The 144,179-nt window shown below is 36.1% G+C and overlaps 6 protein-coding genes and 1 non-coding gene across 9 annotated transcripts; 4 read left to right on the top strand and 3 right to left on the bottom strand.

The window, feature by feature from the left end:
• The first annotated feature begins 14,578 nt into the window (after window positions 1–14,578).
• On the top strand, window positions 14,579–35,411 carry LOC132553688 (arylsulfatase B-like). Its single transcript, XM_060217947.1, has 14 exons — window positions 14,579–14,705; window positions 18,108–18,219; window positions 18,954–18,963; window positions 25,124–25,251; window positions 25,858–25,964; window positions 29,123–29,187; window positions 30,069–30,170; window positions 30,398–30,461; window positions 31,096–31,193; window positions 31,634–31,770; window positions 32,567–32,625; window positions 32,952–33,075; window positions 34,194–34,369; window positions 35,239–35,411. Exons 1-14 carry the CDS (start codon window positions 14,579–14,581, stop codon window positions 35,409–35,411), a joined length of 1,482 nt encoding a protein of 493 aa, XP_060073930.1.
• A 10,261-nt stretch (window positions 35,412–45,672) lies between these two features.
• LOC132553687 (carbohydrate sulfotransferase 1-like) lies at window positions 45,673–48,149 on the bottom strand. The gene is made up of 3 exons (XM_060217946.1): window positions 48,080–48,149; window positions 47,440–47,611; window positions 45,673–46,453 (listed from the first exon to the last, which is right to left on the bottom strand). Exons 1-3 carry the CDS (start codon window positions 48,147–48,149, stop codon window positions 45,673–45,675), a joined length of 1,023 nt encoding a protein of 340 aa, XP_060073929.1.
• Window positions 48,150–63,944: 15,795 nt separating this feature from the next.
• On the top strand, window positions 63,945–66,015 carry LOC132553685 (von Willebrand factor C domain-containing protein 2-like). The gene is made up of 3 exons (XM_060217945.1): window positions 63,945–64,212; window positions 65,207–65,506; window positions 65,843–66,015. Exons 1-3 carry the CDS (start codon window positions 63,945–63,947, stop codon window positions 66,013–66,015), a joined length of 741 nt encoding a protein of 246 aa, XP_060073928.1.
• Window positions 66,016–79,207: 13,192 nt separating this feature from the next.
• On the bottom strand, window positions 79,208–90,584 carry LOC132553684 (uncharacterized). Its single transcript, XM_060217944.1, has 6 exons — window positions 90,552–90,584; window positions 85,907–86,192; window positions 85,750–85,791; window positions 84,371–84,441; window positions 84,017–84,096; window positions 79,208–83,120 (listed from the first exon to the last, which is right to left on the bottom strand). The coding sequence occupies exons 1-6, from the start codon at window positions 90,582–90,584 to the stop codon at window positions 79,208–79,210; spliced, it is 4,425 nt and encodes a 1,474-aa protein (XP_060073927.1).
• A 3,022-nt stretch (window positions 90,585–93,606) lies between these two features.
• Window positions 93,607–94,888, top strand: LOC132553683 (uncharacterized). Its single transcript, XM_060217943.1, has 2 exons — window positions 93,607–93,985; window positions 94,596–94,888. The coding sequence occupies exons 1-2, from the start codon at window positions 93,607–93,609 to the stop codon at window positions 94,886–94,888; spliced, it is 672 nt and encodes a 223-aa protein (XP_060073926.1).
• Window positions 94,889–103,663: 8,775 nt separating this feature from the next.
• Trnat-agu (transfer RNA threonine (anticodon AGU)) lies at window positions 103,664–103,737 on the bottom strand. The gene has a single exon. It is a non-coding gene; the product is annotated as a tRNA-Thr (tRNA).
• A 297-nt stretch (window positions 103,738–104,034) lies between these two features.
• On the top strand, window positions 104,035–139,692 carry LOC132553703 (angiomotin-like). 3 transcript variants are annotated; one of them, XM_060217972.1, is made up of 14 exons: window positions 104,035–104,142; window positions 128,053–128,181; window positions 129,817–130,474; window positions 130,746–130,872; window positions 131,136–131,280; window positions 132,821–132,858; window positions 133,194–133,245; window positions 133,464–133,609; window positions 133,878–134,024; window positions 134,214–134,342; window positions 134,504–134,664; window positions 134,916–135,133; window positions 135,373–135,464; window positions 135,633–139,692. In XM_060217972.1, exons 2-14 carry the CDS (start codon window positions 128,118–128,120, stop codon window positions 135,681–135,683), a joined length of 2,028 nt encoding a protein of 675 aa, XP_060073955.1. In that variant the 5' UTR covers window positions 104,035–104,142; window positions 128,053–128,117; the 3' UTR covers window positions 135,684–139,692. The 3 variants fall into 3 exon arrangements, with proteins under 3 accessions (XP_060073955.1, XP_060073952.1, XP_060073954.1); XM_060217969.1 differs by lacking the exon at window positions 104,035–104,142 and adding an exon at window positions 122,217–122,638; XM_060217971.1 differs by lacking the exon at window positions 104,035–104,142 and adding an exon at window positions 126,336–126,421.
• The last annotated feature ends 4,487 nt before the right edge of the window (window positions 139,693–144,179 follow it).

Here is a 144,179-nt window from a genome sequence, read left to right as displayed (position 1 = left end):
GCATAAACTTATCTATAAATACCTTTAAAGACGTTAAAGGTATGGCTTGCCTTTATAGACATTATTTCACAACATATGGAAACATGATCATGGGTCGTAAGTATATAGGTTTTTTTCAGATACTTCACAAGCTTGGTATTATTAGCGTTATAAGTACAAGCTGAACGGTGATAACTATTTATATATTCCTAGATCTAAAATGCCATTACGTCCCAATACCGGGGTCCTGTCACACATAATGAGTATTCGAGATGAAACAAAAAATGTTAACCCTGTGTGCTAGGAAATAAATTTGCTGAATAATTTGGCATTCACCAGGTTTATAGAAAACATAGATGAAAATAGTTATGAAGAAAATAAAAATGAAAAGTTATATTAAACATGTCCCGGCTTCGAACACTTCATCCATAATCGAGTGGGTTTTGCGGTTCCTTGTTTTAAACTATCCATCTACAGCAGCTTGAGGAGCACATGTCTTTCGACTGGAATTCGATATATTTCGACAAGTAAAATTTGTGCAATGTCCTCGTGTGGCCAGATCATCTGATTTACAGTCACTACAGCCATTAATATATACTGTATGTATTCAATATATGTATATGTTTAACTATGCTTTCTGACAAAGTTCCCATATTATTACTTTCTTCATAAATGTAACCACTATCAAGTACCTAATACATTTGTAATCTAAATATAGAAATCATTATACAGATCATTTGATATTTTAAAGGCGATTTTCTCACTGGTATTTGATAGATGATTCCTGTAAGGAGACAAATGCTACGTACCGTTATGACAACTGTGGACAGGCCGTAGGTATGTCATTTTCATCTTATCGTTACAGGATTTACCGATCTTTAAATACCATATTTTTGATGGAAATGTTATTCGAGTGTTTACATTTTTTCTCTGAAAATATTACATATATTTTATTGCTTATCTGGTAATGCGCAGTGATGTCAATGTATCTAAAGGCTATAACAGCATTCTGTGGAAATGGAATAATTTGAATTAATTGTTTTCTAGTAGTAGTTTATACCAGTTTGACATCAGAAACACAGCACAGAAATCGGACTTAGAACTTCAATCGACGTAGACATGTTATAATTTAAAAAAGTATTGATAATAAAAAATAACCTTTTATGAATCACGTTAATGTTTTGATTCGTAATCCTTTAATGGCCGTGATATAATTAATGTTGGTAAATTGATTGGTTATACTCGCCAGATCGTTTTACGGACGCGGTGAATACTTAGTTAACGTAGAAATTGTATTGAAATTGTGGAGAAATTTATTGTGAGTTTGATATTAATATTGCATTAAATTTTCATCGTATTTAATTACTATGGTATATGATTTGGACAAATCTAGTTGACACAGAAATTAACAGATAATTGTACTGATATAGTGTGACTTTGCCAAAGTTATTTTACATCGAGATCGTATTGAATTAACAGAGTGTTAAAAGCAATGGTAACTTCTAATCGACGTTGTGTTTAAGTTACAAATTCTTCTATTGGTGAAATGTGATTATGGTAAATTTATTCCAGATAGTTTATGAATTGAATTGATCAAGAGATTTATTTTGAACGCGATCTAGAGAATTTAGCGTGTGTGCTTTTGTATCAAATTCACAGAGGAAGAACTGTGTGATTGTGACTGTGCATATTTTGAGAAGATGAGGACATGGGAGACAAAGGCCGCCTTTGATAACCGAACAGAGGAGGCGAAAGCCGAGAAATTAGAACAGGAAAGTGTGGAAACAAAGCAGAAGCTAAGCGTAAACAAGACATCACTGTCCTCCGGAAAAAGGAAGAAGATCAGCGCCCCTGACGATCGCGCTTCTGCCACCAATATTGGTATACTAGGGATAGTACTGTTAGGGTTAATCGCCGGCTCACTCCTCGTCTGTGATCTATTGTCGATTAAGCGGCACATTCAAAGCATCAAGCAAAACCGTTAAGAAAGAAAGACAGACAGACAGAAAGAAAATGAAAGGAAAGAATGAAATAAAAAGAAAGAAAGAAAGATAGATAGAAAGAAAGAGAGAAAGAAAAAAGCTAAAGAAAGAAAGAAAAAAAGAGAGAGAAAGAAAGAAAGAAGAAAGAAGGTGATGCAGCAAAGTTAACATTTTGAGGATTTGAAAAATGAGTTGAAGAAAGACACAATTAAGACGATGTTCAAACACGGATATTGGACACAGAAGTAAACTTACAAAGGCTTACAAGAAGTTTTCACAGTAGAGGTAGTGTTTTTATTATTCAAACTTTCGTGATTATAGGAAAAGATTTCAGAAAAAATTACTGAAGACACGAAGAGGACTTTCAACTTCAATTATATTTTCGATATCGATTTTTTATTAATATAACAATTTGAAGACAAAAAAATCTTTAGGTTTGCTGATTTCATACATAGTTGAGTGCACGCAATGGTTTAATATCGATGTTTATTGTTCAATCCTTTCATTGAATAACTACAACAGACTTATCATAAATAAAGGTGACTGTTATTTCGTTTAGATAGGTAGAAATGTGGATATCTGTAATATTATTTCTTTCATGCCCCTCAATTTCATCGGAGATAATCCGTCTTGTCCAAGCCCGTCCCGCCTCGACCTATCCCGTAACGCTTCCTTTTTGCCTCGTCCGTTTGAAACCTGTTCCAAATCAATGTCATATCCTGAGTAGCCTTCGACAGACTTACTACCTATTTACCCTATAGTATCATGATATCAGTTTTACATATGTATAGTAGATCAGAATCAGGGTTACTACAATTGACTTAGTGCCTTATTGTTATCTGTAGAATCCCTGTCTGTTTCTTCCCTTCATCATCCATTTTTATATAAACAAATTCTTGAAAGAAAAATGCACGAGTTATGTGGGCTACTGATCCCTTAAAACCCCTTTTTTCGACGCTCTGATTCGGTCGGATCGACATGAACTTTGAACCAGTGAAATCAATAATTTTTTTAATGAGTGTTAAGATACTCCCCAGAAAAATCTCCTTGTCTTACTTTCGAGGTCAGTATGGCAAAATTTCGCAGAATTATTTGAAGGAAAAATATCAAGCGATATGCTCCTAATGTAAACTGTTGGTCTCTTTTCTCTAGTGATACACCTCAGGGACGAGATGGTACTAATAAATAGAAATGTTATTAATAGATATGTTCTGGAACACGTGATATTGACAAAAAACAGTCTATAAATATAACACTATAAACTTCCCTCATACAAACGACCATAGAATTACTGCCAAGGTCACAAGGACGAATATTTCATAAGAAATGGTAGGGTAAATAAATTTTACTGTATGATATACAAATATATCTTGTAGGGTAAGGTTAAAGGTCCTTTTGGGGTATATATCTACCTTAATCTAACATGAAAGCTGTCTTGATTCCTCCTTTTCACCAGATATAGAATTATTAGACATCATAGTATCATAATATGTCCAGAGTTTTCTCCCCTTTCTTGGACTAAGTTCATTAATGATGTCGGGTATTAATAGAAAATGACTACATTTAGAACATTCGTCATGTGGTAGTCGGTTCGTGTTAATACAAGTAGCGGCTTACATTTGCCTTAAACAGACTCGATTGATATTGTAAAAATACAAATAATTGAAACGTAAACCGCAAACTCTTTTTTATCAAAAGACGTTTTTGAGAAATCCTTTGCGATTTCTTGTTTTTTTTCTAAGTTATCGCTTCACGGCCTCTTAACAACCATGATTCTATAACGACATGGCAGGTTTGAATGGTGGAGCCCAGAGAACAACCACTGACCTGCGGCTGACAGCCCAAAGTATGTCTCGAACCCACAACCAAGAGGTGAAAGGCTAGTGATAAAGATGGCCGGACGCTTTATACGTCCGTTCACATCGATTACCAATTTCATTATCATCAACTTGTCATTTTCTATTACTAATAACGTTCGATAATTTGAAGATACTAGTACATTTTGAAGTCTATTATTACAAATGTGTTGTAACTGCTTTTACTAGTCCGGCAGTGTATTGTAACAATCTATTTTAATATGTATTAAATTTTAACATGTAATAGTGCTTTTAGAGTCTCATAAATAGATTAAACTTAACTGGATATTGATATAAAGTTTAAAGTTTTATTCATTTTATTATGTACATAGATAAATATGTAACACTTAAATAAAATAAATATTGTGTTATTATACATTTTGAATCTTGTAGACGTTGTTTAGAAATTATGTGCATTTTTATTATTTCTTAATATACTCGCAGTTAAGAACACAAACGATTCCGACATCTCATATGCAGACTTTACTGTGACAAATTCTTATCTAAACATTTCCTGTATTTTTTGCATCCGGTATAAACGGGATTCTATCCATTTGGCTCTGTTCATTGTTTACCTGTGTTGTTAATTGTCGTGTGTTAGACCCAAATATCACGTGTCAGTTTTTCTTTAATAACAGAGTTTTTGATATTGATAAATACTTCTGGTTCAGGCCTAACACTATCAAGTTTGATAAATTTATGAATATTAATTACTTATTATTATTGTTGTTGTTATTTTTATTAATATTACTGATGTTAAAACATTAAAGAAACTGTGCCCATTTATAAGAATGATTAATACCACTACTTGTCCTCCCTAATGTACTAGCCTACTTTACTGGACAATAGACATCACGTGTCATATTAACAGTATTATTAACAAAACATATCGACTTGGAACACTACTCTGTTTGTAAATATTATTGTAAATATGCTTCTCTGTACATTTTGTTTTGTGAAAGAGAATAAAATCGAATTGTTATCATGTATATACTGATGTGGTGCACCAAGTGAAGAAACCAATAAATTCACGCATCATTGCATACATGTATATATAACTTTGTAAGAATTAAATTCCTTGTATTATCTAATCAATTATCCAATATTGTTTACCTCGTGAATAAAACAAACAAATCATACTTTATTTAGATGTACACACTTTATGACTACTGTTTAAACATCCCTTGCCAATATAAAATTAGAAAGTCTAAATATAGCGCATTGGCAAATCCGGATCATATTATTGAATAAAATACGCAAGCCAGTACGTGGTTCACTTCCAATTTCTGCTGCTTCGGAATTAAATCATTGATTTGATTTGTTTCTTGTCGATTTTTCAATAAATACAAATATTTCTCACTGTTCGATTAAGAAAAAGAGCACCTGTTTTAGCTTTATCATGGTCGAGCTAATGTTCAGAGTTTCCAATGGTTAAAATAGCGTATATTTGTTCATGTGGTGAATTGTGGCGAGGTAGATCTTTCTGTGATTTTTTTCAAAAAAAAGACCATCGTGTGAAATCCTAACTTGTGCTAAATATTCCTGTAATATCAATTTACGTGAAATTAGCGCCATGTTGAATTAGCCATCATCTCTTTATCAACGTCATACAGAAAGCCCAAATACCACAATAAGATTTAAGCGCAATATATTTAGCGAGAAAGGCGCTAAATAAAGATACCAATAGAATGTGAAAGTTTACAGCACGTCATGTCGCGCTACACATGTAAAACAAGCTTTTTTCACATTGTATTTGCAATTTTGTTAGGGTATGTCTTTTTTATTTATCCTTTTCTGTAGTTAGTATAATTCGATCATCTAAAGGAAAGTCAAGACAATGTTTTCATATAAGATTTGTTTCGTTATTTAAAAAGAACCTTTCCAGCTTGAATGAAATGAGTTTAATCCATGTTTTGACTGAAAATGCGATCTTTTAAGAGCATATTAAGCAATGCAACTTCGGGGAAACATAAAAAAAAACTGCTAATAACAATAATTACTGGCAACGTGTTCGATTTTTGTTTTAATGATGACAATATTTGATTCTATTCTTTTGGTCATCATATCATATTTTTGTACTGAACAATGTATTTGATATCAACAGCTGTTTGGCATGTTAAAAGAAATCACAAATATTTGTATAGACGTAGATGGATTTAAAATATGTATATTAAAGCAAAGCATGTGCATATGTGATTTATTTCTTTTTTTTTTATTTGAAATAAAATTTATACCACGTTTCAGACATGTACGGTTATCTATATTGTGTATGTATTGTATAACAGCTCTACTTGAGTAAGTTACTATTTCGATTGATACGTACAGTCAAACCTTTCTAGAAAGGCCACCTTTATACAAAGGCCACCTGTTTATAAAGGTCATATGTGTGTTAAGATCACCTATTTATGCAGATCATCTGTCTATAAAGGTCATCTGTCTATACAGGTCGTGTTTTTGGGTCTTATGTAATGCAATCCATAGTAAATGAACATCTATGTAACGGCCAGCTGTATATAAACTTTTCTCTACCCCCTTCAATGGCCTTTATAGGCAGGTTTGATTATTTCAGCATTAATTGAATAAGAAAAATGTTTTGTTTTTCGGGACGTAATGTTAACAATACTACGTAAAAATCATTGTAAAAACTGATTTCCTGCTTAGCATTTTCTATGTTCCTTGGGATTGACCTCTTGGTGACTATTATTTCTCTTGCGAGGAGATACGAGACAATGACTGACTCCCTGTTGACAAAGTGATGTGTCAGTGTAGCCAATGACTGACTCCCTGTTTAACAGGTGATGTGTCAGTGTAGTCATTGACTGACTCCCTGTTTATCAGGTGATGTGTCAGTGTAGTCACTGACTGACTCCCTGTTTATCAGGTGATGTGTCAGTGTAGTCACTGACTGACTCCCTGTTTATCAAGTGATGTGTCAGTGTAGTCACTGACTGACTCCCTGTTTATCAGGTGATGTGTCAGTGTAGACAATGACTGACTCCCTGTTTATCAGGTGATGTGTCAGTGTAGTCACTGACTGACTCCCTGTTTATCAGGTGATGTGTCAGTGTAGTCACTGACTGACTCCCTGTTTATCAGGTGATGTGTCAGTGTAGACAATGACTGACTCCCTGTTTATCAGGTGATGTGTAAGTGTAGTCACTGACTGACTCCCTGTTTATCAGGTGATGTGTCAGTGTAGTCACTGACTGACTCCCTGTTTATCAGGTGATGTGTCAGTGTAGTCACTGACTGACTCCCTGTTTATCAAGTGATGTGTCAGTGTAGTCACTGACTGACTCCCTGTTTATCAGGTGATGTGTCAGTGTAGACAATGACTGACTCCCTGTTTATCAGGTGATGTGTCAGTGTAGTCACTGACTGACTCCCTGTTTATCAAGTGATGTGTCAGTGTAGACAATGACTGACTCCCTGTTTATCAGGTGATGTGTCAGTGTAGTCAGTGACTGACTCCATGTTTATCAAGTGATGTGTCAGTGTAGACAATGACTGACTCCCTGTTTATCAGGTGATGTGTAAGTGTAGTCAGTGACTGACTCCATGTTTATCAGGTGATGTGTAAGTGTAGTCAGTGACTGACTCCATGTTTATCAGGTGATGTGTCAGTGTAGTCAGTGACTGACTCCATGTTTATCAGGTGATGTGTCAGTGTAGACAATGACTGACTCCCTGTTTATCAGGTGATGTGTAAGTGTAGTCAGTGACTGACTCCATGTTTATCAGGTGATGTGTCAGTGTAGTCAGTGACTGACTCCATGTTTATCAGGTGATGTGTAAGTGTAGTCAGTGACTGACTCCATGTTTATCAGGTGATGTGTCAGTGTAGTCAGTGACTGACTCCCTGTTTATCAGGTGATGTGTAAGTGTAGTCACTGACTGACTCCATGTTTATCAGGTGATGTGTCAGTGTAGACAATGACTGACTCCCTGTTTATCAGGTGATGTGTAAGTGTAGTCAGTGACTGACTCCATGTTTATCAGGTGATGTGTCAGTGTAGTCACTGACTGACTCCATGTTTATCAGGTGATGTGTCAGTGTAGTCACTGACTGACTCCATGTTTATCAGGTGATGTGTCAGTGTAGTCAGTGACTGACTCCCTGTTTATCAGGTGATGTGTCAGTGTAGTCAGTGACTGACTCCATGTTTATCAGGTGATGTGTAAGTGTAGTCACTGACTGACTCCATGTTTATCAGGTGATGTGTCAGTGTAGTCAGTGACTGACTCCCTGTTTATCAGGTGATGTGTAAGTGTAGTCAGTGACTGACTCCATGTTTATCAGGTGATGTGTCAGTGTAGTCACTGACTGACTCCATGTTTATCAGGTGATGTGTCAGTGTAGTCACTGACTGACTCCCTGTTTATCAAGTGATGTGTCAGTGTAGTCACTGACTGACTCCATGTTTATCAGGTGATGTGTCAGTGTAGTCACTGACTGACTCCATGTTTATCAGGTGATGTGTCAGTGTAGTCACTGACTGACTCCATGTTTATCAGGTGATGTGTCAGTGTAGTCAGTGACTGACTCCATGTTTATCAGGTGATGTGTCAGTGTAGTCAGTGACTGACTCCATGTTTATCAGGTGATGTGTCAGTGTAGTCAGTGACTGACTCCATGTTTATCAAGTGATGTGTCAGTGTAGACAATGACTGACTCCCTGTTTATCAGGTGATGTGTCAGTGTAGACAATGACTGACTCCCTGTTTATCAGGTGATGTGTCAGTGTAGTCAGTGACTGACTCCATGTTTATCAGGTGATGTGTAAGTGTAGTCAGTGACTGACTCCCTGTTTATCAGGTGATGTGTCAGTGTAGTCAGTGACTGACTCCATGTTTATCAGGTGATGTGTCAGTGTAGTCAGTGACTGACTCCATGTTTATCAGGTGATGTGTCAGTGTAGTCACTGACTGACTCCATGTTTATCAGGTGATGTGTCAGTGTAGTCAGTGACTGACTCCATGTTTATCAGGTGATGTGTCAGTGTAGTCACTGACTGACTCCATGTTTATCAGGTGATGTGTAAGTGTAGTCACTGACTGACTCCATGTTTATCAAGTGATGTGTCAGTGTAGTCAGTGACTGACTCCCTGTTTATCAGGTGATGTGTCAGTGTAGTCACTGACTGACTCCATGTTTATCAAGTGATGTGTAAGTGTAGTCAGTGACTGACTCCCTGTTTATCAGGTGATGTGTCAGTGTAGTCAGGATGTGTCATGTGTCAGTGACTGACTCCCATGTTTATCAGGTGATGTGTCAGTGTAGTCAGTGACTGACTCCCTGTTTATCAGGTGATGTGTCAGTGTAGTCAGTGACTGACTCCATGTTTATCAGGTGATGTGTCAGTGTAGTCACTGACTGACTCCATGTTTATCAGGTGATGTGTCAGTGTAGTCAGTGACTGACTCCATGTTTATCAGGTGATGTGTCAGTGTAGTCACTGACTGACTCCATGTTTATCAAGTGATGTGTCAGTGTAGTCAGTGACTGACTCCATGTTTATCAGGTGATGTGTCAGTGTAGTCAGTGACTGACTCCATGTTTATCAGGTGATGTGTAAGTGTAGTCAGTGACTGACTCCATGTTTATCAGGTGATGTGTCAGTGTAGTCACTGACTGACTCCATGTTTATCAGGTGATGTGTAAGTGTATGTTTATCAGGTGATGTGTAAGTGTAGTCAGTGACTGACTCCCTGTTTATCAGGTGATGTGTAAGTGTAGTCAGTGACTGACTCCATGTTTATCAGGTGATGTGTAAGTGTAGTCAGTGACTGACTCCCTGTTTATCAGGTGATGTGTCAGTGTAGTCAGTGACTGACTCCCTGTTTATCAGGTGACTGACTCCCTGTTTATCAGGTGATGTGTCAGTGTAGTCAGTGACTGATCAGGTGATGTGTCTCCCTGTTTATCAGGTGATGTGTCAGTGTAGTCAGTGACTGACTCCCTGTTTATCAGGTGATGTGTCAGTGTAGTCATCAGGTGACTGACTCCTGACTGTTTATCAGGTGATGTGTCAGTGTAGTCAGTGACTGACTCAAGGTTTATCATGTGATGTGTAAGTGTATTAAGTGAATGACTCGATGTTTATCAGGTGATGTGTCAGTGTAGTCAGTGACTGACTCCATGTTTATCAGGTGATGTGTCAGTGTAGTCAGTGACTGACTCCATGTTTATCAGGTGATGTGTCAGTGTAGTCAGTGACTGACTCCCTGTTTATCAGGTGATGTGTCAGTGTAGTCACTGACTGACTCCCTGTTTATCAGGTGATGTGTCAGTGTAGTCAGTGACTGACTCCCTGTTTATCAGGTGATGTGTCAGTGTAGTCAGTGACTGACTCCCTGTTTATCAGGTGATGTGTCAGTGTAGTCAGTGACTGACTCCATGTTTATCAGGTGATGTGTCAGTGTAGTCAGTGACTGACTCCATGTTTATCAGGTGATGTGTCAGTGTAGTCAGTGACTGACTCCATGTTTATCAGGTGATGTGTCAGTGTAGTCAGTGACTGACTCCCTGTTTATCAGGTGATGTGTCAGTGTAGTCAATGACTGACTCCATGTTTATCAGGTGATGTGTAAGTGTAGTCAGTGACTGACTCCATGTTTATCAGGTGATGTGTCAGTGTAGTCAGTGACTGACTCCATGTTTATCAGGTGATGTGTCAGTGTAGTCAGTGACTGACTCCATGTTTATCAGGTGATGTGTCAGTGTAGTCAGTGACTGACTCCCTGTTTATCAGGTGATGTGTCAGTGTAGTCAGTGACTGACTCCATGTTTATCAGGTGATGTGTCAGTGTAGTCAGTGACTGACTCCCTGTTTATCAGGTGATGTGTCAGTGTAGTCAGTGACTGACTCCCTGTTTATCAGGTGATGTGTCAGTGTAGTCAGTGACTGACTCCCTGTTTATCAGGTGATGTGTAAGTGTAGTCAGTGACTGACTCCATGTTTATCAGGTGATGTGTCAGTGTAGTCAGTGACTGACTCCCTGTTTATCAGGTGATGTGTCAGTGTAGTCAGTGACTGACTCCCTGTTTATCAGGTGATGTGTCAGTGTAGTCAGTGACTGACTCCCTGTTTATCAGGTGATGTGTTGTACTGACTGACTGTTTATCAGATGTGTCAGTGTAGTCAGTGACTGACTCCATGTTTATCAGGTGATGTGTCAGTGTAGACAATGACTGACTCCCTGTTTATCAGGTGATGTGTCAGTGTAGTCAGTGACTGACTCCCTGTTTATCAGGTGATGTGTCAGTGTAGTCAGTGACTCCCTGTTTATCAGGTGATGTGTCCAGTGTTTATCAGGTGATGTGTCAGTGTAGTCAGTGACTGACTCCATGTTTATCAGGTGATGTGTCAGTGTAGTCAGTGACTGACTCCCTGTTTATCAGGTGACTGTCAGTGTAGTCAGTGTTTTTATCAGGTGATGTGTCAGTGTAGTCAGTGACTGACTCCATGTTTATCAGGTGACTGTGTGATGTGTCAGTGTTTATCAGTTTATCAGGTGATGTGTCAGTGTAGTCAGTGACTGACTCCATGTTTATCAGGTGATGTGTCAGTGTAGTCAGTGACTGACTCCATGTTTATCAGGTGATGTGTCAGTGTAGTCAGGTGATGTGTAAGTGTAGTCTGACTGACTCCCTGTTTACTCCATGTTTATCAGGTGATGTGTCAGTGTAGTCAGTGACTGACTCCATGTTTATCATGATGTGTCAGTGTAGTCAGTGACTGACTCCATGTTTATCAGGTGATGTGTCAGTGTAGTCAGTGACTGACTCCATGTCTATCAGGTGATGTGTCAGTGTAGTCAGTGACTGACTCCATGTTTATCAGGTGATGTGTCAGTGTAGTCAGTGACTGACTCCATGTTTATCAGGTGATGTGTAAGTGTAGTCAGTGACTGACTCCATGTTTATCAGGTGACGTGTCAGTGTAGTCAGTGACTGACTCCATGTTTATCAGGTGATGTGTCAGTGTAGTCAGTGACTGACTCCATGTTTATCAGGTGATGTGTCAGTGTAGTCAGTGACTGACTCCATGTTTATCAGGTGATGTGTCAGTGTAGTCAGTGACTGACTCCATGTTTATCAGGTGATGTGTCAGTGTAGTCAGTGACTGACTCCATGTTTATCAGGTGATGTGTCAGTGTAGTCAGTGACTGACTCCATGTTTATCAGGTGATGTGTCAGTGTAGTCAGTGACTGACTCCATGTTTATCAGGTGATGTGTCAGTGTAGTCAGTGACTGACTCCATGTTTATCAGGTGATGTGTCAGTGTAGTCAGTGACTGACTCCATGTTTATCAGGTGATGTGTCTGTAGTCAGTGACTGACTCCATGTTTATCAGGTGATGTGTCAGTGTAGTCAGTGACTGACTCCCTGTTTATCAGGTGATGTGTCAGTGTAGTCAGTGACTGACTCCCTGTTTATCAGGTGATGTGTCAGTGTAGTCAGTGACTGACTCAATATATCGATTTATCGATTACAGTTGATGATTGACATTCTGCCTCACGCATCGTCCATGGACTAATTCCTTTTAAACAAATAATTTGAAGAGTGTTAGTGTTTCCGTTAACAGATGTATCGGGTATCGTTTCGGTGAAAACTCCAGCACATAACACAAAACCAAAGTTATCATTACGTTTTATAAAATCGTTTTCGATATTTATCATTATTTCTATACTTTCAACAATGAGGAAGTGTTACAGAAATAGAGAGAAAAATATTATAATTCTAGAAATATTGAAAGAAGGGAACACGCATTCACACGTACCCACACACTTACATAAAAAGCACACATACAGTATGCACAAGAGTAAGCACACACTAACACACGTTGACACACGTACGTTATAGTCTGTTACACAATTACAGATAAATCACATTTCAAAGACACGTTACTTGTATGTTCGTTTTATGACAAGATGTATGAATCATGTAATAAATTCTGACACGTAACTATATAATATAGATATTACTTCACTCATGCAATGATATAGTGTAAGCTTAAATAATCACATACAAATCTATTATAGACATTGCTTGTTTGTGAGTGACTGAGCTCTAACTAGCAAAAATCAAATCTAAAAAGACCGCTGTATTAAAGGATTGAAGTAATAACGACAATCCAGGTTATCTCAGGATGTCTTTGTCCATATAACCACAATGGTGACATAACACATATATTTATTGTCACACATTTACACACACAGTGGGGTAATTTTCTGAATGTGTAGATTATATTATAGAAAAATGATTTCCATACGGCAAATAATTGTTTTGTTGTAATGTAAAGCATGATGCGAGATATGTCCGTACAACTGCTGCTTATGCTGGCACATAGATTAACCTGTTCAAAAATTCTTACATGTTTGACTAAAGACTTCCATTACCATTTGACGGAGAAAATGACAGAGAAAATTCGAAGAGACGTATCTCACGTGTTAAAAACAGCCAACTTCTCCACCATACATGTATCACGTTTTCTTTATACTGATATATAAATCAGAACCACACGATTAGAGATGTATACATGTTTGTTCTTATGCTGAAATCTTACTTTTAATAAAATAAAATTCTGGGTTTTTTTCCTAACAGAAGTGTGACAGTGTGTTATACATAAGAAATGTACCATCTACATTATATTGAAATCAAAATCCATCATATTTGCATAGATTTTAACAAAGGAACGCAACGGAATTAATTTTTTTCCCCAAATATTGAAATTCAACTTTCTTTTTCCTCGTGTTTGGGAAAACGCTCGACATTTTATAGAATCCATTGTAATATATTGAATGTGAAATAGTACTATACACATTTCTTCTCGGTGTTCTCTGTAAGGTTTGAATAATATATATAAATAACAGAAATATGCTAATTTCGGACTTTCTTTTATATCATACTGGTATAAAGATTCTGTTTTAATTCCGTGACTTGTTTCAACAGGATATCAAAACACCATTTATCGTGTAATCACAACACTTTGAGACACAGACAAATAATATCTATATATGTAACGATTTGGAAATGTTTACAAAATGTTACAAAAACTAAAAGAAGTCAACAAACTACATACTACTTCTGTAACTCGACTTTTAAGCATTTACTAAATTATTATTGTATATTTTCCAATAACATACATTTACGCTTTCAGATAGAGAAAACATATGGAACTTGAAAAGAAAATGATTTGATCCGTAAATCGGAAAGAAAATCTTAAATGTTCAACATACATTTGTATATACCCGAGTTCATCGATGTGTAGTTATACTGCAATAAACATACAATGTAGTTATACTGCAATAAACATACAGTGTAGTTATACTGCAATAAACATACAATGTAGTTATACTGCAATAAACATACAATGTAGTTATACTGCAATAAACATACAGTGTAGTTATACTGCAATAAACATACAATGTAGACGAAAATAAAAAAAAAATGAAAACAATGACTTTTGTTTGTTCGGTTTAAAAATGTATTTAGTGAAAATTACACAATACATATACCAGTAATCTACCTGTCACGTCTGCGCTGCCGTAGATTCAAAAGCTTTAAAATACATTTCTACACACCTCGACTCCACATGACATAAGTAATTCTAACCGTGTGAACGGCCAGTAGTGTATTTGTGTGCTACTACTCCACACATGTGTGACAAAGGACGACATATGTGGGTACACGTACACGTCAATGAAGTGGTTACACATGAAACACTGAAAAAGGAAGATAAATATACACGATAAAGATGGCTGCCCTGGTGCTGTCTTTACACGACACGACGAAGGTCTGTTGTATCTCTATATTGACTTTCTTCTCAGTTTGTATTGAAGCCAAGAGACCGCACATCGTGTTTATGGTCGCCGATGATTATGGTGAGTACTGTTGTATGTCTGTTAAATGTTAGACACCGATATCACTATACACCACTTTATTCTATATACTAGGTGATTATACTGAATGGAAGTATCAGCTTTCTTATGATATTAAATACCTGTGTTCTACAGTAAAAACTCTAGTTTTACACTGAAAGTCTTGTGTTGCACTTAAATTTTAGGCCTTTTTTGTCTTCTGTCTTTTGAAAAATGAAACGGTTCAGAATATAAAATATCTTTGACATCTTTCGAAATCATCCGATACCTAAATTTTCTATAAGCTATATAATTATGATATTAATGCACCTGCCCACCTAAATTTTGTCATTTGTTCAGCCAATTTTCTAATTTTTTCCGTCACTTCTTCGATTTCAACACTTTCGTCCATGACCATAATTAACAAACCCTTAAAGGACGAAACAACTGTATAATGTAGTATAACTGACGAATCTTAGAAGGACGAAACAGCTGAATGTTGTAGTATAACTGACGAATCATAGAAGGACGAAACAGCTGTATGTTGTAGTATAACTGACGAATCATAGAAGGACGAAACAGCTGAATGTTGTAGTATAACTGACGAATCATAGAAGGACGAAACAGCTGTATGTTGTAGTATAACTGACGAATCCTAAAAGGATGAAACAGCTGTATGATGTAGTATAACTGACGAGTCCTCAAAGGACGAAACAGGTGTATGATGTAGACTAACTGACGAATCCTAGAATGACGAAACAACTGTACGATGTAGTATCACTAACGAGTCCTCAAAGGACGAAACAACTAGACGTTATAGATGTAGATCCTAGACAGACGAAACAACTGTTCGGTGTAGTTTTATTAATCATCCTGTTCTACCGTGTCTTATCAAAGATTTGTATTGAAACCCTGTACATTTGACGACCAAGTAATTAAATACTATTTACCGGTAAGACTGTATCAATATGTTAAAGTGAAAATGTGGCGAGCCAGGGCATGTCAAAACTAAATTACATCTGAAAAAAGGCCTAAAGGGCCTGTATCACTCATCAGGTTTAATTGCAATTAATGTATTTAAACTGAAGGAAAATATTTAAAACACTTGTACATTGCATCGATTTTCACAAGTAGTCGTCGCCCCTCTGCACCAAGGGGGACGGATCGGGTCACTGTTTAAACAAAAATAAATTCTCTTCTAAGTTGCTTCAGAGCGAATTTGGTCCAATTTGAGTCATTTCAGCGAAAGAACAGATTTTAAAGAATCTGCTTTATTTTCCCGATTGGGTCACGACCCTGGGGGATACATCCCTTACATCACCGACGATCACAGAGTGACGAAAAGATGTATTATGTTGTTTTCAATATCATTTACCAAAACGTGTATTTGACAATCGGTTTTGATCGTACGTCCGGGAATCGAAATGTATTAACATCCGGGTAACGTCATATTGCTTGGTGCCAAGCAATATTTTCGATGTAGTTCAGCGCTCAAAACATTATGATACTTTTTAGCAAACTTAATCGCCAGACGCAAATATCGATAAATCTAAAATAATGGTTATGTAAAAAGACAGTGGCCATCTTTGCTGTTGGGACAGGTGATCGACATCGAAGTTGTAGAATTTAATCATAATGGCATGCTCCAGTGCGTCCTTGAAATGTAAAGTGGATAGTTCGATGATAATCATATTTGCGACATATTCCAACTATCGTTTCTGTGTGAATTTGTCGGTGCGTACAAATATAAAAAATACGGTATACTGTATGCGTATACATAAAATGAAGCTATATTTTATATCAGAACGGTACGGTGTGTACGTGTTTGAACAAATTATATGCAAAATATAAATCGACATCGCCCAGGTAAAAAGAAGGCTGTCTATAAACCTCATCGCCTGTCATCGCTGCTGGAGCGATCTTCCCGCGACAGCGCTCCCGCTGGATCGCGAGATAGTTTTAATCCCTTCCGCTTTCCCGTCGCTTCCGCAGGGTTTGAGAGGCAATCACCTCATCTGTACTGTTGATATGATACATATAAAGGGTCATCCCCTTTACTCTCGTGAGTCCGAATTTCGATCTTATTTATTTTCTCACGAACACCATCAAAACCAAAACGTGACATTAAAAGATTTAAGTAAGGTTATACAGGTTGATGAAACAATGGCCCGTGAACCTTGTCACTGACGTCATGGAAGACACCTTACAGAATGTGTCCAGCGCCTGTTGTTGAACTTCACTGTTCATGGACATGTATATTTATTTGTACGAACTGTTACACATTCTTGCTAAGGGAAGCCATCGAAAACCTCTACTCAAAGAATTGCTTTTGTTTAAGAAATATCTATCACACATATACATATATATCTGAAAAAAAAAACGCTGTTCTTCAGTCTTATTCGTGCAAATGCTTTGATATTAATTCGTCGAGTCCAGTAAGATCCTTTGTATCAGAAAAGGTAGCCACATTGTGTGGTAGATCTTGGTACCACTGCGTTATTTCCATCTTCTTGTCCGGCGTCGTGGGTTGTCCGTCGTAAACAGTGGACGTTTTCGATTTCTTCCAAAAGGCCCAGATTGCTGATATTGGGTCCGTAGCAGGCTAGGATGAAGGGATACCGTGTTTGTATAAATAGTTGACCTTGACCCACTTTCAATGTCACAAATGTCAATTATGTCGAAATATTTAAACACCTCCCTCTCAATAACCAAATGCTCCAGAGTGCTAATATTGGACCTGTAAAGTGGTGGAATGAAGGATAACCAAGTTTATACAAAGGAATAAACTTGACACACTTTCAAGGTTACAGGGGTAAAATGTGCTGAAATCTTTAAACGTCTTCTTCTCAATAATTTTAAGGCCCAGGGCGCTGATAGTGGACATACAGGGCTACCAAGATTCCTCATAATTTTAACTTTCATCCGCTTTCAAGATCACGTGTACCAAATATGTCAAAATCTTTAAATAACTTCTCAATAATCACAAGGCCCAGAGAGTGTTATCAGTTCCGTTTTATTGAAATTAAAACCTTCAACCTTAGAAACGATAAAAATATCAGTTTTCTTCTGTCTGCCCCAATGCTGGTACTGATGGACAAGTTTTAAAACTGTCCTAAGACATGAAGGCCTCCGATGACAGTTAACGCCCATGGGCCTCTTGTTTTTTTTTTTTAAATATTCTTCGGTGTCTAATTTCCTGAATAGTATTCATGAATTCCCTAGTAGTAAACCTTCTATGCCTGTTTTAAAGTGTTTATCATTTCGCTGACATATGAATCCTTGAATTAAACGAACACAGATAATGTTTTTGATAGTAAACAGTAGTACCACATAGTTTGTCCGAATAATCATTCTAACAATCAATAATTTGAATACATCATCAATTTACTGAAACAAGCATATCCTTAATATTCTCTGTCCTTAAAGGTTGGAATGATGTGGGCTTTCACAACCCCGATATGATCACACCCAATATCGACAAGCTGGCATCCGAGGGAGTTATACTGAACCAGTCCTATGTACAGCCTGTATGTTCACCGTGAGTACAGACTATGGTTATTTAACATACTTGTTTCCTCCAAGCCAACATCAAACATTACTACCAGGTCACATGTTAAGTCATACCTCCGCAGATAGACCCGATTGCTTGCCGTAATGTTTTTCCACTTTCCGCTTGATTACAATAGACATTCAACGCGCGCACTCGAGCGGACAAAAGTTGTAAATAAGACAGGTTGTAATCCAGTCTTCTTAAAGGCAAGCAATGCAGTAAGTGACGTAAAAGTACAGCCAACTAGACAACATGGACACCGTATCAGATTTAATATTGTCTATTATCTAATTTTCGTAGATAGCGAAGACCTTGGTTCTACTGTTCAACAAAGAAAAAATGAATAGATCCCCGTAAGGTTAACTTAGCCGGTTCTACATCCTCCAGCTTTAATTTAACGGTAAAACTAGATTTATGTTTATTTATGAAAGTTGTACTAAGGTCATATATGAAGATCGGACAAGGCGAAACAAACCACTCGTACACATGCATAAGTAGATAACCTGGTATTGTAATTCCACTCACTATTGTAATCTTGTTACATAGATAACCTTCGATCACTTAATATGAAGGTTTTTCTCGAGGAATTAACATTTCTTTTCCATCCACACTGAAACATATGAGGATCACGTGCCTCACTAGGCAACATATTTTACAAATTGCTTCTATTTAAACATTTTCAGTCTGAATAAGTGAGATCAGACAACAATGCTGAAATAGAGATCCCGGAATGTTTAATGCTCTGTTACACTCAATTGCCTACTGCCTCTTCACCAGCCGGCAGTATATAAATATATGTATATACATATATATGAATCTTAAATGATATATTATGTCGTATTAAAAACTTTATTTATTTTACATCAGTAGCACATTTATCCTTATGTTTCTTGATATCTACACGACATATGAAAAAAGAATCTGTCACATATATTGAATCTCATTCGGGAGGGAATAGAGAGTAAGATTTTACAGAGAGTTAGTTTGATTTTTCCGACAAAGTGCCGACAGTTACTATTGTTATATGAATATGAAAAATCAATAATATCGTATAATTCAAATGATTTATTTTGTCCATAAATAAAAAAAATAAAAATCACATAAAGATATGCATAGCAATGTCAGATCACACTATATATTGCAACCGGAATCTGTTCAAATACCGAAAGTTATACATCACCTTTATATGTGATGTTGTAACTATAAAGAAAACATATGGTCCTGGGTTGCATCAATTGATATCGCGCCATCTTCTGTAACCATGGTAACACTAATGGGTGACTGTAAATAGAATCGACGATGCCAACCATCCTGGTAAAATAGCGGGCGCATGCGTGTTTACTATAATGTTGTCACCGGGTTACAAGAGGATGCACTAGAATAATCGGATCACAGCAATCTATTAAAACCCTAGTCCTTATTCTCACCCAGTTACTCTCCGCATAGGAACTGACAACACCCCATAAGGGGTCATGTTCTTGTGACCTTTAAATTAACCAATCAAAATACCGCCACAGAATCTATAAGTTGTATGAAAGATGTCGAAATGAATCGCAAACTCCTATTTGTGCATTAAGTCATTTCGTTACAACATGTCGACAACAGAGAGACCTTTCCACTCTCCGATGTGGAGAATAAAGAAGTGTGCATGAGGATCTGGATTTTAATCTACTATTCTGTGACGAGATTACTCACAGCAGATCGTTGATTATACTATTTGTCCTGTGTGAAGTACAGAGGTTGTAAAGTTAACCATTTGTCCTGTGTGAGGTACAGAGGTTGTAAAGTTAACCATTTGTTCTGTTTGAAGTACAGAGGTTGTAAAGTTAACTATTTGTCCTGTGTGAGGTACAGAGGTTGTAAAGTTAACCATTTGTCCTGTGTGAGGTACAGAGGTTGTAAAGTTAACCATTTGTCCTGTGTGAGGTACAGAGGTTGCAAAGTTAACCATTTGTCCTGTGTGAGGTACAGAGGTTGCAAAGTTAACCATTTGTCCTGTGTGAGGTACAGAGGTTGTAAAGTTAACCATTTGTCCTGTGTGAGGTACAGAGGTTGTAAAGTTAACCATTTGTTCTGTGTGAGGTACAGAGGTTGTAAAGTTAACCATCTGTCCTGTGTGAAGTACAGAGATTGTAAAGTTAACCATTTGTCCTGTGTGAGGTACAGAGGTTGTAAAGTTAACCATCTGTCCTGTGTGAGGTACAGAGGTTGTAAAGTTAACCATCTGTCCTGTGTGAGGTACAGAGGTTGTAAAGTTAACCATCTGTCCTGTGTGAGGTACAGAGGTTGTAAAGTTAACCATTTGTCCTGTGTGAGGTACAGAGGTTGTAAAGTTAACCATCTGTCCTGTGTGAAGTACAGAGGTTGTAAAGTTAACCATTTGTCCTGTGTGAAGTACAGAGGTTGTAAAGTTAACTATTTGTCCTGTGTGGAGTACAGAGGTTGTAAAGTTAACCATTTGTCCTGTGTGGAATACAAAGGTTGTAAAGTTCACCATTTGTCCTGTGTGAGGTACAGAGGTTGCAAGGTAACCATTTGTCCTGTGTGAGGTACAGAGGTTGTAAAGTTAACCATCTGTCCTGTGTGAAGTACAGAGGTTGCAAGGTAACCATCTGTCCTGTGTGAAGTACAGAGGTTGTAAAGTTAACCATCTGTCCTGTGTGAAGTACAGAGGTTGTAAAGTTAACCATCTGTCCTGTGTGAGGTACAGAGGTTGTAAAGTTAACCATCTGTCCTGTGTGAGGTACAGAGGTGTCCTGTGTGTGAGGTACAGAGGTTGTAAAGTTAACCATTTGTCCTGTGTGAGGTACAGAGGTTGTAAAGTTAACCATTTGTCCTGTGTGAGGTACAGAGGTTGTAAAGTTAACCATTTGTCCTGTGTGGAGTACAAAGGTTGTAAAGTTAACCATTTGTCTTGTGTGAGGTACAGAGGTTGTAAAGTTAACCATTTGTCCTGTGTGGAGTACAGAGGTTGTAAAGTTAACCATTTGTCCTGTGTGAAGTACAGAGGTTGTAAAGTTAACCATTTGTTCTGTGTGGAGTACAGAGGTTGTAAAGTTAACCATTTGTCCTGTGTGAGGTACAGAGATTGCAAAGTTAACCATTTGTCCTGTGTGAGGTACAGAGGTTGTAAAGTTAACCATCTGTCCTGTGTGAGGTACAGAGGTTGTAAAGTTAACCATTTGTCCTGTGTGGAGTACAGAGGTTGTAAAGTTAACCATTTGTCCTGTGTGAGGTACAGAGGTTGTAAAGTTAACCATTTGTCCTGTGTGTTGTACATAGGTTGTAAAGTTAACCATCTTTCCTGTGTGAAGTAAAGAGGTTGCAAGGTAAAGTTAACCATTTGTCCTGTGTGAGGTACAGAGGTTGTAAAGTTAACCATTTGTCCTGTGTGAGGTACAGAGGTTGTAAAGTTAACCATTTGTCCTGTGTGGAGTACAGAGGTTGTAAAGTTAACCATTTGTCCTGTGTGAGGTACAGAGGTTGTAAAGTTAACCATTTGTCCTGTGTGAGGTACAGAGGTTGCAAAGTTAACCATTTGTCCTGTGTGGAGTACAGAGGTTGTAAAGTTAACCATTTGTCCTGTGTGAGGTACAGAGGTTGCAAAGTTAACCATTTGTCCTGTGTGGAGTACAGAGGTTGTAAAGTTAACCATTTGTCCTGTGTGAGGTACAGAGGTTGCAAAGTTAACCATTTGTCCTGTGTGGAGTACAGAGGTTGTAAAGTTAACCATTTGTTCTGTTTGAAGTACAGAGGTTGTAAAGTTAACTATTTGTCCTGTGTGAAGTACAGAGGTTGTAAAGTTAACTATTTGTCCTGTGTGGAGTACAGAGGTTGTAAAGTTAACCATTTGTCCTGTGTGGAGTACAGAGGTTGTAAAGTTAACCATTTGTCCTGTGTGAAGTACAGAGGTTGTAAAGTTAACCATCTGTCCTGTGTGAAGTACAGAGGTTGTAAAGTTAACCATTTGTCCTGTGTGGAGTACAAAGGTTGTAAAGTTAACCATTTGTCTTGTGTGAGGTACAGAGGTTGTAAAGTTAACCATTTGTCCTGTGTGGAGTACAGAGGTTGTAAAGTTAACCATTTGTCCTGTGTGAGGTACAGAGGTTGTAAAGTTAACCATCTGTCCTGTGTGAAGTACAGAGGTTGCAAGGTAACCATCTGTCCTGTGTGAAGTACAGAGGTTGTAAAGTTAACCATCTGTCCTGTGTGAGGTACAGAGGTTGTAAAGTTAACCATTTGTCCTGTGTGGAGTACAGAGGTTGTATTTGTCCTGTGTGTACAGAGGTTGTAAAGTTAACCATTTGTCCTGTGTGAGTACAAAGGTTGTAAAGTTAACCATTTGTCCTGTGTGAGGTACAGAGGTTGCAAGTACAGTTGTAACCATTTGTCCTGTGTGAGGTACAGAGGTTGTAAAGTTAACCATCTGTCCTGTGTGAAGTACAGAGGTTGTGGTGAAGTACAGAGGTTGTAAAGTTAACTATTTGTCCTGTGTGGAGTACAGAGGTTGTAAAGTTAACCATTTGTCCTGTGTGGAGTACAGAGGTTGTAAAGTTAACCATTTGTCCTGTGTGAGGTACAGAGGTTGCAAAGTTAACCATTTGTCCTGTGTGGAGTACAGAGGTTGTAAAGTTAACCATTTGTCCTGTGTGAGGTACAGAGGTTGTAAAGTTAACCATTTGTCCTGTGTGAAGTACAGAGGTTGTAAAGTTAACCATTTGTTCTGTGTGGAGTACAGAGGTTGTAAAGTTAACCATTTGTCCTGTGTGAAAGTTAACCTGTGTGATTTGTCCTGTGTGTGAGTACAGAGGTTGTAAAGTTAACCATTTGTGTGAGTACAGAGGTTGTGTGTGTGGAGTACAGAGGTTGTAAAGTTAACCATTTGTCCTGTGTGGAATACAAAGGTTGTAAAGTTAACCATTTGTCCTGTGTGAGGTACAGAGGTTGTAAAGTTAACCATCTGTCCTGTGTGAAGTACAGAGGTTGTAAAGTTAACCATCTGTCCTGTGTGAAGTACAGAGGTTGTAAAGTTAACCATTTGTCCTGTGTGGAGTACAGAGGTTGTAAAGTTAACCATTTGTCCTGTGTGAGGTACAGAGGTTGTAAAGTTAACCATTTGTCCTGTGTGGAGTACAAAGGTTGTAAAGTTAACCATTTGTCTTGTGTGAGGTACAGAGGTTGTAAAGTTAACCATTTGTCCTGTGTGGAGTACAAAGGTTGTAAAGTTAACCATTTGTCCTGTGTGAGGTACAGAGGTTGTAAAGTTAACCATTTGTCCTGTGTGAGGTACAAAGGTTTTGTCCTGTGTGGAGTAAGGTTGTAAATTTGTCCTGTGTGAGTACAGAGGTTGTAAAGTTAACCATTTACATTTGTCCTGTGTGAATACAGAGGTTGTAAAGTTAACCATTTGTCCTGTGTGGAATACAAAAGTTGTAAAGTTCACCATTTGTCCTGTGTGAGGTACAGAGGTACTGTAAAGTTAACCATTTGTCCTGTGACGGTACAGCAGGTTTACATACTTAACCATTTGTCCTGTGTGAACCTACAGAGGTTGTAAAGTTAACCATTTGTCCTGTGTGGAGTACAGAGGTTGTAAAGTTAACCATCTTGTGGAATAAGGTATTTCTGTGTGAGTACAGAGGTTGTAAAGTTAACCATGAAAATGTACAGAGGTTGTAAAAACACATTTGTCCTGTGTGAGTACAGAGGTTGTAAAGTTAACCATTTGTCCTGTGTGAAGTACAGAGGTTGTAAAGTTAACCATTTGTCCAGTATTGACGGACTCAGCACTATAACTTACATACTCTCATTGTTTTCTCAACCTTCTCTTTCTCTCACCACACTCTTCTTTTTTCTTTCCACACCACTTTGTGTCAACGTATCTTTCTACCCTATCACTATTTCTTCTGAGTAACGATGCGGATGAAAATGAAAACAAACACAGCCACCGTTAGCTAGTCAGTAGGAACCACTGGTGCTGGAAAACTAGTATATTTGTTTTATGGAAGCTTTTCGCGGCCATAACATCAAACTGTATCTCAAGTCGGACTGGCTGGCAATGTAAATAAACACTAGTGAAAACAAAAAGAGTTCGGCAAGGGGAGATAACAGCGATGCTAATGTCAATAACGTCAGCCAGGTAAAATAAATACGAACGTGCATGTAACTCGATAAACATAACAATTTGAGTGTATTGACGACGAAACATTTTTACGGTTAAATCTCTACTTCCTGAAGTGTGTTTTTGACGTGAGGACGCGACCTGCATCCCCCTCTGCTGGGGGTGGAGCCGTCTGTATGTATGTCTGAATTTAGAGTACTTTTTGAAGACGCCTCATTGGCTTAATGGTGCCTTATCCTGCCATCCAAGTATATGTCGGACGAATTCCTCAATAAAAGATTTTCATATGAACCCTATTCCCCATATATCATGATCGCCGTTATCCCACCACCTGTTTTTCGAAATAACACAAAAGGATCTTAATCGTGCGAGTAGGGAAATCCCCACAAGGGCCACCGTTTAAAGTCCCGTCCATCTGACTATGGTTAGTGGTAAAATAGGTGCTGTTGCTGGTGGAATCATAAATAAACTGCTTTTTACTCGTCTCATCTGTTCCCTATCATTCAACTGAATCAAAGTACCTGACCACCTAACTATTGTCTCTTGCTTTCTAATGATCCATTCCAATCAAACTGTATTCATCTCTCCAGGGCTCTGACTTTTAATTGTTATGTATGTGTTATTTGTGTGAACGTGATTTAGAAGAGTTATGAGACGCTAAGTCAAGGTCAGTTATGATGAGATAGAAAACGTATGAAAATGACAGAGATATTAATGTGAAGAAGTGGAGAGAATAAAGGTGTGAGGGAGAAACATAACATATAACATAAGTTATTTATTTATGTTTGTTTACAGCATTTAGTCATTAAGCATAAACAGGCGGCATGTTCGCCAGTTGGTATACCGTTTCTGCCGGAATATCTCAAGAAACTTGGATATGCAACACATATCATTGGAAAGTAGGTATTAACAAAATTTCCATGATTCATTCGCGATGGTTATACATCTTTTTACTTCAAATTTTGCTTTTTTGCTGAAATATTGTACAAAAGACCAACAAGCGAACAACACCTTTTAAATTTTGAAGCCTTGGAGGCGACTAAGGAAACTCAAATGTGATAGAAATAAAAGTAAAAAGCAAGACGGGAAGGTACATTAGCACCAGAACTCAATGAATTCCGTGCTTTTCATAATTTTGATGCCAACGGGATGTATCCTAAAATAGATCAAAATATCATCTCCCAAAGATGTTAATTTTAACAGTAATCTTCAACATGTATATGACCAAGGAAATTTATGATTTTAAACGTTGAAATTGATAAGGTGCTTTCATGACACGTTGAATATATATTTAGACTGTCCGAGGGTAAAGCAAAAGACTGGAAAGAAAAGTGTTTTCTAGGTTCTTGTGTTAATCGCTCTCTTGACTAATTTACACCTGCAGTTAGGATGCCGTTTACTGTTTACAATTAAATTACATGCTATCTACATTTGATTTTGTGCACTTTCGTCTTTAGAAAAGGAAATTTTTTTAAATAGTTGTGACATATTTCCTGTATCAATAGATGGCACCTGGGATTCTGTAAGTGGGAATGCACCCCAACTTACAGGGGATTCGACACGTTTTATGGCTTTTATAACGGGAGAGAGGATTACTACAACAGGTCTGTTTGTAAGTATAGTACTTTTGGTAGTTCTATCAACTTTTCCTAACCTTATACATCCATTGTGTGTTCTTCGGCACTTTCATTATACGTCAATTTCGTCACTTAGTATATTTTGTACTTGATTGTATAATACACATTCTCTACAGACTTATAAATAAAAGTAAATATGTTACAAGATATATAGTGTTTTCTGAGTTATTTCCTGGAGAGGTTTAAGTGTAAATCATGTAAGATTTTCATGGTGCACAATTTTCGTGAATTTTAATCACTTTTGCGGGGACGATTCATTTTGTGGATAAATAAATCTCGATAAATCTTCTACCTATCATAAAAATGCAGTTAGAGTTCTCACGGACTCAATGAAAATAGAGTACACGAATATTTATGATTTTACAGAAAATGCTATTAAACTGTTAGTGGATTTAGATAGTACCCTCGGTCTCATTGAAAATAAATTCCCTCAAAAATTAGGATTTTACCGTAAATACTATAATGACTGATAAAATCGTTACCTGAATGTACTTATAGCCGATATAATGGCTGTAGGCATGTCATATCAAATGATCCCATTGAATATTTTATTTCATAGAAAAACTGACAGCATCACGTCTTTCAATTATACAGTATCATATCTAGAACAATATTTAACCCCATTTTATACGATAGCGTAAATCCAGCCGTAACACAGAATGGCTACCAAGATAATTGTGAGGGCCACAGCCGTAACACAGAATGGCTACCAAGATAATTGTGAGGGCCACAGCCGTAACACAGAATGGCTACCAAGATAATTGTGAGGGCCACAGCCGTAACACAGAATGGCTACAAAGATAATTGTGAGGGCCACAGCCGTAACACAGAATGGCTACCAAGATAATTGTGAGGGCCACAGCCGTAACATAAAATGGCTACAAAGATAATTGTGAGGGCCACAGCCGTAACACAGAATGGCTACAAAGATAATTGTGAGGACCACAGCCGTAACACAGAATGGCTACCAAGATAATTGTGAGGGCCACAGCCGTAACACAGAATGGCTACCAAGATAATTGTGAGGGCCACAGCCGTAACACAGAATGGCTACCAAGATAATTGTGAGGACCACAGCCGTAACACAGAATGGCTACCAAGATAATTGTGAGGGCCACAGCCGTAACACAGAATGGCTACCAAGATAATTGTGAGGGCCACAGCCGTATGATAGAATGGCTACCAAGATAATTGTGAGAGCCACAGCCGTAACACAGAATGGCTACCAAGATAATTGTGAGGGCCACAGCCGTAACACAGAATGGCTACCAAGATAATTGTGAGGGCCACAGCCGTAACACAGAATGGCTACCAAGATAATTGTGAGGGCCACAGCCGTAACACAGAATGGCTACCAAGATAATTGTGAGGGCCACAGCCGTAACACAGAATGGCTACCAAGATAATTGTGAGGGCCACAGCCGTAACACAGAATGGCTACCAAGATAATTGTGAGGGCCACAGCCGTAACACAGAATGGCTACCAAGATAATTGTGAGGGCCACAGCCGTAACATAAAATGGCTACAAAGATAATTGTGAGGGCCACAGCCGTAACACAGAATGGCTACCAAGATAATTGTGAGGTCCACAGCCGTAACACAGAATGGCTACCAAGATAATTGTGAGGGCCACAGCCGTAACACAGAATGGCTACCAAGATAATTGTGAGGTCCACAGCCGTAACACAGAATGGCTACCAAGATAATTGTGAGGGCCACAGCCGTAACACAAAATACCATAATTGTGAGGACCACAGCCGTAACACAGAATGGCTACCAAGATAATTGTGAGGGCCACAGCCGTATGAAGAATGGCTACCAAGATGTTGTGAGGGCCACAGCCGTAACACAGAATGGCTACCAAGATAATTGTGAGGTCCACAGCCGTAACACAGAATGGCTACCAAGATAATTGTGAGGGCCACAGCCGTAACACAGAATGGCTACCAAGATAATTGTGAGGGCCACAGCCGTAACATAAAATGGCTACAAAGATAATTGTGAGGGCCACAGCCGTAACACAGAATGGCTACCAAGATAATTGTGAGGTCCACAGCCGTAACACAGAATGGCTACCAAGATAATTGTGAGGGCCACATTGTGAGGGCCACAGCCGTAACACAGAATGGCTACCAAGATAATTGTGAGGTCCACAGCCGTAACACAGAATGGCTACCAAGATAATTGTGAGGGCCACAGCCGTAACACAAAATGGCTACCAAGATAATTGTGAGGACCACAGCCGTAACACAGAATGGCTACCAAGATAATTGTGAGGGCCACAGCCGTATGATAGAATGGCTACCAAGATAATTGTGAGGGCCACAGCCGTAACACAGAATGGCTACCAAGATAATTGTGAGGGCCACAGCCGTAACACAGAATGGCTACCAAGATAATTGTGAGGGCCACAGCCGTAACACAGAATGGCTACCAAGATAATTGTGAGGGCCACAGCCGTAACACAGAATGGCTACCAAGATAGCTCATTGCATTGACTAGTACTGTGTAAAAGTAAAGAAACGAATACATATTCTCTCTTGGAATTTATTCTTTTATACCTCTGTTGACTTCGTCTAGCAGTATATACATGTGACACATACAACTGATATGTGGACGTGTGAAACAGGTGTGTTGCTTTTCATCAACAAACTGTAATATTATACTATTATTGACTCATTATTAGGTTGATACCAGGACTTGTCAACCCGCTAAAGCGATACGGCCTCGGTGAATATCGTTTTTAAGGGTTGAAAGATTTTTGTAGCAACCTAATAAAGAATCAATAATTTGTATAGATATACACCAGAATATATCGTTAAACAAGCTGTTATACAAACAATATAAACAACTTTATTACTTCAACACAGGAACCGATCAATAGGTATTATCAACAAATTTACTGATATAAATAAAATGCTTTATATAACTGATTCTAATCTCATTGTGTATCAGTAATGATATTATATATTGTATTGTCAACATTTTATTCTCTTCTTCTTTTTGATTAATAATGAAGGAAAAATCCTTTACAAGTATCCTAAAGATAACAGCTTGTGTATATGTATTAACAGTTTATCAATTTTAATCTATACGATTGATGTAGTTCAGCTATTGTCTCTCTTTCCGAAGTTGGAGGACATGACTTCAGAGATGGGGAAGAGCCAATTCTACCAGACAGGACAAAATATTCAACTGTAAGACTTATTTTCATTGTTGAATGTCAGTGATGGATTTTCCTAGAAACATTCTCTAGAAAAATTAGGTCATTGTGTTATACAATGACATTGTAAAATATTGAGATAGAATCGGTCTTAGTCAAAATATGTTCCCATGTTACTATTGAGTCAAACTGTGTTCCCTTGTTACTATTGAGTCAAACTATGGTCCCCTGTTACTATTGAGTCAAACTATGTTCCCCTGTTACTATTGAGTCAAACTGTGTTCCCTTGTTACAATTGAGTCAAACTGTGTTCCCCTGTTACTTTTGAGTCAAACTCTGTCCCCCTGTTACTATTGAGTCAAACTATGTTCCCCTGTTACTATTGAGTCAAGCTGTTTTCCCTTATTATTATTTAGTCAATCTGTGTTGCCTTGTTACTATTTAGTCAAACTGTGTTCTTCTATTACTATTTCTGTACCTACATTGTATCAGCATCAATTTCGTGTTTGTAATGTAATAGAGGTAAAAATGCCTGCGATCATCAAGTCACCACGAGGCTTATTAAGATCTTGTTCCCGAGACATATCCCACAGTAAGCCATTTAGACTTTATCAATACCTGTAAATACTGATTCTGTGTAAATATATCTACGTTAATGCTGTTTCTGTTTGACATCCAGTTTTTTATTACCTATTTATGGTATAGTATAAGTAACATAGACACATGTATCATTGTACAATGGCATATGTTTTGAAAAGTTCTATTGTCATAACAAAAATAAGTTATTGGTAGTTTTCAGTGGGGTTTGAATGGAAGGTTTTCAAAACACAGCAGACGAGTAACCTGTCTTAGATAGCATCACTTTATACTCGTCTGTAGTTATTTTTGATATTGTATTGATGCTGTCGGTTTCAGTACATCTATGCTGAACGTGCCAGAGAGGTGATCTCAAAACACGACAAAGACAAGCCATTCTATCTGTATTTTCCTTTCCAGTCGCCTCATGAACCGATAGAGGTAAGATATCAATAAAATTAGTAACATTGAGCATGGATGATCAAGGCCATGGATATTTCAATAACGTTGTAAATTGGAAAATATATTATTGTTTGTTAAATGTGTAACTTTAATGTCAAAACAACGACATTTTCTGAAAATACATCTCATCTACATCTGGAATGTTGATTGATTTCGCATCATAATATCTCTAGTAAAGATTTCATTTATTATTTGCGATTCGACAGGTACCGACCGCCTATGAAGACCAATGTAACCATATAAAGAACGAAGGAAGAAGGAAATATTGTGGTATATACAAGACGTTTCTTCATTGCTAATCAAGGCAACACAGACAACAACTGTAGTGCTGTAAAATCAGTTATTTCCATAGGAATCCAATATCGTAATTTACCTGAGAATTGATCAATTGTTGTGGGCACAGTTTTTCGCGGATAGAGATTATTCAGAACGTCAACTAATTCTAAAGTTCACGTAAATCTTTCAGTGTATATCATTTCGTAGAGTTTGTTGATAAAGAGTACCCACGAAAACAATACCTCCATGAGAATGAATGATTTTAAAGTATTTAATTTATAGAAATAATGTTTCCGTTATGAACAGCTATCACTTATTCAATTATTCAAAAAATCAAGTTTTAATTAATTTGATATTGTGCATCCAACTTTCCTAATTTGGATTATTATATCTATTAGGTTGAAATATTTTGCCATTGACATTAAGGCGTGATTATGGATTTACACACACGAAACGTGTTTTTTTTTAATTAAATGAAAAGAAATCCATACGTTAAACCATGCCTTTTGACGTGACACGCATGAAGCAATATTCACAACGTACCAATTATGAAATCGTCCAATTTAGCATCCCTTACATAACGAAACTAGACTAATTTCATTAGAAACTTTCCGTGTTAATTGTAAAGGTATGGTGAAGGCTCTGGACGACCTGGTAGGAGATGTGACGGCCGCCTTGAAGGATAACGGAATGTATGATGACACACTCCTCATCTTCACTTCCGACGTTAGTATTCCTAGAAATGTATTTTAAAGTTTTTGCTGTTTATTATCATTCCGACCTGAAAGTATGCAGAAGTATGGTGTTGGAAAATAATCGTAATCATGATTAAAAATGTTGTCATTTTTGGACCATGTAGACATTTGTCCAAGGTGATTTTACTGTGTATTTTATCTTGTTCAGTAGGGAATTGGTCAAAATCAATGTTCTTTCAATGTTTTAATGATGTTGATATCTATTTTGTATTTTTTTCACGACCACGATTTTTAATTTGAGGACATCAGTCTACAATGTTTTGACATAGACTTTCACGTTATGTGTTGTCTACGCCGAAAGCACCGGTCCAGATTACATCTTGTTAGTTTGTTGTTCTTTTACAGTAGAATCTGTTTGACAAATATAATCTAATCTACGTCATATCTAGACAGGTCTTTTGATACTTTTAGAATGGCGGCTCGCATCTATTTCATGCCAGCAATTACCCCCTTCGTGGCGCTAAAGTTACCGTGTACGAGGGAGGAACGAGAGCTGTGGCTTTGATTTCTGGGGCTGGACTAGAAAAGACAGGATACACATACGACGGGTAAAGAATTTTTTAATTACATGTGAAACTTGTCAAATTAGTTACAGGAAGACGCACAAGAAAACAAATTCTGTACAATTATTGACCAGTTTTTTGACAAACCGAACAAGAAAGACAACTTGACAAGAACAGTTATAATGTAGTTACGTGATGGTTGGTAATGCAGGATTGTATTTCTCTTTGCTGATATTGGTAAACAAACCACAAAGACAGAAACAGATGTATACTGTAGTTTATAATTGGGAACTTGGTTTAACAAACTTGTTATGCAATGCATATCTAAACAATTTTTTAAAAGGTATTATATTTATTCACGTGCACATGTTTTCCATAACAGAATTCAATTTATACATTTAATAGTCATGGCTGCCTTCACTTGACAATAAATATTGTTTATTTAAACAAATTAATCGCAAGTGAAGCGATAGTTATGGAATTTTGAGTTTGGATTACGAGTATGTTGTAATGTTGATATTTTTTTTACACAAATGAAGCCTTGTTTGCTCAAAATATTATCTTACATGTAATGTTATTTATCATTAGTTATCAAAAAATCATATAAGATTACTTATTTAGATTGTCTATCAAATGATACCTTTCAATACGTTGTTTCTTGATCATTCTTAAATTCATGTATTTTAAAAAAGATTATGTCGATCGAAACACACATCTCAGCAATGGCTTTTTACGTCCTGTAATTTGAGAAAATATATGAAGGGTTTATTCATTTTGTTTTTCTATACTAATCACCACTGAATTTGATTGGTGTATCTATGTCTATAATCTGTTCGTATAGAATGATACATGCCGTTGATTGGATGCCCACGATTCTATCAGCAGCCGGTGGAAAGCCAGGTAATTGAATTGTGACAGGTTGAATTTAAGTCTTTAAAAAGATTTTGTCGAACAACTGCTCCGAAATTAAATTAAGAGTTCGATAATTGAAGTCAATAGATATGAAACTTAGCTATTATTTATGTCATCTTTCTAGAAGTATTTCATTTTACAAATATGTACATGCGTAAATTGAGCAACTGTGACTTTTGAAAAAAGCTTTTTATCACTTATTCTTTATTTAAATATTTTTCGTCGATGCAAACTGTCAAAAGTCTCACAGTTTTCAAGTGTATCATATAATCATCATTCCTTTTGATCTTGTTTTTTATTTTCATTTTGAGTAGAAACGTGTATTGACGGTATTGACCAGTGGGAGAACCTACGGCGTGGGTGTCCTTCAAAGAGGACTGAGTTTATCTACAATCTGGACGATAGTAGCCTACCAATCACCGGACATGCCGCCATTAGGTAATCCGCCTACAAATCCTGATATATTCTACAAAACCATACCAAGTAAAACGATCTTTGCACCAGATCAGATCTAATTTGTAGGTCGTCAGAAGTTTCTTCAGGAATATCTGCTCATATCAACCAAGAAATGTGATATATGAAGGTAGTACCATTTAACCATATTAGTGGACGAATCCATGTTATCTATATCGGCCGAGGAGAAATCACTGATATATATATACACGTTATTTCAAAAATCATGTAAAATAACTTAGATTGAAATTATGGGTATATAAACCAAACGTAAATGTTACTGGTGTGTAAAACAAAAGTTCATTATTAATGATCTGAAGATACAAGAACTGTATAATTCACATGTGTTCGTCACGCTTCATGTACTGATCGAATATGTTTAACATGTAAAAACGAGTGATACTTCAATGCAATGTATTACCTATTTGTCAGATATACATAAGTAGTTATAAGGAAACCAGAAACACATAACAAACATTCGTGGTACATATTTTTGTGTATTGTTTTTTACAGGGATCCTACATGATCATCCAGAAGTCCAAACTCGTTATTACAATTTTTTTTCTTTTTCGCCTTTTTTCCCCACAATAACTCAATCCCTTTTTGCAAGACTGCTTTAAATGAATATTATTAAAGAGATGAAACTATAATGAAATTGATACCTCGTTCTGACCATCGCACTCCACAGACTTTTGTCTGACACATGATGTTTATCATATAAAGACATACCCTTCAATCTAATGATTTGCATTAGGTATAAATGTTAACGTATTTTAGATAACACTGAAATACTCAGTGAGGTTGTGTTTATTCACCATTAAACCAATACGGATACGAACCAGAACTAGTGCTACATTTGTATGAGAACGAAAGATCACTTGTTAATACTGAACTGTAAACATGAAAATAATCATCATACGATTGTTGAAACCAATGAATTTCATTTGCAATGAGTCGATGTCATTGTCTTTAGAGATGACAGCAGACTCGCTACTCTATTTATCAAAATGTCTGACTCTGTCGGAGATGCCCTTACAGAAAAGATTTTTCTTTCATTAATGAAATCTAGTTATTATGTATTTTTGACTGACGTGGTGTTCCAGAGTCGGTGACTATAAGCTAATAGAAGGATACCCGGGGCCGTATCCGGATTGGTACGAACCGGAAACAGAAAACTCAGATATTTATAAAAGGGAGCGAGAACACTTTCAGAAAAATGGAGAAATTGAAACAAATGAACAAGCAAGTTGTTATAAAAGACAACTTTTCAACATAAAAGGTAGGTTTTTCTGTTTTTTGTTTCTTTCGTGGTTAGAACATATATTTTAGTGAGTATTTGAGTGAGGGGACTATGCTTCGCTTTGATAGTGCGATGTGTACAAGTACACCTCCTTGCTATACTGTGTACCTGAAGCCTGCTTTATAGTGCTATCACACTGGAGTATACTGCCGAAGGCCTCCTGTAGGATATCTCACCTGGTCACATTATACTGACAACATTAAAACAGGTGTTACGCTAACGCATGCTGAACGTTAAGCATGTAGTAATGCCTAACATCTGTATAGAATGTGGTGTGTCTCGTCCAGGGAACATAACCCAAAGCCTTCATCACAGGGGTGAAACACAATTATATCCAGACATGAGTCAGAATCAAGTGAAACGTAGGAAAAGAAAAGTTGTTAGATCTCAAATTTTGCGATCCTGCGATGGTGGCAGCAATTAAATTGCGTACGCCTTTTCGATATGTTGATTTAGGTACAAGTTGTGCAGTGGTAGACAACTTCTTTGTCTCTTTGTCCATTTCTTTTCATTTTCATCTTTGCTTATAATCGATCTTTCGTTTGCATTATCCTATCATGTCTCTACGTCGAATATGATTTCGTTTTGGTTACATAAACAATACGGATGAGCTTGAGTCGAAACATATCAAAAAGAAGTTACCTCACATATACACTTCAAAAATGATATATTGGAAATAAATAAACATGTTTTTTGCCTTTGTTCATGGACCGAAATCGCTATGTCGAGATCCTTTCAGCATAAAAGTTTTAACTGGTTGCTTGTTATTTCACTTCTTTTCAAATTAACAATTTGAAATCACGTTTACGGAGTTTAATTGAGTATAGATTTTTGTTTGTTTGTTTAAGATGATCCGTATGAGCGTCACGACATTTCGCTCACCCACACGAGTTTAGCGGACGCATTAAGTAAGAGGCTAGCAGAATACCATACACAGATGGTATCTGCCAATTTCCCAGACGACAGCGAGGCAAGTGATCCTCAACTGCACGGTGGATTCTGGTCCCCTGGATGGTGTTGATGATCACATATCTGGAGATAAATATTTTGTTATAATTGTGAAAGCAGAATTGGTGTGTTTGATTTAGTTCCAAATATCAACGAGGATCTTGTTCCATCACCCATCAACAGGAATCCACTAAGCAGTTTAACTTATTCAAATAACATTACTTTCTTTTTCCATATAATTTACTCTTCAAGACACGTGTTGCTAATATTTGTTTAGTTGTTATTCAGGTGTTGGTGTTTATTTGTGTTTCATTTATATACATAATTTGTTGGTGGATGATATGGTTCTGTGTTCATAATTGCTGGAAAATGGAAAATGGTTAATAATACCGTGTATTGACACGGAAGTACAAAATTCACAGGTATATACCAACTTTCAATTACAAATTCAGAAATTAAGATGTTCCATGTCGGTGAATTCAACTGCACCTTGTAATATTTTTGTCATACAAAGACTCATCAGTATTGTGATGCTAGAAACGTTAAAGATGGCAACCTTCTGGGCGATTGAGGCAAAATAAAATTAGTAAAAGAGCGAGAGAGTATTTGAGCCTTCAATGGCAGAGAACCTAGTTTAACGTATTGTTTACATGTACAGAGAAATTGAAGTTGTCTCCCTTCGTCCGTGACGTGATTTGTACAACAATCGATGGGAAGTCTTTGACTAACCATTCAGAGAGGAAAGGTTGTACTTACTTGAGAATTATACACTAAAGCTCAAGTCTATCCTTCGTTTGAAAATTAACTAACTCGATTTAGATAAACATAGCAGTTGTTACTCTTTTGGGAACTTCTTTATTTACAATTTATTCCATGGCAGCTGTGTTATTAAATAAATGCACGCATGGAATATTTATGTACAATAACTCATTTAATGTAATATGTCATGTCACGTTAATATGAATTCAATAGTGATATGCAGTCTGAAAAATTGGCAGACACCAGTTTTAACTTTTTCATTCATACGATTTACCGGGCATCAGAAATAAAAATCATGTTTAATCTATCTCATTCAAAATTGAAAGTTTTACGAAATCCTTTATATATACAGCGTAGGCCCATTGTTAACCATCGGTGTCTTTGTCACGTAAATTAAGGTAAAATCTAATAATGAATGCTGTATACAGTAAAACCAGAAGTTTTATTTCAGTGTTACATTTTATTTCACGTTAATATTCTTTTGCTATTTTGTAAAAATAGCCTGGTCATATAATTTCTTTTAAGACATTATATAAATAATATAATACATAATATTTATATATATGATATAAGCTGTTTGTTACTGCGACAGACGGCAGAGTCCATGCTTTGATTCTTCGTGGATACTGTAAATCGACGAAGGTTCATTGTAGATGTCTAGAAATGACAAACAGTTGACATAGCTTATAGAGTTTTATTAACAAAAGTCATCCACGAAAGTGCCAATAAATGCAAATGTGAATATATTTTGGAAAAACCACCGAAATGGAGTCTCATGAAAATATAAGCTTTTACAGTAATCTATGTTGTTTATCAACAAACATACATAGTTGTGGACATTTTTTGAGCAAGGGTCATAAATTAGGACGATATGATATATGTTGTCTACGGGACCTTCTTTCGCTCGATATACAACACTATCAAGTTTGACAAGCCTGTGTCTATATCACAAATAAGCCAAATAAAGTGTTTAATGTTTATCAAAACCTTGCACTACACTCTACATAAAAATAATCTGCTAAATTATGTTTTACATATACTTTTCTATATAAATCTGTCTTCAGTGAAAATCGTCCTGCGCCAGTAAAATGAAAAACGTTAACCCCCTCCCAACGCCTCTCTCTCTCTCTCTCTCTCTCTCTCTCTCTCTCTCTCTCTCTCTCTCTCTCTCTTATTTTTACATAAGATATCATTTACTGTAAATTACCTTATCGCGCAAATATTTACCTGCAATAAAAAAGATTTAGATGAAATGAATGTTTTTAAACCGTTATAACGTTTCGGTCGGACTTGGGTCTATAATCCGACTTTCTTATACTGTCCGAAAAATCAACGCGTGTTAACTGAAACCGAATACCTGTCATGATCGCAAATTTCTTAGGGTTATATTAAATATGTCTACATCAACCAATTGGACCGACATAACCCTGACATTCATACTGACGGACTCTAAATCATACAGCATATCGACAGAATTCAATTTACAGCACTTAATTAAACGTTAATTAAATGTATTAAAACACTGCCCTGTTGGAATCGTATATCTCATATAGTTTGGCGTCATGCACAGAAAATCAGGGAAATTCATTCATACATTCCATAAAGAAAGACAAGGTCAACATGCATTTCAAAGGGTCCACAAGAGTGTAAAAAAACCCCACAATATCTCAGTATACCGTAACGGACATACCACGACCACATTCATAGCAAGGATAAGGTGAACTCTATTTTCGGGAGCTTTGTTTCTCGTAACAACGCATGCCTGCCTTCTAGATACATGCATTTGGGAAATGTTTAACGCGGTGTTTCAAATCTGTTCATTTCGATATACACTATTTTAAGAATACCAGCGAAATCAGACAGTGAACTAATATCGGGTATTACATTTTGTAAATTGTGGTATTACATTTCGGTCTTCACCTCCTTCAACTTCATTTTATTTAATTATTTCTACCTGATATAATTGTGTATCACGGGATAGGAAACGTATATCGAACGTATGTAAAACAGATCCGCCACACCAGAACCCAATAGCTTCAAAATCTCACAACATTTGAGTATTTTTCGCGAAACTATTGCTATGTAGTTTGTTACTTAAAACATGTTTGTCCATCAGGTCATTTATACCAGAATTGAATGCTTCGACAAGATCGTCTACCCTACCAACAGGTGACTGAAGTGTGTGAGAGGATTCAATATCTCTAATGAAATCTGGTACGGAAATTTCACGATATCTCCGGAAACTGACCTCCCTTCTAATGCGACCTGGTTTACCACAACTGAGTGTAGTATTCACGGCAAGGTGATAACCAGATGGGTTTCCCTTGACATCACTGAGACACGGGTCTACGACAGATGGTACTCGAGCTATTTTCTCTTGTGATGACAACATCGAGTGTATGGCCATGGACATGTGTAGCTTTAGTGGAAATCATGGGCGTCCTATAAGTTCAAAAACTGTAAGGAATCGATTACGAGAAGTTGGTGTAAGAGCACGTCGCCCCTACGTAGGTCCACACCTTACCCCTGCTCGACGCCAGCGTCGTTTGGCCTAGGTCGCTGCACATGCTCCACGACGGTTTCCACTGAGACAGTGGAGACAAGTTTTCTTCACGGACGAGTCTCGATTCTGTCTTTATCGATCTGACGGCCGTCCACGTGTCTACCGACGTCGTGGCGAACGTTTTACGGACGCTTGCGTTGTAGAGAGGGATAGGTTTGGGGGCGGTTCAGTAATGGTGTGGGTAGGAATCTCACACGGGTTAAAATCACAATTGGCTGTTATTGATGGCAATTTAACAGCACCTAAGTATAGAGATGAGATCCTCCGACCCCATGTTATCCCTTTCTTACAGCAGCATAATCTAACCCTCCAGCAGGATAATGCATGGCCCCATGTAGCAAGGATTTGCCAAGTCTTTCTGGCCAACAACAACATTCAACCACTAGATTGGCCGCCATATAGCCCTGATTTGTCCCCTATCGAGCATCTTTGGGACCAGTTGGATAGACAGGTTCGAAAGCGCCAGCCACCCCCTGCTACTCGAGAGCAGTTGACCAGAGCTCTGATTGAAGAGTGGGACAACATCCCCATAAGACGGATTAATGCTCTCATGAACTCTATGACCAGAAGAATAAGGGCCGTGACCACAGCAAACGGCGGACACACAAGATATTGATGACTCAGTTCAATTTCAATTTCAAAATCCTATGTGTCCATTCAAGTTAATCGTTAGTACCTCTAAACCAATTGTCAGATGCAAAATACAGACTTTGGAAATTTTTAAGCTTTAATTTATCTGTAAGTATACAAAATTTCGTTTTAAATGAAGCCCGATATCATACTTAATTTCTGGTTTAAAGTTCACCCTGCGTTTCTTTATCCTTTTAGTATATTTGTTGTGGATTATAATAGTTACTTTGATATACACTGGTGGTTACAAGGTAACTAAATATACTAAACTGTTAAATGAATTAGGATGGGAATCTCTTAGTGACCGAAGAAGAAATTGTAGACTAAAAATGTTGTATAAAATTAAGCATGATCTTTGTCCTTCATATCTTAAATCTGTATGTCCCCTACTTAACCATCGCACTCAAAATTATGGCTTTCGAAATTCTGATACTATTCTTCCCATAACATCTAGGAAATCCTTCTTCCACCAATCTTTCTTTCCCAAGTCAATAAGAGACTGGAATAATCTGCCTGTACATTTTCGCTGTAGTTCTACATTAGCATCTTTCTCAAAATCTTTGTGTAATAGTACGACTCCTCTGTCTCAATCTCTGTATACATATGGACATGGAAAGGGCAAAGTGAATCATTGTAGAATACGAATGGGACTTAGTGCCCTTAACAAACATAGATTTTCTTATAATTTAACTGTAAATAAATTTTGTGACTTGTGTATACATTCTCCTGAAGACGAGAAACATTTCTTTTTATATTGCCCTATATATAACGGATCCCGTATTAAGATGTTGCGTCAGGTATGTAATGAAATTGCTCCAAATGTCAGTCCGATTCTTATTGTTGAGCTAATACCTGATGTTCTAGTAAATATATTACTACATGGATGTGAAACTTTAGACTGTCAATCAAACAAAGTTATATTTGATCAAGTTTTCGATTTCATAATCAATTCAAACCGATTCTAATCATCTCTCTCTCTCTCTCGCCCCCTCTCTCTCTCTCTCTCTCTCTCTCTCTCTCTCTCTCTCTCTCTCTCTCTCTCTCTCTCTCTCTCTCTCTCTCTCTCTCTCTCTCTCTCTCTCTCTCTCTCTCTCTCTCTCTCTCTCTCTCTCTCTCTCTCTCTCTCTCTCTCTCTCTCTCTCTCTCTCTCTCTCTCTCTCTCTCTCTCTCTCTCTCTCTCTCTCTCTCTCTCTCTCTCTCTCTCTCTCTCTCTCTCTCTCTCTCTCTCTCTCTCTCTCTCTCTCTCTCTCTCTCTCTCTCTCTCTCTCTCTCTCTCTCTCTCTCTCTCTCTCTCTCTCTCTCTCTCTCTCTCTCTCTCTCTCTCTCTCTCTCTCTCTCTCTCTCTCTCTCTCTCTCTCTCTCTCTCTCTCTCTCTCTCTCTCTCTCTCTCTCTCTCTCTCTCTCTCTCTCTCTCTCTCTCTCTCTCTCTCTCTCTCTCTCTCTCTCTCTCTCTCTCTCTCTCTCTCTCTCTCTCTCTCTCTCTCTCTCTCTCTCTCTCTCTCTCTCTCTCTCTCTCTCTCTCTCTCTCTCTGTCTGGTGTGCGAGCAGGTGTGTGCTGTGTGCGTGGATGAGTGTGCGAGTATCAATTTAATGAATGAAAGAAGTGAGTAAATGTAAGTAAGTTTTGTCAGTTTCGAATATGTTTTCTTGTATTGTACTATGTAATGTGTTTCATGTCGAGGAGAGCAACTAGTAGCCCCAGGGCTGTTTGTAATCCTCTTTAAACAAATTAAGAATTAAATTAAATAAATTATAATAGTTACAAATAAAAATGACGCCCAGATATACGAAAAACGTCGATGGTTAATATTACCTACTCTAAATTGACTAAAACATCTGAGGAAATTCGATTGAGAAATATGTCTTTTTGCCACATATTGTACAGTCCGAGACCTGGATCAGTCGTCTCTCACACATATTGTAAAGTCTGAGACCTGGATCAGTCGTCTCTCACACATATTGTACAGTCTGAGACCTCGATCAGTCGTCTCTCACACATATTGTAAAGTCTGAGACCTCGATCAGTCCTCTCTCACACATATTGTACAGTTTGAGACCTCTATCAGTCCTCTCTCACACATATTGTACAGTCTGAGACCTGGATCAGTCCTCTCTCACACATATTGTACAGTCTGAGACCTGGATCAGTCGTCTCTCACACATATTGTACAGTCTGAGACCTGGATCAGTCGTCTCTCACACATATTGTAAAGTCTGAGACCTCGATCAGTCCTCTCTCACACATATTGTACAGTTTGAGACCTCTATCAGTCCTCTCTCACACATATTGTACAGTCTGAGACCTGGATCAGTCCTCTCTCACACATATTGTACAGTCTGAGACCTCGATCAGTCCTCTCTCACACATATTGTACAGTTTGAGACCTCTATCAGTCCTCTCTCACACATATTGTACAGTCTGAGACCTGGATCAGTCCTCTCTCACACATATTGTACAGTCTGAGACCTGGATCAGTCGTCTCTCACACATATTGTACAGTCTGAGACCTGGATCAGTCGTCTCTCACACATATTGTACAGTCCGAGACCTCTATCAGTCGTCTCTCACACATACTGTACAGTCCGAGACCTGGATCAGTCGTCTCTCACACATATTGTACAGTCTGAGACCTGGATCAGTCGTCTCTCACACATATTGTACAGTCTGAGACCTCGATCAGTCCTCTCTCACACATATTGTACAGTCTGAGACCTGGATCAGTCCTCTCTCACACATATTGTACAGTCTGAGACCTCGATCAGTCGTCTCTCACACACACTGTACAGTCTGAGACCTCGATCAGTCTTCTCTCACACATATTGTACATCCTGAGACCTCGATCAGTCCTCTCTCACACATATCGTACAGTCTGAGACCTCGATCAGTCGACTCTCACACATATTGTACAGTCTGAGACCTGGATCAGTCGTCTCTCACACATATTGTACAGTCTGAGACCTGGATCAGTCCTCTCTCACACATATTGTAAAGTCTGAGACTTCGATCAGTCGTCTCTCACACATATTGTACAGCCTGAGACCTCGATCAGTCGTCTCTCACACATATTGTACAGCCTGAGACCTCGATCAGTCCTCTCTCACACATATTGTACAGTCTGAGACCTTGATCAGTCCTCTTTCATTAATATTGTAAAGTCTGAGACCTGGATCAGTCGTCTCTCACACATGTTGTACAGTCTGAGACCTGGATCAGTCCTCTCTCACACATATTGTACAGTCTGAGACCTCTATCAGTCGTCTCTCTCACATATTGTACAATCCGATACCTCTATCAGTCGTCTCTTACACATATTGTACAGTCTGAGACCTAGATCAGTCGTCTCTCACACATATTGTACAGTCTGAGACCTCGATCAGTCGTCTCTCACACATATTGTACAGTCTGAGACCTTGATGAGTCCTCTTTCACTAATATTGTACAGTCTGAGACCTGGATCAGTCGTCTCTCACACATGTTGTACAGTCTGAGACCTGGATCAGTCCTCTCTCACACATATTGTACAGTCTGAGACCTTGATGAGTCCTCTTTCACTAATATTGTACAGTCTGAGACCTGGATCAGTCGTCTCTCACACATGTTGTACAGTCTGAGACCTGGATCAGTCCTCTCTCACACATATTGTACAGTCTGAGACCTCTATCAGTCGTCTCTCCCACATATTGTACAATCCGATACCTCTATCAGTCGTCCCTTACACATATTGTACAGTTTGAGACCTGGATCAGTCGTCTCTCACACATGTTGTACAGTCTGAGACCTGGATCAGTCCTATCTCACACATATTGTACAGTCTGAAACCTTGATCAGTCCTCTTTCACTAATATTGTACAGTCTGAGACCTGGATCAGTCGTCTCTCACGCATGTTGTACAGTCTGAGACCTGGATCAGTCCTCTCTCACACATATTGTACAGTCTGAGACCTCTATCAGTCGTCTCTCTCTCACATATTGTACAGTCCGAGACCTCTATCAGTCGTCTCTTACACATATTGTACAGTTTGAGACCTGGATCAGTCGTCTCTCACACATGTTGTACAGTCTGAGACCTGGATCAGTCCTATCTCACACATATTGTACAGTCCGAAACCTTGATCAGTCGTCTCTCACACATGTTGTACAGTCCGAGACCTGGATCAGTCGTCTCTCACACATATTGTACAGTCCGAAACCTCTATCAGTCGTCTCTCACATATATTGTACAGTCCGAAACCTCTATCAGTCCTCTCTCACACATGTTGTACAGTCTGAGACCTTGATCAGTCCTCTCTCACACATATTGTAAAGTCTGAGACCTTGATCAGTCATCTCTCACACATACTGTACAGTCTGAGACCTGGATCAGTCCTATCTCACACATATTGTACAGTCCGAAACCTTGATCAGTCGTCTCTCACACATGTTGTACAGTCTGAGACCTTGATCAGTCCTCTCTCACACATATTGTACAGTCCGAGACCTCGATCAGTCCTCTCTCACACATATTGTACAGCCTGAGACCTCGATCAGTCCTCTCTCACACATATTGTACAGTCTGAGACCTAGATCAGTCGTCTCTCACACATATTGTACAGTCTGAGACCTCGATCAGTCGTCTCTCACACATATTGTACAGTCTGAGACCTCGTATCAGACCTCAGTCTCTCACACATATTGTACAGTCTGAGACCTTGATCAGTCCTCTCTCACACATATTGTACAGTCTGAGACCTGGATCAGTCGTCTCTCACACATGTTGTACAGTCTGAGACCTGGATCAGTCCTCTCTCACACATATTGTACAGTCTGAGACCTTGATCAGTCCTCTCTCACACATATTGTACAGTCTGAGACCTCGATCAGTCCTCTCTCACACATATTGTACAGTCTGAGACCTGGATCAGTCCTCTCTCACACATATTGTACAGTCTGAGACCTGGATCAGTCCTCTCTCACACATATTGTACAGTCTGAGACCTCGATCAGTCCTCTCTCACACATACTGTACAGTCTGAGACCTGGATCAGTCGTCTCTCACACATATTGTACAGTCCGAGACCTCGATCAGTCCTCTCTCACTAATATTGTACAGCCTGAGACCTCGATCAGTCCTCTCTCACACATATTGTACAGTCCGAGACCTCGATCAGTCCTCTCTCACTAATATTGTACAGCTTGAGACCTCGATCAGTCCTCTCTCACACATATTGTACAGTTTGAGACCTCTATCAGTCCTCTCACACACATATTGTACAGTCTGAGACCTGGATCAGTCCTCTCTCACACATATTGTACAGTCTGAGACCTGGATCAGTCGTCTCTCACACATATTGTACAGTCCGAGACCTCTATCATTTCTCTCTCACACATATTGTACAGTCCGAGACCTCGATCAGTCCTCTCTCACTAATATTGTACAGCCTGAGACCTCGATCAGTCCTCTCTCACACATATTGTACAGTCCGAGACCTCGATCAGTCCTCTCTCACTAATATTGTACAGCCTGAGACCTCGATCAGTCCTCTCTCACACATATTGTACAGTCCGAGACCTCGATCAGTCCTCTCTCACACATATTGTAAAGTCTGAGACCTCGATCAGTCCTCTCTCACACATATTGTACAGTCTGAGACCTTGATCAGTCGTCTCTCACACATATTGTAAAGTCTGAGACCTGGATCAGTCGTCTCTCACACATATTGTACAGCCTGAGACCTCTATCATTTCTCTCTCACACATATTGTACAGTCCGAAACCTTGATCAGTCGTCTCTCACACATATTGTACAGTCTGAGACCTCGATCAGTCGTCTCTCACACATATTGTACAGTTTGAGACCTGGATCAGTCGTCTCTCACACATATTGTACAGTCTGAGACCTCGATCAGTCCTCTCCCACACATATTGTACAGTCTGAGACCTGGATCAGTCGTCTCTCACACATATTGTACAGTCTGAGACCTTGATCAGTCCTCTCTCACACATATTGTACAGTCTGAGACCTGGATCAGTCGTCTCTCACACATATTGTACAGTCTGAGACCTTGATCAGTCCTCTCCCACTAGTATTGTACAGTCTGAGACCTGGATCAGTCCTCTCTCACACATATTGTACAGTCTGAGACCTTGATCAGTCCTCTCTCACACATATTGTACAGTCTGAGACCTGGATCAGTCGTCTCTCACACATATTGCACAGTCTGAGACCTTGATCAGTCCTCTCCCACTATTATTGTACAGTCTGAGACCTGGATCAGTCCTCTCTCACACATATTGTACAGTCCGAGACCTCTATCAGTCCTCTCTCACACACACTGTACAGTATTTGATTTCTATCCGTAATATAAAAAGTATTAAATAACGTACATTTCAGTCAATTATCAACTATTCATTTCTAAAATCGTCATATTTTGGCATTGATTTCAATTTAAGAGATTTTGAAATGTTTCGGATGTCACGAATGTTCAAACTTTTGAAACCATATTTTGCATAAAGATGTTGGCATTTTTCATCCACTATTTTAATTACTGATTCTTTAGTTTTTTTTCGCCATATTGAAGAGATCACAGTGGAATTGACACCCTTTCTAGTTTTAGACGAGAGTCGAATAACTTCTTTCTCTATATATTCAGTGAAATTCATGCCGGAGAATTCGTAAAGTTGTTTGGTGTATTTCACAGTGTCTTGTACTAAATCTTCATATTCAACTGTCATAATCCGTGCTGGATAATTTTTCTCCATGTAATGCCTCATAACGATGTCTTCATAGACACGGTTACAAAATTTCAGAACGGCAGGTTCGATATCTTTTATAGAAAATCGAACAGCATTTATTTGAGAGGAGACAGTCGCTCTGGGGTCTCTAATCAAATGAATAATTTTCATGGATGGGATTTCCCGTAGGAGAGACTCTAAAGAATAAAGAGGTAAACGTATTATTTTCGCAACTAAAAATTTGGATTTCTTACATGCTTGGGAAACAACATGTGAACAGAGTAGTCCTTTTTGTAGATTTGTTTCGAGCTTTGTTCTGTTGAGGCAAGAACTGAACTTTGGCGAGGAAAAGAACCCATCAAGATAAAAGGACAGGGGTAGTTTTTCCATCATGCACCTCGATAGATTGCCAACAGTCTCCACAGATAGCTCTATGAAGTTCGTGCAGTTTCTGAAATATTGAAAATGTGAAAAAATTTAAACCCAGACAATACAAAGTCGGAATAAAAAGACAAAAAAACAGAACGCCTTTGGAAATTAAAAGGTTAAAAAATACTCAGTTCTATATCTCCATGGCAAAAAACTTTTCTTGTATTTTATATAACTACGAACATTTTTAAAAACAACCTTCAGATCGTCATATTTTAATGTAATTAAGTCTAACCACAGGAATATACTTTTATAATGAAATAGTTTACATTAATATGACTACATAAACGAATATCTGAAAGATTAACAAACAAAAAGTTTAATTAAATTTATCAAATACTAAATAAATCAAAGCTTTTATATTCAAAATACATTTAGTATATAACCTTAATCTTTGTATGGATCAGTTGTAGTGTGTACATGTTTGTATGTGACGCCTATTTATGTGAAAAAAAAAACGAAAAAAAACCCAGTTATAATGTGTAACATTTAGTGATCAGTAAGTGACCTGTAGTAGTTCATAGTTTAAACAAGGGAATATCAATAAAAAAGAGTACATTAATATCAATGAGGTAATGGTCTTAATAAATCAAATTAAATGTGTGTATGTAAATGATTTAATCTATAAACATCAAGGAGTTACCTCCCCTTAACTATATCACATTAATGTATATTCGTCTGTTTCTTACCATCCTCTGCCTTTACACACTGTTTCACAATAAGGAAAGCACTAAGATAGGTTTGAATTGAAAATGTAATTGAAGCAAAAGAAAGTTGGTACCCAATAAATGTGGAACGCTGAGCTTCATGAAGCATCCCGAAATACCTCTCAAGTATATGTTACTACATTCATATGAATATATTGCCTTTTAAACAGATACAGAGAATAGGTCAGAGGTCATTTCAAATATTTTTGTTGTGTACATGTAGAAAGCTTTTCATGTCTATATATCGAACAAAAAAAAAAAAAAAAAAAAAACAAAAAAAAAAAAAAAAAAACGGCATTACCTCATTGTCCCGTCGAAGTAGAGTATAGACTTATTTTGCCTGACGTCGAACTGAAGCTTGTGAAGAGGTTCAAAAGAGTAGAATGTTTCTGGATTAGCTTTGAGTAGATCCCCAACGAAGGAAGATCCGCTACGCATGTACGTTACCAAGAGTATTGGTATCGGCCCTGAAACTAAAATAGCATTTCAGTAAAACACATTATAGAATCACTATGATATATAGATTTAATTTAACAACATAGAAACATAGATGATATCGTTGTAGGTGATAAGATTGTACGGAAAACACAAAATAAAGGGGTGTATCAATGACAAAGTAACCAGAATGATGAACACACCAGTGTAATACTTCTTTATCAAAGGTATTATATTCTAAATAATCAATTTCACTGCAGTTTAACAACTTTATGAATGATGCCGGTGACATGAAAATCTACAGGCCGAGGTAGGAAACATAAAACTGTGGAAATATATGTTTAAATATAAATTTGGAGGTGTACAAGCCATTACTGACACCATCAATAGTTTTTAAATGAATGACAAGAACACTGTTGTAATTCATGAGAAACGTCTGTTGACACAGGATTTCCGCTATAACCATTACACTATTACATACACGTATGATAAGTGAATAAACCAACCATCTGTAGGAATAGCTGTTGGATCCTTCCGGTCAATATCTTTTTCTTCATCCGCACCAACAATCCCCATGTCTTTTCTTGGCACATATAAGTAATCATTTCGTATTTGGATGTCACAGCACCGCTGTCTTTCAGTCTCTGTTAGGTAACCTAAAATTACATTTATTAGTTAATGTTACAAGTAAAATGACGAAACTATAGTAAGTATCATTGATGGGAAACATTTAAATCCTAAATGTCTTTTAACGTCCATTCTTGTTTCTCGCTTATCCTTAATGGTATAGACACGAATGAAGCGTATTCTCTAACGCCCCGTGTTCAGTTGCTGAGTTTGTTTATTCACTCTATCTGACATCAATCCTAATCCTTACACAAATAGAATGCTTTCTGAAACCATCAGATTATTAGATTCCAAGCCAAATTTTTGTTTAGACCTGCGTATTTTCGCTTGTTTTCGTCAGAGTAAGAATTCTAATTCTTCACTAATATGAAATTAAGGTATCATCAAAGTTATTAAACCAGAGACCTGAATAGTTTGTAAGCGATCCCAGTGAGACACATAAGATAAAGTATAGATATAACTTGAGACATGAATAGTTTGTAAGCGATCCCAGTGAGACACTTAAGAGAGAGTATAGATATAACCTGAGACCTGAATAGTTTGTAAGCGATCCCAGTGAGACACTTAAGATAAAGTATAGATATAACCTGACACCTGAACAGTTTGTAAGCGATCCCAGTGAGACACTTAAGATAGAGTATAGATATAACCTGAGACCTGAACAGTTGGCTAGCGATCCCAGTGAGACACTTAAGATAAAGTATATGTATAACCTGAGACCTGAACAGTTGGCTAGCGATCCCAGTGAGACACTTAAGATAAAGTATAGATATAACCTGAGACCTGAACAGTTTGTAAGCGATCCCATTGAGACACTTAAGATAAAGTATAGATATAACCTGAGACCTGAATAGTTGGCTAGCGATCCCAGTGAGACACTTAAGATAAAGTATAGATATAACCTTAGACATGAATAACTCTCCATGTAGATGTCTGATTTCAATGTCTTATCATAAAACTCGGTAAGTGCAAAGTTCATATATTATGTTAAAAATGATGTTAAAAATACTCGCCTTTACTTTATCTATATCAGCAGACCGAAAATGTAGAGAATTTCAGTAATGAAAGGTAAGCCAAACAAACACAAAATGTTAGTCATGTAATCGCCTCACCGACAATCTTAAAATGGTGCAAGTCAATGGGGTATAATGACTCTTTATAGGTGAATACTCAAGGTCTTGTTTGTTTGCTTAACTGTTGATTTACCACCAGTGATGTCAGTCGTTGGATAATTCACATCTCTGTATGTTTAAACAGGTTGTCTTTCATTGACTGATATCGTCTGAACACATTTAAAATTCACGTTGTAAATAATTTTCTTGTTCTGGTCGATTTAAGTACAGTTGACGACAGAAGAAACAGACGCTAATTATCATACATAATCTTCCTGAACACTAAATATAAGATTTTATCCGTTATATATGAATGATGCTCGTTTACCGGTAGGAACCTTATATCGATTTACTGTCGAATGAAATAGAACAGGTGTTATCTGTAACAAATAAATACACGTATGATATACATCTTTGTAACACGCTAAAACATGACAAAACAGCCAGGATCATTTACAGACAGGCTCTATAAATGACACTTCATCTTGTCATGTTAAAATCATTGATAAATTTTAACAGGTCCTTATGCAGCATATAGGAAGCATGACGTACCATTTTATAATTAACCTTTAACCTTCCAGTCTTAGATCTTAGCTCAGACTGAGTCAAAATGAATCCATGTGGAGTAAGATATTGGGAAGTAACATATCTCTATGTGATAAAAGACAAAAATCTTAGGATCATGCAATGTGTAAACAGATACCACTCGAACACCACCCGTACTTTAACAGGCTGGGTTTTATCAAGGCGGCAGGAAACAGGAATAATAACATATCAATAAAATATATCAGTCGGAGGGAGGGAGCTAGGTAGGGACAATGGCAATAGAGATCATAGTTTTATCACTGACGTTTGTCATAACCCGGCATTATTACGTCTGCATTGTTATGCACTGTTCACAATACATTCATTCGCCTCACGTCCTTGCGAAATAATCCAGTATTTGAATATTGAAGAAAAGTACTGAATATGAGGATTAGGGCTCCTCTCCATCTGTATTTTGACATTTTTTTCAGCCGATTTCGATTCCTTTGACACACCAATTACATATCCACATGTCTCTGCAACAGTGGCGAACATGCAACAGCTGCATGGTGTCTTTTGGTTAATCATTAGCCGTATAAAGCCAATTATTATTTGTATGCAAAGGTGCCATTCACTGGCGTGTCTGGTGTGCAGGCCTTAACACAATACCAATATAACAATAAAATACAATCAATGAATAAATCCTATTAAGAAATAACTCATGTTGCTGATTGCACGTGCTGTGAGAGTAGATCACTAATTCAACCTCAGGCCAACATAAGAAAGCCGTTGTTTGACATTAATGCAATGCTAGCTGCGCTAATGAGATAATTTTTGTTTAGTATTGAGTTGAAGTGATAAAGTGTCATTAATTAATACAGACTACCTTTGTTATGAGGATATTTTGTATCCATTTTGTTAGTCATTTAATGCATGAATCAGAATATACACACAGATTATACTGAAATCATTGCAGTATGGAAAACATGGGATTTCTTAATTGTGCCTTTACATTTCGGCCAACATCAATTCCCGCATTTCCCTGAACAATTTAAGGCCCTTAGCATCACTGAAGAGTCCTAGGAGGGCGAATCAGGTATATAATTAAATGTAATTCAGTGTTTGGTTGTACTCTGTCTAATGTAAAATTTGTATTGAAATGTGATGTTCATGCTAATTTATGTTAATGTTGTCTAGAAACTCATCAACGTATTCCTACAAAATATACATTGTAAGAAATAGCTGAATCGATGACGTCACTAGAACAGATTAATGACGAGAGTTGCATAATTATAAGTCAAATCCTTATAGTATAAAACATAGAGACAAAAACGAATATCTATAAATACATACACGTGTAAGATGTTTAACTTGTAACAACAGTAAAACCGAACGTTATCCGATGTCCTATCATGGAACCCAGCAACTCGTCTTTTAATGATGCAGTTACATTATGTGAATGGGAGAGGGTATCCTTATTGTGAATGAGAGTGGGTATCCTGATTGTGAATGAGAGTGGGTATCCTTATTGTGAATGAGAGTGGGTATCCTGATTGTGAATGAGAGTGGGTATCCTTAATGTGAATGAGAGTGGGTATCCTTATTGTGAATGAGAGTGGGTATCCTGATTGTGAATGAGAGTGGGTATCCTGATTGTGAATGAGAGTGGGTATCCTGATTGTGAATGAGAGTGGGTATCCTTAATGTGAATGAGAGTGGGTATCCTGATTGTGAATGAGAGTGGGTATCCTTATTGTGAATGAGAGTGGGTATCCTTATTGTGAATGAGAGTGGGTATCCTTATTGTGAATGAGAGTGGGTATCCTTATTGTGAATGAGAGTGGGTATCCTGATTGTGAATGAGAGTGGGTATCCCTAATGTGAATGAGAGAGGGTATCCTTATTGTGAATGAGAGTGGGTATCCTTATTGTGAATGAGAGTGGGTATCCTGATTACAATGTTATTACTAAGTACTGCAGGTTGTTGTTGTTGTATTCCTGAGTTTAGACCATATTTCTGGCATCCATACGAGAGTTTCGTGCCATTTTGCACCAAACCTTCATTATGATGTCAAGGGCGATACACGTCAACTATATCCGTGTATAGGAGACCTGTACCCGTTAGTAAGTAAATTAAGATATAAGGGATGTCTTCTTAACGGTAAAATAACGACATCAATGGTGATACGGTCTCTGTCGTTTTTATAATGCATTCTAAACAGAGGTCAAAAATTGCTTATAAACTTAACAAGGCTATGAGATAACTGAACAAAAAGGCAAACGTGTGATTTAATTCAATCTTACCTTTTATCGATGTAGCTACGGCAGTAAACAGTAGAATTATGCCTGTAACTTTCACATAAAACTTAAAAGTTTTGATATTCCGCATATTAGGCATCCGATATTTCATTGATTTCATTAATTAAAATCATCAGCACTACGTCTTGTTAACAGTTATAAAATTCCGAATTAAAAGAAAATATTTCCTGTACCAATGCCGAAAATATAAGCTTGAGTCGAGCACGTCTGCAGTAAGGAAATTTAAAAAGACAAATTCCTCTCTGGGTAGCACACGCAAGGACGTAGAATGCATAGGTAGAAGTACAATAGTTCCATACTTATATTTCATATCATAAAAGTACAGAAACTTACCATATCTCAATCATTATAGTCTGTTTCACAATTATATCTGAAGTCAAGAAAGAATAGAACAGAATCAACATCATCGTCGATGTTACAACTGACCTATTTGTTCATATAGTTATATCGTATTTCATAATTGTATCGAGAATCCATTCATGACACTGCCATTGGCTTGTATTGTATGTTGGTCTCATTGTTGTTTTTTTTTTAATCTCTTACCTGTGTGTGTTAACTTTAAAGAGCTATGCATTTTGTAGCAAACACAAAAGGCGATAAATTTGTCGAATCACGTTCTTCCACTTTATTCTCAGGACTAACATAAAAAACAAATATAATATCCGGATTGGCGGAGATTGTAATTTTAGAAAAAAAAAATTGTACCAAATATCCGGAATTTAAACTATATATAATAAATATTGTCAAATTAAATAAATTGAATTTGATGAGCTATTTATGCATTTTCCATGTCTGCTTAACAGGAATACAATAATTTGAGTTTTTTTGACAATCTGGAAAATGACACTATGTGGTTTAAATCAACCATTAAATTAAGGATATTGTACCCAAACATGTACATACACAAGGATACACCGCCCTTTTCGCGCCAAAAAAGGCAGAATAAAATATGGTTTTGGGGAAAATGTTGCAATGTCATCTTTTTAAAACGAAAAGTAAGCATTAACATGCTGATAATAACATGTTAGATATCATACATGCAAAGCAAGAAGCTAGTCTTGAATACATTGGGAACTAGAGATAAAAATGGGATAGCTTTTGAGAAAAATATCTTCAAACAATATAAAATAAATTGCTTTTTGATAAATTTAAGTTGCTTTACACATTTAACCTTCAAATATGGAATCCAATAATGCTTCTTCGTCCTAGAATCTGATTGGCCATGTCAGTAGTCGACCAAACCTTATGCATAGAAGATGACAGCTGGTAGCGAAATCTACTTTGCGTGAGGTTTGTTTTAAACCTTTTACCTCCTTCAGTAACCGTGATCTATTTGTATCCCAGATAACCGCGAAATACAGCAGCCTCGCGATTTCAAACATAAAATATTTATGTATCTATTGAGTAATTAATTAATAACTTATATAATTTTTATGTATGTATATATCATAATCACGTCCAAGTTCCACATCCACCAGAAATGGAAATCAAAGACACGAATACTTTTCTACATCAGCCGCTTATTTCCATATCTTCCTACAACGAAACCAACATGTACAGCTTGCCACCAACCTGTAGGATAAGCGTGATGTTTTCCCTATTGTGAAGTTTCCAGTTCTAGGGGGCAACATACCTTCGTTGCCTTCGTTTGAGGTCGTCGACTGGCGGTCAACACAAGGTTTGAAAGGATGAACTTCGATGAAAATTATCAAATATTCTTACTGTTGTTATAGTTACTTCATTGAGAAATTTTTTGTGCCATTGTGCGATATAAAAATGGACATCTTTGTTGTTCATTAGTTTGCCTGTGGTCCGTTGCTCTATACCTTTTTCCCATTTGATAATGTGACATTACTTCCTAGAATTTACATGACGGGTGTCGTCGATGAAGCAGAAGATGCTTACTTTTTCGGAACACTTGGTCTTACATTCCTTGTAATGGTAAAGAAGTTTCTGTGTAATTTTTTCTTTTGCCCTAGTTTTATTGAGTTTTGATGATGATTATTGGTATTGGTAAAGTAACAGTAAACACGTAGATTGATAAGGATAGAATCACAAATACATCGAATGTTTGCTTAATCTTAGTTAGTAAAAGCAATGTACTGGGAGACACTATCTGACAACGTTCCCATGGTTTTGTACAGTTAATGCGTAATATCGAATGTAGAAAACGAGATCACAAGCAGTTGTCTTACTTCTTCCACCATTTACATATCAAAAGAATTCATAATATACTCACTTTAAATATGTTACTACTCACTTATTTGTTTTCAAGTCTGAAATTTGAAGACCATGTCGCGTCAAACTTGTATAGCAAAGTAAAAAGTTATCACCTTCAGATATGTGACGTCACAATACAAACAACATGACACCTAAACGAGTACTGCCTCCGCTTTTTTATTCACTGCAACCAGATTATCACACATTTTCTTATTAAGTCACATTATTAGCTATAAGTGTTCAAGTATATTGAGGTTAAAATATCTTGGTAGTGCTGTACTGTAAGGGGTTAGGTCTTTTCTTCTGTTGACAACTATGTTGTATTTAAAAGAACTCGGTAGCATAATAACGGTGTTTAATCACGATTTAGACACGCTACGACGTTACCCTATCTCATTACAATATCGTTGTCAATTATATTTGGAGACAAGACGAACAATGAAAAGTTGAGTTGAAATTGCAACGTGGTATTTTAATGTAAACAACAGCCCTTGACTACAAACTTTGTCGCGCAACAAAATTTAAAGCCGATTCTCTATTACATGTTAAGGTCTATTTTTAGATCCTCGTTCCACACAGACGTGATTACAAACAATGGATGTGTATGTTGTTATTTTCTTATCAATTAGCATGGTATTCTGTGATACCGAAATATCTTGTCAGCTTTGTTTTCTGTTGATGTGTGTCACTGTAGTTCATTTAAAAGACACATGTTATTTCGTATACAGAAAATTGATGAATTGTGATGATGAATTATTCCACTGGTGTATAAAGTATATTTAAATTCGCGGGGCTAATATTTTTTTAATTAAAATGTTCACTATATGACAATAAAGATACTTAACGGTACTATATATGCAGCGTTTATCTTTATGGATATCTCATTTTCAAACATTATTTAAACATAATTAACAGAGATTGCTACAATCTGTTTTAATGTAACAAAAAGCTATTTTTACTAACTATTGAAAATTATCATTTATAATTATAAATTTTATGAGAAATATGGATGTTGTCTGGATTCATAATGTACGATTATTCATTGTTACAGTGTTCATCTTGCATAACTGACAATAAAATGTATTGTATACTATATTTTGTAATAAATAACCATTAAAAATTATGGATGGATATTTTGGAAAATAGTTTACATCCAACTTGGAATGACTGTAAATAGCCCGCAGAGAAACGCACGTCCAACTTGATATAAGTTTTTTGTAAGAAATAAAAAGCAGGAACTGAATTTTCACATGTTTATTAAATAGTTTGTTAAAATTGCAATTCAACATAATGTAGCAAGGTTTCATTTCATAAAATTTACAATTTCTATTGTTTATTTAATGAAGGTAACCCCATGAAAGTGGTGAATTGTTCCACTCCTTGTGGAGTCTCTGGTCCAGCTGTCCCAACGTCAACAGAGCCCCACCAGCACAGGGATTCTGATCCCGATTTCATCCCAAATATGTTCTATCGGTGCCATACCCAATGAAAGAGACGGCCAAGGTAGGACATTCACGCTATTGTAGTACATTGGCAACACCTGTGATTGCACGTGCAGAGTTCACGATTTTACGCATTGCGCATGTGTCGGTGACAGTGTCGAGAGTGAACAAAAAAAAAAAAAAAAACGCCACAACGAAAAATGTACATGAGCTTTTATTTGGATTCAGTATATTAGAAATCTCTGTTTAATGTTTTCCAAAGTTCAGTTTCATTCATTAACATAATTTTATGGAAAATAGAGTTTGCTCCACTGGTAGTATATAACATGCTTATACAGTTGATCAATATTTTATTACTTAATTATGAGGTTGCGAAAATAGATCCGAGGTCGTGGAAGGTGAATGATGCAATAAACTCATATCTGAATGACATAACCCTTAACGATATTTAAATTTCAGACTTTTTTTCCAAGAGACCCTTATCCTTATCCCTTATCCCCTTTACTTATGAAGTTTACTAACTGATTAAAGTTCCAATTAGAGATTATTGTAAAACAAGAATCAGAAGTGAAACACAAGTTTCAATACCAAATTAGGCACAGCAAAACAAAATATTGAATTATATTGAATTCTACACCTGTTTCGTTCTTCCAGGACACGTCAGAGATACTTCAGGCTTGAAAAATTTGAGGATGACAACAGAAAATCGAAATTGGTCGAAATTTTAGGTCAAAATATGTAAAGGATTGTTATCTGTCTATATATTTCAGAAAATTTCATATTTTACATACTAAATCGATTTCAAAACAATACACGTGTATATTCTAAATTATTTGAATGGACATGACGTACCAAGATAGCATTATGAAAAAGATACTAAAAGCCTAAGATAAGGACACCTTTTCAACCCAGTGTTTAATGTACCTCATCAATGGAACTAGCATTTAATTCATGCCAGTCAATGGCTTGTTTGGCTCTATCGTTCTATAAACAGACCTCTTCATCATGAGGTTGAGTCCCCTTGCAGTACCTGGTAACTGCCTCACTGAACACCAGGCGGAAGGCTTAATGCATATTTCTAGATCTATTGGCATAAAGCCTAATGGCACCGCCACGAGAGTAGAGAATGATCGGCCATATCTGCTAAATGACAAAACACAAACTGCCAAGGATCGCCATCGAACCACGGATCTTGACTTTAGATTGAATCGGTGCGATGTTTTACCGGCTGAGCTTAGACAGCCCATCAGGTCAACAACATAACATATACTTACGGGGCAAAGAAACACAGGGTAAACTTTAAAGATGATTCTAGGCAAAACGTCGGGTATAATGTTCAATGATTTAAAGTAAGAATGAAAATGAATCCATACATAAATAACCGCAAACTCTACGATTTGTATCTGGTACGTGATTTAGGAGTCATTAAAGGGTATTGAAACAGAATTCTGTAATCTGAAATCAAAATGAACTGATTGTGGGAGCTGGCTATTCAACACTGGGCATGTTTCCCATTCGCTCTCTCCACAGTCCTGATTTTCTTAGGCATGGAGTTCATGAGTGAGTTTATCCTCCTCATTGGGATGTTGTCCCATTCTTCCAAGAGGGCTGCGTTTAGTTGGGCCAGAGTGAAAGGAGGAGGCTGACGTCGTCGAACCTGTCTATCCAGCTGGTCCTACAAGAGATCAATAGGGAATAGGTCGGGGCTGTATAGCGGCCAGTCCAGTGGGTGGATAGTGTTGTTAGTGAGAAAGTCGCGATATATCCTCGCTACATGGGACCACAACATTAGGTCGGAAGATCTCATCTCTATATCTAGCGGCTGTTAAATTACCCACTACCACAACCACTGGTGATTTAACTCCATCTGAGATTCCTCCCCACCCTTTTAATCGATACATCCCCTAAATCTATTCTTCTCTACTATGCAGCAGTCGAAGAAACGTTCTCCATGACGTCGGTATACACGACGTCGACCGTTTGCTTGAAACAAGGTGAACTTGGACTCATCAGTAAACAAGACACACCTCCACTGCCTCCATGATATTATTTTTGGAGTATGTACCGCCACTCAAGCGATACAACGCTGGAGGCGAGCAAAGGGGTAGACCTACAAACGGATGACGTGCCCGCAGACCAACTTCTCGCTATCGTTCATTTTTTCTGCATGGATAAGACGGTTATGAGTACCTATGATATGATGGGCAGATTCAGTGGCAGTAAGGTGCCGATTGAGCAAATGCGCAAGACGAATAAACCTGTCCTCACGTTGTAAGGTCACGCGCGGACGCCCAGACCTAGGTCTGTTGGCAACCCACTCAGTCATTGTCACAACACTGCTGTCCCGTTTCGTGCTTCCCCGGAAGACCTCATCACAAAATACGTTAATGACACATTCGATACAGGACCACATGTACTGTAACCAAGAGAGTTGCTTGACCGATTTTCATTGTTGATAAAAGGTCCCCTTATAGTAATATTACTTTCTAACTCCCTCATCTCTCTCCAATTGATTTCCTATTATTTATTAGTGTGTTATTATTGTTAGATTATAATTTACCAACAGCACAACCTACCTTACCACCTAGATACTTACCCTTACCTTTGGAAACATTCCTGCTGTCTTCATTGCACCATCGTATTGGGTTATTTGCCTTTACTCTGAAAGAAAAATGTTCTTCCGAATTTCTCTTTTGAGCTTTCGTTTAAGAGAGGAACATTAATGACTCTTGTCTCAAAGATTTTACAAACGACATACGAGTAAAAGCAATTGAAAGGAGCTAGAGCCAAACAATTAATTAAACGGCATCATGCAGCTGTTTTGTCCTTTTAGGACTCGTCTGTGATGCTAACGGCACACATTTTGAAGCCTAGGAGGCGTTTGAGGAAAATACAAAGTGATCGCAAAAACGTCAGCAGCTAGATGGGGAGTTAGAGCAGCCAAATAATTCCATAAAGTTATAAGTTTCCATATACCAGGTTATTTCAGAACAATGTCGGTACATTTGTAGAATTTGTAACTTGACACGAGTACGTCAAACTACCGTGGAATACAGGAGACATTAGATGGCTATTCGCCATTCCTGCTTGTAGTTTGTATAGAATGTAAAAAAACTTACAATACATGTACTTAACTAATTATTTTAATTTGATCGTTTGGAATGATATCGATGGATCCTAAAATTTCTTGGCCGAGACTCAAAACCATGCACACACAAAATAACAATGAAAAGAAAAAAAAATGTGTAATGAAGATATATATCCTACATGTATGCTTGTGAAACATCTACACCAAATACTTATTGTATATGTATCAAACAAATACATGCTTTAGATATGCACTGTAATGCCTTACAAGGCTACCCATCGAGCAGGTATGATAAATGTTTTACAGTACATGTATTTCAAAAATTAATGTATATGTAAAATCGAGTGTTAAAAGAACTTCACGTAGTTTGTCCTCTAAGACCAAAACCCTACCAAAACTGTATCTTTTCCTTGTATGATGAAATGTTTCAGAAATAAATCTTTTGTCTACTTAGTCCGACTACTAGCCCTTAAAAAATTTTCTGTTGAGGCCGTGTCATACAAGCTTTAATTAGTCCGACCACTAGCCCTTAAAAAATCTTCTGTTGAGCGCGTGTCATACAAAAACTTTAATTAGGTTTCAACATGAGAAACAAATCTTACATACCGATATCGTTGGTTGTGACATGTGTGAGACATATCTGAAGGTAGACAATTGTTACTGGTAGCCTTCTATTATCTAAACATGCTATAGACAGAAGACATAAAGGACTGCTCATCCGTCGTATCTTGTTATATGGTATTTGTGTTATTTTTTTCTGTCATGAAGTATATATATCGATTATCGTTATTGTCCAGTTGAAATAAATGTGGTCATTTGAAACAATCGGACTTTAATCCCGGATTTTCAGAATGTCCAAAATGATGACTGTAAACAAAATGTAACCTGTTCAATCATACAGACACTCGTGTAAAATTGATCAAAAGATGTACTGTCTTGAAACATAGTACATCTTCATTTCAGCAAACATTCAATGCCCTGCTTGTTCTCATTACAATTTATCAATTTAAACCATGTTTGGCTGGTTATTAAACTTAGATTAAAACGTATAGACGAAAAGAGGTACCATTATGGGATAGCTATCATTTCCATGGCTAATATTAAGTTTCGTTTCAGTGCAACGCATACCATTCTTTCACTTGTACCTCTCGGGATTGAAAATACAACGGTTTAAAGTTAAATTAGAGACCTACATGGAGAGTGTTTCATACATCTGGTTATATTTGTATTGTATTTTATGTGTCTCGCTAGGCTCGCCAGCAAACTTGTAAGTGATCACCATCATATTTGCCGGTCTGCTTAATTTGTTGCTGGTGTATGTAAACAAAATATAGAAGTGATATATTACACTGATCTGCGGTCGAGCACCCTATTTTGCGATTTGTTTGACAGCTTTAAACACCTTTACAATGCACTCTACGTTTCCCTTTAAAGTGGTACCATGTGATGTAATTGCCTGCAACGCAGCTTCATATAATTTGCTTCCTATTTTGTTTTTTTTTTTTTTGTTTTGAGAGATTATACTTGATACGTTATATGTTAGCGTCACTGACGATTTCTAGTTTGACAAAACAGATCCTTTTAGTATGGACGTACTAATAACATATATATATATATATTATATATATGAAAAGTATATTTCAAAGCTAACGTGACTGTAAACAAGGAACTAACAATTCTTAATGATGTAAAAGAAGGGTGTATGTGTGAACTGTATACAATGTAAAATACGGTCTAAGTGACTCAGCTGACAGGATGAGCTTCTTTGGTTCAGTTGGTAGTGTCATGAAGTTGGAGTCTCGGATTCGATTCATATCGAGGCGCTCGGGAGAAATGTTTTCGGTGTTCTGTTACAGTTACTTGGTTTAAATTAACTCGTTTCGAAGTTGATGTTCGACACTTTATAAGGATATTCTGTGATTCACGATATCATGGTTGGATCGGAGACTATATAATCCGTGTATTTCCCAGCACAATTCAGACTTCAATTATCCCTATAGACATTTGTACTCCCGAAGTGAATTATCTATAATATGTAACTATTTAAGCCATCGACGTAAAAAGATAATAGTTAAAATGAAGCACTAAGTTTAAAGCAACTCTGTGTTTCAGAATCCAGACTGGTAATGACTAAAATTCTATACGTTTTTACACTGAAAATATTACTTACATAGTATGAAGATAGAACACAAACGACTACTGACAGATACTGCGTGGGTTATGATAGGGAAAAGAACAAACCATTAGAATTAGATAGAATCAAATTAAGAAGTAAACTGCACCATCCCTCCGGGACTCGCCATTGATGCAAAATGTCAAAAAATCTAAATGGGGAGGTTTGCTAGCTCAGTAGTTCCATTATTCTGATAATTTTCATAAATCGAGTAATTTTAAAAGTGCACCAAGTAAATATGTTTAGATAATACTAATTAGTTTCACCCATTTTAGCAAGAAATAAACAATATAATTTATCAGCTTACAATAATATACATTATTGATAGATTTTAACAGCATTTTATTCTCTAAAGTGAACTTAACAAACACCCTATTTGTAATGATTAGGAATATCAACGAACATTCGTATATTCGTTCGGTAGAGCAGTATTCGAATAAGAAAATGGCATTCGAATATTCGTTTTCAGAATTGTAACAAATCACGGTGTGGAAGATCGCTAAAATCAATCTGTTCACCGTGGACGAATGATCTTATTTTTATTCGGGATAAAACTATATAAGCTAAATCTTCAAGGTATCATTAGTTTCCAAAGTTGGACACCTGTGTAATGTATCATGACACTAATTAGCCTATAGCCGGTGGCCCTGATGTCACCCTATCACACCTCGAAATATTTACGTTGAAGGTATCGTTGAGGACTTTTTCCGGAACAGCTTATCGTTTTATGGGATTTGAGTTTCGATAATGATAATGTATTTTCTTGTTTTGATGAAGTGACAGGCATAATACCTGAACAGAGGAGAATAACTCTCCAAATGCTTCATATTTCTTGCCCAAGTTTTATGGGATTTGAGTTTCGATAATGATAATGTATTTTCTTGTTTTGATGAAGTGACAGGCATAATACCTGAACAGAGGAGAATAACTCTCCAAATGCTTCATATTTCTTTCCTTTGCTTTGTTTTTATGGATATTTGTGAGTTTAGGAATCCAACATAAACGGGAGAGGCCCGTATCCTTATGATTAATATGCAATATAAATGATTGTAATAACGAATCAAATTTAGTCAGTATTTGGTCATTGGAAAGATGACAAAATGTATAGGTGGGGTTTCTTTCTCTATAAAGCATAATTATTTTTTGTTACAGGAAATGCAATAATGTTTGCAGACAAGGATGATCGTAACATCAGGACCGAAGAAACGTTTAGAATGATGAACAGAATGGACTTAACGCAACATGTTCTCCTTTCACTCATTGTGGCATAGTTTTCAACAGGGTCAATAAATATCTTGAACTTCCTATTCCAATAAACGGATAGAATCTCACAAAATTTAGGACACCTCATTATGTGGCATAGTTTTCAACAGGGTCAATAAATATCATGAAAATCCTATTCCAATAAACGGATAGAATCTTTAGGACACCACATTATGTGGCATAGTTTTCAACAGGGTCAATAAATATCATGAAAATCCTATTCCCATTAACGGATGGAATCACACGAAATTTATGACACCACATTATGTGGCATAGTTTTCAACAGGGTCAATAAATATCTTGAACTTCCTATTCCAATAAACGGATAGAATCTCACAAAATTTAGGACACCACATTATGTGGCATAGTTTTCAACAGGGTCAATAAATATCATGAAAATCCTATTCCAATAAACGGATAGAATATCACAAAATTTAGGACACCACATTATGTGGCATAGTTTTCAACAGGGTCAATAAATATCATGAAAATCCTATTCCCATTAACGGATAGAATATCACAAAATTTAGGACACCACATTATGTGGCATAGTTTTCAACAGGGTCAATAAATATCATGAAAATCCTATTCCCATTAACGGATGGAATCACACGAAATTTATGACACCACATTAAAAGTTATCGTGGCTGAACAGTTTGATAATGCTTAAATCACCAGTTACTATGTGCCCAGTTGGACCATAGTTATAGGTAGATGTAGAACAAGAACAAGCTGACGGAGGACTACTTCTTAGGTCTTAGGTAATTTACATAAAGACGATGCAGCGTTTGTTTGAAGTTAAAAAGTTTGGATGCAATGGGTTTGGAGTAACTAACTGTAGGAGATTACAGGGGTATTTCTGCTTTAAAAGTATGGTAAAATGTTAGCGTGGACAGATTTCTGGTGTAAAATATTGCTGATGTTTATAGCATTCACTCCTTTATTTACAAACTCAGCATTCATAAATTAGTGAGTTATTGGAGGATTGCGGCTATCTGTACGGACAGGAAAAAAAAGCCTTAACATTGATAACTTCATGTTATAGAAACGAATAATCAGAGAATAAGGTCATATGTTTTTGAAGGGTTTCCTTGACGATATCCGTCATGCAAATATTGGTCGATTCATGTAAGCAATGTTAGTTTCCAAATGATGAGGATAGGGTGTACAGCAATGGAACTACCAGGCATACATGCGAACATCAATCAAGTCTGTACATCTTGCTCATATTGCATGCGGCCAAAGTCGTGATCTTATCTTTTCTTTTCTTTGTGAAAGCAATCTTCCAGTCTCTCTTCAGACTGTCTCACTTTTGGCCTATACTTAAATGTTTGCTACTGTGCTATAGTTATATAATTTGAAAGTATTCAAAGATGTTTCCTCTTGTGCATTTTATGTACAATACATCGGGTTATAAGTCATTTTGACGTTTTTGATATATAATTCAATCTAATGAAAACTGGATGTTGGTTCGTCATAAACAATCTTTCGATCACGATAGCGTATTGAGGTCATATGACGTCATAAAATATCTACAAACTGATAAAAACGCGTATGTCACTCACTCAAGTTCGTGACGAAAACGATAACGTTCCTTTCAGAATGGTGGATAGAATGCTGGTCGCGGCTTTGGTCATCTTCTGCGTGGTTTTCGTTTATGGGAGTCCAACAACCCCTCCCGTTCTTAAAGCTAGATGTTTAGTAAACGGCACGTACTATAACGCAGGGGAAAGTTTCCAAAAATCTCCGTGTTCCCCCTGCTTCTGTGGAAATAATGGCCAACCAATTTGTGCTATAACAGACTGTTTCTTTACGCCTTGTGTAAATCCAGTCACAGACCCTACGAAGTGCTGTCCAACGTGCCCAGATGGTAAGTCATATTTACTGCAGATGGTATGTCTAAATGGTAAATTTGTACAATAGATGGTCCATATGGTAAATTTGTACAATAGATGGTCCAAATGGGAAATTTGTACAATAGATGGTCTGAATGGGAAGTTTGTACAATAGATGGTCCAAATGGTAATTGGATGGAGAATCATATGGTGAATTTGTACAATAGATGGTCCAAACGGAAAATTTGTACAATAGATGGTCCAGATGGGAAATTTGTACAGTAGATGGTCTAAATGGGAAATTTGTACAATAGATGGTCCGAATGGGAAATATGTATATGTCCAAATGGGAAATTTGTACAATAGATGGTCTAAATGGAAATCTTGTACAATAGATGGTATATATGTACTAAAGATATAAACAGTTACTGCATAATCGTATATGTGAACTAAATGTGATTAACCTTGTTTACACATATATTTCTGTTCTTAACAGATAATGCGTCACATAAAATCAAAGGATTTATTTGAAAAACCATTGTTTTCGCCGCCAGTTCATTCATACAACACATTACTTACTAAAAACCAATAAAAAAATCATATATTTTAAAAATATATCAACCATTAAGCGCTTTGAAACCTGTATTTGATATTGAATTTCAAAATGAAAGGCAATGTTATGGAATTAATATGAAGACTGGAGCAGCCTTAACCGACCTCTAGTTTTAAAACATCTTTAAATACAAACCTCAGAATATATATAACATATTCCAAATGATAATTATCTACTTTTGTTACAACATGATAGAATTATTACTGAATTCCATATACTCAGTCATTTACTTGTAAGCGCAATTCGGGTAGTTATATAAAAATAGGAGTAAAAGATGAGTGGTTCGGGGTGGTTGCCTAAATAAATTATAAAATTAACGAGTGATGGTGTACATACACCAAATCAAAATTAGTTTTGTAAGGTTTTTAAATATTTAAAATTATCTATCATTATTGTAACTTTTCCCATCGATTTAGGACCTAACTGCCGTGCAGGAAATGAGACTATTTCCGCCGGAAAAGACCACGTCATCGGCAACAGTATTTGTAGATGTACACACGGTCATCGCGGGGATAGTGTGGCTCTCTGTCGTCCTAACGGATGTACTCATAATGGAAAGCAGTACCCGGCTGGACCCTTCCAACCGTCTGCCTGTGAACATTGTCAATGTGACGCAGCTTCTGGGCGCGTAAGCTGTGCAATCGCAGATTGTTTTTTCAGCCCATGTGTTGACGCTGTGCACAAACCTGACGTATGCTGCCCTGTGTGTCCTAATGGTGAGTGACATTGGAATTCTAATCGATACATATTTTTGTGAGCTTCCTAGTATCATCTTCTCTGTTGAAAACAATACTCTCGAATTTAACTTTTCATAATTTTTTTCACTAAAGTCAATCGATTAAGCATCAAACATGCCTCCAACCAAGAAGTCACGCTATTTGAACTGGTCCCTTACTATAGATTATGGACAACGTTGATACCACATAGTTTAACTCCTAATTAACTCCAACACACAACAAAGTCAGTAACATGAAAGGCAAAACACCTCCAGTCGACAATGCAATGTTGTCTGATTTGAAGAGAAACTAAACAAAATTGCTTCATTTTTTCAGGTCCTAATTGTTTTGTTGGAAACAAAAAGATCCCAGCTGGCCAAGACTATATCGACGGTAATAAGATATGTCGTTGTCCTGACGATTTTCACTTCTCTGGGCCAAGTGGTCGACAGGCTGTCTGTCTTTATCACGCAACTACCGTTGTCCCAGTACAAACACCAGTGAACTGAATGTCTCCAGTAAAGTGGAGTAGTCAATATGTTATATAACTTTTTCTTTAAGTTTGCTATATTCTCTTTTTACTTTTTTGTTTGTCAGTGGACAACTTGATAATAGTTTGAAGATAAAGGAAGGATAATTTATCTGAAGCAATTCAGTATCGTATTGGTCACAACAGGTATTATATTCTGTGGTGTTATATCGTGTCATTACGAGTCGCGCTACAACAGAACACACAACCAAACGTTTCAGTCCATGAGTTTCAAAACAACATTTTCAGCAACATCTGACATATGCTCGAATATGTTATAGGTCATCTACAACTTTACGGTACGCCACCAGTCTGGTTTAAGACAAAAATGGTCATTTTCAAAGCTGATACCCGTTATTTGAGGCCTTCAAAGGTTCTACATCTAAACTCCCCCTGCAGGCCATTTCTTTTTTTACTGTTTTCGAAGAGCTTCTGTAGAGTTGATTCGTTTCAACTAGACGACAGCACAGACTTTCCGAGTATCATACGAGTACACATCAATATTTCGATATTTTAGCAAGAAAATTTTGTAGATAACAGATGGATTTCATGTCCTTTTTTTACAGTTTCTAATAGTAAATAATAGTTTTAATTTATTCATGATCGAATTAGACAAATGTGATAATTGATATAAAGATCAGTAGGATAAGTTCCTTATTTTCTCCAACTCGATTTTATGGTATGACAACTACATAGGTTGCCGCTCTCGATGACTCGAAACCATTTGTAATGTTAAGCTCCACTTTTTAGACGTTCAGTAGTGAATATTTTTTAATGTGATATTTCTCCATATTTTACAATCTAAAATGCAGTAAATGATTTCAATTGATAATTCAATAAACAAATACTAGATTATTAAATTTCACAATGAATAGATATTGCTTATTCGCTGCATACATAACAACTGCCATAAAGGAAAATATGGGTAATGAATTACTTGCTACCACAGTCCACTGCACATCTAAACCCCCTATCGTAAATAATCACGATTTTATGACAATAAAAGGAACTGTGCTTATTGGACCGTAGTAACAAATTGCTACCTGTAGGAAAAGGGACATAATAATTTAGTTAATAATTATTAAGTCGATAGTACAGATTTAATGATCCATTATAATTATACTTTATAAACACGAGCATTCATCGAGGTATCTATTATATTCTGAAGAACAGATAAATACAAGTTCGTCAAAATAAAATTTAAACAGTTTGGCGAAACCAGTATTAAATAATGAATCAACAAAGATCAAAATATCAAAGAAAGCAAATAAATTTTTAAAATAGACATTTAGTTTAGAGCAAGTAAGTAAATTTTTTACCTGTCGTAATGTGTGTATGTTAGGTCGAGAGTCTCAAAGTGGAATGCTGAATCTCGCGCCAAAATTACCGAAAAAACAATAAGAACTAAAAAATGACCATTGGTTAACCGAAGAGCTGCCAACGGGAACGATTTATAAACTGACCAATAAAAAAATAGAAATTATAAACCAAACCAAATAACGACATAAAAATGGAAACACACGTAATACAATAGAAAATTAACGTTATAATATATACATGATCCGGAATTTCAAAACATAAAATAGACAAATATAATCTCTGCTACAGTAGCAATGTCATTGAAAATCCTGAATTTTTCAGATATTTGGCAGCATAACATGAAACATTGTCGGGTCATAATGTAAGGCGTGTTGTCTCTAGGAGCGACAATTTTTATTTCCTTCATTTAAAAAAACGATACATTCAAATCAACCGTCCTAGAAAGATGCAAATATATTTACAAACATATTTAAATTACTTAAGAAATGAAAAAGTTCCTTGTATGAAAATGGTTTTCAGCATCTTACATCTTAAAACTATTTCGCCCAAAAGGTACAATGTACTGCTGGTTTTCCTCCACTTTCTCCTCCTTTTCGCCCCTCCTTATCAGATTTCTCCATAATAAATAATATTTTAATCCTTCACTTACACTGGTGCAAGAGCTATTCAGTTAACCATGTTTTATATTTTCTAATGTTCTTGATCTCCTAGGAGTATTTTGTGTTGTAATATCAGTAATATCAACAAAATAGTTTTCTGCCAAAATTCCACGAATCACCTTCATAGGCAATTAAGTCCTCTTACCATTTCAATACATAATTTCTGATGACTCATACAAGTACAGGTAAATTAAACAAAACACAGGGAAGCGTTAAGCGTATAGGACATGCAAATGTGATTTACTTTCTTCTATCTTTCTTTTTGTTCAAGTTGAGAAGTATACAGTAAGTTCACGGATGAATTCGCCTGTGTGAAATAAATAATTTGTTATTTGTTATGCAAGTCATTGATCCAAGCTTTTAGTGTGTCGCCCAAATTATAAAACTCATTTTTAATTTTCTAAGATTGTATTGCATTCAGCTGAATTTAATATATCTATCATGCTGTGAACTCATCTCGGTGTTTAATTTACCTGTACAACTTACCTGGAATTTGTTAAGTTATGGTTTCTTCTATCCTTTTCTATACACTCATGAATATTCCGCATGTGTTCGCCTTAATTATATATTTAGCATTCAAGCAGCAGTATGGTCAAACAAGAATAGATGAAGGTTTTATGCATCATATCAACTACTCTGAACAATTACAATTGTCCGAATAACCTTGGATGGTTGGAGATGTCACGTGGATTATACGTTGTCATTACCTATTTAGCAGGTCATTAAGTTTCTACCAAACCATCAAATCTGTAAATATTCAAATATCATCTGGGAATTACTAAGAGGCGGCATATTTTCAAGTCTTTTGTACAATCTTTAGAAACGCTGAGACGTCTGCTGACCAATGTTGCAGATGGACTTTTTTTTCGTTTTATTTTCTTCTGGTAATTAACATCAATCAATCATCGAATTACTGAAATTAACTGATTATTGATAAAGCGACCTGTCGGAAATTTCGTCTTTTGTACGAACTCGTTTGTTTGTGGTATGCACAATGCATTCCGACTATCGGTCTATGAATAATCAGTTTGATAATTCTTTTTATCAAACAGCTTCGACATCAATGGATATCACATTGTCCAAGCATAGGCCAAGCTAAACACTTCAGTCCAAAACAAGATTGTACAAAAGGCAAACATGTTAATTGCATCTTTCAATACAAATATAGATTTAATTAAATCAAATTACTGAATTAGACTATGGCGAATTAATTAAACGAGCGAAAAAAAGTCTTGAAAGCGAAGTTAAGCTGAAACACACACAAAGTATTTCAAACTGTGGTTTTTAATTTTCTGGCGTCACAGAACTTTCAGCAGTACAATTTTATTTGACCTATTCGGTACCTAAAACCAACACAGATCCATCGACGTTACCGATCCAGATAAAGCTATTATTCTGTATAGATACAGATGTAGGTGAGACGTTGTATTGAAGTACAGTCCACAGCGGAATACATGTTTGTGTTAACAATTGAACAGATTTCGACCAATTCTCTGCTATCAGAATATCTCCAGTGGATATAAACTTCACATCATTTACACAGAATTTGTCTTCAGCGTTGGTGATGGCAACATCTCCGTAAAGTACTTGGTAATTTCCAAGGTATCGTAAAGTTAGTTCCAGCTGCTCATTAAGGAGGACCAAATGCGCCGATAGTTCAGAAGTTTTATTAGTGACTGCTATAACTGACCCAGACTTGTTCGTACTGATCCTTCGAGGAACGACGAAGATATTGCGCCCTTTGGTTGTTTTCTCAGCCCTATTCAATTCGTTTCCCTCCATGTCATAACGTATCACCACTCGTTGGCTGTGCGAATTGATGCTCATCGTATCATCGTCACATAAAGTCAAAAGAATGTAAGAGCCAGGCGTGATAGATATATGTAGAGGACATAACGGGCCTGTACTAAATAAGTACGTTTCTTTTCCACTAGGAATATGGACCTTTCGAACAGAACAATCAAGAAAACAAAGAAATATACTATCTCCATATAAGGACAATCCGTCAATACCTTGAGTAATTTCGAATTTCAGTAAAACATCGCCAAATCTATTTGTAAGCTTTAACACATTTTCATCAAAGCATCTAAGCCAGCAATGAGTTGTGCTGTAACTTTGAATTTCATGTACTCCGTTCAATTCTGAGTGTTTGAAAGAGTGTTTAATAGTCAATTGCTTGTTGAATATATCTTGGTAGGAAGATGTCAATTTGATGGGATGTTGAGATACACAGTAAGTACTCCGATCTCCAGTCCTACAGATATTTCCCATGTTCTACTTTCATTGCAATCGTAAAGGTGTCCTTGCCTTGTCAGGTTACCAGGGTCTGTGCGAAGAAAAATATTTCATAATAGTGAAAAATTTATATAAGCCAGGTATATGTATGTAACTTACCTGATCAGTTAATTGTATTTTTCTAAACACGTACTGGGTACAACGATTTATTTTCATCATCGTGATGGTGTAATCTAAGTTTATAAATAGCATAGAATAGGATCTAAACGAAACTTGCATCATGAAAAGACGGTATGTCCCCTCGATATTCAGGTATTTCTTTCCTACCAATAATTCCTGTAGAACATATGGATGGTTGTTGTCATACAAATACTACAGGATCCTTAATCCTTGATACCTAAACGGAACTTATATCATGTGATAACCATGTAATATATACATACCTGTGTAAACCATGGCTGCGATGTTTGACATGCATGGATTGGATGCACAGGTTTAGGCTGGTGTCACAAGTCAACGATGGAAAGAGAGTATTTATCAAGTGACATTGTCCCAGCGCTATTCACGAACCTCTTTCAGGCCTGTTATTCCGGTGGAACCCCCGGGTCCTTTGATCAGGCATGTCTATACAGTGATACCAAAATTAAACCTGTATCATGTGTGATAAGTATTCTCATATACTTGCATGTGTAAACCAAGACTAGGATGTCTCTCATACAATAACAATGCCATGGCAAAATTTCAATTTTTCAGATATTTGGCAGCATTACATGAAACATTGTCAGATCATAAGGTAAGGCGTGTTGTCTCTAGGAGCGACGTTTTGTATTTCCTTCATTACAAAATGACACATTCAAATAAACCGTCCTAGAAAGATACAAGAAATATTTAAATTCCTTAAGGAACGAAAAGCCTTATGTATGAAAATGGTATTAGCATCTTACATCTTAAAACTATTTCGCCCAGAAGGTACAGTGTACTGTTGGTTTTTTCCCACTTTACTCTCCTTTCTCCCCTCCTTATCAGATTTCTCCATAATAAATAATATTTTAATCCTTCACTCACACTGGTGCACGAGCTATCCAATTAATCAGGTTATATGTTTTATAATTTTCTGTGTCCCCGCAGAATATTTTGTGGTGTAATATCAGTAATATACATACAATAAGTTTCTGACTTGTAAGTCAAAATTCTACAAATCACATTCACAGGAAAATCATTCCTGTTTCCATTTCAATGCAGTTTCTGGCAACGAGAAATACATTATATCGCTCGCTTGTGTGAAATAAATCCTTTGTGATTCGAAAACCTTGCGATACATCAATCCTGTTTTGAAAGTCAGTTATCCAAGCTTTTAGTGTATCGCCAAAATTATAAAACTCACTTACAAATGTACTTAATCGCAAGTAGCTCAAACAAAAAGGAAATAAAAAATACAGTGCTTAATTTACCTGTACAGCTTACCTGGAATTTGTTAAGTTATGGTTTCTTCTATCCTTTTCTATACACTTATAAATGTTCCCGATGTATTTGCCTAAATTATATATTTAGCATTCAAACAGTAGTATGGTCAAACGAGAATAGATGAGGGTTTTATGCTTGTAAACGCCAGTATTCTTTACAACCGTGTTAGTTATGTTAAAGTATGTGTTACAGCATATGTCATATGCATCATATCAACTACTCTGAACAATTACAATTGTCCGAATAACCTTGGATGGTTGGAGATGTCACGTGGATTATACGTTGTCATTACCTATTTAGCAGGTCATTAAATTTCTACCAAACCATCAAATCTGTAAATATTCAAATATCATCTGGGAATTACTAAGAGGCGGCATATTTTCATGTCTTTTGTACAATCTTTAGAAACGCTGAGACGTCTGCTGACCAATGTTGCAGATGGATTTTGTCGTTTTATTTTCTTCTGGTAATTAACATCAATCAATCATCGAATTACTGAAATTAACTGATTATTGATAAAGCGACCTGTCGGAAATTGCGTCTTTTCTACGAACTCGTTTGTGTGTTATAAACAATGCATTTCTGCTATTGCTATATGAATAATCAGTTTGATAATTCTTTTTATCAAACAGCTTCGACATTGATAAATATCACATTGTCCAAGCATAGGCCCTGCTAAGCATTTCAGTCCATAACAAGATTGTGCAAAAGTCATACAGGTTAATTGCATCGTGCAATACAAATATAGATTTAGATAAATTAAATCAAGTTACTGAATTAGACTAAGGCGAAGTAATTAAACGAGCGAAAAAGTCGTGAAAGCGAAATCAAGCTGAAACACACACACACAAAGTATTTTAAATGGTGTTTTTTTTTTTAAATTTTCTGGCGTCACAGAACTATTATTCTGTATAGATACAGATGTAGGTTTGACGCTGCATTGAAGTACAGTCCATAGTGGGATGCGTGTCTGTGTTGACAATTGAACAGATTTCGACCAATTCTCTGCTATCAGAATAGTGTAATAGATATATATAGAGGACATAACAGACATGTACTAAATAAGTAAGTTTCTTTTCCACTGATGCACCTTTCGAACAGAACAGAAGGCTGGTGTCACTGGTTTACGAAAGAGACTGTTATAAAGTGACATTGTCGCCGCAGCATTCAGGAACCCCTTTCCGACCAATAACTCCTGTTGGCCCACCGAGTAAATCTCAGGTTCTGGAGTCGAAAACTTAGTTTGTGTTCGAGCGATCATCACATGATTCTTGGTCCTTTGATAAGACATATCAATACAACGAAATCAAACAAAACTTGTATCATGTGATAATTATGTTTCATATACTTGCATGTGTAAACCAGGACTGAAGTGTTTGGAATGCATGGGTTGCGTGTACTCTATTTGGGCGGAATTACATGTTATAGAGACAGCGCTATAAAGTGACGTGCCCCCGCGATATTCCGAAACAACTTCCTTGTTTTTCCCCGTTATTTTTAGGGAAACTTTTGCGACCCACTTACAAAACAAAGAAAAGGTCCAAATACTTTTAGAACAAAAATACAAATCAAATGTAAAGAGTAATTAGAGAGGCTTAACATACGGGACAAAATGTTGTTCTACCGAAGACATCCAACGTAGAAATATGTGTTGCCAGATTGACGATAGCACGTCGCGGGATATTGTTCTAATTAATGTTAACATCACCGTTGTAGAAACAATGAAAAGCAGGAAAGGAAAATTGATGAATGAATCAAATCAGTTCTAAACAGGATTTTTTGTACTCATTTTGATAAATCATGACAACGAGTAATCTTGTCGGAAGACAAGTTGTCTGAATAGATCTAGATCTTATGTCGGAAGCTTGCAGGCTTTGAAAAGACGCATGATAATGATGATCTTCGTGAATATTTGGATCGTTACAGTTTCACTCAAACTTATTATTAATCATGACTAGAAGGAAGTGTATGGCTTACATTATAGAAACTGGAAACAATACCTTTCATTTATCATCGTTAAGACAATATTAACCATTAGTCTCCATGACTTGTATTGAAAACAACGCGGGGAAAATGACATTTATAATAGTGTTTCCATGAAGACTATGGCAAATATAAGGATGAATATCTAACTTGTCAAAAGTGAGACGAAGGCCGCGAACATGTTAACCCACGTTTCAGGATGAAGGTTTGGTTGCTGTTCATATGTTGAAAATCAACATTATATTTGAACCAACCCATCTACGTCGGTTTCTCTATCCTGAACATCTCAAACCTTTGACATAGGAGAGTGAGAGCAACTCTTCTGTACACAGACACTGACTCCGAACAGATAATACGCTCGTATTGTATACAATGTTGTACTTTGTATCTTTTGTGTGTATTGCACTGTAATTGTTTACGTAAGCGTGTGCATTTTCCGTGTAAAAATATTCAATAGCTAGACATTTGTGATATGGATAATATGAATGTAAATTAATATTAGGCTCATAAAACGTATAGAAGGCATGAAGGCCCAGACCTGTACACCGTCGTATTTTTGTGCGGGTGTGAATGTGAATATTTTATGTAATTTTGCCTTTGAAGAAATTGATGCTAAAGCGTATGCCCACACATATGGCGTCATGAAAGGAAAATATGGCACAGAGGTCGAAACTAACCTAGCATCGAAAATAGCTTAAAGTATTAAGAAATATTTCATCGAAAATCCTTCTCGTTTAGAGCATTTTAAAGAAAGTTTTCCCCAAAAGAGAAGCAGTAAGCCTCATATTAATCAGATCTATAATGAAGCTGTAGACACGCACTGTACACAAAATCATTAACAAAAGGCTGCAAGACGACAAGAAATATCCCCTACAAAATGGAGCATTGAGTTTGGCCTATGGACACTGGAGGATACAGGAATAGGAGTGCTAAACACTCCAAAAAGGTTCACTTTTAGGACAGATTTTTCTAGCACTTGAACATCAGTGGTAGATGTAGTTTTACTTATATATTGTCCATGATATAGTAGGTTTTACATTGTACGTGTTATGTCAGATGTATGATCTTATGAAAAACATAATAAATTTGATGCATTATCAATAGATTTGAGTTTCACTTTACCCACAATGCATTGCCCAAGATAGCATAAATAGTGTAAATAGATAAAGTTTAAGATTTTACGAAAGAACGTCGAGATGTAGTTTACTGATCCCAAGGCTTGTTTCTAGAAAAAAACGCCTTCAAAGACATCATCATCGCCGCCCTCCGAGCTGTCGCCGCCACTATCACCACAGGAGGTCAGTCATGTATATTCGCCACCGCCGTCTCCGCAGGAAGTAATGTGACATTTAAAAAAACCAAGATATCACCTGCTGTTACCCTCTTTTCCATGGAGCCACACATTATTGTGTTGTAGGGGAAACAAAAGAAAAAATCCTCGATTTTTCGCCGGCGAATTTCACAACAAAAGTTTTTTCTCTCACTTGTCCTGGCCTGTTTAAATGCCCTTGTGGTGATCGTATAGTGGTTTTGTTTCTAAGTGTCCAAAACTTTCTAGTAACTGACAATGGTCTTGTGCGTTCTATGTGGAGTCCAGTGAACGAAGTGAAGGGCGGTCTCACAAGCCCCTATTTATCCCTAAGGCCTATGTGACTGACAAATTGGATGGATAACCCGACTTGACCAAGGCTATCAAATTATTCTGAATTTAATTCCATACAATCTAAAGTCAATGGGGTCTAATCAAAATACAAAGCCTACGATTTGGCCACACTTGTTGACAGATATCTTGGTTCAAACTTTTCATGTACACAAAACAAAGCAGACAAACTAACGAGTATCAAACACGTCCAGTTTCATATCAATGAGATCACTAAGACGACCGTGAAACTTTCCCATAATTATCATCAATCTGCGTCTTTTGTACGCCTGTGTTGTGTTACGATTTAGTCCGCCACTTGACGACATCTTGCATGAAAATCGTGATAATGGGAACAGGCCCTAGAATCTCGAATCAACTGCGATCTATAAGCACCATAGGTTGGGGATGCAGGATAATAGCTTTCCAAAAATGGAAAATTCACAATAGGGAAATAGAAGGCTGTCCATGATGGTGTCGTTGTTGCAAATATTGAAGATAGCGGCTGATTTAAAAGAGTATGTCGTGTCCTTGAGAACGAATTCTGGTGGATAAACGATGGACTTGGTCAATATATTTCTTATCATTACAAGTCAAGACGTCATCTGTGTATCTGAAAGTGAAATTAAACGACTTTTCAAGATCTTTGTGACCTGTGTTGATAAGCTTTTTGATAGATTCATACTAAAAATATACAAACTATTAATCCCTTTTCTTCGGTAAACAGTATCACAATAAGACTGTAACAAGATTTGATAGTACTTGGAATGACAGTAAGTAGTTTCTACAAATGTTTGGTTGAACACCTGGACGTGTCATCAATAAAAGGCTGTTTAAATGGATGGTTTGAAGTTCAGAAATCCAGTAAAAACGAAAGAGTTCTGTATCATTATCATTACAATGCAATCCAAATCATTGTGATACTGCAGCATGATTGAAAGTTTGCGTGATGAATAGAAGGAATTTCCTTCGTTATCAAGCAAGCCTGATTCTTTTGTTAAACATAAATTGTAATAATGTTTGCATCACGTAATTGGACGCCTATTTCTGCAGGAACAATAACATTAAATCTAGAGAAGTGAATCTAACATCCAGGTCGAGGCATGCTCGCCTCTGATTTGCCTTCAGTTTTAGATTTCAAGCTGCTAATTCGTTTTAAGAATGATAGACGGAATTAATTCAAGTCACAAATAAAGCTGAATCGAGCTAGGCATGTTTTAGTTTCATCTATTCTTTGACATTGCTTTCAATGGAATATGTAAGTACCTTGAAATTCTTATTCCAGTGAACAGACAGGGTTTCGCGATATTAAAGACCCTTCATGAAAAGCTCTCTTTTGGAAAATGTTTAACTTACCAGTTACTATGTGAGTAGTTGGACTATGTATAAGTAGAGGTAGAACACGAACAATCTGACAGAGGAGTATTGGATTCCTGGATTCCTGGATGCACAAATCAGATATACCCGATCTGTAGGACTTACCCTAGAAAGACACAATTTCAAGATTTCTATTATTAGGAAAGAACGTTGATCGCTTTACTTCTAAAGAATGGATATCAGACGTCTCTCATAAAGTGTAGATATACTAAGGTCCATGATAGAGTAGTTAATATTTATAAAACTCTTTTCACTCGTCCAACATGGAATTCCGAACCTATACGGATATTTCAAGAGGTGACGCAACAACACTATGTGGGTTCCCGCTGTCATTCTGAATACAATGTTACGTTATAGTACCACCTTCGGGTAGTTCAATATGGTCACTCGAATGGTTTCGTAGTATTAGTAAGGGTTATACAAGACATTGCATCCAATGACCGTGGACCAAAACCGGCTCATTTATTCTAATAAGTCGATATGAATTCGTACTTCGTAGTGAAATCGCGAAATTAACCTTTGCGAAAATAACCACGCTAGCAGTCTTAGTTTATCATGTTTAGTCTAGAAAAATAACCCAATGATTTCATTACCCGACAGATCGTCCTCAATGCAGAAATACAGATTGTGTCGTGGGAGATAGTAGGTAGAATATCAAGTCCTACTCTCAGTTGCCTCCAGCAACCCTATATTGGGGACAGTCCACTCTGTTAAGCCCTTCCTGTAAACTAAAAGTTATGAGTTGATCAATATTGAAACAGCTGTTCGTGATAAATTTCGGAAGGGAAGGCCCTTATTTATGGTAGCTCTCTCTAGGATTTATAACACCACTTACTTCTGGGTTCTTTTTCATGGACGATTATCACAGATGTTGGTAATTCGCTTCTGATTTGCCTTATAAATAAATCTGTGTTGATTTAAGAATAAACACCAGTTACTGTAAATACGTAATAATCAAGCTGTGTAAATAATGTTGGTGGTTTTTGCACCAACTCGGTGTTCTTTGAAATTATTCTTTGATGCGGTTACCTAGTAGGTGTTTCTTTTTATTTCAGTTGACCAGTTTTGATTTTCCTTTGTCGCTGATAACAGTTTTATATACCATAAATATTGTTAACGAGTTGACAAAGTCGATACAGAAATAGAATGACAGGTTATAAAATACAACGAAACTAAATATAGAGATTCCTTTTTAATGTAAACTAAATATCATCAAAATTTCAAAATCATCGTTTCACATCAAACTCATTCACACCGCACAACGTTACCTATAGCTTTAAAAGACCTAAATGTATCAAAAAAGGCTTTAAACTATACCGTCATTTACCTAATTCTACGTCACTAATAAAGATCCTTCAAAAAGGTGCACACCGTGATATAAATAACCTCGTTTAGACTGCACATTATCACTGTATAAATGACATCTGGTGTAAAGAACATACCTTTAATTCGGTCAGTTTAGGAATAAAGAATCTTTCAGATATTATAAACGTCCTGTTTTTTATTTAAACCATCCTTGATTTTTTAATTTCGCTGTCCTATGTACGGAATCTTTATGACACACTTTATAAACAAGATATAAAATGTAGATAAAATCATGATCTTCTATATAATATACATCACATACATACGTTACAAACATTAGCCACACTTACACCAGCATTCCTCTACCACACTCATCTACCACAAAACTTATAAACTTAAAAAAATTACATTATTTATTTTTATTTCAACACGCAAGTAGCATACTTTAAACAGACCAAAAGCCGCTTCATATGACGTTGATTAACTAGCAAATATATCCTCATGTTGATATCATATATAGCGACGTTTGACGAAATACTTTTCACTACCGACTAAAACGTGACGTCATATATTGGTGACGTCACAAAGCATGACGTGTTATATCTCTGATGAAATGTTACAATGTTATCGATTAATGTTCACTGAAGATGATGACAAATATATGTATAGTTACACGGACCTTTACTAAATACCCACTATCACAAGAGTTGATATTTTTGGTTTGTTGAAACAGCTTACTAATTAATATTGACCAAATAGAGCTTATTGTTGTCTGGTTGACAAATTATAGTCTTTACCCACAATCTTTCTCTTTTGGATTCATTTCTTATAAAGCAAAATTCTGATATGACTGCATTGGCAGATCTTGACAACAAAATGGACTTGTTAAAGTCAGTATGCAGGAAATGGCGGAAGGGAGATAACTCTTAATGTAATGTCTTTCAAAGATACTTATAAATAAAAGTAAAATTGCATTTTAAATCCATACTTAAAATCTCGTAACGTTGCAGTTGAGCGAAAAAGACAATGAAGAACAGGGGCATTAATGATCTTTAGGAATTTCGTAATTCCTTCGAAAAAAAAAAAAAAAAAAAGAAGAAAAACATATGCCTACCATATTTCGTATTTCCACCGAACCTGATCACAATCGGCAGTATCTAGTTTCTTATTTTCTAAATTCTCTCCAATAGTTAGTTAAAATTAATATTACCGAGACCTAGACCTCCTCTAAAACTTGATCCTATACTACCTAGATCAAACAAAAATTGCCCAGATGACAAAGAATTTGTACTCTGAGTGTTAAGATTCGACGATGCAACTTCTGGAGTAGTGACGTCCGGCTTAGGGGTTGTCGGGGCGGTTTGAAATGGATTTGTCTCCCCTTGGAATAAGTCTGGAACTCTTACACGTGTACCAAGGACATTTGGCGTTGTCACCCTTGGTATCATGGGTACGGTGTTGAGCAGGGAAGATTTGTCGTCAGGCACGAAATTTGGTCTTGTGAAATCCATTTTAGAAAAATCATTTCCAAAAAATAGCATGTTCTCGAAGTCAGGTCCTGGATTAAAAACTGCTGGTTCGCTAGGTGGTGGTTCCATTATGGTACTTTTACTGACGTCACTTACTGATGATGTAGCGATTACTGCTGACGACGATTTTCCGAGAAAAGGTGCCTGAGATGAACTTCTGGAAATGGTATGTGAAACTGTGGCAAGAGACGGTGTAGCAGCAGTTGCCTGAGAATGTATTCCGAATGTATTCGTTGTCCTTCCATCAATATCTGAACTAGACGATTCCATTTCATACGAAGAACTGGAGTACATATTAGTGGAAAGTGTTCCCGTGGTGTATGATGGGCTAATATCTAGCGTCAATGCGCCTGATTTCATACTTACAGATGACTGCACGTTAGCATACAAGCTAAGATCTACGTCACGTGAGTTTGATAATGATGACCCCATAGCTACATTATGACTAGAAGGTACTGATGATACTGTTTTAGACGGGTTAATGTCTCCCTGGTGGGAGTCGGATACCTCCATACCTACAGTTTGGCTAACATCAATTATTGTTGTATCTGATGCTACCATAACTACAGATGAACTAGCGCCTAAAATGGTTGTACTTGTAATAAGGGAGTCCGATTTTATCGTGTCAGACTCTATTTTGCTGGAACTTATTTCACTGAACGATGTCATCGCACTCTCTGGCATTAGATCATAAAAGTCTATATCATCGGTAATTTGAGGCTGAGATGATGACGTTGTTGGATAAATGCCGTCCGTGGTCATTGTACTGGTAGACAATACAACAGTCGAGTCTACGGAAGAAGATGGACCACCTTCAGAGACCGGCAATAGATCATAAAAGTCATAGTCATCCGAGGGCGTCAACTCAGAAGTAGAGGGTGTGAACGAAAGGCTAGATATTGACCAATCAGGACTCTGCATAGTAGAAGACGCTGCCATTGAGTTTTGCATTAAATCATTCTTGTTCGACAGGGTTCCAGATGTAATTACTTGCGTCGCAGTTTCCATGGAAGGCATTGAAATGACTGAAGCAATTAACGTGTTTGACAACATACCTCCATTTTCAGTTTTGTCTGCAAGTCTGACTACACCAGTTCTTCCGTCGGTAGACAAAAAAGAATTGTTGTTCATCATGTAGGTGGTAATTTCTGATTCTACTGTAGTTGTGGGAGTATCCATAATTTGTTCGGTTCTAACACCACGTTTCACCGACGACATAAAACCAGGCTCTGCCGTTAGAACGGGGGTAGCTGTTATCAAAGATGGAAAAGATGAGCTATCAAATACACCAGACGATAAGGTTACTGATTCTAGATAAAGACTGCCGGATGGCTTCAGCGAGTTAACTGAAAGCTTTTCGTCATTTGATTCATAAACAGGGGAATCTGTTGCGTTGAAAATAGAAGACGTTGATACAGTTTCTGAATTAACATCCATAATACCATTCAATGGTAAAGACGATGACGTCACAGGATCAAAGGATGACGAAACGCCTTCTTTCAGAGCGGACATTGTGTATGAATCTGATGAAACATTCTGCCTGGTTGCTATTTCTGGAATTTGAAATTTAGGTTTCTTAGTTGAAGTATATTGAACCATCTTCAATATATTGTCCCAAAAGTCTTTGGGATTAGCTGTACCCATTGCCATGTTTGATATGTCTGATTCGAAAATAGCTCTTCCAATGTCCTGTACAGTTGTAGTAGGAGACTGGGTTGTACTTACAACAGGCACTCTTACCTCGGGTTGTAACAAAGGAACAGAGACTTTCTTTCTGGTGCCATTCACAGAATCTTTGCCATTGTCGAGCTCTCGTGCTTTGTCATGTGACTTGGAAGTCTCGAAAGTGTAGTTCGTTCTTAATTCGGGTACCGTTTCAATAGAAGGTTTATCTGATGTTTTATTAATATCGCTATTCATCATCGGTACTTCAACAGCAGTGGACGAATTGTCCATGACCGCTCCTGACAACAGCGGAGTCGTATCTAACCATTTCATCAGTCTCCTTGGAGTTTCTGACGCTTGCACAGTCACGGTTACAGATGCTGTTATGTTCTGTGGGGAAGTAACAGAACGAAGGGATGTCAAGTGAGAAGTATTAACTACAACTGCAGGACCAAGTATTGCAGTGGACATGGACTCATCCGTTGGTAAAACACTTTCAGAAGGAGCAATGAGAAATTCTGATTCTGGCACAACTGTTTGGTTTTGTAAAGTGATGCTCGATATAAAAGATGACATTACAACAGAAGACGACACCTGTTGAGATGACGCGGAAAGGGGTAAGATACTCTCTCCAGATGGAGATAAAGGTGAGACGGATACAGGTATTTGCGAAGCGATAACTGATCTAAATTGCGATGAAGATATAATTTGTGATGTAAGTGGCACATCAGTTATCATCCTTGTGGATTCCAGAATATTTTCAGATAATGTGTCGGATATATTTTTTAATGGAAGAAGCACAAGACTACCTCCGGATGAAGGTAAAATCGAAGAAGACGTTGATAATTGCGAGCCGATGATTGAATTAAATTCCGAGGAAGGTGTAATGTTTGATGAAAATTGTACTTTTGTTGCCACGAGAGATTCTAGGTTTGGTTCAATTGATGTTTTGGATATTTCTTTAGTAAACATTGAGTCCTCTATATTCTGGGTTAACCTTTCATTTGATATAACAGATGTACTATAGGACACATCTGGATACGAAACAGCTTGTGTATACATTTGCTCTTTGTGCGATCCGTATTCAGAGGATATCATCGATGATGAAATGTGTCTATTCAATTGAGTAGTGTATCCGGGAAATGACGTCATAATTATATCTGACGCTTGGTGTACGGTGGAAGTAGGTGTAATCAAGGGTTCTGAGGATTCTAGTTCCGATAGAATCACTGAATTCAAAACAGAATGGGAAGTATCTGCAAAAAGAGAACTCACAGGTTCTGCACTGTAACTCGACATTTGACTATATTGATGAGACATACTACTACTGAGCTGATCAACCGTAGATGTCGACTTAAAAGTTGATAACGAGGCATCTGCAGATGTCAGTATAGCGGAAGATACATCGGATGCCAAGTCGCCAATAGAAATTGGTGTACTTTCTCTTTGGGTACTACTTATCTCTGTTACGTTTGTTATTGTTTGGGTACTAAATGACGCAAATGGTGTTGAATAGTCCTCCGTCACAATGGCGGATGATACTCTAGATATGGTAGATATATCACTATGACTGACTGGCACATAATCCGATTCTAAAACGGGTTGTGAATACGACGGTGAAGCGACTTCTGCAGAAGACATAACCTCCGATGATGAGGAAGTTCCAACAGAGGTCGACACAGTCATCTGCCCAGACGACGGTGCGGATGTCGATAGTGTAATGACGTCGGAGGCCGTTGCTGAGATGTGGGAATCGTTAGAAGGTACATCCTCCACTAGTTTCTTCACAGAAGAATTCGAACTGAGATTGATCGCATTTGCTACCAGCATCGCCTTAATTTTGTCTGCATCTGACTTAATGAAGGCCTCATCCGCGTTCAATTTAATCTTAATTTCCATTTTCCCAGGACTATAACGAAAACGAAAATGACATTAATTAGGCAACAGTGCATAAAAAATTCTTAAGGTGGAGCGTGCCACTGATCAGCGTTGTACCTCCTGAGACGAGTTCTTATCATTTACCAACCTCGCCTCCTACACCTTACTTTATGTGTATATAAAAAGGTAACATGTCAACTTTGAATCAAATAGAAAAATACAAGTACGTACAATCTACCTTAAAGGAAATACATATCAACAACCGGAAGTATACAGGGCAAGATTACATAGACAGATACCTATATACATGAATGCGCAAACATACGACAACGTATTTTTGAAGTACGATAATGATAAAATGTCCTAACGTGCACACAATGGCTTATTTCACATCACACTGACAACAAGCTTGTCAGCCTTACTTGTGATCAATCGTAAGATAAACGCCAAGTAAAGGATGGTTGAAAAAGGAAAAACAAGTGAGACGTTGAGGATGTTGATGGACATTATGATATTTGTAACATCGTCGGAGGCAGAGGGGTCACATACTTTTATAATCAACCAATCTGGTTGTTGTAGGGTTTTCAGGCAGAAAACAGACATAGAAGGTTTTACAACAATATTCGGAAGCATCCGAAGTTTTTTCGGTACGGCGTTACTAATGAAAATAATGAAGGGGAGTCAAATCTACAAATGTTAATTCGTGTGACTGGTGATGGAGCTATAAAAAAACAGTAACAGTAAAGGGCGTTGGTTATGGATGGCCCCTGCTAATAAGAAAGGTTCTCGAAACGTCAGCTATGGTTATGAGGCTCCTTTTACTCAAACCGTTTGGTCTTTCAACGAATGATTTGTTTTAATTTTATTGCCCCCAGTTTCGCTGACAATAACATCTGAATATACATTTGATATGAAAATGATATGTACCTGTTTAACAAAATCACGCTGCATTCTGTTATCTTGGTAGACTGGTGTGGGTTGTCTTGGAGATCAAACATGGCATTCATCTGGAAACAAGCAGATTAGCTGTAAGATCTTATTTATATTGCTAAATTCATATTTTACCGCTGCACGTTAAAACAAATTTGCAATTTTATTCTATACACAAACACACAATATTGTATCTATTAAAAACCGGTCTCTAGTTATTTAGTTACTACATTAGTGATAGAATTAAAGAGACGTGAATAATTTGAATATTAGTACAAAAACCATAATGTTTTTGTTTGATTCAGGGCAGTAAACAGAGAGTATTACTTCTAACCAATATTTGTGACTCACCAATTCACAAATACCACTACCAAAATCCGCCTCTTTCTCTCTCAGTACATCCTTGTTCAGAGTTGTGTTGCCTGCAAGCCATAAACGGTAGAAAGTCGAAAGGTTGAAATGTTACAATGGCTATCTATTGATAACTGAACAAATGTATTATGTAAAGGATGACAAATTACTTGTTAGATACACGTATATCTATTTCAAATCAACCTTTTTTCTTCCTGCTATAGTTCATGTTTTAATCACAGCTTATTCCCAGTTCTTTGGTTACGGTATTTACGAATATACAGTATTTGAGTCAGAAATGAGGATGCAGACAAGAATTTATAAACTCATAAGGTTTTCATCTGAAAACGTGATTATATTTAATTTTATCACATTTTTTCACGCATTTCCGCCAGTGATGTCATTGATTCCTGCTTAGACATCCATGTTTATCATAAATTTGCAACAGTAATAATTCTAGTTAGAAACATGCATTTCCATTGTATACAAAACTAATAGTAACAAACTCTCTCGGTTAACATATTTTTGTTGTCATATAAGACTGAATTTATTGAAGAGCTTATCAAAAAAAAGGTAACAAAAACCTGCCAAAGTTCTTCAGTATCACTTTCAGACATATTGTTGATGTCCTGTCGTTAAATTGTTGTCTTTCAATTATTTTTACCCGTGTCAAACGTATTTATCCACATTAATTTCAAATCAAGGACACGAGTGAGCCGCTCACCTCGATCTTTTCATACAAAGAAGCCATCAAGGACAGCTTTCCATCATCTGTATAAAAGTGATGATTTCAATTTCCTTAATACAATTTTTTCCATTTCTGGACAGTAACAGTCATGCACTCCCAACCTATGATGTTTAAATGTTTAAATGTCGCAGTTGAATCGGTAACTAAGGACTTGTTTCCAATATCACGATTGAGTGTGCAAGATGTTGGCACCTGACAGATAGCCTGATGGTCTGAAGCGATGCATGTTGATGAAGATTACTGGGAAGTTTAACGGTTGTCATAATGATCTCAATGGGAATTATTCTATCTACTTGTACAACGTGAAGCTGGACGTGTTTGATGCTCGTTAGCATGCTAATGGTTTGCTATTAACCTCGATCTCTTTTGGATGTGTCACATTACTTACTCTGATTTAACCAAGATTAACATCGCAAGTGTCATCGATGAAGCAGATGACTCTCAACCTTTGGGAACACCTGGTCTTGTTATTCTTGTATTTTTCAGAAATATCCGTGTAAATATTTCTCCTTGTTAAATCGATTCAAGTTTGAGTTAGATTCTGTTGAAATGTTGGTCTATAGATCTATTAGATATAGTCAAGCTACAGATAGGCATTCCATGTAGTTCAAGCGTTACACATTGTACAAACCTGTACTTTTGGTCCTGTAGAACTTTGGATGTGGGTTCGACACTGAAAGTAAAATGCGTAATTAATTATTATGATAGTTGCATTTATCTTTTTAAATCGATCAAAATGTAATAGACTCTAAAGATTCAATACGAAAAATTTTAAAACTTCAACTTACACATAATTGCTAATGTGACGGCAACTGCGATAGCCACGCCCAGACTGACCAATAGCATCGTTGCGAAACACACCCGACATTGTGGAAATCGACCATTTTTCTTTTTTTCCGGGTCCTTTAGTGAGTAGACACTTATGCTCCTCCTGGTGGCAAGGTCGTCAGGATGCAAGGAATAATGGTAGAACGAGGCTGGGTTCTCGGCCGTGTATGGGCTTTCGTATGTAGACATCTGGGCTTCCTCTACACTACTACGGTCACGGTTCGCGAGTCCAGTCAGCCGTGGCCACTAAAAAAGAAAACGAGTACTGTGAACAACCCATATGTATTATGAGTATATTTTGGAAATAAAACGTTCATGCACGAAAATGTTAAACTATAAAATCCGTAACTGCAATAAGTAACTGCATTTTTATTTGTCTTCCCCTTACCTTTGTGCAAAATTGATTATAATGATGATATATAGGTGTGAACATGTTATTTATAGTGTATGGACATGGTATTATAGCTGTCTATATCTCATCATAATCATCTAAATGTTTGACATTTTACCTCTATCGACCAAGCGCTTGATTGTTATGTTCACAAGTAATGCCTTACTGTGTGTAATGACTCAAATTATTTACATAAAGTAGAGGATGACTACAATTATTTCTCTCGTGATGACGAGCTTAATACATCTGCAGTTTCTAGGTATTCAACACCAAATTATACACTAAAGAGAGAAAAATACAGACAGTGCGATTTTTTCGTAATAAGATATAATAAAGGCGGATATTAAAGGTACTTAAGGCTGTGTAGAATTATGAAAGACAGAAAAAAAGCTGTGAAAAACCGTCGTAAGCAGAGAAATTGGTGAAATAATATTTGCATTACATACGTAAGTGCAGTGTATACCCAACAACAATAAGTCACTCACGTGATAAATGCTGTGCCACTTCAATATGAAGGGCCACGTCCTCTTCAAGATGAAACAGGAGTTTATAGCACAATGTGAGCAGGATAAAACAAACAACAACAAAGTGTTGTAAACTCGATCGTTGAGTTTTTTGTTTAAGAATTCGACAAAGACAAACAAACAAAAACGCAATACGTAAATATCAAGGTAAACCAGCTAATGTATACATGTGGTAAGTAATCCAAACTTATAACTTTAATTTTTAGAAACTAAAACACAAATTCTGACAATGGATTTAGTGAGTTACAAATTATGTCGAGTAAATAAGCTAACATACAAACTACTACCATCGAGTAATCGAGTAACACACAAACTATGACGATCGAGTAATCGAGAAACACACAAACAATGACGATCGAGTAATCGAGTAACACACAAACAATGACGATCGAGTAATCGAGAAACACACAAACAATGACGATCGAGTAATCGAGTAACACACAAACAATGACGATCGAGTAATCGAGTAGTCACACACAAACAAAGACGGTCGAGTAATCGAGTAGTAACACACAAACAATGACGATCGAGTAATCAGATAGTAACAAACAAACAATGACGATCGAGTAATCGAGAAACACACAAACAATGACGATCGAGTAATCGAGTAACACACAAACAATGACGGTCGAGCAATCGAGTAGTAACACACAAACAATGACGATCGAGTAATCGAGTAACACACAAACAATGACGGTCGAGTAACCGAGTAGTAACACACAAACAATGACGATCGAGTAATCGAGTAGTAACACACAAACAATGACGATCTAGTAATCGAGAAACACACAAACAATGACGATCGAGCAATCGAGTAGTAACACACAAACAATGACGATCTAGTAATCGAGAAACACACAAACAATGACGATCGAGTAATCGAGTAGTAACACACAAACAATGACGATCGAGTAATCGAGAAACACACAAACAAAGACGGTCGAGCAATCGAGTAGTAACACACAAACAATGACGATCGAGTAATCGAGTAGTAACACACAAACAATGACGATCGAGTAATCAGATAGTAACAAACAAACAATGACGATCGAGTAATCGAGAAACACACAAAAAATGACGATCGAGTAATCGAGTAACACACAAACAATGACGATCGAGTAATCGAGTAGTAACACACAAACAATGACGATCGAGTAATCGAGAAACACACAAACAATGACGATCGAGTAATCGAGAAACACACAAACAATGACGATCGAGTAATCGAGTAACACACAAACAATGACGATCGAGTAATCGAGTAGTAACACACAAACAATGACGATCGAGTAATCGAGAAACACACAAACAATGACGATCGAGTAATCAGATAGTAACACACAAACAATGACGATCGAGTAATCGAGAAACACACAAACAATGACGATCGAGTAATCGAGTAACACACAAACAATGACGATCGAGTAATCGAGAAACACACAAACAATGACGATCGAGTAATCGAGTAACACACAAACAAAGACGATCGAGTAATCGAGTAACACACAAACTATGACGATCGAGTAATAGAGTAACACACAAACAATGACGATCGAGTAATCGAGTAACGTGTCCAAACTATGTCGAGTAAATAGATTATATACACACAAACTCGATAAAGTAACCGAGTTACATACGAACCATGAAGTGCAAAGAGGAAGAGAGGGCAAACACACACATAGATAAACCAATATCTAACCAGTATATATATTTCCTTTCTGTTTATTGTGGTGTTTTGGTATAGTGTTTGGAATGATTTGATACAATAATATCAATATAAATAGTGACATAATGACATGTCTTGAGTCAATTAGCGATATGGAGGGGAGATTATTTTGAAAATGGGATGTCGGTTTGTTCGGGCGAAACCGAGGTTCCGAAAATTGTTTCACAGCAGCATACCTATAATAATAGCTGTAAACTGTGTGTTATGTTTTCAGTTCCCGGGAAGTTCGGGGAAACACAGGTATACATAGTGCGCAATAATACCACGTCGTTGTGTGACAGTGATGAGATACGAGTGGTCAGTCTAATCGATAAAGGGCGGACATATTTATAGGTCCTTTATTGATCTCGTGAGCATGACCAATACTTTGGTGCTTATAGCACCTCCTCGTATAGAAACGGGACAAAAATATAAGTATGAAATATGACACAGGTCAGTGCGAATCGTGTGTTGTAACACCGTAGGTTAGGTATAGTACATAGGTATATCGTTAAACACAGGTAAAGACAGGTATATATATAATGTAATGGATTACATATGTATTTATACCCGGTTACATATCATCACATAATAATGTCTAAAACCTCACACTGTCATTCGGAAGTATTCTTACAGCAAAACTTGTCTGAGATGACCCATGTACCCCGTAATTCAACAAAATTACCAGTATTCAACATGACCTTAACATACACAAGTTCTGTTTGATAACTTCTTTATTCAACGCGTAAGATGGGAATCATAAGACATAATGTCAGTACCCACGTCATATCAATAAGGTTGTATTGTAAACATTTTTTTCTAGAATTTCATTCAATATGTTTACAAATTAAAATCTAAAAAATACCGTGATATTCCTGATCTAAGAAAAGATAACTCTACATCCGCTGTGTTATTGTTCTGTATGACAAACATTAAACATAAATAGTCTATTCAATATTTATCAACGATTGTTGCAGCTAAGTGTTTGTCGCCAAACGTATATTGCATACAATTTAAAATGTTTAGCTTAAGGTAAAATTTACCCCTGGGGTACCCAATATTTATCAATCAATCAATCGATAGTGATAGCAGAGACGTGAAAGAGGTCTTCCCTGAGATAAAAAAACAGCGTCAGAACAGAGACGATTATAACGGTGATTTAGAAGTCTCTGATCAGAATAATAGGCATGTAAATTACTTGCATACTTAAGGCCTGCACTTATTGTTTTCAAAATAAATAAAAATAAATAAATAAAGACGTTCGCTTTGACAGATAAATACATGTACAACGTTTGCATTGTACCGGATAATCATGACACAAATGTAATATTAAAAACGAGGTAAATGTATTCATATTTTGTTTACAAAAAGAACTACATAAAATAATATCATCTTAATATTGATGAGTTTTGTAAGCTTTATCTATATATTGTTTACACAAAAACAACTTGATAAAAGATAAGATTATGTTAATATTGATAAGTTTGGTAACCTTCATCTATATATTGTTTACAAAAGAATTTGATAAAAGATAAAATTATCTGAATATTGATAAGTTTGGTAAACTTTATCTATATATTGTTTACAAAAGAATTTGATAAAAGATAAAATTATCTGAATATTGATAAGTTTGGTAAACTTTATCTATATATTGTTTACAAAAGAATTTGATAAAAGATAAAATTATTTGAATATTGATAAGTTTGGTTAACTTTATCTATATATTGTTTACAAAAGACCTTGATAAAAGATAAGATTATGTAAATATTGATAAGTTTGGTAAACTTTACCTATATATTGTTTACAAAAGACCTTGATAAAAGATAAGATTATGTTAATATTGATAAGTTTGGTAAACTTTACCTATATATTGTTTAGTGGAAATATCCATGGATAACAACGCCGTGTGTAAATACGGGGATCAAAATATATCCAAATTGAAAATCATAATTTAAAAAAAGTGAGATGATATCAAATGACCGTACCTTATCTTGAGGGCGGCTGGTCCAGTTATCCATGTGCCGCAATGCGAAATTCGCCTAAAAATCGAAAAAATATATTTCCGGACCCAAGTCGGTCTAAGTAACACCATTCAATACATACAGATCATGGCGTCTATGAGTGACCAGCAAATGACCAGTGTCCAGTGTCCATAGTTAGCCAATGGAATGTCATTCTTATTGTCTCGCGAACATAAAATGTCAATGATGCATTATGGCGCTGATGGCTACTGACATGGTACACACATAAAAAACAAGTCGAGCGGTCCCACTTATGTATCGTCACACCTGAGTAATGTACAGATAACACAGTCACGTGCACACAGGTAAAAACATTATCACCTGTGCATGTAGCTAATTCATCACAATTACACGGATCAGTTCTAGTACATCCCGCCACCTACTTCCTCCTCATCCTCCTCCTCTTACCTACAGTATTAGTCACTCAAACTACTTCTGTTTGAGTCAACTGTCAGGATATCTTCGCACTCCATTGCTCTCACCTCCCCTCCAACCCCCAACCCTACAACCCCCACCCCACCAACCCACCCCTCCCTTCTTAAATTTGGATAAAATAATATGTGTGCGTTCGTCCGAAAAACGTTATGCCAAAGAAAATATCTAGAAATCATTTGTTCATTTTTATTAGATTTTTAATTATTTTCAAGATGTTATAGAACTAAGAAATAAAATAATTGATTCAACACAGAACTGTAGATGTTGTTGTCGTACTGCATGTGCACATGATGATTTGTTGTGTGAATTTGACCGACATGCGCAGTGAATGAGTAGCGTTGACTTAAATCGTGTCGCAGTTCTAGTTTCTTCAAGTACTTGGGCATGAGTTGAATAAAAGATCTATGTAAACAATTCTAAATATTCTGGAATGGTACGACATAAAAAGAGATTATGGGGCGTCGTCTGGTAACGTTATTTATTACCAGTAATTAGTACATAATTCTACCTGTCAAACCAGGTACAAAATATCTGTCATGTCCATAATATGAATGATAATTGGTGTTGACATGAATTGCTATGAGATAAAAAGGCTCATATACTAATTAAAATAGAAATAAACATAAACATCTAAATTCCTTTTAGTATAGCGGATTAAATGTAGTTTTGTCCCTTCTAGTCAGAAACTGCGAAAAGGGAGGCATTTGCGCGATCTGTAAATTTGAATTCTAATGTAAACAAATTTTATCGCATAATACAATACAATGGATTGTACACAAGTTATCACAGCTTATCAATGTCCTCTCCATAACATTAGTATACCAAAGCAAAGCATAGTAATGACCTTATAATAACCAGTAAAAGATATATTTTACAAGGTTTTAGAAATTTTTAAAAATCAAAATGAAATGTTTAGAGGTCGAAAACAAGACAGAAGACACTATGTGTTAACCTGTTTTTAGGCAAACCTTTCACTATCAAGTTCTGAATATAAATTACTTCATTTGATTTTAAGTTAAAAGAATTATCAACCATACAAATTTGATTTTTTGTTGATTATCTTCGAGAACAAACGTAAAAAATATAAAGATAAAGAATATTTTGGAACATTTTCTTAAGTTGGTAATGTCAATAGAATAGAAGTTCTTATAACACATCCAGTAGATTTGTGACGTTTCGGTGACTACACGGTCACCTTATAGTTCTTAAAACACAACCAGTAGAAGATTAGAGTGTGACGTTTCGATGACTACACGGTCACCTTCATCTTATAACACAACCAGTAGAAGATTAGAGTGTGACGTTTCGATGACTACACGGTCACCTTATAGTTCTTATAACACAACCAGTAGAAGATTAGGGTGTGACGTTTCGATGACTACATGGTCACCTTCATCTTATAACACAACCAGTAGAAGATTAAAGTGTGACATTTCGATAACTACATGGTCACCTTATAGTTCTTAAAACACAACCAGTAGAAGATTAGAGTGTGACGTTTCGATGACTACACGGTCACCTTATAGTTCTTATAACACAACCAGTAGAAGATTAGGGTGTGACGTTTCGATGACTACATGGTCACCTTATAGTTCTTATAACACAACCAGTAGAAGATTAGAGTGTGACGTTTCTATGACTACACGGTCACCTTATAGTTCTTATAACACAACCAGTAGAAGATTAGAGTGTGACGTTTCTATGACTACACGGTCACCTTATAGTTCTTATAACACAACCAGTAGAAGATTAGAGTGTGACGTTTCGATGACTACACAGTCACCTTCATCTTATAACACAACCAACCAGTAGAAGATTAGAGTGTGACGTTTCGATGACTACACGGTAACCATCATCTTATAACACAACCAGTAGAAAATTAGAGTGTGACGTTTTCGATGACTACACAGTCACCTTCATAAGACAAATGATCAGTGTGGAGCACACTAGCATTGACGCACGTTGTGTACGAGATGGTAAGAAATCGGCCAACTTTTTTCGGCTATACTATAATCCTTTGTAACTAAGGTCGAAAATACTGTGACGAGATGGTAAACAGATTATAGACCAAAATATACACAAGACGGTAACAATGTACTATAGTCAATTCGGCTCCTTTGTTACAAGAACTTCTACTCCGTAAATAAAGGATAAATAGGTTATTGGTTTTATTAAGCTTTGTATGACGAATATGTAGGTGGTTTTCCAGTTCATTAATAAAACAATATCGTTTAACTTCTGTAATTTTCAACTGGCAATGCTGTCTTTCTTCCTCTTTTTTTCATTAATTCTATGAAATCTCTGAAATGATGATTGTCAATTTTATGAATGATTTATTTATTTCCATGTAAAAATATGACGTTCTATACAACAACCAGTACCTTTCTTAGATTGTTTAGAAGTTTATTAGTATAGTCATACAGTACTTCACAGAAAACACAAGATTTAAAAGCCCACAAGGATATGTTTAACTCTACATAAAGATATTTTCCCGTGAATTACGTGGTTATCTCCTCCTACTTATCTATGACGTCATGTCAGAGAGACATCTATGACGTCAACACGTTTTTCGATTTTTGGCCACATGTTGAAATCGAAACGCATCCCATTTTTATCCTTTATCTACAACGAAAATATGGGTAACAAGGTTGGAAAAGAACTTATAGAGAATGGAGAGGAAGAAAAAGAATATGAAATTTCTTTTCTTCAAGGCAGAATGTCAGCTATGGAAATAAGGGAAAAGGTCGTTGGGGCTGAGATTTCCACGGGAACTGAAGCCAGCAAGAAAGAAGGAGGTATCGCGTATTTTGTCGGGTTTGAGGAAAAGAAACCTATGCCCCCACCTCCAGCACGGCTTCTTAATCGACCAAGAATCATGAACAAGACCGTTAAAGACATCTATGACGACGAAGAAAAACAACTTATGGCGGAAATATTACAAAACGATTCCATGAGCAACAGAGGTAACGTTGAAGGCTTTTTAGTTATTTTGAATTTCCGAAACAAAAATATTTGGAAAATATTCGGTTATGAATTGAATTGAACTATGATTACAACTGTACTGTAACGTACAGGGTGTGGACAAAAATACAGTCAAATGGAGTCTGGTACATAGTGTTAAATACGGTCTCTGTCACTCAGCTGACGGAGCATGCTGGCTTATCACGCTGGAGACCCTGGTTCGATTCCTGGTCCGGACACGCGACAGGAATGTGTAATTTCCCTGTTATTCTACAATAATATTTATCCTTCAGCTGGCGCTGCCATTGTAATACTCCTGCCACATATATTTTTGTTTACATTCGACCAAATGCTCGCCGCTTTCTTCATCCTTGTTAAAATCAAGCTTATATTTACAGACACTGGCCATGTATTCTCTATATTTAAGATAAACCTTTCAATGATCGTTGACCTATTGTCATTAAGTCTGTTTTAGTAATTCGACATAGGCCGCCAAAAGACATGTTTCCTCGGTAAGGTCGCGATATTTCCGCACGCAGATGTTTTGAAAAATGAATATACTTTGATGAAAAAGATACGTGATATTTTGGTACGACTGATGATATTTTACAGGTATTTCGGCTGCTACGCGAGAAGAGCGTCACGCTCTTGCCAGACTACGTCGAGAGGAAATGGCTATTCTGAAGCACAAACGTCACGAAGCAAGGATGAGAGCAATAGAAGAGAGCGGAAGGCGCCGAGACGAACTGTTAAATCAACGACGTACTTCTTCGCGTAGCAGGTCGAACCTCGTGTCTACCAGTGCGCACGTTCGTAAAGAGGAAGGCGCGGATATGACGTCACGCAAGAAAGGAAATCTCGTGTCGTCTAGTTACACTTATGTACAAAGGACTCTCGAGACATGACTGTATGCAAAATCATTTTAGTGTCTTATATTTTGACTGAGCTTCCGTTAGTGCCAAAAGTTATATGGTTTCGTTTTAATATTCATGCATCTCAATATTTCTTTTGAGCTCTCTTGAGGAGTGACGCTGTCGATTAGAAAAGTTTCTTTTAATAACAATGCATTAAATTGTTACGTGAAATTTGTAAAAACCGAAAAAAAATCTAAACTGTATGACACCTAGAACAATACAATTTATTTGAAATTATGTTATTTAGCTGGCTTTCGTATGGTTGAGTTTTAACATAGTGTTTTTAATGATCAACAACACCACGTGTTGTCTAACGAGTGATCGTTTTACCATCGCTGACGGACGAGTAGAAGCAGTTAAGCACATTTGTAATAATAAACTCCAAATGTATCAGTATCTTCAAATTATCGAACGTTATTAAATATGCATGTATATGTATGACCAGACAATATTGTATATTAAAATAGGGTATTACGATACGATGACCGTTTGTATTTATCAGTTACAGCACACAAGTAGGCAGCAGCTACAGCACACAAGTAGGTAGCAGTTACAGCACACAAGTATGTATTAGTTACAGCACACAAGTAGGTAGCATTTACAGTACACAAGTAGGTAGTACTTACAGCACACAAGTAGGTATCAGTTACAGCACACAAGTAGGTAGCACTTACAGCACACAAGTAGGTATTAGTTACAGCACACAAGTAGGTAGCAGTTACAGTACACAAGTAGGTAGCATTTACAGTACACAAGTAGGTAGCACTTACAGCACACAAGTAGGTAGCAGTTACAGCACACAAGTAGGTAGCACTTACATCACACAAGTAGGTAGCACTTACAGCACACAAGTAGGTATCAGTTACAGCACACAAGTAGGTAGCACTTACAGCACACAAGTTTGTATCAATAACAGCACATAAGTAGGTATTAGTTACAGCACACAAGTAGGTAGCAGTTACAGTACACAAGTAGGTAGCATTTACAGTACACAAGTAGGTAGCACTTACAGCACACAAGTAGGTAGCAGTTACAGCACACAAGTAGGTAGCACTTACATCACACAAGTAGGTAGCACTTACAGCACACAAGTAGGTATTAGTTACAGCACACAAGTAGGTATTAGTTACAGCACACAAGTAGGTAGCAGTTACAGCACACAAGTCATAATAGACTTCAGGTAAACCAGTATCATTATTATTAAAGATATTAATATACATTGAAATATACATTGAAGTTCTATGGTTTGAATTTGATGTGGTAAACATCGAAATTGCTCAAAATAATTTGATTTGCGTTCAAGATATTTACCACATTTGTATTTTGGAATGGAAATGCTGAATGAAACGCTATGAAAATTGTTATCATTTGAGAAGCGTCACATTCGGTATATTGTTGATATTTTCATGGTTCTTGTTATTTGAAATGTCAGCTATGTACATTATGTATACTACAGTCCTGAATGATAATACAAGAATCACTTATTTCCTACACCTGTGCTTAGATCAGAACGGTTGCTATTAAACGACATCTTGTTTGTTCGTCAATCTGGTCAACGGTTCATCTAGTCTCCCAGGTTCTCAAATAAGACGTTTGATAAATTGACGTGCATATTGCTGTCTAGTGACGTAATGAAAGTATAATATCTCGTCACGTAAATCGCCAACACCATATCTGCACGTTTACTTTTGGTCGAAGATACTTCTGCCTGTGCTCATATGTATACAAATGGCTTACAGTTTTCCTTTATGGCTGCTGTGTGCAGGCTGTATTCAGAAAAAAGTTACACGTTTGCGTTTATCTTCACAGAGAATGTAATCGCCTGATTCGAGCTAAACGTAACAGAATAATAATGATAATAAGACGGAAAAAATGAATTTTCAATAAATTCGGATAGGTTATCTCAGTGAGATATATCCAAATACCATTTATCAGGAAAATATCTTGGATATGTATTTTTAACAGATCGTCAGAGTTGTTACCTGAAACACTATGCAGTGAGCATGCCATTTATCAGGAAAATATCTTGGGCATGTGGTGTTTTTTTTACAGATCATCAGAGTTGTTACCTGAAACACTATGCAGTGAGCATGCCATTTATAGAACTATAACGTTTTATATGCTTTTATTGTTTCATTCACGTAAACACATCCACAAATCCTATTTAAAGCAACAAAGTATATCAAATCAATATGTTGCCTTTTTATAAGTGCTCAAACGCCATCTCACTTCGGTTGAATGTGTTACTTATCTGCTTCTTATTTGATGTAGCCAGAAACATACTTTTTTTTATACTTTTACTCCTAAATGATAGATAAAAGATTACAAGATTACAAATGTTATACAAACATAGGATTGGGATTGCTGTTGAGATAGTCTCTCTTGCAATTTTGACAAGTAAAATGTTAGTACCTTCCAAAGATTTGTTTGTGATTAAAATTATGATGGGTTTTCATTAGATGGCACATCAACCTAACTTGAAGGACCGGTAAAAAGTTCATACTGCAAAAGTAACATTCAAAATGATTTGTTGTTTATATACTAGTGTGTACATGATTATAAAAAAAACTCACGCTGCTCCTACATACACACTATCAATGCATTTTACTTCAGCATAGTAGAACGCAAACGATCATATGAAAGAGTAGAGAACACAAACGATCATATGAAAGAGTAGAGAACACAAACGTTCATATGAAAGAGTAGAGAACACAAACGATCATATGAAAGAGTAGAATACAAACGATCATATGTAAGAGTAGAGAACACAAACGATCATATGAAAGAGTAGAGAACACAAACGATCATATGAAAGAGTAGAACACAAACGATCATATGAAAGAGTAGAGAACACAAACGATCATATGTAAGAGTAGAGAACACAAACGATCATATGAAAGAGTAGAATACAAACGATCATATGTAAGAGTAGAGAACACAAACGATCATATGAAAGAGTAGAACACAAACGATCATATGAAAGAGTAGAGAACACAAACGATCATATGAAAGAGTAGAGAACACAAACGATCATATGAAAGAGTAGAACACAAACGATCATATGAAAGAGTAGAGAACACAAACGATCATATGAAAGAGTAGAGAACACAAACGATCATATGTAAGAGTAGAGAATACAAACGATCATATGTAAGAGTAGAGAACACAAACGATCATATGTAAGAGTAGAGAACACAAACGATCATATGTAAGAGTAGAGAATACAAACGATCATATGTAAGAGTAGAGAATACAAACGATCATATGTAAGAGTAGAGAATACAAACGATCATATGAAAGAGTAGAACACAAACGATCATATGAAAGAGTAGGGAACACAAACGATCATATGTAAGAGTAGAGAACACAAACGATCATATGAAAGAGTAGAGAACACAAACGATCATATGAAAGAATAGAGAACACAAACGATCATATGTAAGAGTAGAGAACACAAACGATCATATGTAAGAGTAGAGAACACAAACGATCATATGAAAGAGTAGAACACAAACGATCATATGTAAGAGTAGAGAACACAAACGATCATATGAAAGAGTAGAGAACACAAACGATCACATGAAAGAGTAGAACACAAACGATCATATGTAAGAGTAGAGAATACAAACGATCATATGTAAGAGTAGAGAATACAAACGATCATATGAAAGAGTAGAGATCACAAACGATCATATGAAAGAGTAGAGAACACAAACGATCATATGTAAGAGTAGAGAACACAAACGATCATATGAAAGAGTAGAGAACACAAACGATCATATGAAAGAGTAGAGAACACAAACGATCATATGAAAGAGTAGAGAACACAAACGATCATATGAAAGAGAAGAACACAAACGATCATATGAAAGAGAAGAACACAAACGATCATATGAAAGAGTAGAGAACACAAACGATCATATGAAAGAGAAGAACACAAACGATCATATGAAAGAGAAGAACACAAACGATCATATGAAAGAGTAGAGAACACAAACGATCATATGTAAGAGTAGAGAACACAAACGATCATATGTAAGAGTAGAGAACACAAACGATCATATGAAAGAGTAGAGAACACAAACGATCATATGTAAGAGTAGAGAACACAAACGATCATATGTAAGAGTAGAGAACACAAACGATCATATGAAAGAGTAGAGAATACAAACGATCATATGAAAGAGTAGAGAATACAAACGATCATATGTAAGAGTAGAGAACACAAACGATCATATGTAAGAGTAGAGAACACAAACGATCATATGTAAGAGTAGAGAACACAAACGATCCTATGAAAGAGTAGAGAACACAAACGATCATATGTAAGAGAACACAAACGATCATATGAAAGAGAACACAAACGATCATATGAAAGAGAACACAAACGATCATATGTAAGAGAACACAAACGATCATATGAAAGAGAACACAAACGATCATATGAAAGAGAACACAAATGATCATATGAAAGAGAACACAAACGATCATATGAAAGAGAACACAAACGATCATATGAAAGAGTAGAACACAAACGATCATATGAAAGAGTAGAGAACACAAACGATCATATGAAAGAGTATAGAACACAAACGATCATATGAAAGAGAACACAAACGATCATATGAAAGAGAAGAACACAAACGATCATATGAAAGAGTAGAGAACACAAACGATCATATGTAAGAGTAGGGAACACAAACGATCATATGAAAGAGTAGAGAACACAAACGATCATATGAAAGAGTAGAGAACACAAACGATCATATGAAAGAGTAGAGAACACAAACGATCATATGTAAGAGTAGAGAACACAAACGATCATATGTAAGAGTAGAGAATACAAACGATCATATGTAAGAGTAGAGAATACAAACGATCATATGTAAGAGTAGAACACAAACGATCATATGAAAGAGTAGAGAACATAAACGATCATATGAAAGAGTAGAGAACATAAACGATCATATGTAAGAGTAGAACACAAACGATCATATGAAAGAGTAGAGAACACAAACGATCATATGAAAGAGTAGAGAACACAAACGATCATATAAAAGAGTAGAGAACACAAACGATCATATGTAAGAGTAGAGAACACAAACGATCATATGTAAGAGTAGAACACAAACGATCATATGAAAGAGTAGAGAACATAAACGATCATATGTAAGAGTAGAACACAAACGATCATATGAAAGAGTAGAGAACACAAACGATCATATGAAAGAGTAGAGAACACAAACGATCATATGAAAGAGTAGAGAACACAAACGATCATATGAAAGAGAACACAAACGATCATATGAAAGAGTAGAGAACACAAACGATCATATGAAAGAGTAGAGAACACAAACGATCATATGAAAGAGTAGAGAACACAAACGATCATATGAAAGAGTAGAGAACACAAACGATCATATGAAAGAGAAGAACACAAACGATCATATGTAAGAGTAGGGAACACAAACGATCATATGAAAGAGTAGAGAACACAAACGATCATATGTAAGAGTAGAGAACACAAACGATCATATGAAAGAATTAAACCATCTTATTTCTCGATCAGTTACACTAACGACATTTCATTTATTACTTTGTGAACTTTCTTTCTTCTGCTTATAAAATGAATTTGAAAATGAACTGATTCAATGGAAAATTCAGTGTACTCATCCGTGCAATTCTTAACTTATAATACTTGGTGTTGAGCATGACTTACCAATTAATAAGAAGTGACTGGATTATTTCTTTTGATAAGCTGTCTTTGTTAAAAATTCTGGAGAAAGATTTCAGATTTAAATACAATGTAAGTATGGCAATATTTAGGAGAAATAGTGAAATTGTAAACAGTTAATATTATTGTAGCCTTAGCATACAGTATCAACCTATATCATGTCAGCACTAACCTAAGGAACATCAGTATGGGCTTTGTCACGGACCATTTTGATAATCAGATGATGCATACGCGTACCAGTGTTTTAAAAATAGACAGCTACTTTCAAACCATGTCTCTTTATAAAAACAACGGCGACCCGTGAATATTGCTACCTTTGCCAGTAATTAAAATCATATTTACGTACTCATTCCGTGGTTGGATTTTTCGCCAAAATGACATTAAATAGATATCGAGACATGTTCTGAATATTTACAATTTGTGTGTCAAATACTGAAGTGGAGATGAGAGCCTGTTAGGTATGGTTTTGTTTGATTACTTAATCGTCTATATTCTCGTCTCTGATTACATTCCAAAACCTTCTTGTAACAACACTTTATTTGAGTTACCTCCCCTACGCTGTAATTCTTGTTACTAAAAATCAAAATATAATGGCAATTAGATAGATATAGAAATATAGTAGTGATAATGGTAGTAAAGTGTCATCTTGTTGTTAGAATAGTACAACGAAGTCTCATGGTAATACTTATATAGAGAAATATGGTTGTAGTGTTTATATCACGAAGTCTACTGGTAATGTCAGTGTCACCAAATATGGTTTTAGTGTTGATATTACGAAGTCTAGTGGCAATGTCAGTGTCACCAAATATGGTTTTAGTGTTGATGTTACGAAGTCTAGTGGTAATGTCAGTGTCACCAAATATGGTGTTAGTAGTGTTAATGTTACGAAGTCTAATGGTGATGTCAGTGTCACCAAATATGGTGTTAGTAGTGTTAATGTTACGAAGTCTAATGGTGATGTCAGTGTCACCAAATATGGTTTTAGTGTTGATGTTACGAAGTCTAATGGTGATGTCAGTGTCACAAAATATGGTTTTAGTGTTGATATTACGAAGTCTATTGGTAATATCAGTATGACGACAGCGTTTGTATTTTCATAAGTCTCGTGATTGTGTCAGAATAACGAAGTCAGGTGAAAGTTTATATATATACTGAAAGGATAAAGAAACGCAGGGTAATATTTATTCCGATATTTTGAAAATGCGTTCTCCAAATAAAGCGAAACTTTGTGGATTGAGTAATTAGGTCATATTACACCTTGTCATGTATCGAAAATTTGGTCACGGTACAGTGCGCAGCTCTGGTAAATGAAGGAAGGAAAAAACAAGAATCTCGTGCACCGTGTTGTTCTGGTCTCATGCAGCGTTGGTCAAGTCACTCTTCGTTAGTCTTTATACAGACCAACTGCTTCCCTAAAATTAATTGAGAATTTGATTCGTTTTAAGAATGGGACGACTCACAGAAGTTCAGAGTGGTCAGGCTATTCAGATGCTGATGCAAGGACAGCTGCAAAATGAGGTTGCTAGGCACTTTGGTGTTAATGTTTCCATCACAGAACGTCTTGTAAGACGTCTTCGGGAAACTGGAGGATTGGCCGATCGACCTAGGTCAGGACGTCCGCGCGTAACGTCACGACGTCAGGATCGCTATATCGTCGTCTCTCATGTGCGTAATCGGCGCCTTACTGCCGTTGAGAGTGCACTTAATGTTCGTGGAAATCATGGGCGTCCTATAAGTTCAAAAACTGTAAGGAATCGATTAAGAGAAGTTGGTGTAAGAGCACGTCGCCCCTACGTAGGTCCACACCTTACCCCTGCTCGACGTCAGCGTCGTATGGCCTGGGTCGCTGCGCATGCTCCACAACGGTTTCCACTGAGGCAATGGAGACAAGTTTTCTTCACGGACGAGTCTCGATTCTGTCTTTATCGATCTGACGGCCGTCAACGTGTCTACCGACGTCGTGGCGAACGTTTTACGGACGCTTGCGTTGTAGAGAGGGATAGGTTTGGGGGCGGTTCAGTAATGGTGTGGGGAGGAATCTCCCATGGGTTAAAAGCACAATTGGCTGTTATTGATGGCAATTTAACAGCAGCTAAGTATAGAGATGGGATCCTCCGACCCCATGTTATCCCTTTCTTACAGCAGCATAATCTAACCCTCCTGCAGGATAATGCTAGGCCCCACGTAACAAGGATTTGCCAAGTCTTTCTGGCCAACAACAACATTCAACCACTAGATTGGCCGCAATATAGCCCTGATTTGTCCCCGATCGAGCATCTTTTGGACCAGTTGGATAGACAGGTTCGAAAGCGCCAGCCACCCCCTGCTACTCGAGAGCAGTTGACTAGAGCTCTGATTGAAGAGTGGGACAACATCCCCATAAGACGGATTAACGCTCTCATGAACTCTATGACCAGAAATATAAGGGCCATTACCACAGCAAACGGCGGACACACAAGATATTGATGACTCAGTTCAATTTCAAAATCCTATGGGTCCATTCAATTTAATCGTTAGTACCTCTAAACCAATTGTCAGTTGCAAAATACAGACTTTGGAAATTTTTAAGCTTTAATTTATCTGTAAGTATACAAAATTACGTTTTAAATGAAGCCCGATATCATACTTAATTTCTGGTTTAAAGTTCACCCTGCGTTTCTTTATCCTTTTAGTATATATATATATATATATATAAACATTTCCAGTACAAATAACGGTGTCTTTAATATAGATAACTGTAGTTTAAATCGTTGTTGGGTAATATCAGAAACGTATATATCACATATATATGTTAAATATGTCTGTGGTAATATACGCCATAGAAGAACGTGACATGACGTCACGGGAGAGAGAAATCACGTAATCAATGAGAGCGGTCGTGAAAATACAAAAGACAAAATTGTGTGTAACAAATCGTGCTTTGTCAATTAATACACACAATTTAGGATTTTATACGGTGTGGCAATAATTGAAGTTTTGTAGAAATTATAGGGAGGGGAAAAGGTTAAAAAAAAACATAAAAAAATAAAAAGAGGCTCCAGAGGGAGTCGAACCCTCGACCTCCAGTTTACTAGACTGGCGCTCTAACCAACTGAGCTATGGAGCCGTTATAAATACCTGCGGTCAAACATTTTATATGTAATATTTTAAAAATTTTATATTTTCGTACAAATATATATTTCATATTGTATTTGTGTTCGTGGATATGGATGCAATGCTTATATGGACAAATACAATTTATAACCATTTCTAGGGAATACATCACTGTTAAATCAATCGATGATAATTCTTTCTACACGAGTAATTCACGTACTTCCCTGGCTTTCACCACACAACATGAGTACGTCGTATTCCTCAGGCTAATGTTGTCAAAATTATCAGATATAATGACGTCATAGAAGAATTCTTCACATTATTGTTCGTTTGTAGGGGGTAGAGACTGAAAATAACGACTGCAATTGACGTCACAGAAGTCCTTCAAGTTGTCACAGTTGGAAAAGCTATCAAGCTGGTATGTTGTATTTGATTAACATTCATAAATTCGGGGCTGCCTAAGTGCATGACGACCAACAGGTGCTTGTTGCCGGTTGTTTCAACAGCTGATGCTCTCCTCATTGAAAATTAAATTACCTCAAAATTTGATTCTAACATTTCCGGTCAAGCGTTATACAGTACATGCCTCACTGTTCCATTTGGCCTGTGTTTTACGAAGAAAGTAATCCCTGTTCGAAAGACTGAAACCTAACCCAATTAGATAAATATTTGAAAAGTTGAGGTCAAAGTTCGTAGGCTTATTTGATATATTATAAATTTGTAGCATAATACTGAATCGTTTGCCAGTTCTAAGCTTATAACCATGATTCATTAAATACAGTTGATTGTAGTTATAAAATTATCGATGCGTGATGCAGTTATCAACTGGTTGTAAGTGTGTTTCATAACTGTGTTTGGAATCTAGACCTAATACACAGCCAACAGGAAGTGGCTTTTATCTGTCAATGAATGTAGCTTTTCAACTGCGCATGCTATGTACTTATAATGATCTGATCTGATGAGATTTAATTCTCAGCAAGAGCAAGAAGAATTTGGATGATGTTTGTGCTGTGTTTAATTAAAAATGAATTGTTACATTTTGAAAAACGATAATTATTCCTTAGATGTAGTAGTTAGTTCTTCAGTCACAATCAATGAAAAAAATGTGTGACGTTTCCATGTTGATATGGTCACTTCCATAAGAAAAAAAATGAAAGTGAAGTTTTACATTGACGAAACAGCAATAAAACTGCAACAGAACTAATAGTTTAGTAAGTTTCGGTCCCATCCACACATCACACGTCACCAGTTGGTTATTTATTGGCAAAGCAGTGTCACTGTGATGCTAGGCTCCATTATTGTTACATTGGATATTCTACCCCTGAAGTACTAAAAATGGGGTTTATTTTATATCATGACATCATGAATAAGGAGTAAGCATAAACTATAGTCAAAGGGAGATAAATCATTGTCTCGAGATATTTCATTACACGACTGCTATAACATGCCTATTAAAAGTTCATTGTTTGTTAGATAAAAAATGTTTTGTCAGTGATATTACATTTGCACATGATAAACTTCTGCATGTTTTGCTCTCTGTTTGGCATCTCCCTCAAGGAGTATCACTTCTGTGCTTGGTTTGTTTTTATCATGTTAGTGATGAGTTGATAAATTTGACCAGGTTCTGGTTTGCTGCTATCCTCTATGTCTGTTTCTATTACATTAAGATGAGTATTTCAATGTGCACATTACATTATGGTTGGTTTCAATACAAAGAAGATGTGATTTTCATTCCATCCGAGATAAAAAAATTGTATCTGTATATATTGTATTTAGTGTTTCTTGACTCTCAGTCCTTCAGGCAGTTCCATTTAAAATGCATACCTTCAGATGCTTAGGAAGAATGAAGTGGTGTTTAGAGTGATACATAGTCACAATATATATGTTTGTCTTCTATCCAATGGGAGTGCAAGGTGGTTATGCTTTGACCTGTCATAGTCTGTGGGCCTTCTATCTAGGTCTTTGGTAATCATTGTCCTGTATATGTGTAGAACCCACCACCCCATTCATTTGGGAAAGGGCCATTAACTTGCTTTGTGAAGAAAATTTATCAGTAAAGAAAAAAATTTAAGGAGTAAACTATACATATTCTGTAGATTTGACCATATAATGAAATGAATCGGTTATACATTTAGATCACTTAATTCCATGACCTGCTGCTTGAAAAGGATTTTTCTTTATAAGCTACTTTGGAATGGTATGGTTTTGCTGCATGACCTTATCTGTTAACACCAACTTATTATTCTGGGCTGAAATTGTTTTTGCTCCATCTCATCAACTTTTTGGCTTCTTAAAATGATTTCCATTTCTTTCAACTGTTCAGTGTTTGCACATCTGCAAGCCTATAGATAAAAATATAAGAAGAATATTTCTTGGAATGACTGCACAATGGGAAGGATATGCAGTGTGGTGATTCCTTTTACTACTCCTTTGTGTTCTGTCATGAGTTTTTTTGTATCAGCATATATTGTACTACATGTGTAGTGTAGCTCCTGCCTAGCTGTCATCCCATCAGTCTGTCATTCCATCACTGTCATTCCATCAGTCTGTCATTCCATCAGTCTGTCATTCCATCAGTCTGTCATTCCATCACAGTATGTCATTCCATCACTGTCATTCCATCACTGTCATTCCATCACTGTCATTCCATCATCTTCATTCCATCACTCTGTCATTCCATCAGTATATCATTCCATCAGTCTGTCATCCATCGCTCTAACATTCCATCAGTATGTCATTCTATCACTGTCATTCCACCAGTCTGTCATTCCATCAGTCTGTCATTCCATCGCTGTCATTCCATCAGTCTGTCATTCCATCACAGTATGTCATTCCATCACTCTGTCATTCCATCACTCTGTCATTCCATCACTCTGTCATTCCATCACTCTGTCGTTCCATCAGTCTGTCGTTCCATCAGTCTGTCATTCCATCACTCTGTCATTCCATCACTGTCATTCCATCACTCTGTCATTCCATTACTGCCATTCCATCATTCTGTCATTCCATCACACTGTCATTCCATCAGTCTGTACTTCCATCACTCTGTCATTCCATCACTCTGTCATTCCATAACTGTCATTCCATCAATCTGTCATTCCATCACTCTGTCATTCCATCACTCTGTCATTCCATCACTGTCATTTAATCACTGTCATTCCATCAGTCTGTCGTTCAATCACTCTGTCGTTCTGTCACTCTCTTATTCTATTACCCTTGTCATTCTGTCACTCTCTCTCCATGTAGTAAACTTCTATAGAATAATTACTGATTGTTAATGTAGGGTGTATTTCTGTCACACTGACACATCTAGCATTTGTGGTAAATTAGATACTCTGTTAAATAAAATTCTCATGTCCATGAACAGTTTATGAAATAAATCTTCAGTAAACTTTGTCTTCGCAAAATTTAACATGTGCTGAAAAAAGTGATGTTTTCTGGGTCATTATGGAACTAATAAACTAAATCATCCCGATTTCTAGAAATAATGAACCTAAGTTGTGTGTTTTGTGAACAATGGCCTTGTGGGATATGGTGTCTGTATCATGACACCACAACATGTGCTCACGTGCTGGGTCGTTGACCACATGTTTACATCATGTACATGTGATGGTGAGTTGAATCTGTATCAATGACAACCATTGTACTGAAGCAAATTCTTGTTAGTGGTTGTATTGGGCTTATAATTTGTACAGTAGCCATGGGATGGTTTCACGTGTATGTAATAATAAATAATTCTTGTAATTTATGTTCCCAGTACATGAGTAACACATTTCATTCTAAAGTACAGATGAGGGATGGAACTTACCCAGTATGATGCAAACCTATTGACATAGGGAGTGGACTTGTAAATAATGATATGATACTGAGAATAAAATATTCTGGAATGGAAATAATTTTATTTCAAAACCTAGTTGTCCTTTTATTGATCATCAGTGTCAACAATCTGCTTCTTTTAATTATCTCTACTGACCTATATATTTCATAAATAATGTTAGTTACCAGAGATAATCAGGATTCTCTAGTGTTGCTCTGATGAGTTGGACTCATTTTCATTGTGCCAAATATGGAATCTATATATATATATAAACATGCAAATTCCTGCACAGCATACTAAGTTCCATTTCATTTCAAATTTGTATCAGTTTATATCTTTAGCCTGCCTTAAGCTTGGAAAAGTAAAACAAATAGGACTGTGTAAACTTGTCGGAGGTATCTATCAATACAGATTAGTTCATTCATGAGGTGAGCTGTTTTCTGTTCTCTTTTCATTTTTTTAACAAAGCGAAATATTAGCATCAGTTTCTAATGATTTCATTTGTATACATCTCTAAATTTTCTGTGTGTATAATGTGTCAAATGAAATATAAGACAATATATATATGTATCTATATATAGAACATTTAATATCAGTCATATACAATAAACATGTTATCTGTGAAAAGTTTGGATGTAGAGATTGAAATATGTACTATATCAGTGACAGATAACAGATGAGATACAGAGAAAGGTATTCTATCATTCACAGAGAGTGATAACAAGTGTAGGAGGCTAATTTGTCTTCAATTGTCATATCAAAGCCAGAGTTTTGTGTTGGAAGGTATCAGTGTTCAGAGTGTTGATAGTGTGATGAATGTGTTCACCTCCTCATCAATCAAATTAATGTCATCCGTGAGCAATGGAAATAATGTTGATTGATAAAGTCAAGATTTGAAAAAATTGATCATGCTAATATTCTTTTAAGTTATATTTATTTTATCAAAGAATTTTGAAAGGAATTCTTAGTGTGGAAATAAGATGTTTTTATTTACTGTGTGTTTAGAATATATTAAAGAATCAGAGCAGAATATATATATATATACTAAATGTCCCCAGAGGGCTTTTTATCTTTTAACACTTCAAATATTAAGAGCAAAAACCTTCTAGATGATAAAGCAAATTCATTTCAGCTCAAATATTTTAATTTCTTCTCAGTAAAATTTATGTGCACATAGTGGGCTTTTCAATACAACATATTGTCTTTAACTTCATTAGGAATGTACCCCCCTTTAGTAAGGTAATAAATGTCAGGCAAATGAAAGAAATAAAATCAAAATAAAGACTTTATTTTCCCATAATTTTAATTCAGAACTGTGATGCCTATACTTCCTATATGTTGATATCATAACAACAGCTTTTGAGAAGACCATTTCATTTTGTGGGCATTGCGAGAAAAAAAACTTCTTTATTATAAACAACAGCCTGCAATTTTCCATAATAGAATTTTATTTTGAAAATTTCAGTTTCAAATGCATTATATAAAGCTGTATCTGTTGATGTTATTATACCAAACTATCAGATCGGCTTGATGGAAATTTAATGACTTCATAAATCTGACAAGATGATGTAAAAGATGGAGTTCCTTGGAAGCAGTCATGTGAAACAGAGAGTGAAACCATGTCTCCACCAGACACTCGTGGCCGCCACTGGTAGACGGCATGCTTAAAAAACACATTAACATAATTTATGAAGGAATTTAGAATGTATAATAAATGCTATTAGAATATTTAAGGAAAGAGACATGTGAATACCTTCATATTACCTGTATATGCAAATATGTGAAAGCATCTTTAGAATACAGACTTTTTTCAGTTAAATGAAATCAACCCTACTAAATAAAGTGGAACACCATCATTTATTGATAAAGAAAAATTGATGACATGTTTCAGGGATGATGCAAAGATCTTTAAAATTGCTTTAGGCTTTGGATTTTTGGAATTTTGTTCTGTTGAATTGATTCATATATAGCAATAATTATATATACATTAACAGACTGATCAACCTGAAAGTCAACATCGACATCAATCTTGTTCACTTCTCTGACTCTAATGAAGCTGAGTTTTTACAGGTAGCTTATTATATTTTGGTAAAGTTTAATTAACGACAGGAAATGGCTGGTAATATCAGTATTTGTAGGAGAGGACAGTCATATTTGACCTGGACAATGCTATTTTGTATAAAATTATCATATAAGACATTACACATTAAAAATAAGATAGCAGTACTTTGTTAAATGATGATATCTGTCACATGTAGATCTTACGACAACACCATCTTATTGAAAAGTCAAGACCATACTTGGACATAACCTTACCGGTATGAAATACATGTAAAAATTTAGAGTATGAAAATATTTCACTGACAATAACTAGCAAATAATATATATTTAAGCAGAGATGAAACACCGTCCAGAAGATAAGGTAGTAGCTTCATCAATAAACAATGTAAAACATCTGAAAAAGAAATGAATGTTTTACATTATGTGTTTTCCAGTGTTTTAACTCTTTTCTATATATATATATACATATATAACTATATAGCTAATCCATTATATATATATATATCTAATCCATATATATATATGTCTTAGTCTTGATGTAATTCCTGGTTGACTTGAGGTACCAAACCCCGAATCACTCCGAGGTACCAAACCCCGAATCACTCCGAGGTACCAAACCCCGAATCACTCCGAGGTACCAAACCCCGAATCACTCAGAGGTACCAAACCCTGAATCACTCTGTTTCATATTCCTAGCCTTGGATTCAATTCTGTTTCAGTGGAACCTTTGTTTTCACTGAATTGAATGCAAAACTTATCAAACATTATTATTATTCCTTTAATTTTCCTTTAGTGCTAATTTCTATAAGTGATGTGTTTGGAACTTTGGTGGGATAAACTTCTATCTAAAACAAATCATTTTTATCTGACATATGCTCTAATCATGCGTTTTCTTCTGTACGACATACACTTGTTTAAACAAGCTTTTTCCATTGAATTTTCCTGGAAATGACCCTAACTTCATACAGACAACAAAGTATCATACAATGAGTACTTCCTCAAGATACATATAATACCAGATATAAATCCCTGTTGTTTTTCAGTGTTTATATCAGACATATAAAATCTAGTGATAGATATTCTGTATACTAACATTTTACAACCTATATTACAAATTTGTCCTAGAAACAATCATTTCTTGAGGTTGATATAGGAGTCAATGCTAGTCCAGCCAAGCAATGAAACACACATGACAGTTCTAGTTTGTTTTCATAACCTTGAATGAATTTTCCTATAAAATTTTGTGCTCTTTCTAAACTCTTAAATCAGTTTTAGAAAGAAACCAAACTTTTCACATACACTGACCATTTTTTGTAAACTTTGAAAATTTGTTTTAATGAGAAACATATCTTCCACTTGAGTCTGTGTATTTACTTTTGAATGAATAACCACTGCCCCTTCACCTCAATTTCATTCAGTAATTCGTTAATGAATGTCAAGTACATGTTTGCAGACTGAGATCCCCTTGTAAAATTCCTCTCTTCAACTTTAAACTTTTGACATTAAATTATTAAACAAGTTATTACTTTGGACATTGGTGTACGTTTCTTTAAGAATAATCCCTGTTTTGCCTCTAAGTCCCATTTCATGTAGACAGCAGACCAGCATGCTACAGTATCAAACACCTTATTACTGTGTAAATAGACAACAGAACATTTGAACTATTGTCTATATGGTAGTTAATACTTCCTGTAAGTTGAACGATGTACAGATGCTACAATGATTATTTTGATTTGCAGACTACTGCCTGTTAAGAATAGTGTTTGAACATATAACAGAATTTATTCTATGAGACATAATCACTTCAAATAATTTGAACATATCTGGCAATAACATAGTACCACTGTAGCTGTTAGGGTCCTCTTCTGTCTGTCCTTTACACAATGTCGTGATTATTCCTTTTTTCCAGTGTTTTTCAATGTATTAATTTTTAATTATCATATTGAGTAAAGTAGAAATATCTTCAAAAAATTTATTGCTGCCATATTTTAGGTGTTCATAAACAATATCAGCATTTCCTTAGTGCTGCAGGACATCCAGAACCATAGAAAAACACACGTATTTCCCTGAAATAGACAGCAGTGTTGTCACATTGACACCATCTTGCTTACCCAATCCCAGTTACAGATTGCTGGCATGGATTATCAAGTCAGAGATCATTTTGTTAAATGAAATTCTAGAAATATACCACCAAGTGGTTGTGTAGAAGATCCCCTATCTTACACACAATGTAATATCTTTTCAATCTCACAGATCTAACAGGAATTATGTGTTTGTTTGTCTTGCTGGTATAACCTGTAAGAATTATAATACCTGCTAGCATGGTCTTCATGGTATGATTGTAAGAGGTAATGATGGGAATTCAGTTAAAGTAAATAATCAATTATCAGTTAAAATCAGAAAGGCTTTTTGATGTTGTTTATCAATTATGTAATCGACCATATGTTCAATATCTGTAGATAATGAATATATTCTCTTTCGGCAGTGATATTTTCGTTTTTGTAACTTTAATGTAAAATACTTTGAACTTACCTAGAATCAACATAAAAATGCATAACGTTGGCAATTGGCTTCTTTATTATGCATAATATGAATTTAAATTTTGCTAAATCATCAGAAAATATTTAGGTGATGGTTAATTGATTATGTAAAATTACACAATCAGTCATTGCATCAGATAAGATAAAATATTTACAATTAGATAATCGATTACATCCCAGCATCGTCCTTTCAAATTAATATTTTGTCACTTTCAAAAACAAAAACATAATGACACAAGAATAGCATGAATGTCACCACTGTGGGCTCCCATAATCTCCTGTAATCTACATTCATGGTAAATTTAATCTGTATTGTAAAATCAGATTTACGTATGATATTAATCATCCCTTCACAACATAATATAAATCATGGACAAATTTTAGTTTCAACATTGTATGGTCAAGATATCTTATTTTTAATAGACTGATTTCATTTCTTGATTAAGACGTCAAGGTCAATGTTTCTTTCTTGTAGAATTTTTTTTCTGGCACTCATGGAACTTTATTCCTTGGGAGATTTCAGCGACTTTCAAGGTTGCAAGGCCAAGGTCAAGGCCACCATTGCTGTTTTAAGAAAGTCATTAATTTGTTAAGGTTCAGGTGTCTTTGTTCCTGAAGAGATATCAGTCAAACATCACAGTGGTTAAAAGGACCAAAATATGACAGACAAATTGGAAATACAGGTTAGTAGGATCATTATTCTTTTTATTGTTTCAATTAATTCATTAGGTCAGGGGTCAAGGTAGAGGTGAAATGTTTTACGATAATATATATATATATATGTAGTTGATATTTCGTTGTGGATGTGATAGGTTATAAGAAACCAAAGATGATTGAAATGAGAAATACTGTATCACCAGTTAGGAGGATGATATTGTCACTGTTATGCAGTACATTATTGTGATATGTGATATGATGAGATTGATTGATTGACAGGTTTTCTGTCTGCGTGACTCCTCCCGAGTCCGGGTATCATCTCATCGACGAATGTCGGTGTTCTGGTATGATATGAGACGCAAGTGTGTTCAATGTTCATTTACGCCTAGGTTGTCAATTTTTCATTTGTTAAAATGTAATTTTGTAATTTTATTACAAAATTATAAAACTTGGACCCATTAAAATGACTAGTTATACAGTTCATTACTATAGATCAATGTTATGGGACAAGTATCAAAGTCTACTTGTTCATTTCTTTATTAGCAAATATTTTTAATAAACAGGATATTTACAAACTCTGACAAATGAGGGAAGATATTTTTCTTCATTCCAGTTTAATTTCATCATCATGCAAGTTTGAATCAATATCAGTACTCATGTTTACAGATTTCTGTTTGTAGAAACTCGAACTATTTGGAATTTAGCATGAATACCCTAGTACCCGTTACTCTAGAGGTCATCTATTTTGAATATCTTGTTTACAGTTTTTTTTTTTTAGGTCAACTTTACGTTTACCGGTCAGCATTCTTGCACTAACTAATGGGGTATGTGTACCTGTTTACACAAACAAGTGACACCTCATGTACTGTGCTTCAATGTATTGACACCGGAGTTTGTCACACAAATAGGATGTGGCGTATTCAGTAGTTTTATTTACCTGACTTTTTGAGAGTACGGAATGTTGGCAGCGGTATTATGACCCCCTCAAAGCTTGTTAAAGGCCATCAACGGAGATATGTGGTATGTCATTGTTAGACCACATTCCGGGCCTACTGTCGTTTACCTGTGAACCATAACTTACCTTGGCTGACGTATTTACCTGTACAAATTGATGAAAGCTGAATGAAACAAAGAATACTGTTGTAAATGCCATGAGATCTTTTCTGAAACATTATCCATATAAGGCTTTAGTTATATAATAAACACCCATTGTTTCTTTAAATTATGAAGTATAATTTTAACAATTTTGAAATGAAGTAAGAAAAAGTATTTGTTATGAAAAGTATTGAAAATCCTGAAGTTAACAAGTTTATAAAAATAAAGAAATTATTGTAGCTTAGTAGTTGATATTTTGTATGTTTAATTTCTCAAATTTACAGTCCTCCAACCCTGATCAACAACAAGAGATACTATACCAATACCTGGTACTTTACATGGTTTTGAGTGCTAGCTTTCTTCTGTACTGTTAGTTATTAGGGAAATTGTATGATGAACGTCTGGACCAGCATACATACTTGTATGGTGACCCAGTCAGCTTGGCAAACACTTGTGTGGGATATTGATGTAGATATACTAATAAGATTACTGTAGGTATAATATGTGGTGTAGATCTTAATCTAGGCTTTCATTACTTGGACCAGTTCCATCATAAACATTCTACACCATTAAAGAATATGTGTACCTAAAAACCACCAGTGCTATTGGGGGTCCCACTGGGATAGTGCATGTATTAACTGTGGGACATGTCTCCTTGCATGTGAGCCTCTCGGCTTCACACTGTTCTCTCTCCCCGCCCCCCATGCACTCACCCCAACCAACCTCATTTGATTTAATGAAATTAGCTTTAGCTTTAATTAAAATTTGTGTGAGTTCAAAGGAATTTTTTAACATATATACATATGTATTTTGGGTAAGAAAGGTATTACACAAAATTAGTGTGTGTGGATAGACAATTGCTTCAAAAAAACATAATACAGAGTTATGGCACTTTGTTGATATTTTTACATTTGATATATCATTTATTTTTGACCACAATATAAAAATTGGTTGTTCTTAGAAACATCACAATTAAAACAAGAAACCTGCTGTGAATCTTAGCTTTGTGTTATTAAAGAAACAGATTAAAGTTCTCGATTTTATAACACTGATAATGTACAGAAATTGTGTAAAGTGTTTAGTTATGTGATTAATGATGCAGTTTTTTCTTTCCTTAGATAAAATCAAGCATGTGTTCTAGGATTATTTCATAGTGTAAATCTCCAAATGAACAACAATATTGTAATGTATAAAATCTCATACAAAATAAAAAATATACTTTTAATCACATCACTCAAAAGTGTAACACTTTGACAGATACAAGTAAAAATGAGGACAATTGAAATCAAACAGAGACTGGTGTTTGGTTTCACCATGTCCATATCAGGACAGGTAAAGCCATTAAAAACACTCAAGGGTATTGCATAAAGTCACACAAAAATGTTACATTCTGTTGATAACAGGCATTAAGTTATGTGATAGATATACACCTAACCCTTTTGTACCTGTTATTTTCAACATCCATGATTTGGATATATGCTGTAAGTGTCATAGATTTATTACATACTGGTGGTTTATTTCATCCATATCTTACATAGATATATGCATGCAGAAAATAGATTCTATATCATTGAAAAAAAAAATGCAAAATGAAACAAATTTAAAAAGAAGCCTGGAATAAATTTCACCAGGTTTATGACTTCATTTAAACAACCTTTCTTTAATGAAGATTATCATATCCACATTCATCATGTCTTCATTTAGAATTTTAGGAATGAATTATATTTGTATAAAAGCCAGCACGATAAAAACTGTCCACATGTAGGAATCTAATGTATGTACTGATTTGTATGGAACAAGATATAATCATCGCAGTTAATAATGTAAAAATTTTTGTGGTGATAGGGTTTATTTTTTTGATGACAACAATAACTATATCGTTTTCCAATATCAATAGCGTTGTCCCTGGCAGACTGTCCCGTAACCTGTATTTATCTTGAAGCATACACTGCATACTAACAAAAACTAATTTGTTTGCATTACATGTATTTGATTTTTTTTTTAGATCTTCAAATTAAATACCAATTTTGAATCTAGTAATGTTTTTTTTGTCTTCTTTAAAGAAGATTTGATTTATAGAAGAGGTAACCTATCAATGTTGACAAATATTTCTTCCCCGTGTAAAGTTGTGAGTGATGTTACTTAAAACATATAAACCCAGATGGTCCTTACATATGGCATTCCACAAGGGCAGGAGACGGAAATTTTAAGTACGTAAAAACAACCAAATTAGGCAATGCAACAATGCCTTGTCTGGCTTTCCTCCAAAACCGAACGGTATGATCGTCCAAGCACGTCCAAGCTCCATTTAATCTACATTCCTAACCTAAACTTTATACAAGTGTTTGGAATGACAAAGATTTTCAATTTTATCCTTCTACGTATTTCCAATAAATATTGTTTTTAAGGTTTAAAATGAAGTGGCAGAGCCTTCTGTTCTTGCCCTAAAGTCGTACTTTAGTATGTAGGACGCAAGTTTCTTTGAAATGAAGTGTGATTTTAACCATTTATCGATGTCATGAACAAGGTTAAAGTTCTAATTGATCTGTAGACACTTAAAGCCACAGTCTGTAGTATCAATCATATATATATTTCACAGCATCATATTAAAAGTATGTTATTGTCTAGTGATACATGTGCAGTGAAATCCAATTTCATCAATGAAGTTTGAGTATTTCTCACCATCAATAACAGTCTATTGTGATAGCTGCCACTACCTTCTGAAACTAACACCTGATCTGTTGCATACAGAAGTAAGAGATCTTATTAACCTGATACCTGATCTGTTGTATACAAAAGTAAGAGAGCTTATTAACCTGATACCTGATCTGTTGTATACAAAAGTAAGAGAGCTCATTTCATTAAAACCTGATCTGTTGCATACAGAAGTAAGAGAGCTTATTAACCTGAGACCTGATCTGTTGCATACAAAAGTAAGAGAGCTCATTTCATTAAAACCTGATCTGTTGCATACAGAAGTAAGAGAGCTTATTAACCTGATACCTGATCAGTTGTATACAAAAGTAAGAGAGCTTATAAACCTGATACCTGATCTGTTGTATACAAAAGTAAGAGAGCTCATTTCATTAAGACCTGATCTGTTGTATACAAAAGTAAGAGAGCTCATTTCATTAAAACCTGATCTGTTGCATACAGAAGTAAGAGAGCTTATTAACCTGAGACCTGATCTGTTGCATACAGAAGTAAGAGAGCTTATTAACCTGAGACCTGATCTGTTGCATACAAAAGTAAGAGAGCTTATTAACCTGAGACCTGATCTGTTGCATACAGAAGTAAGAGATCTTATTAACCTGATACCTGATCTGTTGCATACAGAAGTAAGAGAGCTTATTAACCTGAGACCTGATCTGTTGCATTAAAAAGTGAAAGAGCTTATTTACATTTTTTTACAATTGGAAAGAATGTTGAAAAGTTAATGTATTTAAGACATTAAAAAAATTCCACATTTTTAACAGCAGATATTGAAAAAACTTTTATCAAATGAAACTTTAAATTTACTCATCAAGTACATCAACATTAGACTTTATCATTGAAGTATATTTTGATAGAGCAGCTTGATCTGATCCTAACCTCTATGTACTGTAAAGGTATATATATTTTAGAGGTAATATTATTTTATTGGTTTCCATGCTGAAAGCAAAGTGTTTAAATATGATTGCAGTGCCTGTATACTACTTATAGAGGAATAATTGTGGGTGCACATTTATCATTGCTCAAAGTTAACAAAAAATTATTTTGGGTGAAATTTACGAAAGTACATTTACAGTATCTAATGAAGAACAGTCCTGAAGACTTCCACTGTCTGTTTGTCAATGGAATGTGATGCGAGAATCGGGGTCTTGATATTATCATAAAAAATTACCCTTGACTAGTGAGAATGATAATGTGGACTTATAAACAGTAATGGCTGTCAGCATATCCAACATTGTTCAAGGGTAATCATGTGTAATGATATAGGTTTATATAATGTTTAACCTAAAGCCATGCTTTAACCTGTGTGTTACCTTGTAGGCAATGCACTGACTTTAATTAATTAAATTCCTGAACAATGAGCCTGTCCCAGGTGTATCATACTACATATCATAATGACACATTGTAAAATTATTTGTACCAATGTTCTAAGATGTTATCATTTTATTTAATTTAGAAAATTTAATACAGAACCAAACTATAAATTACTGTATATATAACAAGCATGCATCAGGAATGTATATATAGAACATGCAGGATACTTTAAATGTCTTCTCTTTCAACAACCAAGATATATTATTCTTCATATTAAAAATCTATATATACTTTTGATATAAAATTAAATCATTACTATATTTGGAAAGTAATTAGAAATATTTGTGGCAACTAGCTGCTTCATAACTCCTAACTTTCAGTAATATAAATGTGCAAGAAAAGAGTTATGTACTTGAATTTCTGTTTATGCTGATAAGTTTGAAAGGGGAGATAACTCCATCAAGGAACCAAGACTTATTTGTTAGCTTGGTTTATCACCTCGTGAACAACCAAGGTCATTTTGAGATGGGGTTACCCTTGACTAGTGAGAATGATAATGTGGACTTATAAACAGTAATGGCTGTCAGCATATCCAACATTGTTCAAAATCATGTGTAATGATATAGGTTTATATAATGTTTAACCTAAAGCCATCTTTAACCTGTGTGTTACCTTGTAGGCAATGCACTGACTTTAATTAATTAAATTCCTGAACAATGAGCCTGTCCCAGGTGTATCATACTACATATCATAATGACACATTGTAAAATTATTTGTACCAATGTTCTAAGATGTTATCATTTTATTTAATTTAGAACAGATTTAATACAGAACCAAACTATAAATTACTGTATATATAACAAGCATGCATCAGGAATGTATATATAGAACATGCAGGATACTTTAAATGTCTTCTCTTTCAACAACCAAGATATATTATTCTTCATATTAAAAATCTATATCCTTTACTTTTGATATAAAATTAAATCATTACTATATTTGGAAAGTAATTAGAAATATTTGTGGCAACTAGCTGCTTCATAACTCCTAACTTTCAGTAATATAAATGTGCAAGAAAAGAGTTATGTACTTGAATTTCTGTTTATGCTGATAAGTTTGAAAGGGGAGATAACTCCATCAAGGAACCAAGACTTATTTGTTAGCTTGGTTTATCACCTCGTGAACAACCAAGGTCATTTTGAGATGGGGTCTCCTTGTCGTAGCTGGTGGCTACCTCACTAATCAACATATGGGAGGCCTATCACATGCCATTCAAAAGATTTTGGGTAAAGTATCTTGCTAAACCAAACCATCTTTCAGCATTATAGACTAGTCCGTCTTTCTTGCTCAGCTTCCCAAGAAACAAAAACCTTTGTGGATAGGGAAGGTGGCATCATGCACCTCGAATCTCTACCTGAGGTTACATAGGTCAACTGTCTTACCTGCTGAGGTATCTTGGCCTCTAGAGGGCCAAGGAGTATTTATGAAAAGTAGCTATAATATAGCATAACCTCTGAGATATTCTGGTGTGTTCTAAAACTGTTACAAGCTAATATACATGGATTTTCTTGCCTTTGCAGATATCTAAAACTGACCCTAAGGTCTTTTAAGGTTCTCCATACAAATTATTGCTAGCGCAGCCAAATGCTATATTGTGATAATGTGTCACTGATGTCAGAAAAGTCCCCAGAATCACTCAAGGGGAAGGATACACCATTTCATCATTGGATAAATCTGTCTACATAAGTGTAGTATAGGAGTTTAACATTGAGGATATGTATATAGATATTGTGCTTATATTTAGGGATACATCTAGAATAGGATTTTAAAAATAAAGGATGTCTGGGGCTGATGTCCACAGAGGTCCATGATTAGGGATAACTGGGGCTGATGTCCACAGAGGTCCATGATTAGGGATAACTGGGGCTGATGTCCACAGAGGTCCATGATTAGGGATAACTGGGGCTGATGTCCACAGAGGTCCATGATAAGGGATGTCTGGGGCTGATGTCCACAGAGGTCCATGATTAGGGATGTCTGGGGCTGATGTCAACAGAGGTCCATGATAAGGGATGTCTGGGGCTGATGTCCACAGAGGTCCATGATTAGGGATGTCTGGGGCTGATGTCAACAGAGGTCCATGATAAGGGATGTCTGGGGCTGATGTCGACAGGAGTCCATGATAAGGGATGTCTGGGGCTGATGTCAACAGAGGTCCATGATTAGGGATAACTAGGGTTGATGTCGACAGGAGTCCATGATAAGGGATGTCTGGGGCTGATGTCCACAGAGGTCCATGATTAGGGATGTCTGGGGCTGATGTCAACAGAGGTCCATGATTAGGGATATCTAGGGTTGATGTCGACAGGAGTCCATGATAAGGGATGTCTGGGGTTGATGTCAACAGAGGTCCATGGTTAGGGATATCTAGGGTTGATGTCAACAGGAGTCCATGATAAGGGATGTCTGGGGTTGATGTCCACAGAGGTCCATGATTAGGGATAACTGGGGCTGATGTCCACAGAGGTCCATGATTAGGGATAACTGGGGCTGATGTCCACAGAGGTCCATGATTAGGGATAACTAGGGTTGATGTCCACAGAGGTCCATGATGAGGGTTGTCTGGGACTGATGTCCACAGATGTCCACCATTAGGGATGTCTGGGGTTGATGTCCACAGAGGTGCTTGATTATGGATATCTTGGGTTGATGTCCACAGAGGTCCATGGTTAGGGATGTCTAGGGTTGATGTCCACAGAGGTCCATGGTTAGGGATGTCTAGGGCTGATGTCCACAGAGGTCCATGGTTAGGGATGTCTAGAGTAGATTTTGTGTTTACACCATAGAATATGTAGATTCAAGAGTTTCTTAAACCATAGAAATTGCATTGAAGAAATAGTTATAGATTTTGAGGTCAAGCCTAACTGGTTTGATCAGGATATTTTACACCGAGTAAAATCAGTGTTAGAGTTTCAGAAATATTGTATATGTGTGTTGTTTAGGGAGTAGGAGGCTTACACAGAGTTATCTAACAAACCTATGTTAAATATTGATATTATCTGTGAGGAATTCCGATTTATCAGTCACTCACTGTGGTGACTTGATAGGAAGGAGATTCATCATGGCAAGTGTCAGTCTATCCACCAGTATGTACAACATTCTTATCTCCAAAGCCAACATCATTTATACTCATTCCTCTGTACATCTAGCTGAATCCATACCAAGGAATAGAAAAATAGAAAAATGTTGTTTTCAACTTTTCAAAACTTATGAAAATATGCCTGTTTTGTATTATCTACATTACGTATGTACCTTAAAAATATGCATATCTTTCTTGACTTGTTTTGTAAATATAGTGGATTTTCTGCAGTAATTGTGTTTAGGTAAAAGTCAATAGTTAAGTTGTGATCCTTGGTGTAGCACACAATAAATATTCAATCCCATAAAACCTTGACTATCTTATATAAATAACTCCTGTTAGTTCTGATGGAAGCACAGAGATAACCTCGAAGTATGATGAAACTACTCTAAAAAACCGCCAATGGCTGGGCGGGTGATGAAATCATTAACAGTTTTATAGGTGGTCAGAGAATCAATGTTTGATATTGGTAGTTTATGAGTAAGGTTGTGGTTCTTTTATGTCCACGGAGATTGTGTTGTCGGGTAAATATTGCTGTATCACCTATAATGACTTAAAATATCAACCCTTTAGGATTAACGAAGATGATAATGCACTTATGAAAGGGTCTATTCAAAAAGAAAATTATGGTGACATAGTTAAAACCTGTAATGACGATAATTTCAGACCAGATATTGAATTAAACTCCATTTGAAACCTCAAAATTAAATGTGTATGAAAAATATCCTTATAATTATTTACATACACGAATGACAGAAAGGCGTGTTTTTCTATTGCTTTTTGATCAAAGTACATATACATAAGTACAGAAATACGATACTGTTTAGTATTTTTATTAACATTCCTCAGAGACAGTTAGTTTCCCTGTGAAGGGGGCGTGATTGTTGTAAATTAACATTATGCAATAACATATGACAGCAATATAATGTACTATCATTATTATATCTTAACAAAAGACCTCGTCCTGCGAAGGTCTACTTGACTGGATTGTCACCTTTGTACATGGCACGGTTATTAATCACGATATCGGGAAGTTAAGAATGGCCACAGGATTTGGCGGTTAATTCTTCACATTCCAAACATTTAATAATTAGCGGGGTTGTTCGGTAGAGCGTGTCCATCGTCGTTACATCAGATAACAGTCTTTGTATGTGGATATATATGTATGATACACCTTGTGTATATACACAATACAACGAAGCAACGTTCGGGGAACACGATAAAAATGGAGTTAGCTGTAGATAGATAGTGGCATTTTACTCGGATATAACTACCTCACCGGAAAAATCAAATCACTTTGTTAATAGTTCATATTCAGCAAGATTGGATTTTATAATTTGTGTCAAACCTTGGAGTATTCTATAACAATGGAGTGTTTAGTTAGTAAAGAATTTCTGGTATAGGTGCGGATCATTGTGCCAAGGAATATAGATCTTGAACTATATTGTGTTATAAATGAGAATTGGTGGATTTAATTAAAACATCTGTGATTATATTAGTAACAGTATGGTTTTAACACAGCAGACTCACAGTAGTGGAGATGTGTCTCCTACCTATGCCAACATGGATGAAATTCAAGGTATAAATACTTGTGTATTGTCATGAATTATGTCTTTTAAAGATCATTTATTTCTGCTTCTAATGCTGTTTGTGAAAAATGTCATTCTTTATTTTGATTTATCATCTTAAGAAATCAGTTTTGGATAAGGTGAACGGAATGTTTTTCCATGTCCATGAGGTATATCTATAAGTATAATTGTCACACTTTGTGAATGGGACATTTTCCCGGTGTTTTGTACATACTACATTCCACGTTTATCGTGATGAATTGGTACAGGTAAATGCCTTAGTTGGAGACTTTTAGCCTACAGGAAACATTCCTAACACTAGCTGATGGCCTCATTAGTATATTTACACAGGTGAAAGTCATTCTGCATTGTCAAAATATAGCTATTAGGCAAAACATGATATCCTGGTATATTTCATTAGCTCAGGTAAGAATTGTTTTATTTCAAAGAATGCCTTTGGGCAGCTATACAAATACATGTGATATGATATATTACTGGTAGGAAGGCAGCACATGGCCAAGTTTGTAGGGCTCGTTAGTATCACAGGTAACATTAGTTTACCTGAACAGTGTGATATCATGCTTTCCCTACACAACCCACATAATGGCATTCCATGGTAAGATGCTTCAGGAAATATTTGACTGACAATAATGGACCTATATTATAATAAATTTGTCATATTAAAGGAAATCTATTATCCAATATTGACCATGTGTCAAATCTATGAAAATTGCAAGGCAGTTAAAGTGAAGCTGATATAACATTAATAACAACGTAATTTACAGGTAAATTTTAAAACATTCTTATTTCTGTATGTCCGTTGAATAATATTATAGGCCCTAACTTTTGATGATATAGTGAAGTTAGCTCCCTCGACTTCTTTGTTAAGTTAGGATTTATCTTTCACAATGAGATTTACAATAATATGTTTACACACATCAATAGTATTTTTTTTCTCATCATATATCTTTATCCATTCAATAAAAACCAACACCAAAATTGAAAATAGCAAGATTTACAAAACATTGATGATGTTATATAGTTATTTATAGATAGCTTTCTTTCTAAATGATACAACATGTCTTATCAAAAATAGTTCATATCAAATCCTTAACATTTCAAGTTTAATGGAGATGAAAATAAAAGAAAACCTGTATTTTTGTTATAATTATTTCAGTTCAGACAGAAGAGTAAAACTATGATATTAAATTTGTTTTGAAACAGACACATGTCTATGATTATGAAACAGACACATGTCTATGATTATGAAACAGACACATGTCTATGATTATGAAACAGACACATGTCTATGATTATGAAACAGACACATGTCTATGATTATGAAACAGACACATGTCTATGATTATGAAACAGACACATGTCTATGATTATGAAACAGACACATGTCTATGATTATGAAACAGACACATGTCTATGATTATGAAACAGACACATGTCTATGATTATGAAACAGACACATGTCTATGATTATGAAACAGACACATGTCTATGATTATGAAACAGACACATGTCTATGATTATGAAACAGACACATGTCTATGATTATGAAACAGACACATGTCTATGATTATGAAACAGACACATGTCTATGATTATGAAACAGACACATGTCTATGATTATGAAACAGACACATGTCTATGATTATGAAACAGACACATGTCTATGATTATGAAACAGACACATGTCTATGATTATGAAACAGACACATGTCTATGATTATGAAACAGACACATGTCTATGATTATGAAACAGACACATGTCTATGATTATGAAACAGACACATGTCTATGATTATGAAACAGACACATGTCTATGATTATGAAACAGACACATGTCTATGATTATGAAACAGACACATGTCTATGATTATGAAACAGACACATGTCTATGATTATGAAACAGACACATGTCTATGATTATGAAACAGACACATGTCTATGATTATGAAACAGACACATGTCTATGATTATGAAACAGACACATGTCTATGATTATGAAACAGACACATGTCTATGATTATGAAACAGACACATGTCTATGATTATGAAACAGACACATGTCTATGATTATGAAACAGACACATGTCTATGATTATGAAAAGGTGATGATTCATTTTTATATAGCTCTACAGGTATGCTGACTTGTTAACTAATACTTAACATTCATCGCACAAACACCTGCATAACTACTGATAACATAAAAAAGAAGACATTTAATTTCAGAATTCTGAATATTTGACAGTAATAATGTGTGTGTGTTAGTTATCTGTAAAGTCGGCATCTCTGATAAGAAAAAGCAATTCTAGATCTTGGAATGTTGGAAGATAAAAATATTTTCATTTGACTGTTTTCTTGTTACAAACTTCTGATCTTTCAATTGATGAATAAGAAAATGATGTGAATTTATTGCTTACATGACGATACAAAAGTAATAACACTTTCACATAAATATATAACTATTCTCAGTAAATTGTCATTGTTATTGTTAATTTAGTTTCCAATATTTTTAGATGATTGTTGATCAACAGGAGAATTTATTTAAAAGTTTTATAATTTTTTATGATGAGATTAATGTCTGTATGTCTGAAGTATATTTACTGTATAGAGGTCTACAGAGCACTGTACGACAACATGTAACTACTTATCAATAGACCATCAGAACTTCCTTGTCTACTTAACGACAAAATTGTAAATCACCCTTTATTTCCTTGTGACTTAAAAGGGAATTGTGTACACGTGCTGTTTTTTGTTTTGTCTTGTTTTTGTAAATTTAGCAGCTATTTTTAATTTGAGAAAAAAAATTCTACTTTATAGATATATGTGAATTGTGTTTAATCCAATAACTACCAGCCAGAAAAAAATTAAATTATCTGAATAAATTAAAGAATTAAGCACAATAATTTAATTTTTAAAAAATCTGAAAAAAATCATCATCGATCATTACTTAATTGACAACTGTCCAATAAGTTATAAAAAACGTAATAAAATTAAACTGAAAACAAATTATTTAAATGATAAAAAATATCAAAGGATTTGGATGAAATTATGTTAATCATGTTTTACATAATAGTCTTAGAAAAAATGGTTTGAAGATATCAAGAAACTGAGCTTGTAAAATAATGTGATTTTTAACATCTTAATATTATACTATATAATTCTCAGGAAAGATTGGTATGTATAACAGGTATCAATTATGTCAAATTTGAAATATGTAATTTCAAAATCAAGTTTTATCCTGTTATCAAATCACCAAGTATTTACTGTGGCTTCAATAACAGAGCTTTTGTTATGTTTGGAATGTGTAGATGAATACATTTTCGGCTATGCCCCAGGGGTTCATACATGTTACACACTAGTGCTAATACAACCCATTTCTTATAAAGCATTGTCAGCTTGATGGTCACAAAAAAAGGAAATCATTGATATATATATGTATGTCAAAATGTTACTCGATACAAAAATGTATTTTTCATCATTTTGTGATGAATTAGTATTATGTTAATAATTGAGATGTTTAAAAGTGTACATATGCTTAGGGAAGTGGTTGATTTGTTTACTGAGAGTACAGCCCAACCATGCTAATCTGAGAGTTACATACCAATGTGCCTGCTAGGTGGGAAGGTATGTGCTAGCCGGCTTAGATCTCATTATACACAGCCCCTGTACAGTCATCCAAAGGGGAGAGAAACTCTTTGTGTTGTTTTCGTGGAAATTTTAACTCAACAAACCTTAGCTTTGCTGATCAACTTATTTATTGATCTCCATGTTTGTTGGTAAGTGTCAATTTCTGATGATTTGTAATGATTTCTATTGTTGATTTGTATGAATAGATGTGTGAAAATCGTTCTGTTATTAGTCTATAAATATCTATACAGTCAGGCAACAGGTATGCCAAGTGTTATGGAGCATGTGGAAGGCTTGCCAAAATATTGTTGTATATTTCTATGCACTAAATTCATGTTTATACCTTCTGAGTGTAGGAACTGGTGTCAAATATAAATGTATATTTTGAACAGTGAGGTCAACATCTTTTTCTCAACTTTTTTAATGTATGTTAGAAATCATGTGATGATAGAGATTTCAGAATGTCTCATTATGATCTGCGTCTAAAGTTGCTCCGGTGATTTCTGTTTTCAAGATGTATGTAAGGGACAAATGACGACTTAATGTTCCCTGTAAATTAAACCTTACATATATGTACATGATTCACTGATGCAGTGCCACCTGATATGACAGTTATGGGTGCTGTAGGTAATTAATTACTTACATGATGGTCATGAAATTTGGATATTCATTCTTATATCATTGATGTTAACAATTTTCCACAATGTCATTGTTTATATAGTTTATAGAGATACTTGTGTCATTGTAATTGAGTGTATATACTTCTCTTAGAGGTAAGAGTCGAAAGAATTTTTTTAAATATGTCCTAATCGCAGTGCTGACACACATATATATTTTGCTGTATACTACTGTCAGAATGGGATTCATACTTGATCAGGCATTGAAGACAGCGGAAATGGTTTTTACGTGTAAATTCAATTAGAACCCTGATAAGACTATTAGAGCGATGTAGCTGCTTTAGGTGGCTGTAAACATTCCACAAATATCTGTTTTGGGCGCTGTGGAGAGAGATCCTGTGTGTAGCGGCTAAAATTAACCGGCTATATGGTTAACAGGCAGACGGTGCTGTTATTAATATGGCTACCATGTGTTCTGTTTTTTCTCGCAATGACGCAGTTTGTAATAATCTGTTTTGTAACCCTCATTTTAGAAGAAGTGTGTAATTGGTGGCGATATTGCAGTAGTAAATGTAAATTCCATTGATGTGGAGAATTGTTTTACCTTTTGTTTTATCTCATGTCACCAGTGAAATTATCAAACATAGTCTCACCTAATAGGTATAATAGAAGCACAAAGATTAATGAATTTATTTCATATTTCTTAAATCAATAGTGTCATTATAATTAAAAAATAAAATAGAATTAAAAAAAAATAGAATTGAAAAAAATCAGGTTTGAAGAAAGCATTTTGTAACAAATCTAATATAGCATATACTTTAAAATTGATGATCTGAGTGTTTCAGAATAAATTTCATGCAATATCTTAATAGTCTGTATTTGTTCAGTTACACACTAAAAATGTAAGAAGACTTTCTACAAACCAGATAGAGTAATTTGCAGGCTGTAGCTAGGACTAAATAAAAAACATTAAGTATAAGTATCAGACCTTATTTTCCAATAACAAGCTCTAGTTTACCTCCCATCTTCAAGTCACAGGTTTGGTGTATAAGCTCCCTGGACATACTGCAGCCTCAGTACAAATACCAGGTATATAATTGTAATATATTCTTGTTTTGTACATGTCAGTATATACTAACCATATATTTATTTGTGTTTTGTAGACTTGCTGAAGGCCTATTCAAGTGATGAATACTTGGTAGTTACGGAGGCTGACCAAGGCTTGATAATGCAGTCCCAATATCGGGATCCTCCCCCATACCCTGGGCACAGCAAACAAATGGGCCAGCCCAGTAAGTTTATCTATATCCTAGCTTTACAGAAATGTTATAATATAGCTACTGTTGTAATGGACCAGCCTTTATAGAAATGTTATAATATAGCTACTGTTGTAATGGGCCAGCCTTTACAGAAATGTTATAATATAGCTACTGTTGTAATGGACCAGCCCAGTAAGTTTATCTGTATCCTAGCTTTACAGAAATGTTATAATATAGCTACTGTTGTAATGGACCAGCCCAGTAAGTTTATCTGTATCCTAGCTTTACAGAAATGTTATAATATAGCTACTGTTGTAATGGGCCAGCCCAGTAAGTTTATCTGTATCCTAGCTTTACAGAAATGTTATAATATAGCTACTGTTGTAATGGGCCAGCCCAGTAAGTTTATCTGTATCCTAGCTTTACAGAAATGTTATAATATAGCTACTGTTGTAATGGGCCAGCCTTTACAGAAATGTTATAATATAGCTACTGTTGTAATGGGCCAGCCCAGTAAGTTTATCTGTATCCTAGCTTTACAGAAATGTTATAATATAGCTACTGTTGTAATGGGCCAGCCCCGTAAGTTTATCTGTATCCTAGCTTTACAGAAATGTTATAATATAGCTACTGTTGTAAAGGACCAGCCTTTATAGAAATGTTATAATATAGCTACTGTTGTAATGGGCCAGCCTTTACAGAAATGTTATAATATAGCTACTGTTGTAATGGGCCAGCCCAGTAAGTTTATCTGTATCCTAGCTTTACAGAAATGTTATAATATAGCTACTGTTGTAATGGGCCAGCCCCGTAAGTTTATCTGTATCCTAGCTTTACAGAAATGTTATAATATAGCTACTGTTGTAATGGGCCAGCCTTTACAGAAATGTTATAATATAGCTACTGTTGTAATGGGCCAGCCCAGTAAGTTTATCTGTATCCTAGCTTTACAGAAATGTTATGATATAGCTACTGTTGTAATGATTTTGCTGCCTCATCAGTCCAATAGATCTGGGGCTGAATTGATTTGTGCAGTCATAAAATTACAGTTATACAACAATTCTAAAACTTACCATACAAACATCAATTAAAGTTGAAAAAGTTATAAACAAACACTGAAATGGTATTTATTTCTAATAGTGACGCATGTAGATATCGGGCTTGTAACTTGAATACTACATATAAATACTTCCAGATAATGCTCTCCCTGAGACAAACACTTTCAACAGACATAATAGTGTTATACAGAATGATCGATTTGTTAGTCTAGTGTCAGATACATTTCCCATACTGTCACTTTAAAATATATGCCTTAGTGATATGTATCACAAAACCACATCCCTTGCTGTGAGCATTAACATTTGCAAAGCAGATTTGACACTTCCGGGGGGATCCTACAATGTGGTAGTGATTTAATATCTGATATTTCCGGTAAGTTATACTTTAAAAGGTGTTCTATTGTGCTGATTTTTTAGAACTAGAACCAGTAAAACGTTAAAAGCATGATGTAAAAATTGAATGAAATTCCCAAGCAAAGTTAAAATGTTTTATGGTAGACAATAGTACAGTGCATCTTGTGTCAAGGTTTAAAATAAATATAACTAGTGAATGGTAAAAGTGCATGTCATGATGGACAGATCTCATTATTTAACATTTTATTTTGTTTAGATCTTCGTCAGAGTTTCTCTGGGAGTGAGACGAGTACGGATGTTTCGGTTTCGTCCATGGAGAACTTGTCATCATCACAGCGTCAGGAACCTCAAGGGGAGGAAACTGTCACTCCCTCCTACCACCACCACACGGAGTGCAGCGAGGAATACAGCATCATGGCCCGCCTCGCTCAGGACTCAAAATCACAACAGAGTAGTGTCCCTTATTATGGACAGGTACCTCATCCCACAGATAACCGGGGTTACCTTAATAGTGGTCCGTTCTACCCCTGGACGCAACACGCCAACCTCCTGCCCCAGGGGCAGAAAGTTGGGGACAGTGGGATGGGAGGTAAAGACTATGGGGATTCACATATGTGTTCAATATCTGCTGCTAATACAGACTGGGCGTTCACGGGATCTAATCCACAACAAACGTCAAATTTACAGGCAGCATATTTTACAACATTAACGCCTCCACCACAGTACCCAGGAGCAAACGGATTGTACGAAAATATGGACAGAACAAAAATGAAAAGGTCATATGAGACTGTTGAATCAGTGGAAATAAAGTCATGTCATTCTCAGCCGGATCTTCACAGATACTGGGAATCTCACAGTCCTGAAGTATTAGCCGCACAACTCAACCCACAGCAACCGCCTTTCCAAAGACAAAGGTATACATCTTTATTTACCTGGTGAACATACTTTCCACATGACCTGATCAACAATATGACTGGGTGGTCACAGCAGCTAAATTCACAGTTGTTAGTAATTCTACTGAACACCAAAATATATATGGATGGGCTTATTACTGGGCAATGGACTTATTGTGGAATGAATACTTATAAACAAATAATAATATAATAAATATTTCTGAACAAAATATACTAATAATGTGTAGCTTTTAAGGACATAGAAATTTAATATGCTGTTTTTGTCTTTTAGTTCACCTGCAGCACATGAGTTAAACCCTCTTCGAACAACAGACATGGTTGAAATACTGACAGAAGAAAACAAAAGATTACGAGAAGATATTAATATTTATTGTAAAAAAGTCTCTAAACTTCAAAAGGTGAGTCATTTTTGCATAAGTTGTGTAGGTAAATTGAATTTTAACAAAAAGCAATCTATCTTTAATAGCCATAATTTTACATTCAAAATTAGACTTTTTTATTTCATTACTTGTTAAAATGATGCTTTTTTTTTTTACTTTTTAAAGATTTAGTAGTTTTAAAAAACCCAGTGTAAACAGGTATGATTCCTTAAAACACAAAATATGGGTACCATGCTTTAATGATCTATTTTCTGATGTTATAATGGGCTCTCTGCTAACAGTTTGAGATGGAAATCCAAAAAGTTCATGAGGCATACGAGTCATTAGTCCAGTCATCACAGAAGAGAGAGAAACTAGAAAAAATGATGAAAAAACGACTTGAAGAGCAAATAAGGAAATTACTCTCGCAGAACAAGACAATGAAAGGTGAGCAGTTCATTTGGATGATGGATTAAAACATTAAGATTTTTTCTAAAGCTGAAAAAATAACTTGAAATAATGTGTGAATGATATATCCACACACCTGCCTAATTTGCATAGATATTTGGTGACAGCTTTCAGGTATGTGATTGACAGGCTTAAATTCTATACCTTAAAATCTATTTCTCCCTGACATTCTAAAATCATATGACCCACTCTTTGAATAGGCTTATTCCAAGTTTGTTTCTAGGGTTACAAGGTATTTATTTGGAATATATTTTATCATGTACAGTATAGATGACAATACAAGTGAGGGGATGAGCGTAACACTAGATCACAGGTGTTGTTAATTTGCATGCTTTTCATCAAATATTGATCTCCTTCAAGCTTTTTATTATGTATATAGTTTCCTCCTTGTAGTTCAGGTCTGTAAATAGATAACTGTTATTAAATGATTTATAATCAGCTTCTCTGTAATAGTGAATATAACAATGATCTATAGGAAACACGTCCCAATGAAATCAGACGAAAATGGAACAAAAATTCCCCAAAACAGAGGAAAAGGAAATGGAGTTTAAAAGGCGGAATTTTATTTGCAAAGGAAATTATGAATTAGGTAGAGTAACAGAACATTGAATTGGGGAGGAATGTCTTGTGTATTATGTCTATCACACTTGACTGAACACGTGGCAAGGATAGGCTAAACCACCTTTTGTTGTCTAGGGTTACTCCATTCTCCGCTCTATAATCGTTAGGCTCTTTTGTGTAATAACACGGGAAACTCGTGATAAGGATTTTAGCCTTTGAAAAACACCGCTACATGGAATGTGGTACAGAGTCCCGGTTCTACCTAAAAAAGACCTTCAAAAGGAAGGAATTGCTTTTCTTTTGTACCTAGTTTTGTAAAGAAATGTATTTGGCTGTGGGGTTAGCGGCAGATGTTTTTTATACCCCATTAAACTGTAATCCTAATGGGGCTTCATAAACTGACTCTTTGAACTTATATTTTACATTATATTATGAAAGGATTTATTTTTGAACTAGATTATTTGTAGGGAGATGAGGTCCAAAATATTCTACTTCATTGCATGTTCAAATTTGATGAAATTTATTTCTAATTCTTCTTCGTAGATCATTTTTATTTTGGGAACTGATTGTACTCAGTAACACATAAATAAAACAGACTTCAAAAAACTTTTTAACGAACATGAATAAAAACTGTGTTTGTACTTTACATATATACTGTGTTTACCTAAAATTCTTTTCAACCATTTAAGACGTTCTTCACCTGTGAGTCATTGGTTGGGTTTGATGTCCTAGTAAACACTGTCAAAAGCCTGTCATTGTGATTGTGCACAGGATAATTAAATACTTCCGATTGGTAATTCACCTGTAATAGATTTATTTGTGTAGGTTCCCAACTATAGCTAAGTGTTTAAATTAAGACTTCATTCACGGGATATTTACTTTTATCTTAATTAATACAAATGTTTGATTTTGCTAAGGAAATGATTTTTAACCTATTTTTGTTGTTTCCAATTTGCAGAAAAGTTAGAAAAATCTAGTCATGGTTCTAATAATGAGGTAAGTTTTATTTGAGGTTTCAGAGTTATAATTAATTTAATTAGGTGTCTCTTGTGTCAAATTGCCACAAGAAAAATTCTATAATTTGCTAAAGATTTCAAGTTTATAAAGAACATGGATTTGAATTTCATTGATATATTTATTACTATGCAGATAATAGGCAGTGATATAGGTATTTAATTATTATTCATTGATGTTTGTTAAAAGTAATTCAACCGTTTAGAATCAGTAATTTTCTGGTAACATGAGAGAAAAATTGCTTTAATTGAATCATTTTGAGGTTACTTCATCATTGAGTATATTTATATAACAAGATTTTTACTCTGTTTATTTAGCCTAGTCAAGGAGTAGAGAGAGAGGAAGGAACATCAGCCTTGTTAGCAAAAAGTAAGTTTTCACTTAATATTAGATATAAATCCCATCATGTTTAGACCTCAATCAATGGTTACATGAAACATTTCTAATTTCTGAATGGATATAATCATACTTTCAAGCTTTTGCATCAAAAAGAAACTGATTTGGATAATTCTTCTTTGTATTTCAACCTACTTCTCAAGTTAAACCTGCTTTGACTTCAGTTATGATTTTATAATTTTACTTTTTAGATAAAGAACTACAGAATCAGCGTGACCGTTTTGAGCTTGAGGTGGCAACACTTCGGACAACAGTGCAAGGTCAGAAGGACCAGTTGGACATCTTGGATGGTGCATTGACCAATGCTCAATCCAACGTTGTCAGGCTGGAGAAGGAGGTAAGATATGGACCAAGTCATATTTCATCTACTTCATCTAAATGTTTAGTTTCTTTTAAATGTTTGTTTTAAGTGATAAACTTGTAAAGTTTTTTCAGTGTATTTGAAATGTGATCATGATAAGTATATTAGAAAAACATCTTCTTGTTTTAGTCTGATTACATCTATCAAAGACTATTTGTACATATTTCTGTTTCATTGCAAAGACTTAATTTGTAGACATGTTGTTCTTTAGAGATGCTGATTAAAACTTCAAATGATTTTTCAGTGTTGCGTGAAACAAGTCCAGATGGAGCGACTTGACCAGTTACAGCGTGCATTTTCATTACTACAAGCAACATGTGAGAAGCGGGAACAGATGGAAACTAAACTTAGGACAAATCTGGAGAAGAAACTTATCAAGTCACAAGAGCAGGTAAGAAGGGGAAATAACTCATTTTTTCTTTTAAGTTATTTTTCAATTATTTCCTTTAAAAATGCATTTCATCTTCAAAGCACTACTTTTATTTAAAAAATTGGATATTAGATTTGTTGTTTTCTTTTGAACTGTATTGATAAGTAAATGAAGATTGTTTCATCTGGATTGTATTTTTGTTTCTGATAGACGAGTGTACTGCCTAAAACAGAACCTGGAAAAGAGACAGCCTCAGAGATGAACAATATCTACTCCCTACAGCGACTTCTGAATGAGAAAGAAGCAAAGATTTTGCAGCTTGAGACAGAAGTTGTTAAGGTAATGAGAAATAATTCTTTGTAACTTGGCTTTGTGATTGTAAAACATTGTATTAAAAGGAATGTGATGATAGTAACCGGTATATCATTATTTTTACGGATGTTGCAATTATAGGTTAATTTTGTTTTGTCTTGTACTTACCTTTAACATTGAAATTTCAGTGGGAGCAGAAATACCTGGAGGAGAACATGCGTCAGCTAACCCTACAGAACCCTGAACTGCAGGAAGGGTGGTCGTTTGACTCTGAACCAATTCAACATACACCTAAGGTTGGCCCTGTTGAAGAAGTGTTTAGGTCACAAATCACTGAACTGGAGTCAAAGTAAGTCAATACATCAACAGCATTGATCCTTCCATTCAATCTTCATGCTGTAAAAATGTTTACTATAAAACCATAAAACCATACTGTTAGAAAAATTTTGAATTTTACAAAATTTTCTTATTAAGTAAAGGATACAAGTATATTTGTAATAAAACCATAACTTTTGTTACATTAAAGTTCCTTTTTGAGAAAAAAGTCATTTTAGTATTTATTATGATCTGTATTTAAATGTCTTTGTTTTTGGTCATCAGAGTGAAGTCCTTACAGACCCAACTGGCAGAGAAGGATGCCATGATTCGGGTGTTTCAGCGTGCACCCATGACACGCAGCAGTAGTGTACATACACTAAATTATTGTACACCACTACACTCACCTCGTCCTTCCCTTATAGCCTCGGGAACACTTACACGGCAGGGCAGCCAATCAGACACTAACAGTTATCTTCCGACGACTCGTCATTTCAAAACAGGTATGAGAAACTTTTTTAGGTGCAGTAATATCATATTAGTCATATATCTTATTGGAACGATGAAATTATATTACTCTTTTGATAAAACAGATAACGTCCACTAATCAAAACATGATTTTTAAGATTACAAAAATAGTTTCTGTTAATATTGTAAGTCACAATTAATTAAATCCTAGTCTATCAGACAAATTCCGATTAATGTTTCTCGTATATTGATAACTTTATGTATTCACTTTCAGGCAGTACAAGTGCCTTAGAGACGGGGAGAAAATTCTCTTTAGACTGCGAGAATTTGAGTGATTCCTATATCCCTGCCGATAAGAAGTCTGAGGTAAGCTTTCATTAACTGTTTCTCAGAGATATACTTGTAGATATTTCATACAGTCCTTGTGTTTATTGGTACTTCAAAAGAAACATTTAGGATAAGATACTAATAAAATAGTTTTACTCCGCGAACATATTTCACTTTGATTGAAATTGAATTTTTGTGTTTTTTTAGGATAAGGAAGATTCATCAGAAGATGAAGGAGATAAAGTTTGGCAAGTCTGAGGGGATCCAAATCCCTTATTGTACCCTTCATGCCACTGCAGGCTGGTGGGACCCAGCACCCAACTGGAGCTTGTAAACTTGTGGGAATGTTAGGGATTCCACATCCCTATTTCAACTCCAGGGTTTACCTGTCTCAGAGAGGTGGGCGTTGTAAACTGGTTGTTAAGTGTTTCCTTCAGTGATAACATATGAGGAGAGATGGGAGTTGTTGGACGATAGTTGCCCTGTTTTGCCATGTGTTGATTGATAACAAGGCAAACTCAGAGGTCATTTCTTCTAGTCCTTAGAGAAGTAGAAACTACAGCTATCCAGACTTTCGAGTGTCTAGTTACCATAGAAACTAGCCTAGCAGCTTAATCAGCTGGCCTTTTAATGTCAACAGGTGACCAGTGTACCATTGGAACATGACTAGCAACGTTTCGTTAAAATCCCTAATAACGGAAACTTGCAAAGGAGCTTTAGTAGTCATAATGATGAAATGCTTGAATTTGACAGTAAAACCTACAGGCAACATTAAACAATGTTTTTTATGAAGATCCGTGCACAGATTATAAATCAAACAATAAAATACTACATGATTTAGTGCTAGTGAGATGCATTGTATTGATAAAAAGAAGAGCTTTTGAATTCTTGACATAGATCATTCATGTGCCTGAATATTTGATTTTTTTGTACCAATTTTAAGTGCCAATGACTGATAATTTAATATTCAACAGCTGATGAAATAAAGAAATGTTCATCTTTGCAAACCTTGAAAAGAAGATGAATTTCTTTTTCCTGATCATGAAGAGAACTTCTTGTTAGTTACCAAAACCAAACCATTTACTATAATTTTTTTTTAAAGAAAGTACTGCAAATGATAAAGTAAAATTTCGTAAAAAATACGATAATGTGTAAGAAATTTCGGAGGATGGAAAATTGGAATTTTCGCAGGATAACATCCTGATAAAGTAAAACAGCCATTGAGACGTTTCGTGAAAGTTCGGAGACTTGTAGTGTAAAACACAGTTTCTGGGAACCAGATTTAGACCTTAGTTTTGTTTGTCAAGCTTTCGTGGACTTGGGATACGTCCCTCAGGATACATATCTGTGCTTGGTCACACTATGTAGACAAACCTAAGGTTGATATCTCTCAGACACTTGTGCTTTTCACTGCTGTTTCCATAAATTGATGATGCAAACATTTTAAGCATTCCAATATTGAATGGTGGTTTTTTTTCTCTTTTTATACAATCATGTTTATGTTTCCTTAACCGTTCATTGAGACCAATATGCTGAAATATGAAACAAGTTGAGCTTGTTTCCTACTATAATGTCCATGAAAATATGACTAGGAGTGACCTTCAAGGTACTTTGATTTTTTGGATTCATTGATTCGTAGGATTTTAATTATTGTCTTCCATATATCTTCAACATGAATGATGTTTTCTTTATAAGTGAATACAAGCTATATACTTCAGAGCTTTAGAAATCATTTTTGAAATGCAAAAATATCCTGCCTGCTTTCAATAATGATGGCTGATTTGAGGCACTTCAAAACAAAATCTTTCTTTGCTGTTTTTGTGAAAAAAAAGTATTAATGAATGGGGGAAGTTTATATTGAAGAATGGGTGTTTACTGGCATACTGTTTATTACTATGAGCTGTTTTCATTTACCGTTTTAAAACCAACGCTTGTTTTTGAATGAGGAATTAATTTTTGAAGCCATGCAAAATTTTGTATTGTTAATATGTCTGTTGTCAATATATGTTGAGTATGGTGTATATTTCACCATAAGGAATGAACTATGACCTTTAAACTTTGAGGTTTAACTTTTGATATTAAGCAATAGATTTCTCGGCACATTTTTGCATAACCACATTATAGTTGTTGTCATTGTGAAAATTAATTTTAGAAAAGTTTGAGTGTTTTCATCATCCAGACTGTATTGCCTTTTGTTGTAGACATTTGTCATCTTCAGCCTCAATATCATACATAAGAATTAACCTTCTCACTGCTGGCAAATCATTTGAAAATGTGTTCATACTATAAATGGTAGCTCAAATTGAGTGTTTTTAAAATGTGTTTCTTCATTCATGTTCATTTTTAAATTGGAATGTTATAATTTTTTTTTTAATTTTCCAACAAGATGTTACCAATGGTTCGCCAAAAATGTTTTCCAACTTACTTTTTGTGTAATTTGGCTATAGAAAGACAGTTGTAAATGTCAAACCTATCCCTACATCAGAAGATACTCTTGATGTTTTTATCTGAAAGAAGCCAGATATAGTATTTCAGAAGAAATGAGACTGAACCCCATAGCCTCTTACAGGCTAACCAATTTAAAAAAACATTTAAACATGCTTACATAAGCTGTGTTATACACGTTTTGAATAAGTTGTGAGTGGTACCTGGTGTTTACACCTGTTCACACCTGTTAATTAGGGTTTCATGTGCAATAATATTACACCTAGAACAGGAAATTGATATGTGGTGCTATCTTGTTGGTATGAATTATGTACAGTGTATGTGAGGTACTGACACAAACTATATGTATCTTAAATTCTTTATTTACATATAACAAAGCTAACTCTCTCCATTTTCTGTTATTAACAAAACATTTTGATGTGTACACATTAAAACACTTTCCATTTGTGGTATGTTTAAACAAGGGTTAATGTTTTAGAAGAATGATGACCTGATGATCAAGACAAGTTTTCCAAGTTGTGTTGCTGTTCAGTGAAACACAGGACTGATAAAGTAGCTTATATTTATATTGAAGCTACCTATCATCAAAATTTGCATTCAAAATTTCAGGAATGAGACTCCTTTGTTAACATTTTCAATGATCTGGTGTTAATTGTTAAATAAAACTTTTCATAAGTGTTTTAATAGTGCGTGCATGATACAGATTTACAACATAAGTGGTATCCAGGTACAATGCTAAATAAAGATCAGAAGACACAAACTAGATGTTCAAGTCTTAGGAATTTCATTTTATGAAATATTTTAAGTAATTGTAAGAAAAAAGAAAAAAGTTCTGATTAAAAATCTGTGGCAGTGAGTCATTTGATTGTAGATATGTACTGCTATTCAAGTTCAGTCATACATAACGTGTTCTACAAGGTGTGATTCTATCGGTATTGCCATACAAGCTTAAATTATTGCTTTGTTTATTAGGGTTAAGATCTACCACAGATTTTCAAAAGATTGGCAAATGTTCAAGAATTTGAGAACAGTGCGTGACAGAAATTAAATCCTTAAAAATGCAGTGAAGACTGCCAAATATCTTAAAGGCTTATTTTCTTAAATGATTATATTCAATTTAAATCTGTTTAAGTCTGTCTTGAATTTTCAGAGCTTAAAATAACATTAAATTCATTGGTATTAACATAATTTAATGATTGTTAAATAGTTACGATTGCTGTGTTATTGATGAAGAATGCTTTTTGGTTTTTAAAAGAAACGTGTTTCATCAAGCGTTTTTGATGGACTTTATTTTATTTAGAGAACATTTTATCTGAGATGATAAATAGTTCAGTTTTGAAAAGTTTTGTTTTAATGGAGTCTTTTTCTTGGCGATGTATCTGAATGAAAAGAAAATACAAGTATGAAAGCAATAGTATGATGTTAGCGAGAGAAGTGGGGAAAGAAGATAGAAAGATTAAAGCAAGAAAAATAGACAAGATGAAGAGAAATGCAGATGTATGATAGAAATATTTAAATATTTATGTTTATTTATTATATATATATATAAGCTATGATGGAGTTGTCCTACATTATACCATTGTGAAAACAATTTCCCTATTTTGTATATACACCTGTCCGAATGTGTGTGAATCCCTGTTAGCTTGGCGTTCACTCGTCATAACATGTCAGGCTAGCTAGGAATGACACACCTGTGTACAGGTAAATTTTCTAATGTGCCAAGTTTTTGTACAAAATACCTTATCAGCTGGTCTGTGATCCTCCTGTAAATATTTTGTTGATAATTTGAATGAAACCAATAAAATATGAATATTACAAGATATCTTTGTCTCTGCAGTTTTCTTTTTACATCTCTTTTTGTGAACAACTTCATCCTTATTTTGTAGCCAACTTTTCCACCTTAAGTTTATTGAAACTGGAAACCTGTCTCATTGTACACAGTGTAGAACCGATATCATCTGGAGACATTGACTTCAAGCTGTGTGAATGAAATCTTCTGAAGGGTTGCCTCATTCACACAGCTTGCTTGTTGGTTCTGACCCAATTTTTGAACTAGTATGAAATTTCCACCAAGGATTGTACAAAAGACACAAATGATCAAAGAACCGGTTCTTTAATGTTGTTTATGTTTGGAACACATGAGCAGAAAACATCCGATTATTTTGTTTACATGGATTAACGTCCTCGCAACAGCCAGGGTTATATGAGGACTGATGTGAGGAGAGATATTTGGCTGGAAGTTTCCTTTGATGAAGCAAAACAATGTTTGTTAAAAGAAATGACATAGACCCATATTCAAAGTCACTGGAGTCAAATAGGCTGAAACCTTCAAACGACTTGATGATATCTTAAAAGGTCTAGAGTAAATATTTGGCAGGTACACTAAAGGATGAGACCCATCAAAGCAAAAGGATATAACCTTCACTCATAGTCAAGGTCACAAACGACAATTAACCAAAAAGTCTATAATTATGATATTTGGCTGGTAGGTCCCTGGGAAGAAAGCCGACAAAATTACGTAAAGAATTTACTTTGACATAATGTCATGGGTTAGATATGTGAAAACCTTTAAACGACTTCTGGTTAACCAAAATGTCTAGACTCACGATATTTGGCTGGTTGACTGCTTTGATGAAGCCCCAAAAAGTTTGTTAAATAGATGAAGATTATATTTTGAAAAACAGTCGAAATAGAATAAAACTCGTCGTTGCAATCTAATTATAATCCGCCATTTAGGGTTTCTAGGTGCTGCATTGTATGCAAGTTTGATCAACTCTTTACTCTCTTCGCATCACTGATAAAAATACCGTGAGATGCAGTTTAATTATTTTTTCCCTCTTTACTCTATCGTATTCTAACTTTGTATTGAAAGGTCCTATGTTGCAACGTTTCATGTAATAACAACGCTTAATGTGAAAGCAACGCTTAATGTCATTACAACGCTTAATGTGATAACAACGCTTAATGAAGTGATTATTACATTAAGCGTTGCTACTGCTACCCTTAGAGTATTAAAACATCGTTTTTATTTCACTGAACGTTACACCTGATATGCTTGATGTAATGATTTTTTTATTACATTAAGCATTATTACTATAAGAGATGTAACCGTGGTATTCACGTCTTTTCTAAAAGTTTGTCATTGCTTAAGAAAAATTAAATCCTTCACCCTTTAATACCGTCTTAATGCTGAAATGTTTTATAAACTCAAATAAAATTGGATGATTACTTACTATGAAGATTCATTGTATCTTGCAAACTTTAAGCTTAGAAGCTTAAAATGTTTCCTTAATCGTCATTAATTCCATAGATAGATATTAATTTAGCGGGGAAGTCGGTGAGACATTGGTAAGACCTTCAGGTCCCACAGGGACATTGTAAGGATATTTCCATGTCAAATCCGTGATTAAGAAGAAAGTTTTTAAATTTCACCATTGAAAGTTGTAAGTCAGTGTTCCACCAGACTCGAGATTAAAATCATTAGCTGTCAGACATAACATAACCGGTTATATCGTGTCAATGCTTGTAGGACACAAGTCTCAAAGTGTTTATTGAAGACTGTTAATTTTAACGGCATCAGTTTTATTCATTCATTCATCTATATATACAGGTTACCTTAGATTTCGATAAATAGTAGGAAATCTATAATCATGCGTATTAATGTTAATAATATTTGCTAGTTTTCTTGTCCTGTGAACAGCAAAAGTCACTTTGATGTGGGATCTCCATGATAACAGCATGACCATCATTAGTTTCCGATGCTTGAAAAACAACACTGTCCCGGGTATAAGATCGAACCATTCGATAATCCTGTGTACCTAATGAAAACCCAGTAATCATACTTAACAATGTATGTAAGTACATCAATATGAATAAATTCACACTATTGATGCGAAGTGACAGAATGATTCTTAGAGAATAAGAACAAGGTGATGTGACAATATTTAAATTTTCACTTGGTTCCTGACCGATATCTCCTAACAACCAATAAGGAGAAGATAACTCCAATTATACATCTGACTGTTATTTATTGTTTAGGTTTTCTTCCTTGTCGTACTACATAGAAACAAATATCTGTCAAATCTTCACCTCTATGTATCTGTTAAAATTCGCACAAAGTATTTAAAAATGAAAAAAACGACAACAAATGTACTACCCTCGATACTAAAGGGGTTATAATCGTTTTCGCTCATTACACTCCTGGTACATGTCATGGCAAAATTGAAGGCACACACGAAGTAATTTGATTGGTTCAAAGAAAAAAGTGGCTGATACGACACTTTTGAAGATTAGAAAGAGAGCGACACCCAACATCAAAGTCATAACAATATACCTTTATACGACTTGATGTACATCGGAGAATCTAACTTGTCTTTTCAGCATGCCAACAAGGTGCTGGACACGGAGTTTTCAATTTTACCATGACAGGCTTCGGGGTTGTAGAGAGCGAAAGTGATCATAACCCCTGGAGTATCGAGGATGGTTCCAGGGGTGTAGAGAGTGAAAGTGATCGTAACCCCTGGAGTATCGAGGATGGTTCCAGGGGTGTAGAGAGTGAAAGTGATCGTAACCCCTGGAGTATCGAGGATGGTTCCAGGGGTGTTGTGAGCGAAGGTGATCGTAACCCTGGAGTATCGAGGATGGTTCCAGGGTTGTAGAGAGCGAAAGTGATTGTAACCCCTGGAGTATCTAGGATGCCAAGATACACACGAGTATTAGCCGTTTTTGTCGAAAATAGTCTCATCCATTACTATGATTAAAAAGCACTTGTTCAGTGTATATTAAATGTGCCGTTTAGCTCCTCGATGAAACTGCAGTAAATGGTTTCATTCCCCACACTTGTCTCGTCCATTTAAAAACCAATTTGCAGATGGCGGTTAAAACTATTATTTAACCATTGGAGTATCGTTTTGTCAGTGTAATATCATTCGCATCCTCGATACTCCAGGGATTACGATTACCTTCACTCTCTACACCCCTGAAACCACCCTCGATACTCCAGGGCTTACGATCACCTTCACTCACAACACCCCTGGAACCACCCTCGATACTTTAGGGCTTACGATCACCTTCACTCATAACACCCCTGGAACCATCCTGGATACTCCAGGGCTTACGATCACCTTCACTCACAACACCCCTAAAACCATTCTCGATACTCCAGGACTTACGATCACCTTCACTCACAACACCCCTGGAACCATTCTCGATACTCCAGGGCTTACGATCACCTTCGCTCACAACACACCTGAAACCATCCTCGATAATCCAGGGCTTACGATCACCTTCGCTCACAACACACCTGGAACCATCCTCGATACTCAAGGGCTTACGATCACCTTCACTCATAACACCCCTGAAACCATCCTCGATACTCCAAGGGTTACGAACACATTCACTCACAACAACCCTGAAACCATCCTCGATACTCCAGGGAATACGATCACCTTCACTCACAACACCCCTAGAACCATCCTCGATACTCCAGGGCTTACGATCACCTTCACTCACAACACCCCTGAATCCATCCTCGATACTTTAGGGGTTACGATCACCTTCGCTCACAACACCCCTGAAACCATCCTCGATACTCCAGGGCTTACGAACACATTCACTCACAACAACCCTGAAACCATCCTCGATACTCCAAGGGTTACGAACACATTCACTCACAACAACCCTGAAACCATCCTCGATACTCCAGGGAATACGATCACCTTCGCTCACAACACCCCTAGAACCATCCTCGATACTCCAGGGCTTACGATCACCTTCACTCACAACACCCCTAGAACCGTCCTCGATACTCCAGGGGTTACGATCACCTTCACTCTCTACACCCCTGAAACCACCCTCGATACTCAAGGGCTTACGATCACCTTCACTCACAACACCCCTGAAACCATCCTCGATACTCCAGGGCTTACGATCACCTTCACTCTCTACACCCCTGAAACCATCCTCGATACTCCAGGGCTTACGATCACTTTCACTCTCTACACCCCTAGAACCATCCTCGATACTCCAGGGCTTACGATCACTTTCAGTCTCTACACCCCTAGAGCCATCCTCGATACTCAAGGGCTTACGATCACCTTCACTCTCTACACCTCTGGAGCCATCCTCGATACTCCAAGGCTTACGATCACCTTCACTCACAACACCCCTGAAACCATCCTCGATACTCCAGGGCTTACGATCACCTTCACTCACAACACCCCTGGAACCATCCTCGATACTCCAGGGCTTACGATCACCTTCACTCATAACACCCCTGGAACCATCCTCCATACTCAAGGGCTTACGATC

This window comes from Ylistrum balloti, unplaced genomic scaffold (assembly GCF_031769215.1).
Source record: "Ylistrum balloti isolate Yb309-2 unplaced genomic scaffold, AGI_CSIRO_Ybal_v1 Utg370344, whole genome shotgun sequence".
Taxonomy (NCBI): domain Eukaryota; kingdom Metazoa; phylum Mollusca; class Bivalvia; order Pectinida; family Pectinidae; genus Ylistrum; species Ylistrum balloti.
Note: the sequence above shows the minus strand (reverse complement) of the source record. Positions and strands in the feature narration are given on the sequence as shown.

Bases quoted from the DNA above. Each gene is read 5' to 3' on its own strand.
- LOC132553684 (XM_060217944.1), bottom strand. From the start codon at position 90,584: ATGGATAACTGGACCAGCCGCCCTCAAGATAAG. The intron at 85,792-85,906 runs GTAAGTTGAAGT...TTTTACTTTCAG, and splicing joins CGTCACATTAGCAATTATGT to TGTCGAACCCACATCCAAAG. The intron at 84,097-84,370 runs GTGAGTCACAAA...GCTTGTTTCCAG, and splicing joins GTAGTGGTATTTGTGAATTG to ATGAATGCCATGTTTGATCT.
- LOC132553685 (XM_060217945.1), top strand. From the start codon at position 63,945: ATGGTGGATAGAATGCTGGTCGCGGCTTTGGTCATCTTCTGCGTGGTT. The intron at 64,213-65,206 runs GTAAGTCATATT...CCATCGATTTAG, and splicing joins CTGTCCAACGTGCCCAGATG to GACCTAACTGCCGTGCAGGA. The intron at 65,507-65,842 runs GTGAGTGACATT...TCATTTTTTCAG, and splicing joins CTGCCCTGTGTGTCCTAATG to GTCCTAATTGTTTTGTTGGA.
- LOC132553703 (XM_060217969.1), top strand. From the start codon at position 122,566: ATGGTTTTAACACAGCAGACTCACAGTAGTGGAGATGTGTCTCCTACC. The intron at 122,639-128,052 runs GTATAAATACTT...TGTGTTTTGTAG, and splicing joins CAACATGGATGAAATTCAAG to ACTTGCTGAAGGCCTATTCA. The intron at 135,134-135,372 runs GTATGAGAAACT...ATTCACTTTCAG, and splicing joins GACTCGTCATTTCAAAACAG to GCAGTACAAGTGCCTTAGAG.
- LOC132553683 (XM_060217943.1), top strand. From the start codon at position 93,607: ATGTTGAAATCGAAACGCATCCCATTTTTATCCTTTATCTACAACGAA. The intron at 93,986-94,595 runs GTAACGTTGAAG...GATATTTTACAG, and splicing joins CGATTCCATGAGCAACAGAG to GTATTTCGGCTGCTACGCGA.
- LOC132553688 (XM_060217947.1), top strand. From the start codon at position 14,579: ATGGCTGCCCTGGTGCTGTCTTTACACGACACGACGAAGGTCTGTTGT. The intron at 25,252-25,857 runs GTAGGTATTAAC...CTGTATCAATAG, and splicing joins GCAACACATATCATTGGAAA to ATGGCACCTGGGATTCTGTA. The intron at 25,965-29,122 runs GTAAGTATAGTA...CTCTTTCCGAAG, and splicing joins TTACTACAACAGGTCTGTTT to TTGGAGGACATGACTTCAGA.
- LOC132553687 (XM_060217946.1), bottom strand. From the start codon at position 48,149: ATGGGGATTGTTGGTGCGGATGAAGAAAAAGATATTGACCGGAAGGAT. The intron at 47,612-48,079 runs GTTGGTTTATTC...ATGCTATTTTAG, and splicing joins AACAGCTATTCCTACAGATG to TTTCAGGGCCGATACCAATA. The intron at 46,454-47,439 runs GTAATGCCGTTT...TCAATATTTCAG, and splicing joins TACTTCGACGGGACAATGAG to AAACTGCACGAACTTCATAG.